General features: G+C 41.4%; 4 protein-coding genes and 1 pseudogene across 7 annotated transcripts in view; all 5 read left to right on the top strand.

Moving 5' to 3' along the window:
• Positions 1-1,507, top strand: part of MTMR4 (myotubularin related protein 4) — a 26,698-nt gene extending 25,191 nt beyond the window's left edge. For both annotated transcript variants that reach the window (XM_021674686.2, XM_021674685.2), the window contains one exon: positions 1-1,507. This exon is cut by the window's left edge and continues 764 nt beyond it. The gene's annotated coding sequence lies outside the window, so the exon portion shown is untranslated.
• Positions 1,508-2,758: 1,251 nt separating this feature from the next.
• On the top strand, positions 2,759-63,619 carry HSF5 (heat shock transcription factor 5). Its single transcript, XM_012445399.3, has 6 exons — positions 2,759-3,383; positions 11,489-11,860; positions 25,348-25,445; positions 29,237-29,755; positions 32,289-32,466; positions 63,549-63,619. The coding sequence occupies exons 1-6, from the start codon at positions 2,759-2,761 to the stop codon at positions 63,617-63,619; spliced, it is 1,863 nt and encodes a 620-aa protein (XP_012300822.3).
• Positions 14,578-15,477, top strand: LOC105712515 (protein SET-like; annotated as a pseudogene).
• Positions 63,620-71,762: 8,143 nt separating the features above from the next.
• Positions 71,763-136,081, top strand: RNF43 (ring finger protein 43). Of its 3 annotated transcripts, none has more exons than XM_012445472.3 (10): positions 71,765-72,363; positions 73,603-74,036; positions 117,555-117,677; positions 125,826-125,900; positions 126,020-126,151; positions 126,785-126,889; positions 128,268-128,429; positions 128,962-129,064; positions 129,718-131,073; positions 133,540-136,081. In XM_012445472.3, exons 2-10 carry the CDS (start codon positions 73,785-73,787, stop codon positions 133,581-133,583), a joined length of 2,352 nt encoding a protein of 783 aa, XP_012300895.2. In that variant the 5' UTR covers positions 71,765-72,363; positions 73,603-73,784; the 3' UTR covers positions 133,584-136,081. The 3 variants fall into 3 exon arrangements, with proteins under 3 accessions (XP_064234467.1, XP_012300895.2, XP_012300894.2); XM_012445471.3 differs by having other exon boundaries at positions 73,400-74,036; XM_064378397.1 differs by lacking the exon at positions 73,603-74,036 and having other exon boundaries at positions 71,763-72,363.
• A 276-nt stretch (positions 136,082-136,357) lies between these two features.
• SUPT4H1 (SPT4 homolog, DSIF elongation factor subunit) lies at positions 136,358-143,272 on the top strand. Its single transcript, XM_012445473.3, has 5 exons — positions 136,358-136,519; positions 137,058-137,164; positions 141,603-141,658; positions 141,948-142,001; positions 142,866-143,272. The coding sequence occupies exons 1-5, from the start codon at positions 136,451-136,453 to the stop codon at positions 142,931-142,933; spliced, it is 354 nt and encodes a 117-aa protein (XP_012300896.1). The 5' UTR covers positions 136,358-136,450; the 3' UTR covers positions 142,934-143,272.
• Positions 143,273-144,179: the final 907 nt, after the last annotated feature.

Genomic DNA, 144,179 nt, shown 5'->3' with positions numbered 1-144,179 from the left:
TTTTCAGTTGGCTCATCAGCCAGCATCGGTAAATATTCAGTTTAGGGGGACAGTTTTAGGGAGCGAGACATTTTTGGGAGCAGAGGAAAACTGCTGATGTTCGGTCCTGGCAAACATTGAGTTATTTTGAGCTATGAAGGCAGTCGTCTCTGTTACACAGTGGCAGCTCTTGCATTATGCACTGTGAAGAATGAGAAGGGAAAAGCAAAAATTATCCTTGTGAAATATCTGTTGACTGTTCCCTACCCTTTGCACCTGACTTTTCCTAGTTGTCCTGGTGCTAACACAGGAGCTACACCTTGATCCTCTCCTGGCATGAAAATAAAGGTTTTTGTTGTTGTTCCATTGCCCACTCCCTGATGTTGTCTTTCCCTTGGCTGCTGCCTCCTCTGGGTCACACTGCTTCTTATCCTGAACACTTGACACCTCAAGGGTAGAATTTAGCATTTGGTTTTTACCTCCTAGCATATGCTGTTTGGTATGTGAGGGTTTCAGTACAAATGCTGCTGTCTATTAATGTGCACTTAACAATGGAACCCAAACAGAAGAGAATAAAGCCTTGATACCAAAATTGGGAGAGAACGTGTCCATTTGGACCAAACGTTGTTGGTTTTTAAAAAATTTTATTTCGTTTTTTTCATCTTAATATGTACCAGTGGCACTTAACCAAAAGATACAGTGATATAGCCATGTATTGTGGGCGGGACAGATACAGTCTCCTTGGCCTATAATGAAACCACTAGGACTTTATACATTTTCCTTAATTTGTTGACATATAAATGGTAAATTACATTTAGGCTTATCCTGTTTTGAAATGATGATAGTCATCTTTCTCACTGCTACTTTCATGTTGCTTTCTAGAAAACAGCATTTCATTCCAAAATAACTAGGATCTGCATTTAGAACAAGAATCATTATTTGTCCTGACCTTTTCAGTCCTACAGAGAAGCATCTGTGGTTCTTTTGTACTTGCCATAGATGTAACCTAAAAAGTTTTGGGGTATTTAGGTCAGCCTAGTGGAACTTTTTTTTTTCATTTAAATGGAGCTGTATAATGGAGATTTTGTGTCTGCAAAATTCCTGAGATCATTGAAAAAGTAACAAGCTATTCCTTGTTTCTGATACATAAAATTATTTTAAGCATTTTCTTAGTCATTAAGACTTACTGCCAGTTGTGAGTGGCTTTTTAATTAACCTGACTTTCATTGCACTTCACTCTGCTTGTTTTCAAGGGGAGTAAGATTGGTAACATTTGGGGAGACTATATCTGTCTACTTAGTGTGGCTGTTTTGAGGGACTGTCTCATCAGTGAACAAACTGCATGGCCTTGGAGAGACTCTGGGCTCTTGGCTCAGATGTGTTCATCAAATACTCCTTTCAGAGCTGTTGTGGGTGTAAGTGATATGATGTGGCCAAAAATCCAAACCGTGCAGTTGCGTTGTGACAAACATGCAATGTGCTGTAAAAATTCAATACAGTTTAAATAAAATCTCTATATTAGTGCTGCTTTGTTGAGTCTTTTTATTTCCATTTCTAAGAAAACTTAATTTTCACTCTTTGACCATGAGAAGAGTAGAACATTGTACCCCTTTCTACCAGCAATTTCCTATTTATTTATTTAGAGATGGAGTCTCACTCTGTCACCCAGTCTGGAGTGCAGTGGTGCGATCTCGGCTCGCTGCAGCCTCTGCCTTCTGGATTTAAGCGGTTCTCCTGCCTCAGCCTCCTGAGTAGCTGGGACTACAGGTGCGCTACCACACTGGCTAATTTTTGTATTTTTAGTAGAGATGGGGGTTCACCATACTGGTCTGGCTAGTCTCGAACTCTTGGGCTCAAGCAATCCACCCAGCTTAGCCTCCCCAAGTGTTTGGATTATAGGCAGGAGCCACTGCGCCCAGCCAATTTCCATTTTCAAATGAACCTCTATTTTTTAATCAGCACAGCTCTGGTTATATTCTTATTTATTGATTGGCTAGGAATCGATTCTTATGGATACCGTAGAATTCTATCCCATCTTTATTTCTCTTTAATGTCTAAAATGCCACCAGCTGGTTGAGCAGGCACACAATAGTACTTAGATTCTCGTGATTCCCTCCTCCCAGGCACCTCAGTTCTCATCTAACCTTGAGTAAATTGTCTCGAGCAAAATGCTGACCTAAGAGAGTATATCGTAAAAGATACAAGATGCTACTATCTAACAGGTGAATTCGTTTACTCAAGATACATATACTTCCAGCAGCACCATTTTTGTTTGGAGAGATGAGCAGTTCTACGGTTTACTACAGGCCAGGCCCTTTGGTCCCCAGAATGACCGACTCTGCTGCCCAACGCACACTTTCTCTGCATTCCAAGTCCCCCGCTCGCTGACCGGGTGGAAAAACACACCTCTTGGTATTCCACGGTGGATAACTGGGCTTCTGTCTTCGCAGGACTTAGAACGCCCCGGCGGGCAGCCTTCCCGGCGTGAAGTCGGGAACGCCTAGCGCAAGATGCTCCTGCCCGGGTGCCGCAGGCTTCTGGCGGGCCAGGCCGGGGCGCGCGGCCGCCGAGGGGGAGGTGACCGCGCTGCGCGGCGGGAACTCGAGGCCCCATTGGCCGCGCTGGGAGGCGCCGCGGGGCCTCGTGCGCCAACCGTCCCGGGTTCGCGGCGGCCGGGCGCCGGCAGGAGCGGACAGGGCGAGGCGAAGGCCCGGGGGGGAATCGAGAACGGGGTGGGAGAGCTAGGCTCGGGGGGGCGAGGCCCGGGCCCGGCGGGGCGATGGAGGAGGCGCTGCTCTCCACCCCCATCAACCCCAACAACTTCCCCGCCAAGCTGTGGCGTCTGGTGAACAGCCCGCACTACCGCTCCATCCGCTGGGACGGCCGCGGCGAGGGGCTGCTCATCGACCAGCCGCTCTTCGAGGCCGAGCTGCTCAGCCCGCCCGGGCCGGGGGGCGGCGGCGAGGCCGCGGGGGCCGGGGCCGAGCCCGAGCTCTTCAAAACCACCAACTTCACCAGCTTCATCCGCCAGCTCAACCTCTACGGCTTCCGCAAGGTGGTGCTGAGCGGGCAGGGTGCGGCAGGGCCGGCGCCGGGGGGCGGCGGGCCGGCGGGGGACGGGCCCCTCCACCACTTCCACAGCCCGCACTTCCGCCGCGACCAGCCGCAGCTGCTCGTGCACCTCAAGCGCCTGACCAGCGCCAACAAGGCCAAGCTGGCGGCCGGCCTGGAGGTGCCCTGCCGCCGGCCCAACCGCTTCCAGCGGCTGCTCATCACCTCGGCCTCTGCCTCCGCCACCTCGGCCTCTGCCTCCGCCGCCTCGGCCGCCGCCTCGGCCGCCGCTCCGACCCCGCTGCAGCACCAGGAGCCGCCGCCACCCGCGGGGTCCCGGCCCGAGCCGCACGGTGAGTCCGGGCAGCCTGCGCCCTCGCCTACGGCGGGCACATGGGCGGCGGGGAGCAACAGCCGCTTGAGGGCGCATTTTCGCACGTCTTCATCTTGGGGCGTCTGAAAGGCGCCTGGGACCCACTGTCCGCTGTGTTCCCCTGGGACTGGAGGTCCCGCCACCGCCACCGTTCTCAGCAGCACGAGCACCCGTGGCCATTGGCCCTCCCCTGGAGGGTCTGTAAGCATTCAGCCCCTTCTGAGCCCACTGGCAGCAAAAGGGACCTCCACCTTAGGCTCCCTCCTTCTACTGGTCCCTAGTTTGAACCCCAAAAGTTTGCCTGATTTTAAGCCTCCGTTTACCTTCCTGAGACGCACACTGTCCACTGTAAACATCTAGAATAAGTAATCCTTTGTTAAAACATTGGGTCTGGAAGAAACAGAAGGCGCTCCTTTGCTCCAGTGGGAAGCAGAGTGGGTTAAGGTGAGAAGGAATAAAATCAGTCAAGAGAACTTAGAACATTGCAAGAGCAACCAAGGGAAAGTTTTGGAAAAGGTGCCTGGGGTGGAAATTTGTCCTTGAAGAGGGATGCCACCTTCCACCTGTTGGCACATATAAGAAATCTTGGAAGAAGTGTTACAATAATCAGATTTAAGGTTCTGAGTAATGTGTAGAATGGTAGACATTGTTTATATACCTTAAGAGCAAAAATACAATGATACATTGTCGCTTACAAGATGTAGTTCCTATGTAGAATGAATTGGCTACACATTTCTTTTTCTTTTTGAAACGCAGTCTCGCTTTGTCATCAGGCTGGAGTGCAGTGCCGCGCCAACTTGGCTCAGTGCAACCTCCGCCTCCCGGGTTCAAGTGATTCTCCTGCCTCAGCCTCCTGAGTAGCTGGGGCTACAGACGCGCCACCACACCAGGCTAATTTTTGTATTTTTAGTAGAGATGGGGTTTCACCATGTTGGCCAGGATGGTCTCCATCTCTTGATTTCATGATTCACCTGCCTCGGCCTCTCAAAGTGCTGGGATTATAGGCGTGAGCTACTGTCCCAGCCTTACCTATTTCTTTCATTATAGTGAATTAGAGCTTGATGCTTCCTTAAAGGGGTATGACTAGACAAACATAAGGCAAAAATGGTTTTCCTTATAGCTGTCAAGTTTAAAAAAAAAGAATTTTAGAAAGCTCACATTTGTAGCCTTTGAATTTATCACTATTGGCTACAATCTTTTGGTATTGAAAAAACTTTTTGGTGTACATCTGTATGTAGTAAAAGTTCAGAAACCCTCTGATAGTGAATTATTTATTTGTTTATTTATTTATTTTGAGACGGAGTTTTGCTCTTGTTGCCCAGGCTGGAGTGCAATGGCACGATCTCAGCTCACTTCAATCTCTGCCTTCCAGGTTCAAGCAATTCTCGTGCCTCAGCCTGTTGGGTAGCTGGGATTACAGGCACATGCCACTACTCCTGGATAATTTTTCTATTTTTAGTAGAGATGAAGTTTCACCACATTGGCCTGGCTGGTCTTGAACTCCTGACCTCAGGTGATCCACCCGCCTCAGCCTCCTAAAGTGTTGGGATTCCAGGTGTGAGCCACCGCGCCCAGCCTATTTTATTTTTGAGACAAAATCTCTCACTCAAGCTGGAGTGTGATGGCATGATCTCAGCTCACTGCAACCTCTGCCTACCAGCTTCAAGCGATTCTCCTGCCTCAGCCTCTCGACTAGCTGGATTACAGCCACCTACCACCATACCTGGCTAATTTTTGTATTGTTAGTAGAGATGGAGTTTCACCATGTTGGCCAGGCTGGCTTTGAACTCCTGACCTCAGGTGATCTGCCTGCCTTGGCCTCCCAAAGTGTTGGGAATAAAGGTGTGAGCTACTGCACCTGGCCAAATTATTTTATAGACTTGTTTTTTTGTTCGTTTGTTTTGTTTTGAGATAGGTTCTCACTCTGTCTCCCAGGCTGGAGTGCAGTGGCAGGATCTTGGCGTACTGCAACCTCTGCCTCCCAGGCTCAAGGGCTCCTCCCATCTCAGCCTCTGGACTAGCTGGAGACTACAGGCACGGCTACCACACCCAGCTAATTTTTTGTATTTTTGGTGGAGACAGGGTTTCAGCCTGTTTCCCAGGCTGGTCTGGAACTCCTGGGCTCAAGCAGTCTGCCCACTTTGGCCTCTGGAAGTGCTGGGATTACAGGTGTGAGCCACCACTGTACCAGGCCTATAGGCTTGATTTTTGATGTTCTTCCCCCTCTTTCAGGAAGGCAAGGGAAGCAATATTCCATTTCTCTGTTTAAAGAGTCCATGATATGAAGCAGTATACCAAGAAACCAACAGGATATAATAAGGAGAATTCATTCTTCACCTTCAACTAGGAGAGTAATAGATACATTTTCAGCATGTTAATGTGGATTTATTATAAAGAAATCTGGGTTATTTTGGGGTTAATGGAAAAGTTTAAGTATACAAATAAAATAACACTATGTTTAACTTAACCTTCGCCCAGGGTTAGGAATGACAATAGTACCTGGCTCATTTGGAATTTAGAAGATAAGGAACTAGGTTATGTGTCCACTGTTGAGTTTAGAAGATAAGGGACTAGGTTAAAGTTCCAATAATAAGTTGAAAAAGCAGCAGTGGCATGAGAATGTGCTAGAGGAATATTAGGCCACTTTCATGTGATGGCCACTGATTTTGACAGGAAATGGTAGGGAGCAAGGCAATGGAGACAATACCATGGCATACATTTGGCAGAATCTCTAACATGGATTTTTTTTTTTCCAGGTTGCGTGTCTGGTGGGTATAAGGAGAAAAGACTAGAAAATGTGGTTTTGAGAGAGATGGGATAACCACTTCAAACAAAGAAACATACATGCATACACACATAAAAACCAACTTCTCATCTCTGATCTTTTTCCCTTACCTATCTTAAACTCAGCTGTATTTTAAGGATGGAGTCCACTTTAATTAAAGAAATTCAGGGGCTATCTGGAATCTGATTTTATTCACTTAAAATTCAGTTGGTCAGCATTTTAAAGATTACTATTTGTTGAAAAACATATGCTTTTTCAGGGTAGGTTATATGTCAGTCCATAGATAACTAGTCAAGTTAATTGCTAGTCAAGTTATTGTTTTCATGACTTTCCTGTTTGCTGTTTTTTTTTTTTTTATTTTTTACCATCCTACCTGTTGGTGTGTGCAGAAGGTATGTCAGTTGTGGACTGTCTACACCATAGGCTTGGTTCACTAGGGAACTGTGTTACTGGTTCAGGTGGAATGTAATTGGATGTAGGTTCAAGAATACTGGAACTTGAATAATTGAACAAAGTTGTTCAAGAATACACTTTGTTTTGTTCTCATTCCATGTTCTATGTCCTTGGCTCTTCTATTTATCCTCATCTAATTTTTCTTCTTAAATCTTGCCTTGGTTACATGCCTGACTACACTGCTACTGCTTAGTTTCCATGTTTTATGTGTTCTATTTCAGTGTATGGGTTGAATACTTCTCTCTCTCTCTATTCTATAATAGAATCCTCTGTTTTAGGACCTAGTTCTTTTATTTAGAGCCGCTGAACCAACTACTGTTCACCTTCCAAGAGTATACTTGGTAAGAAACGTGAGATTGCATGTTTTTCCTCTGTGCACTTTTGTTATTTTGTTTTTAGAAGCAGTTATTTTACCATGTTTGTTAAGACATTCTAAACTAAGTAACAGGTATGAGAAGCAGATAATCTGTGTTTTCCTGGGGATACCATGCTCTCAAGAGGCAAGTTTTTGGACTCTTTCCTGGGAATTCATTAGTTCAGATGCACTTCCATAAAATAAATAGAACTTTTTTGGGGGGACAGTCTCGCTCTGTCACCAGGCTGGAATGCCGTGGCGCGATCCTGGCTCACTGCAAACTCCACCTCCTGGGTTCAAGCAATTCTTCTGCCTTAGCTGACAATACAGGTGCATGCCACCACTATTTTTTTTTGGTAGAGACAGTTTCATCATGTTGGCCAGGATGATCTCGATCTCCTGACTTCGTGATCTGCCCACCTCGGCTTCCCAAAGTGCTAAGATTATAGGCGTGAGCCACTGCGCCCAGCAGAAATAGAATTTTTAAGAACACAGATTCATCCTGCCCTATATTTCCAGAATTCTGGATTCAAACTTTGCCAAATATATCTTAAAGATATTTTGAAGACATATAGGTGATGCTCTGTAATGTTGATCTGAATTAAGCCCTATGAGGTAACCCTTAACAGAAGAATAAATAAGGGCTGAACATGTCTTGGTTCTTTATTTTAAAAAAGAATGCCCTTCTAATCTTAACCATGTTCTAATTTTAGCAGCATCTAAAATAGTTAATTGGCTGTCATTCCAAGTTTATCATGATAGAAGTAGACAGATATAAAAGAATTTAAGTCAAGGTAGAGAATTCTTTTTTTTTGTTTGTTTTTTGTTTTTTGAGACGGAGTTTCGCTCTCGTTACCCAGGCTGGAGTGCAATGGCGCGATCTCGGCTCACCGCAACCTCCGCCTCCTGGGTTCAGGCAATTCTCCTGCCTCAGCCTCCTGAGTAGCTGGGATTACAGGCACGCGCCACCATGCCCAGCTAATTTTTTGTATTTTTAGTAGAGACGGGGTTTCACCGTGTTGACCAGGATGGTCTCGATCTCTTGACCTCGTGATCCACCCGCCTCGGCCTCCCAAAGTGCTGGGATTACAGGCGTGAGCCACCGCGCCCGGCCTGAGAATTCTTTAATTAGCTGCTTAAGTTATTTACAGCCTGAAAATTCACCAATAGCTTATCCCTGAGGAGGGCAGAGCTGTTGTACTCTGTAGGCAGCATGTAGTGTTGACATGTGAGCATCCCAGGAGAAATCAAGCAATGAGTAGTTTTGGACATAGAGAAACACCTCTTGTGAAGAGCAAAGAAAAAAAATGGCGGGGAGGGGGGCGGTGGTCAGTAGTGGGTTCAAAGTGTGTGTACATGTGGAATTGCTAATCAAGCAGCATAAAAACTGTTTTTTGCACTTTTCTTTTTTTTTAAAGACAGAGTCTCCCTCTGTCACCCAGGCTGGAGTGCAGTGGTGTGAACCTGGCTCACTGCAGCTTTGATTTCCGAGGATCAGTCATCCTCCCACCTCAGCTTCCTAGCTAAGGCTATTGGTACATGCCAACACACCTGGCTGATTTTTTATTTTTTGTAAATACAGGATCTTACTATTTTTTTTTCTTTTTCTTTCTTTCTTTCTTTTTTTTTTGAGATGGAGTCTTGTGTCGCCCAGACTGGCAGTAGCATAATCTTGGCTCACTATAACCTCTGCCTCCCTGGTTCAAGCTATTCTCCTTCCTCAGACTCCCAAGAAGCTGGGACTACAGGCATGCACCACCATGCCCAGCTAATTTTTGTCTTTTTGATAGAGATGGTGTTTCACCATTTGGCCAGGCTGGTCTCAAACTCCTGCCCTCAAGTGATCTGCCCTCCTTGGCCTCCCAAAATGCTGGTATTACAAGCGTCAGCTACCACACCTGGCCGGGATCTCACCATTTTGCCTATGCTGGTCTGAAATTCCAAGATGAAGGAATCCTCCCACCTTGGCCTCCCAAAGTGCTAGGATTAGAGGGATGAGGCACTGCACAGGGTCTATTTTTTGTATTTTAAAGGAATGAAGGAAAAATAGTTTTTCAGAGGTCTATCATTTGAATACATTCAATCTTCTGAAGTAGGATTTCCCCCCATTAGATAAAGCCTCTTGATTTGCAGGGTTCCAGAATTTGTGTTGTTCATATGTGTGTATTTGTTTTCTTGCGGCATTAATGCTTTATTTATTTTTAAGAGACAGGATCTCACTCTGTCACCCAGTCTAGAGTGCAGTGGCACGATCATAGCTCACTGTCACCTAGAACTCCTGGACTCAATAGTGCTTTATTCTCTCTTTTTGAGACAGGGTCTCACTATGTCATCTAGGCTGGAGTATAGTGGCTCAATCTCAACTCACTGCAACCTCTGCCTCCCAGGTTTAAGCTATTCTCCTGCCTCAGCCTCCTGAGTAGCTGGGATTACAGGCATGTACCACCATGCCCAGCTAATTTTTGTATATTTTGTAGAGATGGGGTATCACTTGTTGCTCAGGCTGCTCTTGAACTCTTGAACTCAAGTGATCTGCCCATCTCGGCATCCCAAAGTTCTGGGATTACAGGCATGAACCAACATGGGTGGCCTGCTTTATTCTTCAAAGGAAATGAAACCACAGAAATAAAATGACAGATATGTAACTTGTTGAATGGGTTTACAATTTGATTATTTGGAAAAGCAGATATTTGAGTGCCCACTTTCAACATGTAGTTTAATACTTCAGTGGTGCATAATAGGTTTTCCCTCTGTTTTACAGATTTGCTTAATAAATTGAAAGGAACTTGTGAATCAATCACATGATTTAATGCAAAATTCTCCTTAGGAATAAATTAGACTAGTTTTGTTTATGTTCAAGAATCATAATCTCTAGTCCTGCAACATTTAAATTCTCCCTTCCCTCATTACATACTCTTGCCTTTTCTCTCTCTTCCTTATCTCTACTTTTTATTCCTTTTTAACTTGCTAGTAAAGAGAAGACAAGTATCAGAATCTCTGGGCCTGAATTTGTGGATTTTTAACAAACTCTTCAGGTGATTCAGATGTAAACCAATGTTGAGAGCCACTGATATCTGGGAAGGAATACTACTAGAAAGACCCTGAAGAAAGAAAAATCACAGAAAATGATGATTTAGGGGATGAAGGAGAAAACTAAGTCAAACTTTTCAAGCCTGACTTTTCTACAAAGATTATTATTTTTAAAAATTTGAAAGGGAGGGCAAGACATGGTGGCTCATGCCTGTAATCCCAGCACTTTGGGAGGGAAAGGCAGGAGGATTGCTTGAGCCCAGGGGTTCAAGACCAGCCTGGGCAACATAAAGAGGCTCCTGCCCTACAAAAAAAAAAAAATTAGCCAGGTGTGCTGGTGCATTAAACTCCCAGCTGGGAAGTTGAGGTGAGAGGATGGCTTGAGCCCAGGAGTTTGAGGCTGCAGTGAGCCATGTTCACACCACTGCACTCCAGCCTCAAGACAAAGCAAGACTCTTTTTAAGAAAAAAAGAATAAAACATTAATACCAAAAATAAACATAACACAACACAAATTCTGGGGCCCTGGAAATCAAGTGGTCTTTATCTAATAGGGAAAAAAAATTCTACTTCAGAAGACTGAATGTATTCAAATGATAGACCTCTTAAAAATGATTTTTCCTTTTTTTTAAGTACAAAAAACAGGCCAGGTACAGTGGCTCATTTCTGTAATCCTAGCACATTGGGAGGCCGAGGCAGGAGGATTGCTTGAGCCCAGGAGTTGCAGACGAGCTTGGGAACATGGCAAGAACTTGTCTCTACAAAAAGTAAAAAAAAGTAAAAAAAAAGTAACATTGCTTGGTGGTGTGCACCTATAGTTCCAGCTACTCAGGAGGCTGAGGTGGGAGGATTGCTTGAGCCTGGAAGTTTGAGGCTAGAGCGACCTGAGATCACATCACTGCACTGCAGCCTGGGCAACAGAGTGAGACCCTGTCGGTCAGTCAACTGATGGAGCGATAGATAGATGACAGATTGCAAAGAGTGTTACTTTTTAAATATTTTGTAATTGTTATATGTTCCACACCCATTTATTTTATTTTTTGGTAGGGAGCTTAATTTTATGCCTATTATTAATGCTCCAAAATGGTTTGAAAGACTGAATGGAAAACTTTTAGGAAGTAGCTTACACGTTGGAAAAATCTGGGTCAGGCAAATAAAGCAAAAAGTAAGATGGCCAAATCGTGTATAAAAGGCTTTTAATGTTGAATATTTGATTTAATGTTAGAGTTTGGGCACTTTGTCTTTTATGACTATTACACTGAGAAAACAAAGGTTTATTTGATTCTTCTTTCAGCATTATATGTCTCATATTCTTGATTCTGAACTTGTTTTTACCAAAACTAAACTTCTGTTGTATTAAAAATGGCTGATAGGTGAAGAGTAGTACATTTTATGATCTTTGGTTTACTATGTCTGGTGGTGTAATGTAAAATTAGTAAATGTGCTCTTCCTCTTTTATGCAGGACCAGTGGCTGTAGGACAATTTCACCGGTCATTTCGGCGAGATAGTTTGTCTCCTTACTCCTACGTAACTTCATCCCACGACCACAGTACTTTTCCTATGAAAAGTTTAGATCGGACCCCAATTCCTCATAGAATATGGCAGAACTCCCTTGGAATGCACCCTGGACAAGTGGAGACATCTCCCACATTTTCAGATAAAGGGGTTCCATTTCCTGTACTCCAGAGGTTTCCAGCTGAGGTTACCTATACACTGCAGCCCAGTGCCACATCTATACATGTTCAACAAGGTCCTCAAACAACGGTCAGCTCCTCCCAAAAATATAGAAACTACACACCCTCAGCACAGTACTCGCAAGCCTACTATCCAACAGGTATGAGAAATTCTGGTTTACTACCTTCTATTTAAGGTTGTTTGTAATGCACATATATATTTTCAAATGCATTTTAATCTCTGTGTGCTTTAAAACAAACAGTAGGAATGTACCCCTAAGAAATGGCAAAGATTTCTTAGCAAGAGATATTTTTAAACAATATATAAAATTTCATTGTACTTTTAAGGGTTGTAAAAATTTTGTTGGTGTATAAAGGTGTGTATTTTTAGTGAAACTTGTATACTCAAAATGTGTCCTAGTTATTAAATTAAGACTTAGTACGCCAAAGCCAGGTGTGGTGGCCAACGCCTGTAATCCCAGCACTTCGGGAGATCGAGGTGGTGGATCACTTCAGGTCAGGATTCAAGACCAGCCTAGTCAACATGCTGAAACCCCATCCCTGCTAAAAATACAAAAATTAGCCAGGCATAGTGGTAGGTGCCTGTAATCCCAGCTACTCAGGAGGCTGAGGCAAGAGAATTGCTTGAACCTGGGAGGCAGTGGTTGCAGTAAGCTGAGATTGTGCCACTGCACTCCAGCCTGGACAACAGAGTGAGACTCTGTCTCAAAAAAACAAAACAAACAAAAAAAAACCTTAGTACCCCAGAACCTTATTTTAAGTCTATCCTTGGTGTAGTAATTTTTTTTTAAAGTTTTTGTTTAAATATGTCTTTAATTATTTAATATGGTTTAATATTATAAGTGAGATTATCTCATAATGAAATAATTTTACTATCTCAGTAATGATGTTTAATAAAAAAAAAATACTCTCTGAACATTAAATTTTTTAGTAAAAACCTGGTGAACAGTGGAATCTTCACAGTGTTATTCCCAGCCAGCTAAGAATTGGGGAGTAGCAGAGAAGGAGGAACCTGACAGTGACAACTTGGAATCAAAGGCATTGAGGACATGCTGGTAGATCCCAAACCACTAATTGGAAATGCTTATGATAACGATCATCTGTTTTGCTTTCTGGGAAAAAAAAAAGTTGTGTGTGTCTGTGTGTGTGTGTGTGTTTGAGATGGAGTTTCGCTCTTGTTGCCTAGGCTGGAGTGCAATGGCTTGATCTCAGCTCACTGCAACCTCCGCCTCCCAGGTTCAAGCAATTCTCCTGCCTCAGCCTCCTGAGTAGCTGGGATTATAGGCGCCCACCACCACATCTGGCCAATTTTTGTGTTTTTAGTAGAGATGGGGTTTCACCATGTTGGCCAGGCTTGTCTTGAGTTCCTGATCTTGGGTGATCCACCTGCCTTGGCCTCCCAAAGTGCTGGGATTAGGGGAATGAACCACTGTGCCTGGCTTGTGTGTGTGTGTGTGTTTTTTAAATAGACAACTTTTTGCAATATATTCTTCAGATTTCACACAAATGTATTTTCAATTTTGCAAAAACACCATAGCCATGGCATGTAATCTCATCATGTGGTATGCTTTTTACACAATGATGAAATGAGGCAATAGAAATAAGACAAGGGTCAAAGCTTTCAGAAAAGATCAGAGAAGAAAGGGGGCATTCCTTTGCTCTGTAAATTAATAATCTAGGAGCTTTAATTTTTTTCAATTATGTAAATCTGGAAGCAATTTCTGGAGGTCTTTCGTTAGACCATTTCTCCCAGGCAATACTAAGTGGAAAGCTAAGTTTTTTTTTTTTTTTAATTTTAAATATTAAAAAAAAAATAGAGTAGAAGAAATGTAAATTAGAAAAGGGGATGGAGTAATTTGTTGCCATTTAAAAGTTATAAATCTGGGCCAGGTGCGGTGACTCACGCCTGTAATCCCAACGCTTTGGGAGGCCGAGGCGGGCGGATCACGAGGTCAGGAGATCGAGACCAGTCTGGCCAACATAGTGAAACCCAGTCGCTACTAAAAAAAAAGCAAAAATTAGCCGAGTGTGGTCGCGTGCGCCTGCAGTCCCAGCTACTCTGAAGGCTGAGGCAGGAGAATCGCTCGAACCTGGGAGGCGAAGGTTGCAGTGAGCCGAGATCGCGCCACTGTACTCCAGCCTGGGTGACAGAGCGAGATTCTCTCAAATTGTTTTAAAAATTATAAATCTGGGCTAGTGAGGGAGCTGAGCCGCCTGCCACGCCGCCGCCGCCTCCGCCTCTGCCTCCCCTCCTTGAGCAGGAGCCGGGACCGGGGCCCTGTCCGCCGGCCCAGCGCGTACCTGGTCGTCGTCAGGTACCTGCCCGCAGCCCCAGCACGTACCTCGTCATTGTGAGATACCCGCGGGCAACCCCAACCCGTACCTCATCGTCAGGTACCTGCGGGCAGCCCCAGCCCGTACCTCATCGTCAGGTACCCGCGGGCAGCCCCAGCCCGTACCTCATCGCCAGGTACCCGCGGGCAGCCCCAGCCCGTACCTCATCGCCAGGTACCCGCGGGCAGCCCCAGCCCGTACCTCGTCATCGTGAGGTGCCTGCCCGCAGCCCCAGCACGTACCTAGTCGTCAGGTAGCTGCCCGCCCCCAGCCTGTACCTCGTCATTGTGAGGTACCCATGGGCAGCCCCAACCCATACCTCGTGATCGTGAGGTAACCGCCCGCAGCCCCAGCCCTTACCTCATCCTCCGGTACCCACAGGCGGCCGCAGCCCGCACCTCCTCGTCACGTACCCGCCCGCAGCCCCAGCTCGTACCTCCTTGTCAGGCCGGAAGGAGGCGGCCGGACCAAGGAAGCGCCCGCGCATTTGGCGGGAGAAGGAAACTGCCTTCTCTTCCCCGCCATGTCGGCGCCTGCGGCCAAAATCATTAACTCCCACCACTACAGGTCCGACGAGATCTCAGAAAAAAACAGCAAGAAACAATTGAACACATTGATGAAGTCCAAAATGAAACAGACTTAATGAACAAGCCCAGTGAGATTTTGAAAGTGGAACAGAAATATAACAAATTCTGCCAACCTTTTTTTTTCGGAAGAGGTCAGAATTGATCGCCAGAATCCCACATTTTTGGGTAACATTTGTCAACGGTCCACATGTGTCCGCACTGCTTGGGGAGGAGGACGAAGAGGCACTGCATTATTTGACCAGAGTTGAAGTGACAGAGTTTGAAGAGATTAAATCAGGTTACAGAACAGATTTTTATTTTGATGAAAATCCTTACTTTGAAAATAAAGTTCTCCCCAAAGAATTTAATCTGAATGAGAGTGGTGTTCCATCTTCAAAGTCCACTGAAATCAAATGAAAATCTGGAAAGGATTTGACGAAGCCTTCAAGTCAAACGCAGAATAAAGCCAGCAGGAAGAAGCAACTTGAGGAACCAGGGAGCTTCTTTACCTGGTTTACTGACCATTCTGATGCAGGTGCTGATGAGTTAGGAGAGGTCATCAAAGATAATGTTTGGCCAAACCCATTACAATACTACTTGGTTTCTGATATGGATGATGAAGAAGGAGAAGGAGAAGATGATGATGAAGAGGAGGAAGGATTAAAAGATACTGATGAAGAAGGGGATGAGGAGGAAGGTGAAGAAGATGATAAAGGGGAGGAAGAAGAACGGGATGAAGCAGAAGATGACTAATAGAACACTAATGGATTCCAACCTCCTTTTAAAAAAATTTTCTTTAGTCCCTGGGAGCAAGTACAGTCTTTTTTTTTTTTTTTTTTTCCTCTTATGCTCAGTCACCCTGTTCTTGAAGTCTCTTTTCTCTACACCATGGCTTATTTGGGAGGGAAATACCTTGAGCAGAATACAATGGGAAAAGAGTCTCTACCCCTTTCAGTTCAAAATTCATTTTTATCCCTTCCTGTCTGAACAAAAACTGTGTGGAATCAATACTACTGAGCCCTGTGGGGGGAAAAAAGAAAAACCTGCTCCCTTGTCTCTGCTGGAAGCTGGAAGCCCCTGTGTAGCAGTGCCCAGAATTCTAGCTTTTTTCCTCCTTTCTCTCTATATTGAACTCAGAGAGTATACCGTGTCTCTATATGTGACTATGCACAGTTAGCATTTACCAACATGTATCTGTTGACTTTCTCTTGTTAAAAAGAAGGAAACAAACTTAAAAAAATGGAATTATAGAAGGTCAGCAAAGGGCGGGTTTGAGATGTTTGGGTGGGTTAAGTGGGCACTTTGACAACATGGTTTTTCCTTTGGAATGTTTGTGATATTTGACAGACATCCTTGCAGTTTAAGATGATACTTTTTAAAATAAATTCTCTCCTAATGATAACTTGAGCCCTGCTGTTCAATGGGAGAGTCAGCAGAACCTGTAGGATCTTATTTGGAATTGACATTCTCTATTGTAATTTTTTTCCGGTTTATTTTTAAATTTTCTTTTTGTTTCACTGGAAAGGAAAGGTGATGCTCAGTTTTAAAGGTTAAAAGTAGAGAAGTTGCTTTGTTACAATAATACTAAATGTGTACACACAAATAACAAAATTATAAATCTGGTGACTGTTCTAGTTGTAACAGTGCTCACTATTTTCTAGCTCTTAATCTCCAACTGTATACTTTTATCATTGGCTCATTGTACCTAAATATAGCAGTGAAAAGGATTACTTTATTTTCCCAAAATGTTTGAGTTTAATGTATTAAAATAATCTAGATTGAGTTTTATAGATTTTCAGAGCTGTTACTCTTTTGGTGAATGGCATTGAAAAGAAAAGGAGGGAATTATATGAAGGATGATTTTGCATTTTTAATCATTTTGCCTATTAGAAATTAAAAATTTTTTTTTACCATGTTACGTAGAAAATGGTTAAGGCCTAGTTTTTTCCTCCAGATTTGCCCAGCTACTTCTTTGAAGAACCAAAATATCTGTACAATCTTTAAAAACAAGATGGCTGGGTATGGTGGCTCATACCTGTAATCCCAGCAACTTGGGAGGCTGAGGTGGAGGACTGCTTGAGCCCAGGAGTTTGAGGCTGCAGTGAGCCATGATTGTACCCCTGCATTCCAGCCTGGAAAATGTATTCCAAGTTCTAAGCAATCCTCATGGAAACTGCTGGTTCTAAATTTTATGAGAAGTACTCATATATTGTTCACTAAAAACACTACAAATGTTATAGTTAATATTCATTATAGAAATACTATTTGCTATAATTTTGGACATGTTTTAAAACTATTTTAGTTTGATGTAAATTATAAATTGGGAGTTGTCTCCAAGTGTTTAAGGTGAGAATTAGGAAGGAGGCATTGAAAAAAAGAACAAGTAAGTGCTGCTGATGTTTTTATGGTATATAGCACATAGAGAATTTTGTGTTACCTGAATTTTTGTTTTGTCTGTCTTCTTTAATAGGGATAATGGAAATGACTGCAAAGTTTCTGAGATTATGAGAATAAGAAATCTCATGATGACTTCTAGTACACAATGTAGGCAGAACTGCTTTGAACATTCTGAAGTACTTTAGAAATGAAAGGGTTTTATTGTTAAATATAAAAAACTTGCAATGGAAAAGAAAGTGCCATAAAAATACCCTACAAGTACTTAATTCCTCCAAATTATGGGTGAAGGAAATAAAAAGTAGTGAGCAATTTAATCAATATTTAGTGAGTATTTATGAAGAGTATTACAAATGACTTTACCAAAATTAAATAGAATATCATTCTCATGAAGCAGGTGGATCACTTAAGGCCAGGAGTTTCAGACCAGCCTGGCCAACATGGTGAACCCCATCTCTACTAACAATAGAAAAATTTGCTAGGTGTGGTGGTGTGCCTGTAGTCCCAGCTACTTGGGAGGCTGAAGTGGGAAGATTGCTTGAGCTCAGAAGGTTGAGGCTGCAGTAAGCTGTGATTATGCCATTGCACTCTAGCCTGGCCAACAGAGCAAGACCTTGTCTCAAATTAAAAAAAAAATTAGTTGTGTTGTAAAAATAAACTTGGATCTGGTCTTCAAATAGTATAACCAGTAAATTTTGAATTTTATAATATTTCATAAATTATTTCTCTAGTAAAGTCAAACACTGAAACTAAAAATTTGCCATCAGACTAACTCATAAAATAACTCATTGGAATCATTTTTTTTCTTTCTCAAGTTAGAACAGACTGGAGTCATTTTTTATATTTGTTGTTCTTCCCTTGAAGTGTCAGTTTTCCATTCTTATCACTTCTTCAAAGGCAAAGTGTTGTAGATCCAGCATTAGTTGACTCTTTTTATTCTTGCCTTACCTAGAATTTGATTTTTCCTCTGATGTTATATTTAGTCTACAACTATAATTTAATTTTCCTCTTTTTATGAAAAACTTCATTTTAAACCTTTTAATTTTACTTATTCTCCACTATATATTTGAACATATATTAAGAATATTCATCTTGGTTGGGTGTGGTGGCTCACGCCTGTAATCCCGGCACCTTGGGAGGCCAAGGCAGGCAGATGACAAAGTCAGGTGTTCAAGACCAGCCTGGCCAATATGTGAAACCCTATCTCTACTAAAAATACAAAAATTAGCTGGATGTGGTGGTGGTCGCCTGTAGTCCCAACTACTAGGGAGACTGAGGCAGGAGAATTGCTTGAACCTGAGGGGCAGAAGTTGCAGTGAGCCAAGATCGCGGCACTGCACTCCAGCCTGGGCGACAGAGCAATGCTCTGTCTCAAAAAAAAAAAAAAAAAAAAGAATATTCATCTATATATATAGAATCCTGTATTGAGAATTGTTTTCCTTTAATGCTGAATTGACTCAAAATCAACTTTGCCTTTTTTTCAAAGTTTTAAACTCAAGGCAGTGATTAGTAAATTGTAGCTGCCCTTCATCTCTTATTTAACACATGCTTATATAGCAATCACTATGACCAGGCGCTGTTCTGAGTACTCTTTAACTTATTCACTCATTTAATCCTCACAATACCCTTATAAAGTAGTGTAATTATCCTCATTTTATAGATGAGGAAACTGAGGCACAGCTAGGAAGTTGTGGGCTTGGAAACAAACCAAGACAATCTGACTCAAGATTCTGTTCTTTTGACTGCTGTGCTTGCTTGCCTGCCTCTCATGAAGAGGGTCTTTTGTTTTTTAGCTTTGTTTTTGTTTTGAGATAATTTTTTTCTGGTATATCTCTTCCTCAGAGTTAGTTCTTCCCAGATAGGGTGGACAATAGCAATTAGTAGGGGAATCTACCTTTGTATGCTGCTGGTGGCATTGGGACTGCTCTGGGTTACTGACTCACCCTGAGAGAGAGAGAACATACTCCAGTTGCTAGAGTGGGAGGTTCAGTCTGGGTGCTCTGTGGAATGGGGCTGCCTCTAACTAATTTCTGTATCCCCCTACACCTGCAGAGTGCTTGCTATAATGGGCCCTAAATAAATAATTTATTAAATGGAATGAACTATTTCTAGTCCCAGCTTTGCAGTTAATCATTGGATATGAACTTCAGTGGATTATATCATGTTATGTGGCCTCAATTTCCCTTTCTATAAAGTGGCCATAATAGTCTGGGTGAGGAGTTAAATGAACTAATATATGTGAATAGGCTTTGTAAAACTTAAACACTATTTACATGTAAAGGATAAAACGTTTTAAAAGCTTTTTTTTTTTCTTTTTTTTAGACAGAGTCTCGATCTGTCACCAGGCTGGAATGCAGTAGCGCCATCTCGCCTCACTGCAACCTCCACTTCCTGGGTTCAAGCAATTCTCCTGCCTCAGCCTCCCGAGTAGCTGGGACTACAGGCACACACCACCACGCCTGGCTAATTTTTGTATTTTTAGTAGAGATGGGGTTTCACCATGTTGGCCAGGATGGTCTCACTCTCTTGACCTTGTGATCAGCCCGCCTTGGCCTCCCAAAATGCTGGGATTACAGGCGTGAGCCACTGCACCTGGCCTATTTTTATTTTTATCTTTTATTTTAATTAATTAATTAATTAATTAATTAATTTATTTATTTTTGAGACGGAGTTTCGCTCTTGTTACCCAGACTGGAGTGCAATGGCGCAATCTCGGCTCACCGCAACCTCCGCCTCCTGGGTTCAGGCAATTCTCCTGCCTTAGTCTCCTGAAGAGCTGGGATTACAGGCACGCGCCACCGTGCCCAGCTAATTTTTTGTATTTGTAGTAGAAACAGGGTTTCACCATGTTGACCGGGATGGTCTCGATCTCTTGACCTCGTGATCCACCCGCCTCGGCCTCCCAATATTTTTATTATTTTTTAAGAGACAAGGTCTCGCTTTCTCACCAGACTGGAGTGCAGTGGCATGATCATAGCTCACTGCAGCCTGAACTCCTGGGCTCAAGCTATCCTCTCACTTCAGCTTCCCAAGTAGCTAGGACTGCAGGCACACACTATCACGCCCAGCTAATTAAATTTTTTTTTTTGGTAAAGTTAGGATCTTGCTTTGTTGCCCAGGCTGGTCCCAAGATCTTGGTCTCAAGTGTACCCCCTGCTTAGCCTCCTGAGTTGCTGGGATTATAGGTGTGAGCTACTGTACCTGTCCAACAGCTGTCTTTAAAATGATCCTCGAAAGCTGGGCATGATGGCTCATGCCTGTACTTCCAGCACTTTGAGAGGCCGAGGAAGGTGGATCAGTTGAGGTCAGGAGTTTGAGACCAGCCTGGCCAACATGGTGAAACCCCATCTCTACTAAAATACAAAAAAAAATTTAGCCAGGCATGGTGGCACATGCCTGTAGTCCTAGCTACTTGGGAGGCTGACACAGGAGAATCACTTGAACCCAGGAGGCTGAGGTTGCAGTGAGCTGAGATTGAGCCATTGCACTCCAGCCTGGCAAACAGATCAAGACTCTGTCTCAAAAAAATAAATAAGCCTAGGTATTAACACTTTAAAGGCTAAATGAATTTATAAGAATATATGCTTTCCCCCAAGGTACACATGATATTTTTATTTTTTATTAGAAAATATATATCTGGCCAGGAATGGTGGCTCATGCCTATAAACCCAGCACTTTCAGAGGCTGAAAAGCAAGAGGATCACTTGAAGCCAGGAGTTTGAGACCAGCCTGGGCCACAGAACAAGATCACGTCTCAAAAAAAAAAAAAAGGAAAAAGGAAAGAAAGAAAATTTAAGATTTTTCTGAATTGACCCTTGGGCAAAAAGAGTTACTGATTATTGTTTTAAAGTACATTTAAATTCTACAGGTGTGATCTTTAGGCTTCTACTCCTCCATTAATGTACATGAATATAGAATTATAAGAGCTTTTTGTGCTGTTACTCTTGTTCTCAGGCAGCCTGTATTGCTTCTCTGAAAATACTTGATTTTGTGCTTATGGAAAAGAGGCCCTTAGGACCTGGAAGTGCTCGCTCTCTCCTGCCAGAAGAAACTAAGCAAAAATACAATCATATTTACCTTTTTAAAAAATTGTGAAAAGATATACATAACATGAAACTTAATTACTTTGACTATTTTTAAATGTACTGTTTTGTGGCATTAAATACATTCACCATCATCACTGTGTATTTCCAGAACTTTTCATCTTCCTCAACCAAAACTCTGTACCCGTTAACCACTAACTCCCCATTAGAGAACACCAACCCATCCCTGAGGTGGAGAGGTTGCCCCTAGCAACCACCATTCTATTTTCTGTCTCTGAATTGAACTATTCTAAATATCTCATATAAGTGGAATAATATATTTAATATACACATTTTCCATCTTAACCATTTTTAAATATACAATTCATTGACACTACTTACATTCACAATATTGTGCAACCCTTGCCATTCTTTTCAAAACTTTTCATCACTCAAATGAAACTTGGTACCCATTAAGCAATAGTTTCCCAATGTCCCCTTTCCCCCAGCCCCTGGTCATTTCTAATTTATTTTTTGTTTATATGAATTTGACTAGTCTAGGAATCTTACATGAGGAATTGTACAATATTTGTCCTTTTGTGACTGGCTTATTTCACTTGATGACTTTTAAGATTTATCTATATTGTAGTATGTGTCAGAATTTTCTTCCTTTTAAAGGCTGGATAATATTCTATTGTATGTGTGTAACACATTTTGTTCATCTATTCATCTGTTGATGGATGCTGAGTTGCTTCCATCTTGGGGCTATTGTAAATTTTGCTACAGTGAATATGGGTGTAGAGATATCTCTTCAAATGACTGTTTTCACTTTGGGATATATACTTAAAAGACCTTTTCTTTACCTCACCATAAATGAGGAGATACTAGGTCCTAGTTGCTATAGGAATTTATCTTGAAGTTAAATATACTATTATGATGTTTTTTCTTTTGAGTATTTATATCATTGGGCATTTTCTCACTGTTGATATTATACTATTCTGGAGTAGATTCAAATTCAAAATACTTTTTTTTTTAGACAGAGTTTTTCTCTTGTTGCTCAGGCTGGAGTGCAATGGCACAATCTTGGCTCATTGCAGCCTCCGCTTCCTGAGTATCTGGGACTACAGGCACGTGCCACCATCCCCAGCTAATTTTTGTATTTTTAGTAGATATGGGGTTTCACCATGTTGGCCAGGATGGTCTCGATCTCTTGACCTCATGATCCGCCTGCCTCGGCCTCCTAAAGTGCTGAGATTACGGGCATGAGCCACTGTGACTGGCCAAAATATTTTAATTCTATATTTCAATTACTTCTATAGGATAAAGTATAAATACTTCTATAGGATAAATGTGTTTACCTCACCTACAGCTCGGGAGCAATAATTTTTAGTAACTCTGGCTTAGAATTTTTTATTATTTAGAAATTTTTTGAAAATGTCATCAACTCCTATATCTAAAATGGAATTCTTTTCATTATTTGCAGTTTTTCTTTCTACATGAAATTTAATGCCTCAACTGAACGCTCCCTTCAGGAAGACACTGAAAGTTCTTTATGCAGATGAATGTGTCTTAGGACATAGTCATAAACTAAGTTTTATAATTGTCAGTGCTTTCATAATACACAGATTTTTCATATACTAGGCATATAGTCAGATTTCTATGCCTAGGTTTTCATATTCAGTAAACTTACTAATACCTTACTTTGTTCTATGTTGTTGACTATACAAAATAGGACTGTACTGGTAAGGAAGAGCCACTGAAGAATCTTTTTGGATTATAATCTTTTCAAGTTCTCATTTTCTTCATACTTTTTACTTTCCATTTGTTACTGGATACTCTAAAGAATATTTATGTACTTTTTTGCTGTTTCCTGAGATACCAACTCAGCTATCAAGCTATCAAAAATATATTAACATAATTATCTGTTATATATTATAGTTTATTTCTCTTAGAAATTCAAAGTACATTTTTACACCTATTGAAAATATGTAACCAATGGAGTCAGAAACTTTGGAAAAATAAAGCTAACACCTTTTACTGATTTATTTGTAATGAAACATTTCTTTTTGGTACTCTGATGGAATGGACCTGCAGCTCCCAAGGCTTTTCCTGCTGCTAAGTGGCTAGATTTTCCTTAGCTGCTGTAACTCTAGGGGTAAAAGAACCCCCCCTTTTTTTTTTCAGAGTTTTGGCCAACTCTGCAGATTCTGCTTGGTGTTTATTTGGATTCAATTTATTTCCTAGGACACTTAGGTGTTCAGATACTTTGAGAAATCAAATTCAAACCCAAAACATTTAAAATATATATTTGAATAATGTTTGAAGGATCACATGTAAGAACCTATTTACCTAACCTATATTGGAAACGATAACAGCTTGAATTTTATGAGGCAGTCTTCATAATATATAGCTTTTAAAAGTCACCAAAATTGTTAAAAATTATGTCATCCAAAAAATAACCTTTATATTTACATCTGAACTATAATTTTGTCCATTATTTCAAGTTTTCTGTGTGCAAAATTTAGTGGTTAAATTGCTCATGATACAATGAGAAAATATTTTTTTCTACTATATCTTCATGAATTCTGATGTTTTAAACAATAGTCATGGAGGAATAGGGAAGCATTTCAGTTAATGTTTTTATAATCCTTAGGTCAATTTACTTTTAAAGATTAAATAATGAGATTATTAATTTTATTAGCACATTCAAAACATCAAAAATGTAGACATAAAAAGGAAGAGTTGCCACTGTATTGATAAAGACACCTTTAAGGTGTTTAAGCAAGTAGAATCCTAGTAAAATTACAAATGTTACATTTCAGGAAGAGGGAAAGCTTAGCTTACGAAATTATTGTGAGATATATATATACATACATACATACACATACACTTTTTTTTGACATAGGCTCTTACTCTGTCACCCAGGCTGGAGTGCAGTGGTACAATCACTGCTTACTGCAGCCTCTACCTCCCGGCTCAAGTGATCCTCCCACCTTAGCCTCCCGAGTAGCTGGGGCTATAGGCACGTGCCACCATGCCTGGCTGATTTTTGTATTTTTTGTAGAGATGGGGTTTCACTGTGTTGCCCAGGCTAGTCTCAAACTTCTGGGCTGAAGGGATTCACCTGTCTCAGCCTCCGAAAGTGCCAGGACTACAGGAGTGAGCCACCATGCCCGGCCATATTGTGGTATATTAAAGAGCATGTGCTTTGGAGTTTAATTACTTGCTCTGTCACTTTGAGCTTTGTGACTTTTGGTAAACTACTTAATATCATTGAGCTTTAGTTTACTTGTTTTGTAAAGGCAATATATGTAAAGCATTTACTTGTGTGCCTGGAACAGGGTAGCTGCTCAATATACATCATCCTCTGTTTAATCCACATTTGTGATATTAATAACTGATTCTCATTTATACTGGAGAGTCTGGAAAAAATGTGACTCAACCTATTATTAAGACTGCATCTGTAAGTGTAACTTTGCAAGTACCAAGAGTTCAGTCTTTTCACAGTGTCCTAACTATAAAGGGAAAGTTTTGAAAATGTGTTTCTTTAGTTAAAATAATAGGAGCTAACATTTATTGATTGCTTACTGTGAACCAGTACTCTTCTAAGTTCTTTATGGATATTAGCTCATTTATTCCTCACAACAGCCATATTTGTAGGTTCTATTATTCTGTTATTATCTCTATTTGAATAGGAATCAGAAACTGAGGCACACAGTGATTAACCATGTTCAAATTTACACTGGACTCTGAAGCCAGGCTGGTGGAGCTGGGCTCCACAGCCAGGCAGTCTGGCTCTATGATCTGCATTCCTAACCACTTGCCTAAATGATTAAAACATTTTTTGTATACATTTCTACTGGATGCATTGTTTTATGGTGGAACATTTAAAGAATAGTTTGCACTTATTTTCCTCTTTTAAAACAACCCCCCCTCCAAATAGTTGTTACTGTTGAAATTATTGAAATACTTATTTTGGAATTTCAATATATTCTACTTTCAATAAAATGAAATTAATTTTAATAAGAATATATATTTGGTCAGAAAGGTAACCAAATGCTTAGGTGCTAAAGAAATTTCTTATAATAACATACATTAGACGTGACTCTTTTAAAGACCTTTAAAATTATTTTATTAATAATTTGTTGTTTTCAGTAAATAATATCACCTAATTGGACTAAGTATTTTGTTAGATACTCAAAGGAAGTTCTTCAAATTTGGATTTCTTTCCAGGCTGAAAGAGGGGAGCTCTTTGAATGCTATAGAAAGGTATTATGGTTAATAGCTTTTCTGTGTTTGAATTTGTTCCAGCTGTGCTGCAGTGCTATTCTCCTTCTACCCACATGGATGCTCTAAGTAGTTGTGTCACTCCCACTGCCTCTTCCTATGCACACTGCAACTACTTCCAGGTAAGGTTCTTGGAACCATGGGCATATTCCGTGCTTCATGTGCAATTTTACCGACCTTGCAAAACTTCAAAGTATAATTTTATATGAATGAGTAACCAGAAGTATGCTGTGGATTAATGGGCTTTATTTTCTTCTTAAAAAAAAGAGAGAATTAATGTAAATAATACATCAGGATTCCTCTAGGCCAGCACTGTTCAATGTAGCAGCCACATGTGGCTATTTAAGCTAATTAAAATTGAATTAAATTTAAAAAATCATTCCTCAGTTATACTAACCACATTTCAGGTGCTCAGTAGTCTTATATGATTATTTAAATTAAAATTAAATAAATTTAAAAATTATTCCATACTTAAAGTAGACACATTTTGAGTGCTCAGTAGTTTTGTATGGGTTGTGGCTACTGAATTATACAGCACAGATCTAGAGCATACCCATTATTGCTGAAAGTTATTTTAAACAGTGATGTTCTAGATTTTTCCAAGGAAAAATGAATACCATATAAACACTAAACATGTATGTCACCAAATGACAGATTCTTCCAAGATGATACAGATAATTAGACCTTTTTTTGAGATGGAGTCTCGCTCTGTCGCCCTGGCTTGAGTGCAGTGGTGCCATCTTGGCTCATTGCAACCTCCGCCTCCTGGGCCCCAGTTCAAGCAATTCTCCTGCCTCAGCCTCCCGAGTAGCTGGGATTACAGGCATGTGCCACCATGCCCAGCTAATTTTTGTATTTTTAGTAGAGACGGGGTTTCACTATATTGACTAGGCTGGTATTGAACTCCTGACCTCGTGATACACCCACCTCGGCCTCTCCAAGTGCTGGAATTACAGGTGTGAGCCACCACGCCTAGCCTGGACTTTTCTTTTTTAAGGAGAAAGGAGAAAAATGCCAAAAATGAGAAATTTAAGTAGTGACCCCCTTCATCCATAGCCCATATATTGTAAACAGTTGAGTATCCCTTATTCAAAATGCTTGGGACCAGAGTGTTTCAGATTTTGGAACATCTGCAAAAGCATAATGAGATATCTTGGGGATGTGACCCGTCTAAACATAACATCTATTTATGTTTCGTATGTACCATATACACATAGTATAAAGGTAATTTCATACAATATTTTTAGTAGCTTTGTTTATGAAACAAGTTTGTGTTAAATGCTTTTGTGTTGGAATTTTCCACTTGTGGTGTCATGCCAGCACTCAAAAGTTTCACGTTTTGGAGTATTTGGGATTTTAGAGTTTTGGATTAAGGATGCTCAACTTTTACTTCAAATATCTTCTCATTATTTCTTAAGAGACACTTGCTTGGAATTAAATGTTTTATATAGCTATTTTAAGGCTACTTTTAAATTCCATGCTTTGTATTTTTATGCTATAACTGCTAAAGATTGGAATTGTGTGTTTGCCTTGGATAATCATCTAGCCAAGATAGCTTCAGTTCTTAAGAGAATATCTTACTAGTGGTGTTAGGGTACTGAAAAGAACTTTACTTTTTTTTGAGAAAATCTACATAGGAAGTCATATTATAATCAGGTTGTTGTTTGAAGAGTGTAGAATGAGATCAAGGGGACTTAGTTGGCCATTTTTCATGGCTGATATCATCAAGCATGATATCCTAGTCCATTCAAGTTCACTGGAGGGACATACCTATCCCACAATTAGATGCTCTTGTTTGTGGGTCCAGGCACTCTCTTTGCTGGATCATACTGGAGATACTATGACAATGTTTATATCTTGGTTATGTTGTGTGCTAAATAATCTAAAACATTTTTGTAAAGTCCTTTTCTTGTTACAGAGACAATGTATGGCTTTGTGCAGTGGTTCATGCCTATAATCCCGGCTCCTGGGGAGGCCATGGTGCGAGGCTTGTTTGAGGCCAGGAAATTGAGACAAGCCTGGGCAACATAGTGAGACCCTGTCCTTACCAAAAAAAAAAAAAAAAAAGGAAGGGAGGGTGGGTGGGTTAGTTGAGCATAGTGGCATGTGCACCTGTTATCCTACCTTGGGAGGCTGAGGTGGGAGGTTTGCTTGATCCTCCCACCTTGAGGAGTTTGAAGAGTTTGAGGCTATAGTGAGTTATGATTGTGCCACTGCACTCCAGCCTAGAATGAGACCCTGTCTCCAAAAAAAAAAAAAAAAAAATTTTTTTTAAATCTGCTGGGCGAGGTGGCTTACACCTATAATCCATGCACTTTGGGAGGCCGAGGCAGGTGGATCACCTGAGGTCAGGAGTTCGAGAACAGACTGGCCAACATGGTAAAACCCAGTCTCTACTAAAAATACAAAAATTAGCTGGGCATGGTGGCAGGCGCCTGTAATCCTAGCTACTCAGGAGGCTGAGGCAGGAGAATCGCTTGAACCTAAGAGGCAGAGGTTGTGGTGAGCCAAGATCATGCCATTGCACTCCAACCTGGGTGAAAAAAGTGAAACTCCGTCTCAAAAACAAAACAAAAAATTAAAAAAAAAACAGTATGTATTCATCATAGGAAAGTAGAGATAAGCATATATAAAATTTTGAAATAGAAAAATGGGAAAGTGTTTCAGATTCCATCCTGAAAATAAATGCAATTAGTTTAGTTGGACTGTAGGTTTGAGTGAGAGTGTGGTGCACAGTCACTATATTGTAATGTTTAAGAGCAAGAGCTCTTCAGTAAGGCAAACCTAGGCTTGAAACCTGGCTCTGTCAGTTATTTCATTGTGACTTTGGGTAAATTATGAAGTATCTGGGCCTCAGTTTTATCATTTAAAATTGAGATTATCACATTTCACAGGGATCTTTTGAAGGTTAGATGAAATCTATATAAAGCACTTTGCATGTGCTTGGCACATAGTAATTAACTCAATAAATGGTGCTATTAGCTATAGTCACTTAGTGTTTATGCCATTTGAATTTACATTATTTGGCATTAGTGGCCTTCTAAAAATCATTGACAATCTTTGTAGTGTGTTTAGCAATGTCAACTCACTGCATACTTTAATCATAGCTCTTCTGTATTTTATGTTTATTTTCTGATATCTATTTATAATCTGATATAATCAACAAACATTATTGAATGCCTACTCTGTGCAAAGCTCTTCATTGGGCAACATCATAACATGTTTTATTTAATCATTCTTCTGTATTTTATGTTCAAAGAGCTTTATCTCCAAACATGTATTACATGCCTACTCTCTGCAAAGCAGTATATATAAGATAATTTATCTTAAAGATTTATATCTAAAAGCAACAGCCAATTTAATCTATTGCTTTATTATTAAAAATAAATAATCCCAGGAAACAAAGGACATTTGATATTCCGTCCATTTTTCCCCATATTATTTGGAACAGAATATTAGTACCTCTCCCTGAATCTGTAGAAGGATTGGTAGACTCGTGAGCATCCTGTGTTTGAAATTTTCTTACTGCATTCCCTAAACAGTATATGATACATACAAATTATATTTTTGTCTGTCAGCCTTTGTGGAAGAATTTGGTATATAGACACTTTATCAGCACATGGGTATTTGGGTACTATAGGTTTTGATTTTGTATAGTTTAATCCTGAGAAATACTGGCCCATTGCAGTATTAAATTTAGCAGAGTGGTTGACATATAGTATATACTAAGTAAATGCTAACAATAGATTTGAAGCTACTATTTCTGAAAAGTATATTAGTGTCTAGGTTTTCTTAGTGAGCTTTAAGTTTAATCTATTTATGTTTAGCACTTATCAGCCTAAATATTGTAGCTTTTCTCCTTAATCTCATATTTGGTTTTCTATCCAAACAGTCCTATTTTTTCTTTTCCCAGAATCCTTCAATGCAATCCTCCTATCCAGTTGAATTTTTGCCTTCCAATTGGCCCTGCAGTACTACTGATGAAAATAAAAAGACAGAAGTAAACCTAGAGGCTGTCTTTCAGTTAGTAGATGAGTTGCATTCCGCCCCTAAATTGGAGATGGTAAAGGTGGAGCCTGTTGAGAATCAGTGCCCAACATCTCAATCTAACAGAGGCCAACATATTCTAGCTAATTCTAACAACAATCCATGTTCTGCAAGTCAGCCTAGCCAGCTGGAGCCACTTACTCCTGTAGGCTCAGATATTACATCTTTTGTAGTTGGAACAGAACAAGCAATTGCCTGCTCTCTACCACAGTCACCTGAGTACATCTATACCATCCACACAGCTCAGCCTGTAGAAAATAGCTCATTACAGGAATCTGCAGCCATCCAGCAAGCTCATGTCAAACTGAAGGAGCAGCTAAATCATAGTGCATCTCCATCTTCAGCAGTATTTGTGCAGGAAGGGCTACCATTCAGCACATACCAGGTAAGGGGGCAAAGAAAAAAATCCTAATAAAGCTCAAAATACCTAGTACTTCTGCTAAAGACTATTCTGCTGGAGAGTTTGTTCAGATTTTATTTGGGTTTAACAGCAGTTCATTGTGGTTTCCAGGAAGATCATGTCCCAGTGGTTCTGTACAAAAGATTCAGAAAGAAGTTACCTTAACCCTTAAGCATCCTCTCACTATATTATGTATGGTCTGAAGTCAACCTCTAAAAAGAGGCTGTCTAATCGAGCATTGTGATATAATGCTTATTGTCATGTTATAAATATCCCTTGAGTTTTTGCTTCCTATCTTAATTTGGATAGATTAGATATGTCCGGCCGATAATTCTATTACCCAGGAGGGATGGTTTATTTGACAGATATGAGGACTTTCCTAGCCATTTGTAGCACGGAAGTAAGGAGATGGATGGAGGTCTTTTCTAACTTTATGACAGCATCATTGAACTGTAACCTGTGAGCATACTGTGTTTGAATTTCCTTACTAATGTCTGCACTTCTAAAGCAGAAGGTAAAGGCTAATTCCTTTATTGCTGCTAGTTTATTACAAGAAAATGAATAAACTTTAATTCTGAATAATTAGTAATAATTCATCAAAAGTACATCCACAGAAACAGAAAGTCAAATGCTACATGTTCTCATTTTATAAGAAGCAGCTAAATAATGTGTACACACTGGACATACAGTGTGGAATAATAGACATGGAAGACACGAAAGGATTGGAGAGTTGGTGGGGAACAGGGATGAGAAATTACTTAGTGGGTACACTGTACACTATTCACTCAAAGTCCAGACTTCACCGCTGTGCACCATATCCATGTGACAAAACTGTATCTGTACCTCTTAAAATTATACCAAAAAAATTCAAATTAAAAAAAATTTTTTTTGAGATGGAGTCTCTCGCTGTCACCTAGGCTGGAGGGTAGTGGCATGGGCATGATCTCGGCTCACTGCAGCCTCCACCTCCTGGGTTCAAGGAATTCTTCTGCCTCAGCCTCCCAAGTAGCTGGGATTACAGGTGTGTGCCACCATACTCAGCTAATTTTTGTATTTTTAGTAGAGATGGGGTTTCACCATGTTGGCCAGACTGGTCTCAAATTCCTGACCTTGGGTGATCCACCCACCTCGGCCTCCCAAAGTGCTGGGATTGCAGGCGTGAGCCACTGCACCTGGCCCCATTATGTTTTAAATATATCTGTAGAACACAGAATGTGTCTTTTGTTTCTTCATAGTCACATCTGAAATATTTCAGATCTTAAAATTGCACTCGCACACAGTAACTTTTTCATTAACAAATATATCTTGAAAGCTGTGTTTTAAACTTTTAACTTCATTTCATTATATAATTTTATTTTAAAATAAATTCATAAAGAAATAGAGTATTTCAGAAGTTGGTCACCTTGAGAAAGCAGTTTACATTCCAAAGAAAATCTAGGAACGCTAAGAAAGAAACTTAGGCTAGGCACAGTGGCTTATGCCTGTTATCCTAGCACCTTTGGAAGCTGAGGAGGGAGGATTGTTTGAACCCAGGAAGTTCAGACTGGCCTGGGCAACATAGTGAGACTCTGTCCCAACAAAAAACATTAAAAAAATTAGCTTGGTATGGTGGCACACACCTGTGGTCCTAGGTACTTGGGAGGCTGAAGTGGGGGGATAGCTTGAGCCTGGGAGGTCAAGGCTGCAGTGAGCTGTGATCACACCACTACACTCCAGCCTGGGCGACAGAGTGAGACTCTGTCTCAAAGAAAGAAATTTGTATCCTATAAAGAGGGCAGATATAGATTTTATAGGGGCTAAAGCTTATACAATTTTGGGGGCCTCTTTAAGACAAAGAATACAAAATTAGTATTAATAAAGTATCCACATCCCACTAACACCATCTAACAGGATCATGCCTATGGCCATTCCAACAGGAGAGGAAGTCTGATGGAACATATGCTACAGTGAAAAAAGGTGGTTTTAACCAATCATGGTTAAACTACTTACTTTGGTCAGGTGTGGTGACTCATGTCTGTAATCCCAGTCCTTTGGGAGGCCCAGGTGGGAGGATCCCCTGAGACCAAGAGTTACCAGCCTGGGCAACATAGCAAGACCCTGTCCCTACAAAAAGCTTCTTAAAAATTAGGTAGAACCTGGAATCCTAGCTACTCAGGAGGATCACTTGAGCCCAGGAGTTGGAGGTTACAGTGAGCTATGATTATACCATTATACTTCCACCTGGACAAAAAATGTGAGACCCTGCCTTCAAACAAAAAATTTGTACTTTTGTAAGTTAAAAAAAAAATCAAGCTTCATAGTAGATATTCCTCTGATCATAAGTAAATGTTTTAGCTCCATATACTTTTTAGTAGTTTGTGTATGGAGAAAGGTACAGTGTCATTCATAAGAACAAAAAGCCTTATAAGCTTGTTTGTTGGATCATGTTCCTATAGTAGAACTCCTCTGATAAAATATCTTAACTTTTAGTAGATATTTTGAGGAAATCTCAAATAATGAGTGGATATTAATATTTTAGGTGGATGCCAATATAAAATGCCAAACCAGTCCACCTGAGAATATCTTGCCTTCAGAACAGATGGGATTCCTCATTTCAGAAATGGAGCCTGCTAGCAAGCCTAGTAAAGACACAGGTATAACCACTCCAGCCAGATACAGAGAGCATAGGAGCAACTCACAACAAGGAAAATCCCCTGGTAAGGATTACTGTGCTCTAAAATGCCAGAAGTAGAATCATACTGTAGAATTAATATATGAATGACAGTTTTTCTGGGTCTTCATTTATTATTCATAATTGTATGCCTGTCACATTGCTATTTTTACATAGCTGTGATTTTAACTCTATATTTGTTCTTAATTATCTTTGTAAAGTATTATTTTGCTAATATTGTATGTAATAATTTGGGCTTTGAAAAATATAGAACATATAAAGAATAAACAAAGGAATTTAGATTATAAATATAGAACATATTAAGTTCTATATTTGTAGAAAAATACAGAACATATTAAGAATAAACAAAGGAATTTAGAAGGCAAGGATGAAGGATGATTTAATAACTATCCTCAGATGCCAGACTTCGAAATTGTAGTTGTACTTGTTCTGTTATTAACAGATTACAGGACAAGAAGGCATGTATGTATATTGTGACAGGAGAAAATTAGATGGAAATTTAGGATGTTATCCTGAGCATATTATAAAGATACTGTAAAGTATGAACCTATATCAATGGGTTGTTTTTCTTGAGGTTTGTAAGAACCCAGAATAAGTGATTGTCTTAGGCACATATAGTTGGTTCTAAGATGACAAAAATCATATTTTTTGAAGAAAATAGTAACATCCAATAAAACATGTGTCTTACAGTATCAAAAAATCAAGTTACCAAAGTCTACAGTGAACAATTTTAATATTCTAGAATTATGTGCATGTCAGGTGCATGCAGTACAGGCAGAATGAATCAGTACAGCAATCATTTTAACCTATAATAATTTGAAAAATTATTTGAAAAATTATTTGAAAAATGTTGAGAACTTCTGTGAGAATTTTTTCCAAAAAGTAAATTAATAGTGATATGATCGTGGTGTAGCTCAGACTTATAGGATTCTTTCTGCAAAATGTCTTTTAGGCTAAAAACTATCTATCATTTATTCACTAAACTTAACTTGCATACTTTTAGTTGACTGTATTTTCCAATCCATAATTAAAGATTAAAGATTTCTCACCACTGAAGATGTTTAACACAATGGCATAAGCCTTGAAGGCAATTTAGATGAGAGAAGGGCAGGAACTAATATTTATCGTACCCATTTTTATGCCATATGACAACTTGATGGAAGTGGTATTGTCATTTTAAAGATCAGGAAATTTAGACTTAGAGTGAGTAACTTGTTCAAGGTCACATATAAATTTGTTTTCTTTTTTCATTTTTTTTTTTTTTTTTTTTAGCAGAGTCTAGCTCTATTGCCAAGGCTGGAATGCAGTGGCACAATCTTGGCTTACTGCAGCCTCCACCTCGTAGGTTACAGCGATTCTCGTGCCTCAACCTCCTGAGTAGCTAGGATTATAGGCGCATGCTACCACACCCAGCTAATTTTTGTATTTTTAGTAGAGCTGGGGTTTCACCATGTTGGCCAGGCTGGTCTCGAACTCTTGGCCTCAAGTGATCTGCCCACCTCAGCCTTCTAAAGTGCTGGGATTACAGGCATGAGCCACTGCACCTGGCCCTTTTTTTTTTTCCCCCTTTGTTTTGTTTTTGAAACAGAGTCTTGCTCTGTTGCCCAGGCTGGAGTGCAAGGGTGCGACCTCGGCTCACTGCAACCTTGGCTCACTGCAACCTCCACCTCCTCAGGTTCAAGTGATTCTCCTGCTTCAGCCTCCCTATTGGCTGGGATTACAGGCACACACCATCATGCCTGGCTAATTTTTGTATTTTTAGTAAAGACAGGGTTTCTGTCATGTTGGGCAGTCTAGTCTCAAACTCCTGACCTCAGGTGATCTGCCTGCCTCAGCTTCCCAAAGTGCTGGGATTACAGGCATGAGCCACTGTGCCCAGCTGCCTTTTAAACTTTTTTTTATAAAGACAGGGTCTCACTATGTTGCCCAGGCTGGTCTTGCACTCCTGGGCTCAAGCAGTCCTCCTGCCTTGACCTCCCAAAGTGCTGGGATTACAGGCGTGAGCCACCCTGCCTGACCAGTCACATGTAAATTAATATTGCTAATATCCTACCCTAAATTGTCTGCCTGCAGAGCACATATTCTTTCCTTTTAATTTTTTATTGTGTTGAAGAATATGTAACATAAAATTTATCATTTTACCAATTTTTATTTTTAATTTATAATTTAAATATAATTGTACGTATTTGTGAAGTACAATGTGGTTTTTTTTTTTTTTTTTTTTTTTTTTTTTTTTTTTTTTTTTTTTTTTTTGAGACAGAGTCTTACTCTGTCGCCAGGTGCCAGGCTGGAGTGCAGTGGCACAATCTCGGCTCACTGCAACCTCCGCCTCCCAGGTTCAAGCAATTCTCCTGCCTCAGCTTCCCGAGCTGGGACTACAGGCACACGCCACCATGCCCAGCTAATTTTTGTATTTTTAGTAGAGACGGGGTTTCACCATGTTGGCCAGGATGGTCTCGATCTCTTGACCTCGTGATCCGCCCACCTCGGCCTCCCAAAGTGCTGGGATTACAGGCTTGAGCCACCGCGCCCAGCCACAATGTGATGTTTTGATACATGTATACGTAGCGTAATGATCAAATTGAGATAATTACCATATCCATCACTTTAAACTTTGATCATTTCTTTGTGGTGATAACATTCTAAATTTTTTCTTCTAGCTATCTTGAAATGTATATTATTGTTATTTGCTATAATTATCCTACTACATAATAGGATACCAAAACTTATTCTTCCTATCTAACTACAACTTTTGATCAACTTCTCCCAATCCCCCCACTTTCCTACCTTCCCCAGCCTCTGATATTTACTATTCTATTCTCTTCGATGAAACTAACTTTTTTAGCTTCTATATATGAGTAAGGTCATGTAGTATTTATCTTTCTGTGCTTGGCTTATTTCACTTAACATAATGTTCCCCAGGTTTATCTGTGTTGCCAAAAATGACAAGATTTCATTCTGTTTTATGGCTGAATAGTATTCCATTGTATAGGTATGCATGTATGTGTGTGTATATATATCTCACATTTTCTTTATTCATCTGTAGATGCGTATTTAGGTTGATCCATATCTTGACTATTGTGAATAGTGCTGTGGTAAACACGGGTATGCAGATGTCTCTTCAACATACTGATTTCATTTTCTTTTGGAGATATATCTAGTAATGGGACTGCTAAATTATATAGTGGTTCTATTTTGAATTTTTTAAGGAAACTCCATACTGTTCTGTATAATGTTATACTAACTGAAACTCCTAAAAATTGTATATGAGTTCCCTTTTCTCTGCATCTTTGCCAGCATTTGTTATTTTTTATCTTTTTTTATAATAGCCATTTTAACTGAGGTGATATTCTGGTTTTGATTTGCATTTCTCTGATGATTAGTGATATTGAGCATTTTTCCATATATCTGTTGGTCATTTGTGTATCTTCTTTTGAGAAATGTCTACTCAGATCTTTTGTTGATTTTAAAAATCAGATTCTTTTTTGTTTTTTTTTATTTGTTTTCCTCCTGAGTTGCTTGAATTCCTTATGTATTCTGCATATTAATCTTTTGTCAAATGTATAGTTTGCAAATACTTTCTCTCTCTCTTTTTTTTTTTTTTTGAGACGGAGTTTTGCTCTTGTTACCCAGACTGGAGTGCAATGGTGTGATCTTGGCTCACCGCAACCTCCGCCTCCTGGATTCAGGCAATTCTCCTGCTTCAGCCTCCTGAGTAGCTGGGATTACAGGCACGCGCCACCATGCCCTGCTAATTTTTTGTATTTTTAGTAGAGACGGGGTTTCACCATGTTGACCGAGATGGTCTTGATCTCTTGACCTCTTGATCCACCCGCCTCGGCCTCCCAAAGTGCTGGGATTACAGGCGTGAGCCACTGCACCCGGCCAATACTTTCTCTCTTTATGTAGGTTGTCTCTTCATTGTATTGTGTCTTTTGTTATGCAGAAGATTTTTAGTTTGATGTAATCCCATTTGTCCATTTTTGGTTTTGTTGCCTGTGCTCTTGAGATCTTATCCAAAAAATTCCCACCCAGTCCATTTTCATGAAGTATTTCCCTTATGTTTTCTTCTAATATTTTCATAGTTTTGGATCTTACATTTAAGTCTTTAATCAATTTAGAGTTGATTTTTATATACAGTGAGAGATTGGGGTTTAGTTTTATTCTTCTGCATATGGACATCCAATTTCCCCAGCACCATTTATTGACAAGACCATCCTTTCCCCAATTTGCATACTTGGCACCTTTGTTGAAAATCAGTTGGCTATAAATCTATACATTTATTTTTGGATGCTCTATTCTGTTACACTGATTTAGATGTTTGTTTTTATGCCTGTACCATGCTGTTTTGGTTACTATAGCTTTGCAGTGTATTTTGAAATCAGGTAGTGTGATGCCTCTGGCTGTGTTCTTTTTGCTCAGGATTACTGTGGCTATCTGGGGTCTTCTGTATTTCTATATGAATTTTAAGAATTTTTTTTATTTCTGTGAAGAATGTCATTGGTATTTTGATAGGGCATGCATTAAATCTGCACATCACTTTGGGTAATATGGGCATTTTAACAATATTCTTCCAATCCATACACCTAGGATATTCTTCCGTTTATTCGTGTCTTCTTCAACATCTTTCATCAGTGTTTGTTTTTTTTTTTTTTTTTTGAGGAATCTTGCTCTGTCGCCAGGCTGGAGTACGTTGGCACGATCTCGGCTCACTGCAACTTCCGATACCCTGGTTCAAGCAATTCTTCTGCCTTAACCTCCTGAGTAGCTGGGATTATAGGCACGCACCACCACACCCAGCTGATTTTTGTATTTTTAGTAGAGACGGGGTTTCACCATGTTGGCCAGAATAGTCTTGATCTCCTGACCTCGTGACCCACCCGCCTCGGCTTCCCAAAGTGCTGGGATTACAGGTGTGAGCCACCGCACCTGGCCTCATCAAGGTTTTATAGTTTCCATTGTGGGGATAGTTCACCTCCTTGGTTAAGTTTATTTCTAATTTTTTTTTGTAGCTACTATAAATGGAATTGGTTTCTTGATTTCTTTTTCAAATAGTTCACTATTGGCATATAGAAACACTACTGATATTTGTAAGTTGATTTTGTATCCTGCAACTTTACTAAATTCATTTATTATTTCCAGTGTTTTTTTGTGGAATCTTTAGGGGTTTCTGTATGTATGATTATGCCATCCACAGCAGGGACAATTAGACTTTTTCATTTCCAATTTGGATACCATTTATTTCTTTCCCTTGACTAATTGATCTGGCTAGAACTTCCAATACTATGTTGAATAAAAGTGGTGAAAGTGGGCATTCTTGGCTTGTTCCAGATCTTAGAGGAAAAACTTTCAACTTTTTTCCATTCAGTGTGATGTTAGCTGTGGGTTTGTCATACATGGCCTTTATTGTGTTGAGTTATGTTCTTTTGACCAGTTTGTTGAGTGTTTATCATGAAGGGATGTTGAATTTTATTGAATTATTATTATTTTTGAGATGGAGTTTCGCTCTTTTGCCCAGGCTGGAGTGCAGTGGCATGATCTTGACTCACTAACCTCCACCTTCCAGTTTCAAGCGCTTCTCCTGCCTCAGCCTCCTGAGAGCCTCATGAGTAGCTGGGATTACAGGTGCTTGCCACCACACCCAGCTGATTTTTAGTAGAGATGGGGTTTCACCATGTTGGCTAGGCTGGTCCTGAACTCTGACCTCATGATCCACCTGCCTCGGTCTCCCAAAGAGCTGGGATTACAGGCATGAGCTACCACGCCTGGCCAAATTTTATTGAATGATATTTTAGCATTTGTTGAAATGATCATATGGTTTTCATCCTTGATTCTGTTAATGTAATGTATTATGTTAATGGATTTTATATGTCGAACCATCCTTGCATCCCTGGGATAAATCCCCCTTGGATCATGGTGAATGATCTTTTTAACTTCTTGTTGATTTTTTTTTTTTTTTTTTTTTTTTTTTGAGATGGAGTCTTGCTCATTCTGTCGTACAGGCTGGAGTGCAGTAGCATGATCTCAGCTCATTACAACCTCTGCCTCCCGGGTTCAAATGATCTTCCCACCTCAGCCCCATGAGTAACTGGGACTATGGGTGTGCACCATCATGCCTGGCTAATTTTTGTATTTTAAGTAGAGATGGCGTTTCACTTTGTTGGCCAGTCTGGTCTCGAACTCCTGACCTCAAGTGATCTACCTGCCTCAGCCTCCCAAAGTATTGGGATTGCAGGCATGAGCCACTGCACCCGGCCTGGTTTGCTAATATTTTGTTGAGGATTTTTGCATGTATGTTCATCAGGGATATTGACCTGTAGTTTTCTTTTTTGTTGTGTTTTCATCTGACTTTGGTATTAGGGTAATACTGGCCTTATAGAATGAGTTTAAAAATATTCCCTTCTCTTCAATTTTTTGGAATAGTTTGAGTAGAATTGGTATTAGTTCTTTAAATGTGATTCTTCCACCTCAGCCTCCTGAGTAGCTGAGACTACAGGTGCATGCCACCATGCCCAGGTAATTTTTGTATTATTTGTAGAAACAGTGTTTTGCCGTGTTGCTCAGGCAGTCTCAATCTTTTGGGCTCAAGCAATTTGCCTGCCTCAGCTTCCCAAAGTGCTGCAATTACAGGTGTGAGCTACCATGTCCAGCCTGACTATGTGTTTTCAAATAGCTTATCATTGAGCTCATTGGTTCTTTCTTCTGTTCGATCAGTTCTGCTATTCAGATCCCAAATGCATTTTTCAGTTGGTCTATTATATTTTTTAGCTCCAGGGTTTCTGTTTGATTTTTAAAAATTATTTCAATCTCTTTCTTTAACTGCTCTGAGAAATTTCTGAATTGCTTCTCTGTGTTTTCTTTAAGTTATTGAGTTTCCTCAAAACAGCTATTTTAAATTCCTGTCTGAGAGGTCATACAACTTTGTCTCTCCAGGGTTGGTCACTGGCACCTTATTTGGTTCCATTTGGTGAGGGCATAGTTCCCTGAATGTTCTTTCTTTTCTTTCTTTTTTTTTTTTTTTTGAGACAGAGTCTTACTCTGTCACCCAGGCTGGAATACAGTGGCATTATCTCAATTCACTGCAACCTCCACCTCCCAGCTTCAAGTGATTCTCATGTCTCAACCTCTCAGGTAGTTGGGATTACAGGCATGTGCCAACACGCCTGGCTAATTTTTTGTATTTTTAGTAGAGATCGGGTTTCTCCATGTTGGCCAGACTAGTCTCAAACTCCTGGAATCAAGTAGTCTCCCTGCCTCAGCCTCCCAAAGTGCTGGGATTACAGGAATGAGCCACTGCACCCAGATAAATGTTATTGATATTAGTGGACATTTGTCAATATCTGGACATTAGAGGATTAGGTATTTATTCCAGTCTATGCAGTCTGGCCTTGTTTGTACCTGTACTTCTTCAGAGGGCCTTCTAGGAATTCAAAGAGGATTGCCTGTTGAGTTCCCTAAACCTGTGGTCACTGTAGCCACTCAGCAGTAGAGGGCACCTTAAGCCCACGTACACTGCAGCTCTTGCAGACTCCTAGGTCTCCAGTCCTGATGAACTTCAGGAAGATCAGGGAGAGTTCCCTGGCTTCTCAAGTAAAGTCCTCCTGTACTCTTCCCTCTCTTTCTCCCAAGTAGAAGGAGTTCCTCTACATTCTATACTTCCTGGAGTTGGGGGAGGGGTGACATAGGTATTCCTGTGGCTGTGGCAGCCAGTGCCATGTTGGAATATACCCTAAGCCCATAGCTCACAGAGCAGCACAGTACCAGGTCTTGTTTAAGTCCCTCTGTCACTACTGTCAGACTGCCACTGATACTTTAGTCAGACAGTGTTAAAGCTGGCTGAACTTGGGTTCATCCTGCTGCGGTGGCAGATTCCTTTCTGGCCCAGGGTGGGTATAGAAGCACTGTCCAGGAGCACTAGATTGGAATCAGGGGCTGTGGTGTTCTGCCAGGTGCTGTGTTTTACTGTAGTGGGGCTGGTACTAGGTTCCTAGGCAGAATCCCCTGCACTCTTTCTTCTCTCTCTCTCTTTTTTTTTTTAGAGATGGAGTCTTGCTTTGTTGCCCAGGCTGGAGTGCTCACTGTGACCTCTGCCTCCCAGGTTCAAGCAATTCTCCTGCCTCAGCCTCCTGAGTAGCTGGGACTACAGGCGCGTGCCACCACACCTGGCTAATTTTTGTATTTTTAGTAGAGACGGGGTTTCACCGTGTTGGTAAGGCTAGTCTCAAACTTCTGACCTCCTGAACTTCCTGCTTCAGACTCTTAAAAGTGCTGAGATTACAGGCATGAGCCACTGCTCCCAGCCCTTTCTCTCTTTTACACAGGAGTTTCTTACTACACTTTGCTGCATAGAGTTGGACAGGGGTGACATGGCACTCAGATAGCTACTGCAACTGGTATTGTGTTGGGTTGTACCCCAAGCCTATGGCCTCCCAGAGCAAAACAGTGTTGGGGCTCACCCAAGAACCACTGTTGCTCTGGCTTGCCTGCCACTGAAATTTATTCAGGACCTGAGGTCACCTTAGTCAGCTGTGGTAGATTAGGCCAAGACTCAGTTTCCTCCCACTGGGGCAATGGATTATCTTCTGGCCCATGCAGATCTAAATGCCCCTTCCATGGATATCGGCATGGAATCAAGGGCCACAGGATTCTGCCTGGTGCTATATTTTGCTGTGATGGGGCCCATACTAAGTTCAAATGCAAAGTCTCCTGCATACTTCCCTTTGCTTCTCTTAAGTGTATGGATTTTCTCTCTATGCTGCATTGTGTGGGGTTGGGAGTAGGGTGTTCTAGGCAATGTGAGACTGTCCTTCCTACCCTCTTCAAGGTGTCTTTTCTCGTTATGCTAAATCCAGGCACTGGGGTCCATCACCTGATTTCTTCAGCTATTGTGAAGGTGTTTTCTTGAATGGATAGTTGTTCAATTTGATGTTCCTGTGGAGGGAGAATCACTAGAGGATTCAAAACTGCCATCTTGCTCTGCCTCTGCCCCGTTTTAACCATTTTTAAGTGTACAGTTCAGTAGTGTATTCACATTGTTTGAAACAGATCTCTAGAACATTTTTATCTTGCAAATCTGAAATGCTATATCCATTTAAACACAACTTTCCTTTTCTGCCTTCCCCTGGCCCCTAATAACCACCATTCTACTTTCTGTTTCTATGCATGTAACTATTTTAGGTACCTCATATGAGTGGAATTGTGCAGTATTTGTATTTTTGTTACTGGGTTATGTTCTCAAGATTCACTCATGTTGTAGCATGTGACAGGATCTCCTTTCTTTCTAAGGCTGAAGAATATTCCCTTGTATGTACATATGACATTTTGTTTATTCATTTCTTAATAGACATTTAGGTTGCTTCCACCCCTTGACTATTGTGAATAGTGCCGTTATGAACTTGGGGGTACAAATATCTGTTTTGTTTTTCTTTTTAAGAAGTGGGGCCTCACTATGTTGCTCAGGGTAGACTCAAACTCCTGGACTCAAATGATCTTCCTGCCTCAGCCTCCCAAGTACTGGGACTACAGGCATGTGCCACCATTCCTGGCTCCAACTCTCTCTAGTTGGAGATCTTGATTTCATTTGCATATATCCAGTAATGGATTGCTGGATCATATGGTTAATCCAACTTTTAATTTTTTGAGGAACTGCCATACTGTTTTTCATAGCTGCTATACCACTTTATAATCCCACCAACATTGCAAAAGTGTTCTAATTTCTCCATATCCTTACTGACACTTATTATTCCTGGATTTTTTAAAGGATGGCTTCTATAAGTAACCATCTCAATGAGCATGAGCTGATAAATACCTCTTTACATTTCTCTAATGTTAGTGATGTTTAGTATCATTTGTGTACTTGTTAGCCATTTGTATATCGTCTTTGGAAAAACGTATATTCAAGTCTTTTGCCCATTTTTCAATCGGTTTGATTTTTGGTGTTGTTGAGTTGTAGGAGTTTTAAAAATATATTCTGAATATTAACCCCTTAGCAGATATGATTTACAAATATTTTCTTCCATTCTGTGGGTTGCCTTTCATGCTATTTTATCCTTTGATGAGCAGACACTTTTAAGTTTGATGTAGTCCCATCTGTCTATTTTGCTGTTTTTTTCCTTGGGGTTTTGTTGTCATATTCAGGAAAGCATTGCCAAGTCCAGTGTCATGAAGTTCTCTCTCTGTGTTTTCTTTACATTTAGGTCTTTAATTCATTTTGAGTTAGTTGTTATATATGGTATAAGAGTTTAACTTCATTCTTTTGCATGTGGATGTTCAGTTTTCCTGATATAATTTGCTAATTAAAGAGATTGTCCTTTCCCCAATGAGTGGGCTTGGCACCCTTGTTGAACATCACTTAATAATATATGTGAGATTTATTCTATTGAATATTTATTGATATATTTGTCTGAATGTATCCCAGTAGCACACTGTTTTGATTACTGTAGCTTTGTAATATGTTTTGAAATCAAGAAGTGTGAGTCCCCTAACTTTGTTCTTTTTCAAAGTTGTTTTGGCTATTTGAGATCCCTTGAGAGTCCATATGAATTTTAGGATGAATTTTGCTATTTCTGCAAAAAAAATTCACTGAGATTTTGATAGGCATTGTGTTGAACTGTAGATTGCTTTGGGTAGTATAGACATCTTAACAATATTTCCAGTCCATGAACATGGGCTGTGTTCTACTTATTAGTGTCATCTTTAATTTCTTTCAGCAGTGTTTTGTAATTTTCAGTGTAAAAGTCTTTTGCCTCATTCATTAGATTTATTCCTATTTTATTCTTTGATGCTATTGTAAATGAAATCTTTACTTTTTATTTTTTATTTTTTGAGATGGAGTCTTGTACTTTTGCCTGGGCTGGAGTGCAGTGGCATGATCTGGGCTCCCTGCAACCTACACCTCCCAGGTTCAAGCAATTCTCCTGCCTCAGCCTCCCGAGTAGCTGGGACTACAGGCACCTGCCACCATGCCTGGCTAATTTTTTGTATTTTTAGTAGAAACAGGGTTTCACTATGTTGGTCAGGCTGGTCTCAAACACCTGATCTCGTGATCCACCTGCCTTGGCCTCCCAAAGTGCTGGGATTACAGGTGTGAGCCACCGTGCCCAGCCTACTTTTAATTTTTAAGCTCATAAACAGTGCACAAATACATTCTCCTTGTAAGAACTGCTAAGGCCGGAATTCCCTTTGACTACTACCTCCTCATACTGTTCCCTTTATGTCTTCCCAAGAGGTAACCCCATGCTTTTTCTACATCATCTTAGTAATGGCAGAAACTTGAATAAGCAGATAACTTTTTCAGATAATACTCTGGAGGGAAAAGTTTCTGTTATATAAATTTGGTTGTATTTGTTTAAAATTATTCTCATTACTTTATGGTTATACCTGGACATTCTAGACTATTGAACTAATATAACAAGAGAAAATAAAAGGAAATTTAAAGGATAGATAACTCTGATTATGATTTAAGTGTAGTATATTTAAGGGTACAGAGACAAGATGATTTCTTAAGTGTATGCAAAGGAAGAGATGCTTGAGATTGAGGAATGGGGTTGGCTGGTAGCAGATGGGTTGAGGCAGAGGGCTTGAGAGCTGGCAAGTTGACTAACAGGTCATATGTAGAGCAGTTAACACATCCACATATCCTTGCCTCCCTCTGAAGAGTGTTGGTAGCTAGACATTGGAGGTTTCTCCTTTTAAAAAAATTGAAAGACAGATGTGGGACTTAGAAATCTCTGTTTCAGCCGTGGGCAAGTTGGGGAAATAAGAATGAAAGGACTGGCCAGGCACAGTGGCTTAGCACTATGGGAGGCCGAGGTGGGCAGATCACGAACTCAGGAGATCAATACCATTCTGGCTAACACAGTGAAACCCCATCTCTACTAAAATACAAAAAATTAGCCGGGCGTGGTGGTGTGCGTCTGTAATCCCAGTTGCTTGGGAGGCTGAGGCAGGAGAATTGCTTGAACCTCGGAGGTGGAGGTTGCAGTGAGCCGAGATCGCACCACTGCACTCCAGCTTGGGCGACAGAGCGAGACTCCATCTCAAAATAACAATAACAACAAAACAAAAGAATGAAAGGACTAACTAAAAGTCTAGCCCATCTCTTCTACCTATGAGACAAATTCTACTTGGTTTGTCTCAGAAATGCAAAGCTTATTTTTCAAATATTAAACAGTGTTCTTCACCATATTAATAATATAAACAAGAAAAACTATGACCATTTAATAGATACAGGAAAAGCATTGGATAGAATTTTGCACTATTTTATAGTAAAAACTCTCAACAAACTAGGAATGGTAGAAAATTCCTCAAACCAATAAAAGAGTATCTATAAAGTATATACAGTAAAGATCATAATGGTGAAAAACTAAACTGTTTACCTCAGAGACTGGGAACAAGGCAAGAATGGCCACTTTCCCCATTTGTCTTCGACATTGTACTGGAGGGCCTCACCCCTGAAATAAGGTGAAAAGTTATATATATCATATATGTTTACAATCCTTTGACTTTGGTTACATAGCCACAGCCTATTAATTGTAGGGTAGTCTTAGAAAGTAAATCTTTGGCGAGGTAATCATGTACCCAGCTAAGAATTCCACCACCATGGAAGAAGAGGTAAATGACTTCTAGAGGACAACCTCTGCCAAATCCACTGCTTTGACTACCCAAGTATCAGAGCACACCCATGTTAGCATACATAGAACATGCTCACATTCTCCCCAAGTGAGATAATGCCAAAGACCCATCTAATAACGGCATCCTGCTTAAAGTGAGGATCTCTGAGTATTATGAAATTCTTTTCTGTAAGATGGCTCTTTGTCTCATAACATAAAAAAAGTTATCCATCCTCCCCCCTCACTCACACATACCCAAATAAGTGTATTAGAGTAGAATATGTAACAAGTAAAACTTCACTCAAAAAAGAGAAGAATAGGAAACATACAACAGTTGCTGTTTTTACAGCATTATCAAATCCTGCTGGACAGAAACTGCAAAGATTTTCTGCCTTGACAGTAGGATAAATTCCTTGGTTTAGCCCATCAGTGAAGCACTGCTTTTGCTTTCTGGGAGTATTTTTCTATTTGTTGTCTCCATCACCTCTGGCTTTCTGTTCCAAGAGGCCTTTTCCTGTTTTACTATCCTTCATGGCTTCGTTGGAAGTGGTCCTCAAGGAGTATGCATTTTTTTTTTGAATGATCAAATTTTTGTTGCATACTTCTTTTCAGAGCCAACTTACGCATTTGTTAATTTTTTTGGTGGTCTGTTTTCTATTTCATGGATTTCTACTCTTATCTATATTTCTTTTCTTGTATCACTTTGGGTTTACTTTCCTCTTCCTTTTCTGTTTTTTAAGGTGGAACTTCAGGTCACTGATTTTAGATCTTACTTCTTTTCTAAGATTAGCATTTAAAACTATACATTTCCCTTTAAACATCACTTTAGCTACATCCAGCAAACTTTGGTGTTGTATTTCCATTATCACTCAGTTAAAAATATTTTTGAATTTTCCTTGTGATTTTGTCTTTGATTCATGTATTTTTAGATTTATTCCCAGATATTTAAATACATTTAGATTTACTTCCAGATATTTGAGGTTTTCCTAGTTACTTTATTGTTATTGATTTCTAATTTAATTATGTTGTGGTCAGATAGTACATTTTGTATAATTTTGATCCTTTATATTTATTGAGACTTGTTTCATGCCTCAGTGTGTGGTCTATCTTGGTGAACATACCATTTGTACCTGAAAGTAACATGTATTCTGCAGTTGCTAAATGTAGTATTATATAATTGTCAATTAGATTAAGGGTTGATTATGTTGTTCACATCTTCCCTACTCCCTGAAACCCCTATGTCTTATTTTTTTTTTTTTTAAATTCTCATTATTTTTTTTACCTCCATGTTTCTTTTGAGTTATTTCTTCTACCTTCTTGTTCACTCGTTTTCTTAGACTAGGTCTAATGTGCTGTTTGACTCATCCAGTGAGTTATTGATTGTTTTTCAATTCTAGGATTTCTGCTTGTTCTTTCTTCCAGAACTTCTGGTCATATTTTTGAGTTTCTAGTTACCTGACAAAATTTTTTAAGCTTGGAATTTGCCTCTTTGAAATAGTAAGTGTGGTTGTTTTACTGCTGGATTCTGGTAATACCAGTATATAGAGTTTCCACAGGTCTCTTTCAGTTGTCTCATTTGTGTTGGTTCTCAACCATAGTGGCTACTCCCTCATGTAACCGGTTATTTTCATTGTGTGCTGGACATGGTATTTGAAAAATAGTGTTCGAAAAATTACTTATAAAAATAATTTGAAGCCTAGGATGACATTATCTTCATCAAATAAGATTCGTTTCTACCAGGCACTTGGGATCACTGGCAATTAGGGATCACCTTAACTCATTCAGAGCTTGAGATTTTTCTGACCACAAACTATGCAAGGGGTTGTTTCCCAGTGGTTCATCCTCTCCTGGGTGCTGCCTGTTGAGATCCTAGCCATAAAAGTGGGGATCTCATCAGAACTCAACCTTTGCCAAGCCTGGTCTCTGACATTTGTCCCTCTAGACCCAGAAGCAAAGCTCAGCCTCTCAGTCTCCTACAGATGGCAAATGCCACAAAGGCAAAAGTAGCCTCAAGTACCAGGCTTACCTTTCTGGATGACCACTCTCATCCAGCACTCAGTCCACTCGTTCTTTACTGTCTCATTACCTTTCGAGGCTTTTAAAGAATATTGTCTCTATAGTCTGTCCAGATTTTTTAGTTGTCTTCAGTGGGAACACTGGTCTTAATTACCAGGCCTGATGTTACGAGAAGTGGTCATGTCATTAAAAAAAAATTCTTACTTTGGCCGTGTGCTGTGGCTCACACATCTGTAATCCCAGCACTTTGGGATCCCGAGGCAGGTGGATCACCTGAGATCAGGAGTTCTAGACCAGCCCGGCTAACATAGTGAAACCCCATCTCTACTTAAAAAAAAATTAGCCAGGCATGGTGGCACGTGCCTGTAGTCCCAGCTACTCAGGAGGCTGAGGCAGGAGAATGGCTTGAACCTGGGAGGTGGAGGTTGCAGTGAGCCAAGATTGCACCACTGCACTCCAGCCTGGACAACAGAGACTGTATCTCAAAACAAAACAAAACCTCTTCTTTACCCCTTCATTTTTCCTATATTTTATTTAGTCCAGAATTAGATATGCTGAGTTCAACCTCTCTCTCAAATTTTTTATCTTTGTCTTTTTTCTATTTTGTGGAATATTCCTCAGCTGAAACTTTCAACCATTTAATTTAATTTTTAAAATTTGGCTATTAAATTTATAACTTCTAACAGCTCTTTTGTATTCTATATTCTATAATTGTTCCTTTTGTTTTTTTGAACTTTCTGTTCTTTTATATGTATATAATATCTTCTCATAGCTCTCCGAGGATACTAAATGGAAGGGATGGTTTTGAAGTTGTTTTCCCACAGCATGTGTCAGTTTCCTCTATGTTCTTTCTGTTTTTTTGTTTTTTTTTAATTTTCCCATTGGCTTTCTTCCCTATTCAAGAATAGAGCATTAAAAAGCTTATTAGAAGCTCTGTTGACAAGTCTGTCAACTGTTGGGCTTAGCTTAATGTTGATCAGTCAGCATATACCAACTACATATATATGTAATCTTTTTTTTAGTCAGGGTCTCAAAAAAAAGAGTCTCAAGACTGTTGCCCAGTCTGGCATGATCATGACTCACTGCAGCCTTGATCTCTGGGCTAAAGTGATCCTCCCACCTCAGCCAACCTACCCCCAACCCCCAAAGAAGTGGCTGGGACTACAGGTGCATGCCACCATGCCCAGCTGATTTTTCTTTTTTTTTTAACTTTTCAAAGAGATGGAGTCTCACTATGTTGCCCTGGCTAATCTCTAACTCCTGGCCTCAAGCAGTCCTCCCAACTTAGCCTCCCAAAGTGCTAGGATTACAGGCATGAGCCACCACGTCTGGCCTAAAGGCAGTTCTTAGTGCTACTTTGAGTTGGGATGTTGAAGCAGTTGGATTCATGACTCAACACATTGTGAATTTTGTCAATATTTTCTCCCCTATGATTGTATGTTCACTTGGTGCATGTGGTCTGCCTTCCAGGGTATCACAGGTAATGATTTTACCAAATGTGTTGGCATGGATAACAAAGATCACCAACATTTTAGCTTGCTGTGTCCTAACCATGTACTGCCTGACATGCCATACTGCTAAGGAGTCCATGCCTGACTGCTAAGCCAATAGCACATATAATCATGCATCCCTTAATGACAGGAATACATTCTGAGAACTGTGTCATTAGGTAATGTTATTGTTGTGTAAACATCATGGATTGTACTTACACAAACCTAGATAGTGTAGCCTACTACATACCTAGGCTGTATGGTATAGCCTATTGCTTCTAGACTACAAACCCTTACAGCATGTTACTGTATTGAATCTTGTAAGCAATTGTAATATGATGGTATTTGTGTATCTAAACATAGCTAAGCATAGAAATGGCACAGTAAAAATGCAGTACAATCTTATGGAATCATCATAGTATATGTGGTCTATCAATTTTTTTTTTTGCCAATCTTATTGGCAAAACTTTATTGATAATACCCAGCTTTGATAAAGGCATAGAGAAAAAGGAACCTTTACTACACTGTAATTGGAATGTAAATTTGTATAGCCCTATAAAGGACAATTTGGCATTATTTATAAATAACTAAAATGCTCATGGGCTTTGACCTAGGAACTACTCCTGGGAATCTCTCCTGTAGAAATGTGTATGTTCCCAAAGGTACTCAAAGTTTGTTATAATGTTATATATAATAGCAAAAATTTGGAAAAAGCATAAATGCCTAACAGTGGGGAGCTAGATACGTTATGATAAATCTGCATAATTTAAATACTGTGCAACCATTTAAGAAACTAAAGTAGCTTGATGTGTTGTGACCTGGAAAGATAGTAAGTGTTCATAATGTGTTAAGCGAATGGGTAAGTTGCAGCACAATATGTCTAACACAACCCCCTTTCTAGAAAGAAAGAAAAGAACGTGTATGTTGTAAAATTATAGAAAAAAATCTGGGAGTATATGATATAGCTGATAAATATAACACTAGTTACCTCTGAGAAGATAGAATGTGAGGGTGTAGGAGTATGTTTAAATTCTCTATTTGTGTATGTATACATAATAGGATTACGGGAAATTTTCACCATCTGTATCCCTCTGTTTTTAACATTAAAAAAAACTAAAAATACTGAAAATAGTTTAAAGTGTTCCTATAGCATGAATATAAAAGCCTTAAAATAATAGAAATGAACAATTTCAGAATTTTTTTTTTTTTTTTGAGGCAGAGTCTCACTCTGTCACCCAGGCTGGAGTGCAGTGGCACAATCTCAGCTCACTACAACCTCTGCCTCCTGGGTTCAAGAGATTCTCCTGCCTCAGCCTCCTGTGTAGCTGGGACTACAGGCACCTGCCACCACACCCAGCTAATTTTTGTATTTTTAGCAGAGACAGGGTTTCACCATGTCGTCCAGGCTGATCTCGAACTCCTGACCTTGTGATCCGCCCCCCTCGGCCTCCCAAAGTGCTGGGATTACAGGTGTGAGCCACTGAGCCTGGCCTTAGAAAGTTTTAAAAAAATATTTATATCTCAGATAGTAAACTGACTTTTGAGGTTTAGGTATGATTGACTGAAGATAAACTTCTTCTACACCAAGAACACCTTTCCAAGATTTCTGAGAATTTCTAGCGTTCACAGTAGCTTTTATTTTTTAGTTTCTGCTTAAACATAATTCCAGACTTGTCCATATCTCACCTCCGAGGTCTACTCATCTGTCTGTTCCATGCCATACCCGATGCAGAACTTGGCCCACTTTCTTTGATTCCTTCCTTCCTCCAAGTTTACACTAGGTATTTGTATGTGTAGCATACTTTTCTGAAGATTTGGGGAGATAGAAAGGGTTTACATTTAGAATACTGCAAAAATGGAATTAAAAGTCTCTCAGTCACTTTATAGCATCTTTCCTTGTCACTAGTCAATATGGTGCTCTGCCATGTTGCTTTCTTTCCTTGTACTAGCCCCTGATCTTTGTTTCTCTGGATTTTTGCTGTTATTGTTGTTGAGATTTTTTTTTTCCCTGCTCTTTCCCCAGATGGTGAATTTCTGTGTTACACTTAGACAAAGAAGGTTAGGTATCTCTTTTATTTTCTAATGTTTTTAAGGCCTCATCTTCCTCAATCAGAACAACCTATCAAGATATATTCCTCAACAAAGACAGTTACCTCCCTGAGAGGAACTCTGGTGCCTGCTGTTAAAATAATAATTTCCTCTCTTTCAATACATGTTATGGTTATAAGTGTAACTGATAAAATAATTAGCACATTAATTATCTTTATTAACTCTTCCTGTTGTTTTTTTTTTTTTTTCTAAGAAAAGCCTTATCCTTTGGTCAGTGCAGTTGATAGATGAGTCTTGATGTTGGCTTCCTGCATGAAACATAAGAGTTGTGAAATCTTGGCATCATTATGACACCTAATCACATTTTCATTTTATTAGCAACAAGAGGAAAATGACTTATGATTAAGCTGGAACCTCTCTGCTAAAAAAAAAAAAGTCAGTTTTTTAATTAATGTGTAAGCAGAAATACAATTCATGAAGTTGCAAATGATTCCTGTCTGATAGACCTTAGCCTAACAGTTGGTCTATGAAAACATGGCTATATGTAAGGTCCCATGGCATTAAGAGACCTGAACCAAAGTCAGTGTGTAAGATTAATATACCGTGTATTAGAAACAGTATAGCATAATGGATAGAAAGAAAGCTTTTGGTGTTAGAAAAACCTACATTAAAATCTGCATTCTGCTCTTGCTGTGTGACCTTGGATATGTTTACCTGACTGAGCTTTGGTTTCCTCATCTGTAAAATGAGGAATATGTATTATGATGATATAAATCATAAAACTGGCTTAGTATTATGCTGAGTTACATAGTAAGTAGTCCGTACATATTATCAATAAAATTTTAGTAATAATTACCGTTAATCTTTATAATATTTACTATTCTTATGTTTATTATTGCCACTGGTTACTTTTCAGATGGCTAGTCTCATTGATTGATTGATTGATTGAGATGGAGTCTTGCTTTGTTGCCCAGGCTGGAGTACAGTGGCATGATCTTGGCTCACTGCAACCCCCACCTCCCGGGTTGAAGTGATTCTTGTGCTTCAGCCTCCCAAGTAGCTGTAATTATCAGGCATGAGTCACCACATCCAGCTAAGTTTTGTATTTTTAGTAGAGATGGGGTCTTGCCATGTTGGCCAGGTTGGTCTTGAACTCCTGATCTCAGGTGATCCACCCACCTTGGCCTCCCAAAGTGCTGGGATTATAGTCATGAGCCACCATGCCTGGCCTTAGTCTCACTTTAAATTCACCTAGGCTGTCAGTGTTGCAGCAGTCCTATAATATTTTCTAGTCAATATATTTCCCATTCTCCTAAGCCACTCTGTTATATCCTGTCCTCTCTGCTCCAGTTTCCAATACTCCTCCTCTCTCTTCGTTCGTGACTGTGACCCTGTTTTGTATCTGATTGAGAAAACAGAAGCAGCTACAATAAAGCTTTCATATCTTCCCACCAACATATCTATCAGTCTACTTCTAGTCGTAACCCTACACTCTGCCTTTCCTCCTGTTATAATGGAAAAGGGCCAGTTTTTTCATGTGTATACAGAATCCTGTCCACTTCTGTGTACTCACAGACTTAGGACCTACTGCTATCCCCCTTACTCTTCAGTAATCACACTGTATCCCTCTGATACAAGGTCTTGCTCTGTCATCTAGGCTGGAGTATAGTGGCGTGAATACAGCTCACTGCAGCCTCGACTTCCTGGCTCAAGCAATCCTCCCACCTCAGCCTCCTGAGTAACTGGGACCACAGGCTCATGCCACCATGCCCAGCTAATTTTTAAAATTTTTATAGAGATAGGGTCTTGCCATGTTGCCTAGGCTTGTCTTGATTTCTTGGTCTCAAGTGATCCTCAGCCTCCAAAGTGCTGAGATTATAGAAGTGAGCCATGTGCTTGGCCACATTTTATCTTTTATGTTAGATAATTCCTATCAGCGTGCAAACATGTCATCATAGGTTCTATCTTTTAAAAAATCCCTTTGGGCTGGGCATGGTGGCTCATACCTGTAATCCTAGCACTTTGGAAGGCTGAGGCAGGCCGATCACCTGAGGTCGGTAGTTTGAGACCAGCCTGACCAACATGGTGAAACCCCGTCTCTACTAAAAATACAAAATTAGCCAGGTGTGATGGCACACACCTGTAGTCCCAGCGACTCTGGAGGCTGAGGCAGGAGAATCGCTTGAACCTGGAAGGCAGAAGTTGCGGTGAGCCGAGAACACGCCATTGCACTTCAACCTGGGTGACAAGAGTGAAACTTCCTCTCAAAAAAAAAAAAATCCCTTTGACCTTTCCTTCATATTTCCATGCAACTATTGCTCCAGTTTTTCTGCTTTCTTTAGAGAAAAGCTCCTTGGAAGCATATCCTTACCTCAACTACTCCAAGCAAATTTTTATTCCTTCCGCTCAACTGAAACTGCATTTGTCAAGGTTTCCAATGATTGCCACATTGCCAAATCCAGTAGTCAATTATCAGTTCCTATTTTACCTGACTTCAGCAGCATTTGAATAGATTACTTGAGCCTTCCTGAAATGCTTTCTTCTGACTTGTGGAACATCTCCCTTTCCTAGTTTTCACTGGCCAACTCTGTAGTTTCTTTTACTGAATGCTCTTCAACTTTCCTGATTTCTAAAAATTGGTGAGCCCCAGTGCCCAATTCTTTATCTCTCTCTATTCAATTCCTAGGTAATATCAACCAGTCTCATGCTTTTATTATTGTCTTTATAGTAGTGTCTCTCAAATCTGCATCTTAAATCTCAGTCTTCTCTGTACATCACACTTGTATGCTCTACTGCCTACACTACATCTTTGGATATCCAGCAGGTGTCCCAAGCTTAATATATTCTACCTTTTCCCCAATTTTACTTATTTACTTACAAATAAATAGTATTGGCCAGGCATGGTGGCTCACACCTGTAATCCTAGCACTTTAGGAGGCCAAGGCAGGCAGAAGCGAGACTAGCCTGGCCAACATAGTGAAATCCTGTCTCACTCATGGTGGCACGTGCTTGTGGTCCCACCTACTTGGAAGGCTGAGGTGGGAGGATTGCTTGAGCCTGGGAGGCAGAGGTTGCAGTGAGCTGTGATTGTGACATCATACTCCAGCCTGGGCAACAAAGCAAGACCTTGTCTCAGATGAATAAATGAATGAATAAATGGTACTTCTAGTCATCTAGTCAGCCACAACTCTTGGAGTCTCCCTTGACTCCCTTCTTTAACATGTCCAGTCCATCAGCACATCTTGTCAGTTCACTGTAGTTGCAGATCCAGAATCTGACCATTTCTCACCTCCTTTACATGCTATCACCGTAGACCAAGCTACTACCTTCTCTTGTCTAGATGACTGCAGTAGCTTCTTAACTGGTTTTTCTGCTTCCACCTTGGCCCCCACAGTCTTTTTCTGCCAGAGTCATCCTTTTAAATCAGTAATTATTTTCCCATCTAAGTTTCTTTAATAGTTTTCCATACATACATAGAAGAAAACCTGAAAATCCTTACTGTGGTCTTCAAGATGCTGAACAGTTTGGCTCCTGGCTACTGCTGACTTCATCTCCTACCACCAACCCCAGCAACTTCTTCACTATTGTTTGAGCATACCAAGAATACTCCTGCTTTTGCACTTGCTATTCTCTCTGCCCGAAATGTTTTTCACCCAGATTTTCACATAGTGTGTTCCTTCATTTCATTCAGTCCTCTGCTCAGATACCAGCTCATCATAGAAATCTTCCTGATCGTGTCATCTGAAATGGCACCCTGTTCCCGATGTCCTGCCCTCCTTCAGTCTCTTTATTCTTCTTTGTTTTTCTTCTGCAGTGCTTATTACTACTTGCTATTTTTCTGTAATTCCCACCCGACCCTTTCTAGAAGTTTAGTTCTCTGAGGGCAAGACTTTGTTTTGTTTGTCATTATATCCCCAAGACCCAGAATATTACCTGTGGCACTCGTTGTTGAATAAATAAATGAATGAGTTGCTTTTTTTCTCTATCACATATATTCTTATCTTACTAATGTACTTTTAAAAAATCTATGGAAAAACACAATCTTTTAAATTAAATTAACATTAATTAAATTAACATTAAATTAACCATCAACCATTTGAAAATGTACAATTCAGTTAATGCCAATGCTACCATCACCATCGTCTCTCTCCAGAACTCTTTTCATTTTGCAAAACTGAAACTGTGTACCCATTAAACAGTAACTCTCCATTTCTTCTGCCTCCAGACGCTGGCAGCCACCGTTCTACTTTCTGTGTCTGTGTCTATGTCTACATTTTGTCTCTATAAGCAGTCTTTTAGTTAACCACTAAGAGATAAGGTTTGAATATTTGAGAAGTCAAACCACCCTCGGGTTTCTTTTAACAAGTACTTGTTGAATACTTGCCCTGGGTTCAGCACTGTGCTGGGTACAATAGGGTTACACAAGTAGTGTCCTCTACAGTTCTCTTCTGCTGGAAACAAGAATTGTGTATGTTTTACAAAAGATACCATTCCAGGCTGGGCATGGTGGCTCACGCCTATAATCCCAGCACTTTGGGAGGCCGAGACGGGTGGATCACGAGGTCAAGAGATTGAGACCATCCTGGTCAACATGGTGAAACCCCATCTTTACTAAAAATACAGAAATTAGCTGGGCATGGTGGCGCATGCCTGTAGTCCCAGCTACTTGGGAGGCTGAGGCAGGAGAATTGCTTGAACCCAGGAGACAGAGGTTGCGGTGAACCGAGATCGCGCCATTGCACTCCAGCCTGGGTAACAAGAGCGAAACTCCGTCTCAAAAAAAAAAAAAAAAGATACCATTCCATATCTCATTACCATGCTCTGATACTGAAAACTAAGATATGTTTGAGTATGTGTATTAGTCAGGGTCTTCCAGAGAGATAGAATCAATAGGATATATAGGGTCATGCACTGCATAATGACATTTCAGTCAACGACAGAACATATGTATGGAACAATGGTCCCATAAGATTGTAACACTGTATTTTTACCATACCTTTTCTATGTTTAGATACATAAATACTTACCACTGTATTTATGCCTACAGTATTCAGTATAGTAATGTGCTGTACTGGTTTGTATCCTAAGAGCAATAGGCTATACCATATAGCCTTGGTATATGTATTAGTCTGTTTTCACACTGCTGATAAAGAACATATCCAAGACTGGGCAATTTACAAAAGAAAGAAGTTTAATGGACTTACCATTCCACATGGCCTGGAGGCCACAAAATCATTGTGGAAGGTGAAAGGCACATCTCACATGGCAGCAGACAAGAGAAGAGAGCTTGTGCAGGTAAACTCTCCCTTATAAAACTATCAGATCTCATGAGACTAATTCACTATAATGAGAACGGCATGGAAAAAACCTGTCCCCATGATTCAATTACCTCCCACCAGGTCCCTCTCACAACACATGGGAATTCAAGATGGGATTTGGGCTGGGGACACAGCCAAACCATATCAATATGTAGTAGGCTATGCCATCTAGGTTTGCATAAATATACAATATGATGTTTGTGCAATGACAAAATCACCTGATGACACATTTTTCGCAACATATCCCCATTGTTAAGTGACCCAGAAGTGAATATAGACATATGAGAGGGGATTTATTAGGGAAATTGAGGTATACTGTTATGGGGGCTGAGAAGTCCCACGCAAGCTGTCTGTAAGCTGGGGACCTTGGTAGTATAGTTCAGTCTAAGTGTAAAGGCCTCAGAACCAGGGAAGCCAATGGTGTAACTCGTAGTCCAAGATTAGAGCCTGAGAGCCCAGGGGGCTTCTGGTGTAAATCCCAGAGTACATAGGCTGGGGAGTCTAGAGTTTTGATGTGCAAGAACAGGAGAGGAAGAGTATAACCCAGCTGCAGCACACACTTGCCTTTTCTCCATTTTTGTTCTCTCTGGGCCCCTGGCTGATTGGATGGTGCCCACCGATGTTGAGAGCAGATCTTCCCCACCTAGTCCACTCAGGCTCACATGCTAATCTCCTCTAGAAACACAGAGACATACCCAAAGATAATGCTTTACCAGGTCAGGTGCAGTGACTCACGCTGGTAATCCTAGTACTCTCAGAGGCCAAGGTGGGCAGGTAATCTGAGGTCAGGAGTTTGAGACCAGACTGGTCAACATGGCAAAACCCCATCTCTATTAAAAATAAAAAAATTAGCTAGGCGTGGTGGTGTACACCTGTAATCCCAGCTACTTGGCAGGCTGAGGCAGAATTGCTTCAACCCAGGAGGCAGAGGTTGCAGTGAGCCAAAATCGCACCACTGTAGTCCAGCCTGGGTGACAGAGTGTGACTCTGTCTCAAACAAACAACACAACAGCAAAAAAACAAAGATAATGCTCTACCAGATTTATAGGTATTTCTTAATCCAATGAAGTTGACACCTAAAGTCAACCATAACTATGAATTTTGTGTTTTATAGGCATTTCCCGCTTTCGCCTTCTTTTTGTCTGGTCATTTCAAATTGACAGGAAAATATACCTTTTTTTTTTTAAAGGTAAAATTAACATAGAATTAAACATTTAATTTTTTTCCTTTTTTAGATGGGGTCTCGCTTTGTTGCCCAGGCTGGAGGGCAGTGGTGCAAGCTTGGCTCACTGCAACCTCCACCTTCTGGGCTCAAGTGATTCTCCTGACTCAACCTCCCAAGTAGCTGGGATTACAGGCACCCGCCACCACACGCGGCTAATTTTGTATTTTTAGTAGAGACAGGGTTTCACCATGTTGGCCAGGCTGGTCTCAAACTTCTGAACTCAGGTGATCCGCCCACCTCGGCCTCCCAAAGTTCTGAGTTTACAGGCATGAGCCACTGTGCCTAGCCAAACATTTAATTTTTAAAAAATTTTTATTTTTTTTAGACAGGGTCTTGCTCTGTTGCCCAGGCTGGGATACAGTGGTGTGATCTTGGCTCATTGCAACCTCTGTCTCCTAGGCTCAAGCAATCCTCCTGCTTCAGCCTCCTTAGTAGCTGGGACTACAGGCATGGCCCACCATGCCTCATTATAAATTAAACATTTTAAAGTGAACAATTAAGTGGCATATAGTGCTTTCATAATGTACAACTTCCACCTCTATTTAGTTCCAAAACATTTTCAGCACCCCAGAAGAAAACCCCATAACCATTAAACAGTTGTTCCATATTCCCACCTTTCTCTAGTCCCTGGCAACTACCATTCTGTTTTCTGTTTCTGTGGATTTACTTATTCTGAATATTTTATATAAATAATACAATATGTGTGTGACATTTGTGTCTAGCTAATTTTGCTTAGCATAAATTTTTTTAAGTTTCATCCACATGTATATCCACGTTTATCAGTACTTCATTTCTTATGGCCGAATAATGTTACATTATATCTATATACCACAATTTGCTTATCCATTTATTTACTGATGGATATTTGGTCTGTTTCTATCTTTCACCTATTGTGAATAGTGCTGCTATGAACATGCTTGTACAAGTATTTGAGTGCCTGTTCTCAGTTCTTCGGGTATATACCTAGGAGTGGAATTGTTGGGTCATATGGTAATTCTATGTTTAACTTTTTGAGGAACTGTTAAGCTATTTTCCATAATGGCTGAACTGTTTTACATTTCTACCAGCAGCGTACAAGGGTTCCAGTTTCTCTGCATCCTCGCTAACACTTGTTATTTTCCTTTTTAAAAAATTATTACTAGAGCCATCCTTGTGGTGTGAGGTGATACCTCATTGTGGTTTTGATTTGCATTTCCCTAATGATTAATCTTTTCGTGTGCTCTTTGGCCATTTTTATATCTTCTTTGGAGAAAATATACTTTTTTGAGAACATAATAACAATATTCAACTTGATGAAATATTTTTTCTTTTTTCCTTAAATTTATCTTGATTGTACCCATAGTGTGTGCTATTAGAAGAGGAGTTGGTAAACTATGTCCTGCAGATCAAATCTGGTTTGCTGACAATTTTTATATGGGCTACATGCTAGGCATGGTTTTTACATTTTTTAATTGTTGGGGGAAAAAAATCAAAAGAATATTTCATGACACATGAAAATTAAATGAAATTCAAATTTCAATGTCCATAAAGTTTTATTAGAACACACAATCATACCCATTCATTTATGTATTGTCTATGACTGCTTTCATGCTACAATGACAGAGTTGAGCAATTGCCATAGGAACCATATGGGCCATAAAGCCTAAAATATTTATTATCTGGTTCTTTGCCAACCCTGTATTAGATGTTCTTGTTCCTTGTTCTTAGCTTCTGTTATTTTTGCAGCTCTGATGATTGATGGGCAGAGAAGCCCTTAAGAGAGTAAGGAGGTACCTCTTGTAGGGAGAGCTCAAAATGGAATGGTATTCAGTTTAGTTTTCATGGATGACCAATGTTTTTTATCTTAATAGATACTAAATTCAAAAGTTAAAAGATTAATGATAGGAACAAAATATAAAATTCATAAAATATTCAAATTTCATCTGTCATTATCATTAAGAATATCTCCCATCAATAATGTTCCAACTCTCAAAATATGATGAATGTAAGGTAATTTCATGAAATCTGCCTCTAAAGACTCCTTTGGCCCCAAATTCTGAAATACTGTAATTCCAACATTAACTGTTGGAATATCGTTATGTTGCTCAATATTACATTGAACAGGGGCATCTTATATTCCAGAACTTATTAGTGCCCTTCTGTAACTAAATTTTAAAAATTTAAAAACTAAATTAAAATTTTCTTTAACCTGTGTAAGAAGGGGCATCTTCTCATACTTCAAGCTTTCTTTGACACTTTTATTTTATTTTGAGATAGTGTCTCACTCTGTTGCCTATTCTGAGTGCAGTGGTGTGATCACAGTTCACTGCACCCTTGACCTCATAGGCTCAAGCTGTCTCCCACCTCAGCCTCCTGAGTAGCTGGGACTATAGGCGCATGCCACCACACTCGGCTATGTATGTATGTATGTATGTATGTAGAGGCAGGGTTTCACCATGTTGCCCAGACTGGTCTCGAACTCCTGGATGCAAGTGATCTACCCATCTCAGCCTCCCAAAGTGCTAGAATTATAGGCATGAGCCATTGCACCTGGCCAACATTTTTTTTTTTTTAATGAGAGATTTTGAATTGATTAGGTGTCCAAATTGTAGTGATTTCAGTGATGTGTATTGTTAGGAGGAGGTTGTTAATTACAGACACTGGCATGCTTTGTGTAGGACTTTTGAGTACACGCTGACTTAAGGAAATACCTTTTAAATAAAAAATACCAAGAGATAAAGAATATTAGACTGAATCATGCTCTTCTAATTTCTATAACAATACCCTAAATAAAATGTACCCAAATATTAATTTTACTTGGAAGCTATACTCTCTTATGTTCTGATAGAATGTTTAGTTTTACAGTCAAAGAAAACTGAATGTTTAAAAGCAAAGTTCAATTCATTCCTGAAGAAAAATCTTCCCATTTTTTAGCTATTGGATTATGGATGAGATTTCATTAATGTAATAGCCCCTAAATCCTAGAGGGTGCTCTTGGTAGGAATGATAATTCCCAAACAAGTAGATGCAATGTTCTTATCTCTTAGGGCCTTTCACCTCACAAGCCACCTCAGCTACTGTGATTCCCAAATACTTATCTTCTCTGATGAGTACGTACATTTATCTTTTGAGTGAAGTTGTATAAATCTCTAGCAACACCAAGCTAGTCTATGTCTTTTTGAATTTTTATTGATTTCTGTACTCCTTAGCTCCTTGATTGGCAACTTTGTTGGAAGCTTGCTTTAATAAAATTATTATGTTTAGATGCTTGTTATTAGAAGCTATGTGCCAAACGCTATTTTAAAGCCCAGTCATTAAAATTCAGTGGATTTGCTGCTACTCTTCTTCAGTTTGCCTCCCCATTGAGATCTGTAGTTGCTTTAACAGTCTTTTCCTTTGTCCTTATCAAGAAATCCTACTCTGCTTTCAAAGTAGGGTTACAACTGGGTCTATTCATATTCCAAAATCTTATTTTAGTATTTTTCTACCACCATATGGCCTGTCCTTTATGGAGCTGGTATGTCTCTATAAGTTTAGAAAATAGTCATAATTAGGTGTTATTCTTTTTAGTCAGCCTTTAAAAATCCTGATGCCTAGGTTGCATTCCACACCAATTAAATTAAAATGTCTGAGGCGGGGGGCAGGCCCAGGCATCAGTAGTTTTTAAAGAGTCCCAGGTGATTCCAATATGCAGCAAGGTTGGAAACCATTGGCTTTACTTATTGGCCAAATGGTTTAAAGGCTCTTCCTCCTAGTTATCTACTTACTCCCCAGGATTAATTAGATGACCTTAACACAATGCATTTAGCTACTTGAAAAAGATATGTATGTAAATGTATTACTGTTATTATTATCATTATTAAACTGCAGAGAAGCCATTTTGTGGTAAAATATGCATAACATAAAAGTTACCATTTTAACCTATTTTTTTTTCTTTGAGTTAGCCTAGTCTAGAGTGCAGTGGCTATTCACAGATGCAATCATAGCACATTGCAGTCTCAAATTCCTGGGCTCAAGTAATTCTCCTGCTTCAGCCTCCCAAGTAGCTAGGACTACAGGTGTGCATCACCACACCTGGCTCATTGTAACCTTTATTTGTTTATTTATTTTGAGACGGAATTTTGCTCTTGTTGCCCAGGCTGGAGTACAATGGCATGATCTCAGCTCACTGTAACCTCTGCCTCCCAGGTTCAAGTAATTCTTCTGCCTCAGTCTCCTGAGTAGCTGGGATTACAGGCACCTGCCACTATGCCTAGCTAAGTTTTGTATTTTTAGTAGAGATGGGGTTTCACCATGTTGGCCAGGCTGGTCTCAAACTCCTGACCTTGGGTAATCTGCCTGCCTCGGCCTCCCAAAGTGCTGGGATTAACGGCCATGAGCCACTGGCCTCGTTGTAACCATTTTTAAGTATCCAGTTCAGTGGCATGAAATACATTCATATTTGTGCAACCATCACTACTATTCGTCTACAAAACTCCTTTCATCTTCCCAAGCTGAAACTCCGTACCTATTAAACAGTAGCCCCTGGCAACCACCATTCTATTTTTTGTCTTTGAATTTGACTATTCAGCTACCTCATATAAATGGAATCATACAGTATTTGCCTTTTGTCTTTTTGTGATTAATTTCTTTCATTATTTGTCCTAATACCTATCGTTGTAGCATGTGCCAGCATTTCCTCCTTTTTTTTTTTTGAGACAGGGTTTTGCTCTGTCAGTCATGCTAGAGTGCAGTGGTGCCATCGTAGCTCACTGCAGCCTCCCACTCCTGGGCTCAAGCAGTCCTCCTGCCTCAGCCTTTTAAGTAGCTGGGGCTACAGGCATGTGCTACCACTTCCAGTTTTCTTCCTTTTTAAGGCTAAATAACATTCCATTATATGTGTATACCACATTTTGTTTATCCATTCATCTGTTGATGGACACTAGGATTTCTTCTACCTTTTGTCTATTGTGAATAATACTGCTGATCATACTGCTATGATCATGGATATATGAGAAACTGATTTTAAGTGATAAACTGATAGACTCTTCTTTTGCAAAATGCTTATGTGGATAAATTATGTGTTATTTATCTCTAGGTTGTAGTTCACCAGATGAGTAAGCACCTGCCCCGGTGACTAGTCTTTTACAAAATATGGCAAAAATTAGATACTGTTCCAAATGCTTTCTAGATTTTCTAAAAAGTAGTAGTAGAATTCCATTTTATTTGAATCAGCTATCCTACTCAGGCTGTGGATCAATCCTGTAGAGGCTGTGTTTCACAAAGATAGCAACAAAAGTCTTTGTATGAGAATGAAATAAAGGGTTTGTGCTGTATACGCTAACTCACAAATTCCAAGGCAAAGTTGTAAGCTTCCAAACCAACCTAAAAATACTGTCTGGTCATGTTGCTCTAGAAATTATAAGCTCATTAGGTTGAAGCTAGAAGCCATGTTGAGATCCTATTATTGGGGCCTGTGTTCCTTTGATAGACCTTTTAGCTCTACTTCTACACATGGTCTTAGCATTTTTGTATTTTAGAACCTTGTACTTAATTTGAATTTTTACTTATTTCATTCTTAATGAACACTGTGTGAGGATATGCTTTCTTTTTTACGGACAGTTCAGCTAGGTATTTTCACAATAATTCAACTGTGTTAGTCAATAATTGGGAATTTTATAGAGGCAATCAACTTTGGAAAAACAGTGATTACTTATTTTAACATTGTTTTTTCCGAAGGTATTGCCTTTTCATGTTCCCACAACCCACCCATCTACTCTTACAGCATAAAGGAAATGAATTTTTATTTGTATGTGTATATTCTGTTTGATCTCTTTGACACTTTTCCTGACGTCTTCACTTATAATAAAAGGCAATTGAAGGCTGGGGGTAGTGGCTCATGCCTGTAATCCTAGCACTTTGGGAGGCCAAGGCAGGCAGATCACATGAGGTCAGGAGTTCAAGACCAGCCTGGCCAACATGGTGAAACCCCTTATCCACTAAAAATATAAAAATTAGCCATGTGTGGTTGTGCATGCCTGTAATCCTAGCTACTTAGGAGACTAAGGCAGGAGAATCACTTGAACCCAGGAGGCAGAGATTGCAGTGAGCCAAGATTGCACCACTGTACTCCAGCCTGGGCAACAAGAGCAGAACTCTGTGTCAAAAAAAAGGCGGGGGCAATCGAGATGAAAAGAGGCTTGGCCATACTACTAAAAGGAGAGATACTAAAGTTTGTTGGTCTCTTTGGGTTAACAACTGGGCTGCATCAGTGTGCTTTAGAGTCATAGGAATACCCCAAAATTGAGAATCTGATGGGACTATATAATTTTAGAGCCAATTCTACAGGTGAGACATAGACAACTTGTTCTGCTTGTCTGAAAACTTGTTTATAAGTCTACAGAGAGGCTAAGAGGGAGTAAACAATCCTTTCTTTCTAGATCTTCATCTGCTGGTGGACGTGGCCTGCAAGCAGGAGCACTTTCCAAAGGAGGAAGAATTAAAAGAGTGAGGAATGGATGACAAATGTGACATTGTGCACTAGCTGTAGCTGGAGGCAAACTAGCCTTGCACATGACAGACTGTTGGGATTTTTTCAGTTCTGTTAAGAAAAAAAATTATTTTTTTGTTTTGTTGATTGAGAATTTTGTTAATTAAGAATTTGCTATATACTACAGCAGTTCAGTTCAGATTATTTGCCTTGACAAACTACCAAACATCTAGCAGCCATGTTTTTTTGCTGCCCATATCCCTTTTAAACAAAAAGTTCTGGCCTTCTGTTATAATCAAGGAACATCTCAAAACTGCTCCATCTATGGTACTGGAGAATAATCTGTGTGTGTGCTGATTTGTCATCTTGCCACTCAAACTGTAGTCAGTACAACTTTAGTGGGGAATTCAGTCTCTCTGATTCAAGTCACAGTGTGATCCTTTTAGAGGCGATTGTGTGAGAAACAAAGGCATGTGAGGTCACCAAGATCACAGGTCTAAATGGGTCAGGAATTCCAGGGAAGAAACTCTGGAGAAGAGCTAATTTTCTAAGTGATTAACCAGGAAATTCTCTTACTTCCTAACTCAGCATTCTGTTTTAAGAGCAAGGCATCTGGACTTGGACCATCCATCACACTTAACAGCCCCTGATTCTTTTATATTAATGGAAGCATTCTTCTATTTTCATATCTTTCTTTCATTTTAATGGTACATTATCATAAATGGTAAAAAGAGTTTATTAATATATCACTCATTTAAATGGATTTAAAGAAAGTATTTAACTTGTTTAATATAATTGTATTTATAAATGCTGATAGATTTAAAGGTTTTAAAGTTTTATATTTTTATTGCAGGATAGGATAAAGGATGCATGTGTAGTATTTTTATTTTGAAGGGGAAATGTACAATGTGTGAACAAAAACATTAAGAGACTTAATATACTATTTTCTTATTTTAGATTTCTGCATTCAATAAGTATAAATACTTGTCTGTATAAGGTACTGTGTGCAAATTTGGGAAAAAACTGATTAGTAGTCATTTAGCAGAAGCTATGTCTCTGGTTTTTAAAAAATGGTTTATATCTGGTTTAAGCTTCTGAGAGAACTTTGGATAATGGGATAGACTGTAAATTTTTTTCTTATCCTTGTTATAGGATTCTAGATTTGCACAGTAGGATTGTGGGACTGTTTTAGGAGAGGATAACTTGGATGTCTAGTTTCTGTGGTTGATCCCTTACTTGTTTATCCAGTGACAGCAAGAAACTTTCTGATTTAAAGTCTTTCAGTTGACTAGAACTTTCTTGTTGGATTCTGCTTCATTTCTCCTATTAAGCACTGCAGAAACAAAAGGAAAGCCTAGGAATATGAAACTAATTAAAAGGGCACTTGGTGATATGACATAGTACTATGCTAGCCATTGTGGATGGAACAATTCATTTCTTATACTGCATTGTGTCTTCCCAAAGATGTCAAATCCTAGAAGCATTACATAGATCTACTTTTCTGGAAAAGGGTGAGCTCTGTATTGATCTGCAGTAGCTCTGTTTACATATTAAAGTAGGTTCTGAAAAGTGACCTGCGTGGTCCATCTGTTTAGATTAGTTAATGTCTATGTGATGGGCATTTATTTATCTCTATTAGCAAGGTTTAAAAGAGCAAATTATCAAGACACTTACATCTTTTGGTCAGACTATACAGTATTTTGTCAGAGTATGTGAAGAGGAGACCCAATTTCCAAATGAAGGAACTTTGCTTTTTCTCTGTCATGTTGAAGAGCTAATATACTGTGTAGATGATATTTTCCCCTAAATATGGCTTTCTTAGCTTTTTATATGTTGAGGTAATATCTTTTGAGAAACACATGTCAAGCAGGAACCTTGGCATAGATTTGGTTTCAGTTGTTTTAAGGCTTAATTAATGAAATACCTTAATCAGCTTTCCAAACTTTTTTATTTATGAATATAGCAGACCAAGGAGCTGGATCTCCTGCTAGCCTTACACACCTTGTATCTATCGACTAAAGCTGTCATTAATGACTTAGGCAAAATGGCAAAAGGTATAATAAAATCTTCCTGTGAATTATCCAGTAGGGTCTGATGCAACTAGTCAACTAACAGGGTTCCTGACTAGTACCTCAGTATTTCAGTACCTTAAGCACTGATAAATTTCCATCAGTCAACAATAAAGTGAGTGTTCCAACTAGACTTGTTGTCTTGCTTGTTTTTACTGTTTGGTGATTAATAGAAAACTCAATCATTACGACTGTTAATAATTTGTATTCAAATGAGATTGTACTTTGTTTTTCAAATAATCTGAATTTTAAAAGTTTTTTTTTCATTTGTACTTGAATAGTAATTGAATTTTTTAAATGCCACTAAGGATAAGGGCAATTCTTGGACACGTTTTACAGAAACCTGCTTTTTTGGAAAAAGATGAATGATCTTTAATAAATTTAATCCATCTGGAGGTGAAAGCAGATCCTAAAGGATAATCTATCTCATTTATAAGATTAGCTAGTAGAGGCCGGGCACAGTGGCTCATGCCTGTAATCCCAGCACTTTGGGAAGCTGAGGCAGGCAGATCATGAGGCCAAGAGATCGAGACCATCCTGGCCAAGATGGTGAAACCCTGTCTTAACTAAAAATACAAAAAAAATTAGCTGGACGTGGTAGCCTGTGCCTGTAGTCCCAGCTACTTGGAGGCTGAGGCAAGAGAATTGTTTGAACCCGGGAGGTGGAGGTTGCAGTGGGCCAAGATTGTGCCACTGCACTCCAACCTGGCACCTGGCAATAGAGCAAGACTCTATCTCAAAAATAAATAATGACAATAAAGATTAGCTAGTAGATGTTGTTGAGACAGGGATTTCATTACAATAGTGATGGCATCTTTATGACATCTCTAGGAAAATGTTGTAGTATATCAACCCTAGAGGGTAACTCCAGAACTTTGAAGCTGGAGAATAATTGCTCTTCTAATTCTGGTGACCTAAAACAGTAAACTAAACTACATAGAGCTGTCTGGTTTGATTCTGCATTTCTCCACATCTTCAGGTTCATGATGTATGTCATCATCATTTCCATATCTCAGAGTTTCCTCAAGAAAGGGCAACCACATTTGTAACTTTCTTCTTTCTGTCAACTAAGTGTGTGTATTCATTACTAGGGTTGGGTCTCTTCATTCCTTTTCACATTTTAAGCAGGAATAGATGAGGCCAAGCCCATTTGCAGGTTATTTTTTTGTTTAGTTTAACTTTAAAGGTATCTTTGCATATATATAACTGTGTGTATGTTGCATTATTTATACTATATGATTACATGGCATACATAGAATAAAAACATAAGCCATAACAGATTTCAAAAAATTATCTCTAGCAGAATTAGAACCCTCTTCCTATCTTTTAGGAAAGGAACTGCAAAGAGTCTATACAGTTGGCCTTCCATATCAGTGGGTTCCACATCCATGGATTCAGATAACTTCAGACTGAAAAAATTTGAAAAAAAAAATTCCAAAAAGCAAAACTTGAATATGCCACAGGCCATACGCTTTAAATCCATGAGAATTAAGGGATGTATAGGCATTTTTTTAGGTATTACGGTAATCTAGAGATGATTTAAAGTATACAGGAGGATGTGCATAGGTAATATGCAAATACTAAGCCATTTTAATAAAGGCTGTGAGCATCCTTGGATTTTGATATTCTCAGGGTTTACTGGAACCAGTGTCCCTTGGATACCAAGGGATTACTGTACCCGCATTCTATTCCTTTTTTTTTTTTTTTTGAGATGGAGTCTTGCTCTGTCACCCAGACTGGAGTGCAGTGGCACCATCTTAGCTCATTGCAACCTCCACCTCCCAGGTTCAAGAGAGTTTCCTGCCTCAGCCTCTTAAGTAGTTGGGATTACAGGTGCATGCCATCAATGCCTGGCTAATTTTTTGTAGTTTTAGTAGGGACAGGGTTTCATCATGTTGGCCAGGCTGGTCTGGAACTCCTGACTTCAGGTGATTCACCTGCCTCAGCATCCCAAAGCACTGGGATTATAGGCCTGAGCCACCATGCCTGGCCAACTGTACCTGCATTATATTCTTAAAGTCCAAACAAGACAGAAAAAGTGCTAAATTAATAATTTATTTTAGGCTTGGCACAGTGGGTCATGCCTATAATCCCAGCACTTTACAAGGCCAAGATTAGAGGATTGCTAGGGCCCAGGAGTTCAAGTTGAGCCTGGGCAACATAGGGAGAACCCATACCTACAAAAAAAATTTTTTTAATTTGCGGGGTGTGGTGGCATACACCTGTAGTCCCAGCTACTCCAGAGGCTGAGGCGGAAGGATCACTTGAGCTATGAAGGTCAAGGCTGCAGTGAGCCATGATGGCACAACTGTGCTCCAGTGTGGGCAAAAGATCATTACCTGTCTCAACAAAAACAAAAAGAAATTATTTATTTATCTATTTATTTATTTAATTGTACTTTAGGTTCTGGGGTACATGTGCAAATCATGCAGGATTGTTGCATAGGTACATACATGGCAAGGTGGTTTGCTGCCTTCATTCCCTCCATCACCTATATCTGGTATTTCTCCCTTCGTTATCCCTCCCCACCCTCCCCACCCCCCACTGTCCCTCCCCAGCCCCCTACAACTGACTGCAGTATGTGATGCTCCCCTCCCTGTGTCCACGTGTTCTAATTGTTCGGCACCCGCCTATGAGTGATAACATGCAGTGTTTGGTTTTCTGTTCTTGTGTGAGTTTGCCTAGAATGGTGGTTTCCAGATTCATCCATGTCCCATTCTAACTGGCACGAGGTGGTATCTCAATGTGGTTTTGATTTGCATTTCTCTAATGACCAGTGATGATGAGTATTTTTTCTTATGTTTCTTGGCCTCATATATGTCTTCTTTTGAAAAGTGTCTGTTCATACCCTTTGCCCACTTTTGAAAGGGTTTGTTTTTTTCTTGTAAATCTGTTTTAGTTCCTTGTAGATTCTGGATATTAGCCCTTTGTCAGATGGGTAGATTGCAAAAATTTTTTCCCATTCTTTTGGTTGCTGGTTCACTCTAATGATTTGTTTCTTTTGCTGTGCAGAAGCTCTGGAGTTTAATTAGATCCCATTTTTCTATTTTGGCTTTTGTTGCCATTGCTTTTGGTGTTTTAGCCATGAAGTCCTCGTCTATGTCTATGTCCTGAATGGTTTTGCCTAGGTTTTCTTTTAGGGTTTTTATGGTGTTAGGTCTTATGTTTAGATCCTTAATCCATCTGGAGTTAATTTTAGTATAAGGTGTCAGGAAGGGGTCCAGTTTCTGTTTTCTACACATGGCTAGCCAGTTTTCCCAACACCATTTATTAAACAGGGAATCCTTTCCCCATTGCTTGTTTTTCTCAGGTTTGTCAAAGATCAGATGATTTTAGATTTGTGATATTGCTTCTGAGGCCTCTATTCTGTTCCATTTTTCTATATCTCTGTTTTGGTACCAGTACCATGCTGTTTTGATTACTGTGGCCTTGTAGTATAGTTTGAAGTCAGGCAGCATGATCCCTCCAGCTTTGTTCTTTTTGCTTAGGATTGTTTTGGCTATGCAAGCTCTCTTTTGGTTCCATATGAAGTTTGAAGTGGTTTTTTCCAATTCTGAGAAGAAGGTCATTGGTAGCTTGATGGGGACAGCATTGAATCTATAAATTACTTTGGGCAGTATGGCCATTTTCATGATGTTGATTCTTTCCAACCATGACCATGGAATGTTTTTCCATCTGTTTGTGTCTTCTCTTATTTCATTGAGTAGTGGTTTGTAGTTCTCCTTGAAGAGGTCCTTTACATCCTTTGTTAGTTGTATTCCTAGGTATTTTATTCTCTTTGTAGCAATTGTGAATGGGAGTTCACTTTTGATTTGGCTCTCTGTTTGTCTGTTATTGGTGCATAGAAATGCTTGTGATTTCTGCACATTGATTTTGTATCCTGAGACTTTGCTGAAGTTGCTTAGCAGTTTCAGGAGATATTGGGCTGAGATGATGGGATCTTCTAAATATACAATCATGTTGTCTGCAAATAGAGACAATGTGGCTTCCTCTTTTCCTAATTGAATACCCTTTATTTCTTTTTCTTGCCTGATTGCTCTGGCTAGAACTTCCAATACTATATTTAATAGGAATGGTGAGAGAGGGCGTCTTTGTCTTGTGCCAGATTTCAAAGGGAATGCTTCCAGTTTTTGCCCGTTCAGTACGATATTGACTGTGGGTTTGTCATAAATAGCTTTTAATATTTTGTGATATGTTCCATCAATACCTAGTTTATTGAGGGTTTTTAGCATAAAGGACTGTTGAATTTTGTCGAAGGCCTTCTCTGCATCTATTGACATAATCATGTGGTTTTTGTCTTTGGTTCTGTTTATGTGATGGATTACGTTGATAGACTTGCATATGTTGAACCAGCCTTGCATCCCTGGGATGAAGCCTGCTTGATAATGATGAATAAGCTTTTTGATTTGCTGTTGCATTATGTTTGCCAGTATTTTATTGAAGATTTTTGCGTCGATGTTCATCATGGATATTGGCCTGAAGTTGTCTTTTTTTGTTGCATCTCTGCCCAGTTTTGGTATTAGGATGATGTTGGTCTCATAAAATGAGTTGGGGAGGATTCCCTCTTTTTGTATTTATTTATTTTTGAGAAGGACTCTTGCTCTGTCTCTAGGCTGGAGTGCAGTGGTGTGATCTCAGCTCACTGCAACCTCTGACTCCCTGGTTCAAGTGATTCTCCTACCTTAGCCTCTTAAGTAGCTGGAATTACAGGCATGCAACATGACACCCAGCTAATTTTTGTATCTTTGGTAGAGATGGGGTTTCACTATATTGGCCAGGATGGTCTCGATCTCCTGATGTTGTGATCCACCTGTCTCAGCCTCCCGAAGTGCTGGGATTACAGGCGTGAGCCACCGTGCCTGGCCAAAATTTATTTTAGAATTTGTCCTTGACCTGGGTTAGTTATTAGATCTGAAATTCCGAAACTACTCTCATAAACTTTATCTACATGGGAAACAATGTTAAAGGTCAATAGGCTACTCATCCTTTTTGCTTTCAGAGGCGTTATGTCATTTAACCTTTGCAACAGACCTACTATGTAATTATTATCATCAGCATTTTACAGATGATCAGAGATTCATTTGTACCTGAGGTAAGAAACACATAAAATCTACCATCATAACCATTTTTAAGTGTGCAGTTCACTAGATTTGCCTGTATCTACATTGTTGTTCATTTGTATAATTTTGAAAGTTTATGGCAGCAGTTCAAAAATAAAATGTCTCACCACAGTCAAAGATAATCTGGTAATTCGAAACCTCAAATATTATAAATACATTAGAAACATTTGTATTGTTCCTAATGGCAAAGTAGTAATAAGGATTATAGTTCATGAATGTGGTAATTTTCCAGAAATTTATTTTCTTTTGCCTACACTCTTCTCATTAATTGTATTTTACCCTTTTGCTTGTATTTATGACATGGACTTACTTGGAGTCTTACATTGGAGGCATAGGTCTGATTCGTAGTATAATTTCACCTCCCAAAGATTGAAAAGAAAATAACAGTTTGATTCCATACCTCTGACATCAACCTGATTTGAAAGTTCCATGCAGGCCCAGTTTAGACAGAGCTACTGAATTTAAATTAGTAAGAGTTGAAGAAAAGCTAAGCATAAAATGGACAGAGCCCTTCTCAGCATAGCAGACATAAGCAGCAATAAGCCAGTAAGTACTAAAGCACAGGATTACTTTATTCTGGCTTTGTGCCATTTATAGACACTCAAACTTAAAATGAGCAGAAATCCTTTTGAACTTATATTTGCAAAACCTTGTGTCCATTCTTTTATGTTCTGGATTACCTTTATTTTTTTCTGTTTATTTCCTCATACGATCATCTATGCTCTGTTGGGTGCAGAGTCTGCTTAGATATGTTTGAGTGGCCCTGATTTACATGTGGTAGCTTGCTTACCCAGAGAAAGGTATTGGGGATTGAATTGGATGCAGTTTAGCTGTGGCTCAATAGAGGGAGTAGAGGAGCTGAGGGAGGAGAGAGAGTGAAAGAACGTGTCTGGTTAAGTAAGTGTTGTGTGTGCCCACCAGGAGGAGGGGGGTGGGGTGGGGGGTGGTTGCCTCTAGCAGCTCCACCCTCACTTTGTCAGCAGGTAGAGAGCGTGATTGCAGTCCCAGGGGAGGGAGTCAGAGCTAGAACACCAATTACAAACCGCAGGCTTCCTGCTCTAGGGAGTTGATCCAGAATTGTCTTTCTGAAAGGAAGCACTCGAATCCTTCTGAACTTTCCAAGTCCATCCATGATTCAGAAATACTGCCTTCTCTCTCTGGGATTTTCTATGTTTCTGAATGTGAATTGTCGTTGATGTATTTGCTACTTTGCTTCTTTTCTCTTTCAAGACTTGATCATTTTATATGCTGTTTGGAGAAAAAGAACTTTTATTAGAAAGGAGTTGTCAGAAATGATTTTGAATTTTCTATAAGTGTTTAATCTAGTTATTGGGACAGCAGCTCTCATCCTGGAGTAAATTTCTGCCTTTGACCTGCATGGATTATTTTTTCAGGCTGCGGAATTTCTCGGCACCTACCTGTAGTATGGGGCACTTGGTTTGGTTGCAGAGTAAGAAGGTGGAAGAATGAGCTGCACTTGGTTAAGCAGTTGAAACCTTTTTTGAGCAGGATCTGTAAAAGCATAATTGAATTTGTTTCACCCCCGTGGATTCCAGTGGGCCCGACAGCACAACAGGTTTGCAGATTTCTTTTGAAATTCTTTTTTCCCCCCTCCCTCTGCCTCAGCAAAAGAAAAGAATCTATATAACAGGTTCATGCTCAATTGCTTGGCTTTTCAGCACTTATTCTGAAGACTTTATAAGATTTTAAAACTTGACCTTGGAACACAGAGGGCTTTGTGGATGAAATGTATTTATATTTAAGGGGGCACATTTAAAAAATCTTATTCCGTTTGTACAAAGACCCAAATTTTCAGAGTGACTAGAAATAGCACAGATCTACTCTACTCAAGCTTATTTGTATTTTTTTCAGGGTATTCTACTTAGAGGCTGTGGTTAATCACCTCACTGCTCCCCCTACCTTTTATTCCCCACCCCCTCAAGGAATTTGAAAACATGTTAGGAATAGTGCTTTGTTTTCTCATGAACCTAGAAAATTTCAGGTTATAAAATCTGGATATTAGTTTCCAAAAGCATCTCACGGGAAATCAAAGTGCTTGGCATTTCGGAGCTAGAGAATAAAATCTAGAATCCTTAAGAGATAAAGGAAAATGGAGACATAAATATGAATTTTAACTGGGAAAAATAATTGGAAAGCTAACCTTTTCAAATACTCTATGAAAGTTGGAAAAGGTTGTTACGGTCAGGATTATCCTGTAATGTGTGAAGATACATAAATTAGCACCTAATTTATAGGCAAATTTTGGTAAAACACAAAAAATTATAGTATGTCTAAGTCCATGAAAAGTGTGTAAACGCAGTGAGCCTAGAATCCTAGCCATACTGAAATACAGTTTAATGTGGAAACTTTTCTAAATACATGTTGTAGCATCTTTGGACATCAACGTGTGGCCTGAAATTTTTATTATTTCCTCTTCTCCTCCATTAAAAAAGAAGTCTCCTTGTGGTATTGAGTCATTTTCCATTGACACATATTATGGCTTAAAAAGGGCCATCTCTTCCTTTTCTGAGCTGGTGTTCTTCACTCTCACCTTTGATGCATGGCCTTGGCTATTTACTTTGCCTTGTTTTGTTGATGAACATTGGGTTTAGTGCCTGGCAACTTGATGCATATGGAAGAGCAATGCCAAGTGATCTGACATAATATAAATTCAGGATGTGACATTCAATCACAAGCAAAGTTGGAAATTCCAAAGAGAAGTAGTGAGACCTTTACTAGTCACAGTGAAGATGGGAGAAAATGACATACCTGCAGCAGATGTGGGCTGAAAATATCCTCTTCTCTGCCCAATCAGGAATGCCACCTGTTCTTGGGAATAAACTTTAGAGAAAGGAAGGGCCAAAACTACGACTTGGCTTTCTGAAACTGAAGCATAAATGTTCTTTTCCTCCATTTGTCTGGATCTGAGAACCTGCATTTGGTATTAGCTAGTGGAAGCAGTATGTATGGTTGAAGTGCATTGCTGCAGCTGGTAGCATGAGTGGTGGCCACCAGCTGCAGCTGGCTGCCCTCTGGCCCTGGCTGCTGATGGCTACCCTGCAGGCAGGCTTTGGACGCACCGGACTGGTACTGGCAGCAGCGGTGGAGTCTGAAAGATCAGCAGAACAGAAAGCTATTATCAGAGTGATCCCCTTGAAAATGGACCCCACAGGAAAACTGAATCTCACTTTGGAAGGTGTGTTTGCTGGTGTTGCTGAAATAACTCCAGCAGAAGGAAAATTAATGCAGGCAAGTATAACTTTATTATATTTCACTTTCCATCTGTTTGAAATATGCCTTTCTTCTTTTGTCTCCCAAATGAAATACCATACGCAGGCTTCTACTGCTTAGTTTTCTATTCCATAGAAAGAGTAGATAGTGCCTTCTTAATTCTAAAGCAAATTCTTATGCTCCGGAAGAAATATATAAATCCTATATTTTAGAAGATTATCACTTATTTTAAACTGGTATTGCATAACTACTTAGATACATATAATAAAACCTTTTTTTCAAGTGATATATTTTGGGCACTAATTTTTGATAGATGAAATGTATGAGCTTATATTTAATCGACATGAGGATTGTACTTTACATCCTGTTGAAATTGAAGTAAGCACTAAGAAGTTTGATTTTAGTGGTCCATAGCACCCGAAATTCTGGAATGCCCTTGGAGCATATTTGATTACTCTGTCACTTTTGAAATTCAGTCAAGCTTGAATGCTACGGCTGGCCTTACACCACGTGTGGCAGCCTATTGCTAAGCCCAAAATGGAGAGGACTGGATTACAAAATGGACACAAGGTGTAAACCTGCCTCCTGATCACTTTGGCCTCGTCCACACATAATTTTATCATTTTCAAGAATTTAAATTTAATATGTTTTTTATTGATCTGCTAAGTTTTTCAGACACAGTTTCTTAGGCTTTTCGGCTGTGAATTTTGCCTGTAACTCATTCATACATGGCCTATTATTTATGTGTTGAATTTATGAACTGACTGGGACCATAGCATTTCATAGACCAATTGCTCATTCCCCATAGTAAAGACAGAGCCTAGAGGGCTGTACCTTTTTAATGGGCATTCCACTGTCTTACTTCATAAAATGATGTTGCTTATTCATTGAAATTTATTATATAAAAGAATGCTTCTTGCTGTAGCTACTGAACACAGGTTAAAATATTCTTAAATATGATCTATCTTAGCATCCAAACTCAAATTTTTATTTTGTTATATGAACAGACTATGAACAGAACCAATTTATTGTATGAATTTTAATTTTTGTCTACTTAGAGAAAGAAGATACGAACATTTAACAAATTATATAATTTATTTTCAAACGTATTCTTTAATATATGGTTTAGTGGTTATTCATGGTCACTTCTTAGGCAATATTTTGAAGCTTGGATAAATGAAGTGGAAGGAGAATTAGGTGAAAATGGAAGGCTTTGTTATTTAGAAAAATAGGAAAGAAGAGTATATCTGGAAAAATGGCATAAGACTTTTTTGAATAATAATTTGGACTCTAAATTGGAATTAGGAATACTTAAAAGCTGGAATCATAAATCATCTTGAATACTACGGCAATTGGAAAGAAAACTTTCTTCCTGACCTTGCCTAGTTAATACCCTGAAGCACGAATTGTGTGCTCCATTTTAGTTTTGACCGTAAGAAATTTTACTAGTCATGTTTTGAAATCACTGAAGTTTTTGAGAGCCATACTAAGCTTTTTGCCTTATTGATATCCTGTGATAGCATGGTCAGTGGGCTAATTATGTGGTATATAAAATAATTTATTCTTTTCATTTTTTATCTTATTATTGTAAAGCTCGACATAAAGTTTGTGTTTTCGTAAAGGAAAAAGTAAACAAATGGCACCAGTTGGCATTCTCTTTGCCATTCATTATTTTATCAATCTTTATCATATCTTCTCTTAGTCTATCTTTTTTCTCGCTCTGGCAAATCTTACCAATCTTGGGTTTTTTTAATTATTATTATTTTTTAAACTAGTAACTTTGATCCTATCATTATATGTTTAGTATTGTTTCTTTACTTTTTGAAGAGGGAATTTCATTGTATCTTAGCAAAGACTTTCAGGCTTTACAGTGGATAGTTTTATGTCATTGGCAATTTTTTGTCTTCTCCTTTCTGTCCACATATGCTTCTTTTAAGTCTTTAAAATAAGTTTTTTTACTAGCTTAGTATTAATCTCTGGATACTTTCCATATTGGTCTTGATTTATTGTCTGTTAATTTTTAATCTACAACAGTTATTAAAGTTTCTCAATAGCCTCTTAGGAGAAACTGTATTTTTTTTAAAAAAAAACCTTCTGAATTATATATATGGTTTTCTTTATCCACTCTTTAATTAATTCTTTCAGAGAACTCTAATGTGTTAGGGACACATGGTTTAGTCTTCTGGAATCCATGCTGTTTGTTCCTTATCAGATTACACTGCAACTCAGGTTTACTCAACTGTGGTTAGCCAAGCCTTCCATTTAACTGAAGATCTGTTTATATCTTCTAGAGATGTGCTTTGCTGCACTTTAGCTTTCTCAGTGGAGAGCTAGCTGTATCCTGGTGTCACAAATCTAAAAGCAGTCTTCTCTTTGGTTTTGAGGAATTCTGGATAATTCTGTATATCCTTCTACCTATGAATTATTCTAGTTGCCTGTTAAGATTAGTTGTCTCCAAAGGTTGCAGTCAAATCTTTGTAAGCTTGAGGATACTAGGTACCAAAAAATGTACAGTTGTGAGAACAGTGATTTAAAAACATGTTGTTATTTCTGGAATTCTCAGATAATTTCTGAAAATCAGACTTTTTTTACATTTTTCTCAATTAATTCAGTGTATAGACAATCTCATAAGGACCAAATGAACTGGTTTTTCATTTGTATTATGATTTTAATTTTTCTTAAACAAAAGGAGACCTCCCTTGACAATGTGCCCCCAATTTGTTGAATAGTAAAATAGACCATAGAATTTCCTCTAAAAGAATTTTGTCTCAACTTCATCTGGTGGCTGTATATACAAGGTCATTGAAAGCTAAGCTTTGATGATTTTTGTCCTGATTTTTATCCCTCACTCTTTGTGCTTAGGTTTCTCCTTGCCAGTAGTAATGATCCATTTTACAAGGTATGTTCAAAGTTATAAATTGTAATATTCTTCTAAAAGCGCTAGAAGAAAGTAAAAATAGAAGAGGAAATGTTGCTGCCTTTGCCCTTCTACTTCTCAAGTCCTCTCTTTTCCATTTCAGACCATCTCATCTTAGTTCTGTCCAAATTTTATTATTTTTCCTTTCTATTTTGCCCAAGAGTTGCTTCTTTACATTACTGTATCATTCCAAATCTTTTTGCAGGTTTGTCATTGTCATTAAAGTGTCTAATTCTTAGGTTTCCCCTACATTTGCCGAAATGTTTGTCTCTTCCTCTTCTCTGATTTCCTTCTACCCTTTTATTTTTATTTTGCTTTCCACTGAATTTGTATATTTAGGATTACTTTCCACTGCTATTCTGAATAGGTATTTTACTAGCCATCAAAAAATCTAGGTCAAGGAAACTTTTCAGACCTCCTAATTACCTGGCGGTGACTGATAAAAAGGACTAAATGATAGTGATTACTTCTTACGGTTTCTATTCACACTGGAATATAGTCTTTCTGTCTTGGTTTATGGCATTGTAGAAGGAAAAGTGTTGGAGCTGATTCATTGTCTAATTTCCAGTTTTCTGGTTTGGTTACCTCTTATCAATGTTTGTTTCTATTATTTCAAGCAATATTATTTCCACCACTTCTAAGAATGATTACAGTCATATTTTATTTCTCAATCCTGTTTATTATTTATAAATATTATTTCAAGGGACAACTCAAAATTAATCTTTCTTCTCAGAGCAAAAGAGTAAGAGGATCTTAGTGTAGCACAAGAGAGGTCACCAGTTCTCTGACTACCACACTCTTCCTGCTCGGCTGGTTGTCCTGGATTTTCTTAGACTACAGGATAAAGTTATGATCAAGATTAAAATGTATTCCCCTGAGGCGTCAGACCTACAATGGGAGCAGCGGTTATTTAGCATTTGGCCAGTAGCAGTGAGCACCTTCTGGAGAAATTTCCCTTTGCACAATGTTGTCTCTGCTTGCCTCTTAATTTTACCTGTTAGTCAACACATAGTTATTCTATCTTTGCATTTTTACATTATTGTAGGCAGGGCCTGAAACTTAAGTTGTTGGCCAAAGCTAGAGAGACAATCCTATATTGCAAACTATAGCTGATAAAGTGTCTAAACTGTGACTCGGGGGACTTGACTTTTAGTTTTACCACACACAGAGGAATACGCTGCCACTAAATATTAATAGTTGTGTGATTTAGGACAAAATAGTTTTTACCTTTCTAGGCTTTATATTTCCAGTCTGTGAAATTGAGGAATTGAAATATAATATTGCCAAACTTGTAGTATGTGCTTTACATGTATTATCTCATTAATTCTTATAATAACTGTATGATAGAAGAAATTCAGTACTTTTATTTTTTACATTTTACAGATAAGGAAACTGAGGATTAAAATGTTAATATCTGTCAAAATATTAACTATTATTATCTAGTAAGTGGTGTTGCTGGAACTTGAACTGCAGAACCCATGCTTTTCCAGCTCTAAAGTTCTGTATATGTAAGAATGCCACAGATGAAGAGAACATCAGTATAGGCTTTATATAAAAAATTTATTTCCAGAGTAGAAAGGAATGAAAGTGATGAGTACCATTCTCTGAGACTGATCCAGAATGTATAATATCCTGCTACCTTCTAATAATATCTATATTTCTCTCATTTTGTGTTTTATTTGCAAAGACATTAGTAAATCACAAGGTTTATTTACTCAGTATCTCCCTTATAATATAACATATTTCATCACCTTTCTCTTTATTATAAAAGTCTAGGTTAAGTTATCTAATATAGAAAACTGCACGGTGGCGCGTGCCTGTAATCCCAGCTACTCAGGAGGCTGAGGCAGGAGAATTGCCTGAACCCAGGAGGCGGAGGTTGCGGTGAGCCGAGATCGCGCCATTGCACTCCAGCCTGGGTAACAAGAGCGAGACTCCGTCTCAAAAAAAAAAAAAAAAAAATTTATATAGAAAACTGAAATGATAAACATTGAAATAGCATGCATTTAACTGACATTGCTCAAGTTAGAGTTCCTTGGATGCCGAGATTTTAAAACAGAAATTTTGTGATTTTGTTTTGATGCCAGCCTTTAAAAGAAGTACAGAGTAGGTATTCAAAGTATGGTCAACTCTGTTATTTATGTTAATGAAGGTGCAGAAAATCCAATTAATTAATAATTGACTTTGGAATGTGGTCAGAAGTACATCATCAGACACACGTCCTCTGTGTGCACAAACATTCTTAGGTGCTTGCCTCCTGTGATCTCAGCTCAGGGCCTTCCTGACATGGCTCTTAGAGTCTTCTAGACTTTGCCTTGTTGTTAGAAGCTTGGCACACAGAGGAGAGAAAGAGGCTGCAGAATATTTTTAATGATAATTTTTCAACTTAAGAAGCTATCTCTTTTATAAGTTCTCAACAAACTGATTTATATATGTAACAGTTCTGTACTTCAACAAAAATTTGTAAGTTTAGCTTCATATACATCTGGTTAATAGGAGGTAATGAATGAGGTATGCCCCTGGCTGTTGCTCCCATCAGGCTATTTAGTGTTCATCTGGCAGACTCTCAGGGAGTAGGTACTTCCTTGCATTTTATATTGTAGTCAAGTGTGTATGTATATATATGTGTGTAGCAATTATCCCAAAACTAGCCATAATTTACTTTGCTTTTTTTGTTTCTTTGTTTTCTCAGATAGGGTCTCGTTCTGTCACCCAGGCTGGAGTGCAGTGGCACAGACACAGCCCACTGCAGCCTTGACCTCATGGGGGTCAAGTGATCTGCCCACCTCAGTCCTCCCAAGTATCTGGGACCACAAGCACAGGGCACCATGCCAAGCTAATGTTTAAATTTTTTTGTAGAGACAGGGTCTTGCCATGTTGCCTACAGTATTAAAGGTATTCCTGGGCCAGGTGTGGTGGCTCACACCTGTAATCCCAGCACCATGGGAGGCTAAGGTGGAAGGATCACTTGAGCCCAGGAGTTTGAGACCAGCCTGGGCAACATAGTGAGACCCTAAGAAAAAAAGGTATTCCTGGAGTTCATGGTTTTGCTTGTTTGTTTTTGTTTTATTAAAAAGCTTTTACATTTTGTTCATTGGAAGGAGTCTATTGGACTTTTAAATGTTTTTTCCCCTTTTATTCCTTTCATATTACTAATTACAGTAGATAAAAAAATGTTATAAATGAGTAATATCCTGTTAGGAACCACAATTGGCAGCAGGGTATTGTTAGAGAAGAGTGTGAGAATGATGTTCCATTAAATTTATGTAGAAATTTTCTTCCAAGAAACTTAAAATGATTCACGATTCCTGGAGCCAGGTAAGAACAGGTGATATTAACTCTATTTTACAGAAAAGGAAATATACTGGGAAAGAGAAAGAAAGGAAATCATCTAAGAACAAAGTTGCCTAGAGATTGAACCAGTCTGGTTTGCAGGAGATAGGAAAGTAATCAATTTTTAAGGAATCTGAAGATGTGGATTTCTCAAAGGTCAATTCTACTGAATGGAAATCCTAAAGGCCTTTTCCTATTTCCCTGAGGACTCATATTCTCCTTTCCTGCTTTATTTTTCTTTACAAAATTATTGACGTGACATACTATAATGTGTTAGTTTTGTAGTTGTCCATCTCCCCTCTGTAGAATATGAGTTCTGTGAAAGCAGGGATTTTTGTCTCCTTTGTTTAAAGTTGTATCCCTGAGAATGGTGCCTAAGTATACTTAGTGCCTGGACATGGTGGGTACTCAGTAAATATTTATTAATGAATATAAGGAATATTATGGTACTCAGTAACTCTGATGGCTAGGAGATCACTCTAGAATAAAACATGCTTATCACATTTTTAAAGTATGTTGTAAGGTGGATTATTTTGAGTATGTGTGGCTTGATATAGCAGGCTATGTTCCTTTATTCTTCTGACTTACCAACAGCCTAGTGTCTTCTTGTTATTTCAAAATCATAAATATGACTATAATCAGTATGTTTAAGGTGTTCCTTTACACAGGATTTTAAATTTTTTTCTTTAGTTTGATAGCTTAACCCTTGCTGTTGAGGATATTTTGGTTTTCCAAGAAAGATTTATTCAGGTCCTGATTTTAAACCTTTGATTTTAAGATATTAGTGTGCATCCAAAGGACCTTATCTTCTTAGTACTTAAATTTGTGATTATCAGTTCTGGTTTGTAGATATCCTAGAGTACGGTTTTTAATCTTGTTTGTGTGTGACACAGCCCCTTTGAGAATGTGATCATCGTCATAGACCATAGGCACAAAATACACACAAATGCTTTACATAAACAAGTTTGCATAAAATCTCAGTGAGTTGAGAGAGTCTCTGAGACACATCTAGAGATCTAAGGACTCCAGATGAAGAGCAACTATCCTAACATAATCCCAATTATTTAGAGAAATTAAACCAAATTCTCAAAACTAATTTACCTTCAGTTTACTTAATTTGAAAAGTACTTATATATATTACTTGAATTTAGACAGACAACAATATTATGATGTAGTTATAAGAAAGTGGCCTGATTTTAGATGAAGGAATGCCAGCAGTAAAAACTGATGTCTGACAAAGATCTTCTTAGTGTAGTAAAGGAATTCTGCTCTCCAAATATGAAGTAAAACTGTATCCATTCAAGAAATGCTTACAACCCCTTCAGCATGGTGGTTTCATTGAAAGGGGCTTAAGAATAAAGGATATTTTACTTACATGTTTTGATATTAGTAGAATCATTGTGGCTTTACGTGTCTGTTTAGTTACTACATTCAGAGAACTGAGGGTATGAAACTTCAACTTTGTTTTCTCCTTATGGCTTTAGTTCCCATTATTTAAGCTCCATTGCTTTCCCTAGGGCAGGGTTCTTTAGGCCCTTAAATTTCTATTTGCTCTAATGGAAAACTATATATTTTTTAAAGCCAAGATTTGTTGTTGCTTGCTTGTTTTTGAATAATAGATAAGCTACTTTACATATTCATACTTTTTAGCTGGTTTCTAAACTTTACAGTTCATGGATAAATTTTATTTTGTTCTATACTTTTTAATATATTGGAGTCTATGTTAATTTACAAATTTGAAAACACCAAAGCAACAAAAATGATTTAAAAATGAAGGTTTTTAAAAAATTGTAAAGACAAAGGCCTGGCACATTATTCCTCAAGATAGGAAGTTAGACTACAGTATTTCGAAATTCTCTCACTGCACCTAGGCCAGGTGCAGTGGCTCACGCCTGTAATCCTAGCACTTTGGGAGAATGAGGCAGGCAGATCATTTGAGGTCAGGAGTTTGAGACCAGCCTGGCCAATGTGTGACAGGTGAAACCCTGTCTCTACCCCAAAATTAGAAAAGTAGCTGGGTATGGTAGCACACGCCTGTAGTCCTAGCTACTTGGGAGGCTGAGGCACGAGAATGACTTGAATCTAGGAGGCAGAGGTTACAATGAGCCAAGATTGTGCCACTGCACTCCTGCCTGGGTGACAGAATAAGACCCTGTCTTAAAAAAAAAAAAAAAAAAAAAAGAAAGAAATTCCAATCTCTGAATCTAAAGCAGAGGTAGTTATTTGAGATGGCAGCATAATCTTCAAGACCCCTGTTTGTTGTTGTTGCTTTAAATCTAGAATACTGGGTCATGATTGAAATTGACTATAATACAACTGTAATTTTAAATAGCACATTAAATTATTATGTACCTTTCACTTTTGTGCATGCTAGTATATTGTTGTACATATATAAATATATGACAGTTGAGAAACACCGTTGGTATTTTACTTCTGTAGAATAATTTAGATAAGACTAAAGGCCTTATGTTTTAAGTCTCTAATTTTGCTATTTCCTAAAAAAAAAAAAAAAAAAGCAATTATAGACTTTTCTCCTGAACCATTTTCTACAGTCTTATGTATTATCTACTCTAAAACAACAAAAAACATCTTTTAAATGACCTAGGCTTTGTGTTCTTTCATTTTAATATCATTTAATTAGAATGATATTGATGATCTGGCTTTACAATTCTTGTAGTCAAATTTCTTTAACTTTTGAAGGACTATATTGGCCTTATATTGGAATCAAGTCCTATTTAGTTTTCCATTTCTAGAATAAAATACAGTTTTGATGAAGGGGAGGGAAGAGTGGCAGGATATTCCATTTGTGAAATATAATCATCAAATTTCAAGCTAGAAAAAACCAGTCCAGTCTTCTCATTTTATATATGAAGAAATGAACTCAGATTAGTGCTTATCAAAGAATTCCAATCTGCTGCTATATCTTACTGGCCAATATTTTTAGCTTAGTTTATTTATTTATTATAAACCTTTTGGGGTCACTGCAAGGAAATTAAAAAGCAGGTATCAGCAGAGATTTCCCCCTGAACATTCCATGAAGAAGATATAGACTGCCACAGGGTCTCTTTCCTCTTTGATCCCAGTCAGCTACATGGCATACTTTAAAACAAGTGAACAAACAGAAAATACCTCACTGCAGTTTAGCAATACTTTATGCACTGTGTGTGTCATTTATTCTGCCACAGAATCACTGCACATCAGGTGGTCTGTAGTCCTGGATCTTCTCAGAGCAATATCTCCTCTTTATAACGTCTAGGCTGAGAATCTTACCAAGACTGGAAGGTGCACTGGATTCCCTAGATGCCTTATACTGTGTTTTTTCTATTTGTACCAAATTCTGTGACAGATACTATAGTAATTCAAAGAACAACACCTTAGCCTAGTCCAACTAAGGAGAATCAACTTAGACAGTAGGAGGCAATATGTGTTGAATACCACATGAGAGGTATAGGCATAAATACATCAGAGTGCTGATTTCCTTCCTTCCCTCCCTCCCTTCCTCCCTCCCTCCTTCCTTCCTTCCTTCCTTTCTTCCTTCCTTCCTTCCTTTCTGCAGTGGGAGGTGGTCATTAGAGACAGGGTCTGTCTCTGTCACCCAGGCTGGAGTTCAGTGGCACTATCAGAGCTTACTATAACCTTGAACACCTGGGCTCAAGCCATCTTCCCACTTCTGCCTCCCAAACTCTGGGATCATAGGCATGAGCTACTGTTCCTGGCCTAGAGTGCTGATTTTCATTTTTTCAGGAGTCATTCAAATGACTGTGGTAATTCTGTCTCAGATTCCCTATGATTAAAGAAAAAACAAATGAAAAAATATTAAATTTTAACCCAGGCAACTTCAGTTATCTTAAAGCTAGAGAACTACTATAACCCAGTTATACCTTCTAACTTTTTACTATTGTCAGTTAATTATAGGTTGTTATATTCCTGTATGTGTAATACTCATTTTTAGCATTTTCTTTAGATGTCTAGAATGACTAGACACCATGGCTTTCTTTTCAGATTGCAAACTGACTTTCTAAAATGTGTCAATCAGTCCCTGTTAAATTATAGTTAAAACAGTAAATTTAGCTTTAAACAGAATTCAACACATTGGAAGTTTTGTTTGAATTTATCTCAACTAGCTTGATTTTAATTCTTCACAAACTACATTCCATAAGGGTAGAAATCAATACTAAAACCCTTTATGTAGAAGGTGAATATTTGAATATCATCTCTATTTAACAAAATTTGTTTCTAGTATCTTTTTTTATTATTGACTGCAGTCATAAATGTGTGTTATTCCTGTTCCCTAAAATGTGTTGATTTTAGTATAATATGAGGCATATGGAGAACCATTTAAGAAGAATGTACCCATCCACTATGACATTAGGTTATTTTCTACTCTAAAGTTAGTAAACTCTATGGCATACATCAAACATTTAAAAATTATTGTTAGTGAGTATTTGGGATTATTGAGTTGCCCCCTTGGGGTATATGAAAAGTCCATAGGCAACTTATGATCATTTTAAGTAAAAGCAAGTCACTTAATCTTTTAGGGAGAACCAAATAATCTTTAAGATCCTTTCCAGCTCTAAACTTGTAGAGTTTATGCTTATTCTAGAAATAGATTTCATATGTTAAAGAGACTTGCATCTTGCCTATTTAGTTCTTTTTCTTTGTCCTTAGTTGTTGGACATCAAAGGTAAAATTTGGTAGGTGATAGAAAAAAAAAATCTGACTAAATTAAAGTCTCACAATAAATTGGTAGCAGAACTAAGCATGAGAATCAGTTGTACTCCCAGTCTTCTGGTCCTGTACTGTCTTTATATTCCACTTAACACACACACAAAGGAGCCCTTCTCTGGAGCTCCGTATTTTAAAATATCTATAGTGGATTGAGGACCCTGATTGTAAGTCCTTCATCAAGCCTGTCCCAATGATCAGGGCACACTGACTTCAATCACTAACCTGCACCTAAGTTGAGTCTAACCTTTGGAAAAACCTGAAGGAGCCAGAGACAACCTAGAACCAGTCTGGGCCATGAAAGTGAAAGTAGTAGTATGCTTCTGATCCTAAGTACTCTGTGAAGTGAATTATTAGAGGTCAGTTGAATAATTGTACTAAAAATAAGATTTTGGAGCAGCTGGTGGGTGTTCACCCATGGGGTGAGGAGGATAGAGCTCTAGTATGTAAGCATCTGGAGGCATCTGGGAGGAGTGGAAATGGGGCCATCTGATTAGTAACTATGCCTTGTTATTAAACCGTGACTTTCTGCATTGTGTATTCCCAGAGTTGGAAAACTTCCGCTGGCAAAAAAAAAAAAGGGCTGCCGTGCTGTTGCTGAGGGCCATACAGTAGACACAAAAGCGCCTTCTTAGAGGCCTTCAGCAGAGGCAGCTTGTACAGGCAGGCCTGTTCCTCTCAAAGACTGGGAATCAGATTCTTACCCCAGGGGGTTTCCAACTAGTTTGCACTTCAGAAAAACCTTTTCTTTCTCCTGCTGTTCACGCCCTGCAAAGAATTTTCTTCCAACCAAAGAAATTGTTTTATAATCAGAGATCCTTGTCCTTAGTTGTTGGACATCAAAGAAAGTTTGGGGAGACTGGAGGATTATATGAGTGCCTAGAATTTATTTTGAATGCAAACTTGCAACATTAGCAAGTCCCCCAAAGAATATACTCATCTCAGAGCTGGGTGAGAGCCTAATATAACTAAGTCTTTATTCTTCCTCGGTTGGATGTGCCCCAGTAAGATACAAATGAGTTGAATTGCCTTATCTGGACTTAATTCATGTATGTTTGGTTCTTGAGGTACACACCTACTGGAAGAGGTCCCCCTAACCTATCTTCCCTTTTAAAAACTGATATTTGGAAACACCAAACACTATTAATACACTTGAAACAACAACCAAAAAAAGAACAAACCCTTTTTAAACTAATGTTTGACTCTTGGGAGTTTGGGGTTTCTCCCAGGACAGTTGATGATATCCCCAAATGTTGGGAGCCACATTCCCTGCATTCCCTACTGTCACTGAGGTGTTGATGATGTCATTTTTTCCCACAAAGGAAAACCTCAGCACCCTGAGGGCCTGAACTCAGGTCTTGGCAGGTAAATCAAGGAAGAACTTATTTTTGGATTTCAACTGATTGAGTCAGGCATAAGAGACACAACCACCACGTTAAGTATTGGCATCACAGCCTCATCTCTAGGGCCTGAATAGACAATTTATTATTTGAAGAAAATTAAGACTATAACTTTAAGAAATTATCTTCTGGGTAAAAACAATGATTCATGTAATATTTTGGTTCTTACACTTTGGGACATTTATAGGGCATTGTTCTCAGAGATTTTGGCTCCCTCTTAAACATCCTTCTCTGAATCCACAAATTTTCCAAACCTTTCTGGAACCTGTTTGTAGATTATCTAGCTTTCCTTCCTCAAGCAGGTTAACAACAGCATAAATAAGAATTAGGGGGGAAAATGATGGATAGGGCAGATTTAGGCAGAATTATGCCTTGGGCAAAGTACATTCTTGTTATTTTATCTTGGTTCTGTGGTTATGAACTAAAGAGAGCATTTGCTCTAGAAGATTTCCAGTCTCTTCCCATCCCTTCATCACAGCCAGAGTAGTGGTTGGAAATAGATTCCAGGAACACCAAAAATGCTCAGTATTTTCAATGGTGTCAGCTAACAGTGTCCCAACACGGATTCTTTAAGCACTCTTCCTCTGAGCCTTCTTGTGGTGTCCTTGTGGTCAGGAGACATATCATCAATCACAAAGACAAACCTGGTGAAAAATATCAGTTGTCTGTCTTCGCCACTAGAAAAAATCCTTTTGTTTTCACTGGTTCTGAATAAACATGCTATAGTTTTTTAGAGAAAGATCGTCTCTTTCATGGAATCATCAACTGACCACTCTCAAAATTTGAGATGCACTAGTTTGTACTAGGAAGGTAAGGTAGGATCTGTGAGGTAAGTAGGATTTGCCAAAGGTTTTTATTCTACTCAGCATTGCTAACTTACCTGTGTTACTCCTATACAGGTATTACATTATAGGTTTTTTTGTTTTTGTTTTACAGTAGGAATATTTGGATAAAATTCACTGAAATGAGTGTCCCTTTAGCTTATATAGGGAAATAGGGAATTAAATTTGTAAGGAAAGAGCCCAGACTGTAACTGACCTTTCATTTTCATAGTCTTATTTCTCCTGAGTTGATGTAGGCTTAAAACAAATGAATGTATTATATAAAATGCCCTAGTTTTTCAAGCAGTGTCAATCTTCAGAGTATGGAATAGGATTTGGCATTTTGTTTCAATTTTTATTGTTTTGTTTTCTAAAGGGAGGTTTGAGTTAGAGCCTGTCTGGCAAGATTCCATACTGCTACCATACCACCTGTCCTGGCAGAGACAATGGAATCAAAAGTCAAGTTCTTTATGACTGCACCTGCCTTGTAAGTGCTGCCAGAATATCTGATTTTCTCTTGTAGCTAAACTCTATGCAGAAACTAGTGCGTGGCACACAAACAGTGGGTGCATACCCAAACACTTATATATCCCAACATCAAGAGGACTAGTACCACTAGTTCTCCAGTTGACTTATAAAGTAGTGTTTGGCATAATATTCAATGATTATTTATCAAATGGAGGAGAAGTAACTTTCTGGTTTACCTAGTTTTCAAGACTTCTGTGAGGATCTATTAATAAGCATGAATCATTTGGTAATTATTATTTGAAAATTGCCTGTGCAGTTCTGCATCTAGAGAGCATGAAAGAGTATATTCTCCCCCAAATAGATCAGGCACATATCTCTGAAGTCAGACCACCATGCAAAGTTCGTAAGGTGGGAAGCTACTGTTTCTCCTGTTGCTTTTCTGTTTTTCCAGAAATGTAGGTTACCCTACAGTCACCAGTTGAATGCTGTGATTAGGCAGTTGTTTTGTAGGCAATTGTCAGATTGCCTACAAAACAACTACCTAATCACAGAGCATTGCCTTGATGAGAACTTTTTCCTTTTGAATTATCAGAGTGTTTCTTGGTTCCCTCAGGGCAGAGTTGCTTCATTATCTTCTAACTTATGTATAACTGGACATTTTCTGGCCTAAGAACATAATTTCTATCACCAATCAAATAATTAAGATAATATCCCCACCAAATGGTGCTCTTTGCACAGAATTCTTTTATAATGATATAATATGATAGTAAGGTATAAAAGGTATTGTAAAATGAGGAACAGCATCCTACAGTGAAAAGTGCTCTCAGTAGACTTGTATTTTAATCTCAGCACGGATCCCTCTTAGCATTATGACCTAAAGGAAAATTGCCTAACCTCTTTGAGCTTGTGGCTCCCTGAGTAAAACGGGGATAATAGTAATAAATGGCCTGACTACTTGAAATGAAATAATATATGAGTGTTGTCTTTGAAAATAGCAAATTAAGGTATTACTACTAATAGTAATTAAACTTGAGCTATTCCTTATTCACCTAATTACTATCAGAAATATTACTAAGTGTGAAGGTTATTAATTTAGGCTCAGTTAACCTATTTGCATTCAATTTGGCATCAGCCTAACATAACTAAGCAAGACTGTTTGTATTTTTAGTGTAGCTAAAAGGACAAGGCTTTAGCTTTAAAATTTTGCGGGTCAAGGGTGCTGATTAAATACTACCACAATGTAGTACAGGTAGCCTTAGTGGTTTAGAGAATGACTAATAGTGTATGAGTTCTGGGGTGGGAACTTAAGACCTGTTACTGCCTTGCTTGTGGTACGGTGAATCACTTCTCTGCCCTGGACCTTTGTACATGTGCCTGTTCAATATTGGTAACCCCATTAGATTCCTTCCATGATCAATGAGGTGATCACTGACACAAAACAGCTGCTTTCTAAGTTTTTACTTATCAGAATCTGAGGGATCCTAGAACCACATTATATATCCCTATTATATCTTCCCTTTCAGAAATTTTAGAGTATTTTTTAAAACTGCTGCTACTGGCTGGGCACGGTGGCTCACACCTGTAATCCTAGCACTTTGGGAGGCTGAGGTGGGCAGATCATCTGAGGTCAAGAGTTAGAGACCAGGAGTTAGAGACCAGGCTGACCAATGTGGTGAAACCCCATCTCTACTAAAAATACAAAAATTAGCCCGGCGTGGTGGCGCATGCCTGTAATCCTGGCTACTCAGGAGGCTGAGGCAGGAGAATCGCTTGAACCCAGGAGGCAGAGGTTGCAGTGAGCCAAGATCACACCATTGCACTCCAGCCTGGGCGACAGAGCGAGATTTTGTCTCAAAAGAAAAAAAAAGAAAAAGAAAAAAAATTGCTGCTACGCTGGGATGGTTGCTCAGGATGCAGCTTCTGGTGTATAGCTTGCAGTCATGTTTCTAAGGACCAGAAGGGAAGGAGTTGAAGGTGGGGGACTAATTTACCCAGTTCATTATACTCTGCTGGTCCCAACATGTTTTTTGAAACTCAGCAGATACGATTCTATAGCCAGCTTGGAAATTATCCCACAAGTCTCTGAGACTCTCAGTTCCCTATCTGAGAAGAATTGGATCAAAGTAAGAATAAGCAGAGTTTTCATCATAGCATCTATCAAATATTTGTGTCCCTAAAAAAATTTTCAGGTAAAGACCATCCTTTGAGCCTTCTCAGAGACTACTAGTCTGCAGTATGAAAAAATCTGTATTCAGTGTTTTGTAACTTTGCCAATTTGAAGTCTCTTCCCAAAATAAGTAAATAATGGGATAAAGGTAATTATGGGTTTCCTCCTCTTTTCTACTTACCTGTTCCCTGTTATGATTAAACACACACAGCTTATAACTCTTTTGGAAACAAACTGAATTACCATTATTATCCTTTCAACACTTGCATGGTATAATTCATTTCAATCACCAGTACAACACAGTGTTAGTTAGGAGACCAGTGGGGTGGGGGAGGGGGAGGACCTGCAGAGGAGCAGACATTTTCCTTTTTATTGGCTTTGGGAAGCCTCCTTCCTCTCCCAAAGCACTTCTTGGGGAAAACTGTTTTCTTCCCAAAGCCTAATAAAGATTAGTAAGAGATGTCTGCAAAGAATTAGAAGCTCTTTAAAATAAAGGCACGGATAAACATTCGATATCACTGTTACTATCATTAAAAAGGAAAGCCCAGCATGTGATGTTTTGGGTCACTTCCAGCGGCCTTGTTTGATGTTCACGGTTCCTTTTTTGACCTTTACCTCTTGATATCTTTATAAATTTATTGAGGCTATTGGACAAAGTCTTGAGATACTAAGCAATACAGTGCTAAGAATGAATGATTGCTAGACTCCATTTCTATGGGTGGAATTTGTGAAAATGTGTTTTTGTCTTTAGATACCTCGTTGTTCCAGTTTGGCAATATCGGTGGCAAGGTTAATTTAATACCTGGTCACTTTTTAGTTTTTATTTCCTATTCTGTACCTTACCCCAGAACTAAAGTTCTATAGGATACTTTTCATTAAATAAATCATAAATTAACTGGAATTTTTTCTGTACTATACTTATTAACCAGAGATACATCAAAAAAGAAGCAGATCCAATTGACCTAAAAAATAAATAAGAACTTCCCAGGGACGTTGTAAGTTTATCCCAGTCTCTTATACTTTAGTATGTAAATTATTTCATGCCAAAAATGACCATAATGATGTCCTCGTAGTGTTATAAGACATGAAGTAAAAGCTTACTTTTGTTCAACATGATGTATTTAGGCAGAAGAGGGCACCAATACATTTAAGACAGGATTTCAACAGTGCAGATTGAATTTATAAGGACTTCCTTGTCTTCAGAAAGGTAAATAAATCACTGTCAACCTAAAAGGAAGAAGCTGAGGCAAAATTAATATAAGTAGAGAGTTTATTTGAACCAGGTTGAAGAATTGCAACCCAGGAGCCTAGATTCAAGTTGCCCTGAATATACACTCTGATTGGCGGCAGTTACAAGTAGATTTTGAAAGGCAAAAAAGAGGGATAGGGAGTGGGCTGATACAAAGTTGTTTGTCAGAAATTCTCATTGGTTTACAGAAATAACATTGATTAGTAATTGGCTATTCATTGTTAAGCTATAGGGTATGGGTTATAGTGTCTGGCGTGGCATTATTAGATTAATTTATAGCTACTTGTGGCAATAGCAAGCAGTTTCAAGAGATGTATAACATAGCCCAAAGCAGGGAGGAGGACTTGATTTCGGTCTCATTTTAATGTCTCTCTGGGCCTGATAATTAAAAGGAATTGCATTTCTCACATAAAAGCTATTTTCTTTTCTCATCACAAACTTTTCTTTTCTTTTCTTTTCTTTTTTTTTTGAGATGGAGTTTCACCCTTGTCACCCAGGCTGGAATGCAGTGGCACGATCTTGGCTCACTGCAACCTCCCAGGTTCAAGTGATTCTCCTGCCTCAGCCTCCTGAGTAGCTGGGATTACAGGCACCCACCACCATGCCCAGCTTATTTTGGTATTTTTTGGTAGAGACAGGGTTTCACCATGTTGGCCTGGCTGGTCTCAAACTCCTGACCTCAGGCGATCCTCCCGCCTTGGCTTCCCAAAGTTCTGAGATTACAGGTGTGAGCCACCATGCTCAGCCACAAACTTTTATTATTATTTAATGACCTGTATTAATCATAATATCCTATTCCATAATTGGCAATTTTATTTGAGAATTAGATAGAATTATCTCTCTTCTTTTAATGTTTCTGGTCTTTTGAATGTGTGGGGTTGCTGTGTTTCATAAAAAAGGGCACAATTTCATAATCCTAGTTGATGAATTGTTTCACATTTTAAATGGTTATCCTATAATAAAGTTTGCTTGTACATACACACTTATTTTTCTCCCTCTAGGTTTTCAGTGTTTTTTTTTTTCCAATTTCTACCCTGATTTCTGCATTCCTACACACACAGATTTTTTTTTTAATTTCTGAGCTTAGCTCTCATCAAATAAAGGTAAGCTAGAAAATCAAAACCCTGAATCTTTTCATCAGAACCGAAGGAACTCAGCAAGTTCTGAAGGAGATTGAAGTTGAAGATTGTGTATGTCATACTAACCACTGATAGAGAATTATTTGAAATTAACATTATATTTGATTTTATACAAAAGCAACTACCATGAAACTACTATGGTTTTGTGTGTGTGTGTGTGTGTGTGTGTGTGTGTGTGTGTATTATAAAGGATAAAAAATGTTTGGGTTAGAATGAATATATCTATTGTATAGAAGATATATATTCCATATTGTATATATTCTCTAGAGAGAATATTCCAAATGCTCATTTTCAACCCTTTAGGGGAAGCTATTAACTCTAAACAAACCTCAGACCAGTCTCTAAAAATAGCTCCCTTTGGAGACCCTGAAGCCAAATTAAATATCTGGCCTTTGAAATTTTACCTGTTGAGAGCATGGCCACATGTAAAATGGATAACCTTAGGACAGTACCCACTCTGTTTCTTTCTCCCTCAAGTCCCCTCTTCCACTCATAATTTCAGTTAATTGTACTTAGTAGTAAACAGTTAAGTCTAACCTCCTCACAGACTGACTTCTTTCCCTCTGTTTTAGCCTTGTCTAAATTCAGCATGTGGGATCTGAGTTGTTTTCTTTTTCCTGTTAAGTGGTTGCATGTTCATCTCTCCTCAGTTGTGTTGACTACCTTGACCCTTAAGAATTTTAATCTACATGATGGTCCTTCTGTTTTTTGTCTCTCATTTTCATTTTTGGGTTATTTAAAAATCCATGCCCACTGTCAAGTCAAATGTTTCTTCTATCAACAGTTGTTATCTCTGTATCCTCCATATTATGTTGGTCTTTTTTAGGTTGGGATTTTGATGACCAGGCCTGTTCCCTCCTATGTCATATGCTACACCAGATTCACTGTCTACATTTCAATAAATGTTATAAAATAACCAACATTTTCTTGAATAATTTGGTGTATCGCTGCTTGTTCCTCTGAAGACAGTTTTCTGCAGGCTACATTAACAAGCAATAGAAATGCACGCCAGGCTACATGCATTTCTTGTTTTTTTGTTTTTGTTGTGTCTTTCCATCAGAAAAAGATCCTCTTTTCCCCTCCCTGTCAAATAAAGGCTTAGATGTTAGAGACAATTACAAAATACAGAAAATGAACAAGAAGAACTGAAATCACAGCATCTGTGGTTTTCTCTGTCCTTAATAGTGAGGCAGCTTCTTAGAGGATTTGATTGTAATATATTGATAAAATGTTTATAGTCATCCCTTTGCAGTTTGTTTTGAAAGTAGTTTCTGAGCAGCAGTTCCTGCATCATCTAGAAAACTTTTAGCTAGAGAAACCACATTTCTTTTTCTCAAGCTGCAAAACCAGTTTACTCTTTTTTTGAGTTTAACACTTGATCTTAATGGTGAGGGACTAAGTTATATGGTCTTTCTTCCAAAAGAATATTTCTCAGATTTTTGTGTTCTATAGCTTTCTGATTAAATTGCCGTAATAATAGAATTATTTATTACTCACAGGGAATTCAGTCACAGGGAACTGTGACTATTTCTAGGACTTCAAGTGTACATAATAATATACTATTCCTCATAAAGGGGTTAGGGGTAACTTCATAGCCATTGCTATGGTAGTAGATTTGGATGCATCTGACTATGGAACCAGATCCCTGATCAGAAATAGTTGAGTTGTGTATACATTTAAAGCTAGGAAACTTAACATCACATAATATTGCCTTGTATTGACAATCATCCTTCCATTATCTTTGGGTAAGTAAGGCATGCTATGACAGACCATTTGGCTGTCTCAAAGCCATCGCCTTCTATTTTTTTCCCAAAGGAAATTCAGATCCTGTTTAATATTTGCTAGTTTTGCTAGGTACTGAAGGCAGAAAGAGGTTGTAGTGGTATCTTGTGAGGAAGGAAATCAGTGTTTCTTTTTCTTTTTTTTTCCCCAACATACTATACATGTTTAATGCCATGGAAATCAGTGTTTCTTATCCATTTTCCATATACTGTCAATCTGTCCAAGCAGACTTATTATATGGCAAACTGATAAGGAACTTTGTTTTCCTCTTGATATACTTGTCTGCACAGCACCATGTGCCACTTTGGAGAGCTCTGTGGTGGAGTTTCAACTCTCTAGATAAGATGGAATAGCTGAACCATTGTGCCTCCATAGCTTTTCACAGCCCTGAAAGTAACAAGAGTTTGGGAGGATGAAAGAGGGCTATTGCCCACCCACCCTGAGAGTCCTAAAGTTCAAAGCCACAGCTGGTGTTTCAGTGGAGCCAAGGCATCTGGAGCAGCCCAGTTACTGGAGAGGTAACTACTGCAGGTACCCTTCCTCTTGCTATACTCTAAAGTATTCATCTAGGTGGCCCTTGCCCTTCCCTGTGAATCTTCTCCTCAAGTCCCTCTACCCTTTTGTTGGCCTGCTTTGAACTTCTTGTGTGTTAATCTCTTTTACAAAGTAAGATGTCTAAGCATAGGATAGGAAGTGCTCCAGGTGTACTCTCACCCACACTGTGTAAGGATTGTTGAACTATCTGGTTTCTGCATATTTCAGAACTTCAGTGATAGCTAAGTTCTTACTTTACTTGATTTCTTCTGTTTCTCTAATAACTTTCTAAATTGTTTCTCTTCATTTACATAATATCTATGCTTTACTTTTCTTCATTATTCTATTTGATATCAAGTCATAGATACACCAAAGACGTGTTGTCTTCTTTCCTAAGGCTATCTTCTAGAAGAGCATGTGGCCAGATTCTAAGAGATTCTCTGGAATTTCTTCTAAAATTCACCATCTACTGATAGGGTTTCCTTTTCTAGTTTTACCTCTCAAGCTTAGCACTGACTTACATTCTTTCTTTCATTTCATTGCAGCCAAGATTTCTAATTGTGTTCTAAAAATCAAACTGAACTCTTGTCTTTCCTCAGAAGAGAAGGGTATCCCCCAGTAGACAGGAGTCTAGGGGATGTTGGGAGCACTTCTCTGAAGCAACCCAACCACATGCAATTGTGTTTCTCTTCAGGGCATTGCCCAAGTAAAATGTACATGGGTTATGATCTGTTGTAGAAATCAATTACAATGAATCTCAGATATCAAATTAGTCAGTTCCTTAACCTACACTGTAGTCAAAATAGTACAGTTGACTCTTGAACAACATGGGAATTGGGGCACTGACTTTCTGCACAGTCAGAAATCTGCATATAACATGACACCCCTAAACCTAATTGTTAATAGCCTAATGCTGACTAGAATACTTACTGATAACATAACAGACTAACATATTTCAGATGTTATGTGTATTGTATACTGTGTTACAATAATGTAAGTTAAAAAAAGAAAATGTTACTAAGAAAATTGTAAGGAAGAGAATTTTTTTTTTTTTAAGACAGAGTTTTGCTCTAGTTGCCCGGGCTCAAGCGATTCTCCTGCCTCAGCCTCCCAGGTAGCTGGGACTACAGGCATCTGCCACCATGCCCAGCTAATTTTTGTATTTTTAGTAGAGATGGAGTTTCACCATGTTGGTCAGCTGATCTTGAACTCCTGACCTCAGGTGATCCACCTGCCTCGGCCTCCCAAAGTGCTGGGATTATAGGCATGAGCCACCACACTCAGCCCGAGAAAATGTATTTACTATTCATTAAGTGAAAATGGATCATCATAAAGGTCTTCATCCTCCTTGTCTTCACCTTACTAGGTTAAGGAGGAAGACAAGGGGTTTTCTTGCTCTTTCAGGGGTGGCAGAGGCAGAAGACAATCTGTGCAGTTCAAACTCGTGTTGTTCAAGGGTCAACTGTAATGTCAAGTGTACCTCCTCCTCAAACTAGATAACCCAAAGAAGAGTCTTTTAACATGAGAGCTTATCCCTCCACTACACAGGGTGGGTCACCAGCTGCTCCATAATAGCAACATTAACCAGCAAGTTAGGACAAGAGAATAAAACCACCATATCCAATTGAAGCTTCAAGGAAACGCAAGGTAATGATGATTATATTCACATGTGGATAAAAAAGCATGAATTACATCCATTGTCTCCAGAGTTTTTTGTGAGAGCATTTTGTGCTAAATTATATGTTGTTTCTACATTAGGCCATGTATGGAGATAAAAAAGCCATATAACCCCCACCCCCCAGGTTTCGAGGACAGGTATTCCCCTTTGAGAGAGTTGTTGTAGTGACAATAGTTTTGGAATGAGTGTGTAACTGTCTTACATATTGACTTTAGATTTATATGTCTTAGTTGTAAGGACTGCTATTTATTTCCCTTCCATATGTAGTCAGAGGTCAATAGGCACTTAATAAATAAGAAGTAAAAATTACTATCTTCCTAAGCTTTTCCAACATTATTTGATAAGTTCATTTTTTGGTCATAAACTAGCTGGCTTCCCATTATATCTCATGATTAATACTAAGTATGTATTTGTGTGAAAAACATTTTGATAGTTCTTAAACAGATGCCATTTAGTCTCTTGGGATTCACCCCGATAAAGAGGTATTTTCTTAGCTCTCCCTACTTTATTCACTATTATTTTTGAAGTTTCCTGCTCTGTCCTATCCTTAAGGTGATATTCTTTTACAATTTGTGCATATCCCTTGGGGGAAAAATATACTTTCCTCCCTCCTCTGATCACTGCCCCATAATAATTAGTCCATTCTTCCAGATCCTCTGTCTTATGGGCTGCTTGCTCTATTATATGGTGTAGATTTCTGTTTCATCTTGGGGGTCATTTCTCTAACCCGATCCTTTAGCTATTAGCCACAAAGACTCTTGCATATACCTCCTAAACTGCTTCGAAAGGAGTCTGGTTCTGCTGGCCCCGGTACTGACCTTGACCCTCTCCCCAGTCCTGAATAGTCCTGGAAACTCAGTGTCCTCAGCACCTAATTCATGCTGATCCTCTGACTTTCTTGCTTGGCCTCTGGAGAGAGAGAGCACATTCTGAACACTCCTCCTTTTGTGTCGGCATCTCTGTGAGGTGCTTTGGAAGGACTCCAGCCAGGCATGGAAGGGCTCTTTGATAATATCTGACGGGTGGGTAAGAATTTCAGGCACCTGGCCAAGATACACATTGCCTGTAATCGTTAACTCAGCCTGTAAACAGTTCAAACGGCACTGAGAGGCCGTCAGTTATTACATTAGAAGAAGTCTTTCATCTCTCTTGCTCAGAAGCCAGGACGTCCAGCATTGGCCCCCACTGTAGTGATTGGAGCCACAGTACTCTCTGCACAGCCACCAAAGCCCAAGACATGCAGGGACACACAATGGAACCTGCTCCGAATGACTGACTTTCAAACTTTTGGCATTAGAGCAATAACTAAATCATTAATTTTCTTTTGTTCTGCACCTGGCTGATGCTGGAAGGAAAGAATTGTATTGGGTGGTGGGGAATGGGGGTGGCAGTGGAGAGGTGGGATCCCTGACCAGGAATAAATAGTAGCAAAGGAATTATCTTCTGGAATTGGAAATTTTTTTCAGCTCAATTTTCCAGCACACACTCGTGTCTGAAACCTCACGCCTCACCCTTTTTATTTGTCCCTCTGCTTCACATTGATCTTTCTAAGTTTGGTCCTCAGTGTACTCCATATCTCCAGCTGGCTTCACAATTACTCAATATTACTAAACCCTCATGCAAGGCACAATGCTGGACCCTGGAGAGGGCCTAAAGGAGCATAAGATAACAAACATTCCTACCCTCAAGGTGCTTACTAATGGAGCCCTTCAGATACTCTAGATGAATACTAGAGAACTCTACCTTGAGAGTTTATAATACATGCTAAATAAGGTATGCAGTGAGTTTCTACAGGAGTTTACACTGAGAACAGCAGTGTGGACAGCAGTGATCAGAGAAACTCCATTCCATGAAAAACAAAAAGTTTCAGTCCTTTGTTTAAAATTTGCTTCTTTTCTTTTATGTTTCTCACCCATTTTCTTTTGCCTTTTTCATTAAGTTGCTACTTTGGCTATACAATATTGAGTATTCTAGGCACTTAGTAAATGGGATCATTAAACCTTTTTTAGAATTAGCTGAGGAGCTAGAATTTGAGTATTCTGGTATCAAAGGATGGTGCAGGAAAACCAAGTGCAACTTATTGTAAGCATTTTAATTTCAGAAGACCCTTTCCTGTTTACTATTTCTAAAGATGTTTGGATTGTTTTAAGGCCACTGTTGCTGAAACAGTTTAGATTAGGCCACAGGTTTTAAATTGCAGGTAAAATAAAATCCTACACTCACCAGTGTTCAAGGTGAGCATCAAAGTTCCAGGTTTTACCCTTTATACCAGAATCCCAAGTGTAAAGCAGCCAGACTCTTTTCCTCTACAAAGCAATATTTGAACATTTGCCTCAGTTTCTTCAACTAAAGAAAAATGATAGGGCCATGAGACATTCTTCTAGAAATTTTTTTTTTTAAAAAAGATCTGCCTTATATAACTTGACTGGGGCCCGTGTAACTTATTACTTAGAAAGCTCTGATCTCATGCCTTCTGTTTTCTTTGTTTTGTATTCCATTTTGCTCAGCTTTTGGGGCACCCTTTCATTCCCTTTACATATTTTGGATTTGGGGTTTGTCTCATTCCCAACATCCATGTTTTCTTTGCTGATTCTGAATGTAGCTTTGGAGGAGCATGGATAAAATAAGAGTGCAGAGCTTGAGGACATGCCACCCTGCAGCCCATGATGTGTTCTGCTTCTGATTTACCAACTGCAGAGATAAGCAGTGTGTCCTTTCTTTCATCTAAGATGAGTAATACTTTCTTCCATGGAAAAAGCGGTAGTTTAATCTTAAAAAGAAATTAGGTCCTTTAGAAGAATTGAAGCACTAAAGCAAACTAAATTAAGTTTCGTTACCATTGTGCCCAGCATTGTTATTTGTTCATGGTAAATAGGAGGGTAGTTATTTGAAAGCATGTGTTAGGTCATATTTATGTAGTAGAATTGCAGAAATACCGAATTTATAAGATAAAAGAAAGCTTTGAGGCTTCTGCAGATGTTTCCGATCCACTCAATTCAATGTCCTGGTTAATACTGAAATTATGCAAATTTAATACGATGGGGAAATAATGGAGGAAGCTTCCCCTGTTCTTCTACCTGAATGTAGAGTCTACCTTTTGGGAAATGACCAGTTTTGATATTGGCCTCCCACTCTGGTGGTTTTCAGTCTACAGGTAGATAGTAAGGAAACTACCTAGAATTGTTTTTGTCCCTCTTGATCCATGGTTAGCAAATTTTGGCTTATATCAGAGTCAGTTTTAGAAAGCTTGTCACTCAAACTCCAATTCCTATTTCAAACTGCCTTTTAAGATTTAAATGTTCATCTCTTATTCAGTATATCGAGACTGACTTAAATTTTCCCTACTCAAAACTAACTGCTTTTTCCAATTTCCCCATTTTGTTAATGCAACATCTTTTTTCCCAATTCTCCAGGTTTAGGATTTTAACTCCTCCATTTCCTTCATCCTTGTACTACAATCTGTCAAGTACTTTCAACACTTCCTTCATAATTTCTATGATTCATTCCTTCTCCTTTTAACTATTACTCCCAGAGTTCAAGTTCTCATCATGCCAGTACTAGATTACTGGAACACTTCTCTAATTGATTTTCCTACCACTAGTTTTCTCTTCATGGCACTATTTTACTCTGCTACTAAATTGTTCTGCTTACAGTATTGTTTTGATCATGAGATCCCCTTAAGAACTTAGGAGGATTCCTTTTTTGCGTATGAGAGCAAGTGCTGACTCTCATCTTGGCATGCAGTAGCCTTTGTAATTTGATCCTACCTCAGCTATCCAAACTATCTTTGCAGATCTATTTTTTTCAGTCAGACAAGTCTTCCTGTACCTTGAAGACTTGAGAGAAACTGCCCAAGAACCTTACCTTTTCTCTCACCTGGCTCCTGGTTTCTTCTCAAGTAAGCTCATTTCAAAAAATCCATTTGACAGATTCCAATGGACTAGATCCTGTGGTTATTTTTCTCCTATGCAAATTCTGTCCTCTTTAAGGGAGAGCTTAAGATCCATCTCCTTGACAAATCCTGTAGGACTTATTTGGCTGTACCACACAGTGTGGTCCTTGATATGACATCATTTTGTACCACCATTTACTTTGTGTATATGTTATCTCCCTAGTAAGACTGTACCTCCTGGGTTGGACCTAACAGTTTTGGGAAGAAGATAGGTGCTCATCAAATACTTGCCAAGTAAGAGGCCATATTTCAGATCCATTCTGATGTACGTATGAGGGAAATCTCTGTGCATCCCCATCCAGCACTGTACTCAGTGATCACAAGAAGTGAGTCTTTGTTTCTTGACAATGATCACTTGGGAGCCATTGATCTGCCCTGCCACAGAGGGTTTGGGAGAAACTGTAGTGGCTGTCATTTTAGTGAGAAAGATGGCTTCAGAAACAGGTCTGATAATACCCAGACAAGGAATCAACTTAGTGACAGACAGCAACTCTAGTAGTTAGGTATTTATTTGGCTAGGAAAGGGGCTTAGCCTCTGAAGTATTTCAGATAGGTGTTGGCTTAGCAATTATATATGCTGCTACTTTCTGAGTTAAGCCTGCCTGAAAACAAAAGTATGGCCTGATGACTGGGTGGTTACTCCTGTACCCTAAGAACTCATTTATAGGCATCTGCACAGAGGTACCCACCCGAACAAACATTAAGAAGAAGCAAAGGAAAGTGCCTGAAGCATAGTCACTGTGTCAACAGAAATATCAGATAAGGTGGTTTTTATGGAGGGGGTGTGTGTGGTGGGGGGGGGGAAGAGTTGATGCACCTGTGGCTGGTGATTAAGAAACTTGGTGCCACATTATATGGCACTATGAAGCCACCTTATGTCCCAGCCACCCCATGGTGGCTGATGTCATATAATTACCCATTTGCTAACGGGGCCAAGAGGAAATGTATTAGATGAAAGCCAGAGTAAGATAGTTATATCTTAGCTGAGCCGTTCAGAACTATTCAGAACTTTTTGGATCTCCTTTTGTTTCCGGTGAGGCCATTGTAATTGTTAATCTAATAGTAGTTGATTTTTATAGGTGTCTCACACTTTTTTGTTTGTTTGTTTTGTTTTGTTTATTTGTTTTTTGGAGACAGAGTCTTGCTCTGTCACCCAGGCTGGAGTGCAGTGGTGCGTGATCTTGGCTCACTGCAACCTCCACCTCCCAGGTTCAAGAGATTCTCCTGATCTCCTGCCTCAGCCTCCCGAGTACCTGGGATTACAGGCGCCCTCCATCATGCCCGGCTAATTTTTGTATTTTTAGTAGAGATGGGGTTTCACCGTGTTGGCCAGGCTGGTCTGGAACTCCAGACCTCAAGTGATCTGCCTGCCTTGGCCTCCCAAAATGCTGGGATTATAGGCGTGAGCCACCACGCCCAGCCAGGTGTCATGCACTTTGAGGTACCCATTCCTAAGACAACTGTGTTCTCATGTAAATGTATTCAGATGAGTTCCCATGGCTCACACAAGCTGCCAAATTATGGTATCTCCTCAAGCAGGAACAGGGTACAGACAATTCCTTTTGGCTGAACTAGGACTGGACTTAACCCCAGACTGACTCAGCTTCTCTGTTAACATTGTTTGAAATTCTGATATCCCTCCAGAGGTTGTTTCTAAAGAGTGCTTAGTGTGAAGTAAGAACCACAAAGAAATGGAGCAAAATGGACCTGAGAGACCAAAAACTCTCATTTTCAATATTAATTTAGCACACATTTATTGATTGCCTTTTATGTTAGAGCATTGTGCTATGTGGGATTATAAAGAACCCTCTGCCCTCAATTTAGTAAGTAAGAGTATAGGCCAAGCATAGTGGCTCACACTGTAATCTCAGCACTTTGGGAGGGCAAGGCAGGAAGATCACTTGAGGCCAGAAGTTTGAGACCAGTCTGGTCAACATAACAAGACTCCACCTCTATTTATTAAAAAAAGAAAAAAAGAAAATATGAAGCAGAGGGTGAAAATTACCATACATGGATACAAACAAGATGTTTGGGACATTTCAGATGAAGAGGAAGAGATTGTTCGTGGAAGAGGTAAGCATATGAACTTGCCCTTGAAGGACATATAGGATTTTAATAAGCCACAGAACAGGAATAATAGGCATTCCAAAAGAATGTGAGAGAATAGTGAGAAATTCAGTTTGATTTCACTAGCAGTATGGTGCATTGAGGAGAGGGGTGGGGATGAAACTGAAAAGGTAGAGGAGAAGGGAAGGAGCACATACTTTTGATTGATTACTATGTGCAGGAAGTCCTGGCACTTTAAATATGTTACTTCATTTTATCTCTACAATGATCTTCTTGGATGGTGTTTTTTGTTGTTGTTGTTGTGTGTTTTTTTTTTGTTTTTTTTTTTTTTTTTTTAGAGACAGGGTCTTGCACAGGCTGGAGTGCAGTGGCACAGTCATAGCTCGCTGCAGCCTTGACCTCCTAGGCTCAAGCAGTCCTGCAGCCTCAACCTCCTGAGTAGCTGGGACTACAGGCATGTGCCAGCATGCCCAGCTAACATTTTTAAAAATTTGTTGTAGAGATGGGGTCTTGCTATGTTTCCCAGGTTAGTCTTGAACTTCTGGCCTCAAGCAATTCACCCATTTTGGCCTCCCAAAGTTCTGGGATTACAAGCATGAACCACCATGCCCAGCCTCCATTTTTAAAAGGAGACTTAGAGAGGTTAGGTTACCCACAGCTTGGAAGTGATAGAGTTGAAAGGTAAAACCGACTTGAAATTTAATACCAAGTTGTCTGATTCCAGAGTCAGTACAGAGCACTGAAGCCTTGATTTCATAGGCTATGGAGTTTGAATTTAATTCAGAAGACAGTGGACAGCCATTGATAGTGTTTGAACAGGGCAATGATAGGATCAGTGCTGTGTTTAGGAAGATTGTTGTTGAAATGATAGAGAGCTTTAGAATGGTGAGTGACTAAAGACTAGTTAGAAGTCTGTTGTAATGGTTCCGACTCCAGAGACATAGCAAAGGTAGGTCTCCAAAGACTAGTGATGGCTTAGTCTTTGCAATTACTAGGAGGAGGAATCATAATGACTATGAGGTGCTTAGCCCAAGTCTCTAGGAAAATGATGGTGTCGCTAACTGATATAGGTAAGTTAAGACAGGTTATTGGCTTAGAGCAGAGTGCAGGGAGAATGTGATATTTAGGTTTGGTATATTTAAGTTTGAGGTATCAGTATGACTACAGAGAAATAATGTCTAACAAGCATTTTGAAGTACAGAAGATTTGACTTCAGAAACCAATTTGGGAATCACGATTAAAGATACTGGAGTGAATAAAAACCTCAGAAGAGAGATAATAGAGATCAGAGAATACATCTTTAGGAAACATACATAAATGAGAGGGAGAAGAAAAGAGGAAGAGGCAACAATTGAGGACAATCAGAGAAGTGGAAGAACTAGAACAGTATTATGTCATGAGCAACACGTGAAGAGTCAAGAAACTCGTAGTCATTGGGTCAGAAGTAATTTAGGGCTATTTGTCTTGCTGTAGCCTCAATCCCTTTCTTAGGAAACAACTGACACCATTACATTCAAACACATTCATTTTTCTATTTCAACTCTGTTAGGGAGGAAATTCAGCAATCAGGAAAACTGTTTTCCTGTTAAAGATGTGTTTGGTGGTCACATTTTTCACTTAAGCTAGTGAGAGCAGTCAGTTTTACTGCCAGCAAAATAAAGTGCCATTTTGAAGTATTTCACTGTCATTGGAGGTTTAGTTCCCAAGAAAGCTCTTGTAGTGTCCATGCTTCTGCTCTTTTGCTCCGTGATTTGTCAAGTCTCCCTTCATTAGATTTAGAACCTGCAGTTGATGCCCAGAACTCAGGTCCCAAGCCCAATATGCATTGCATTGTCTCTTCAAGACTTAGTTACCTAATTTGTAAAATGGGTGGTACTAATAAAGGGAGAATAAAATAGCTAATGAAGGATTATAAAGCACTTTGCTAATATAAAATGCAATATCAAAGCTGAATAATAATCTTAATTTAGGGTGAAGGGTTCCATTAGCAGAGCAAAAATAAAAAGGACAAAGGGTAGTGTTGCTTTGTACCTTGATAACAGTGTATAAATCAAAAGTGCTGCTATTGATCTTCATTGCCCTGTGAACTCTCAACCCAGGAATTTGGCTCCCCTCCCTAACTGTCTAAGTAATTCCCTGGCCCACTCAGTCTGTTGATGGCACCTCCCTGAATCTCCTGACAAATACAAACAGGAAATTCTCTTCAGCAGAGCCAGCTTGCTAACTGTGAAGATTCCTCTTCCATTTATCAGCACTCTGATTATCTTTTTGTGTCTCTTATTATTTGTGCATAGCAAGAAAAAGAGGTTTGAACAATTAAGAAGTAATAAAGAGCTCGTAGTTCACAAAGAACAAGTCAAGGGATGTCTGGAATATTTGAACATATAACTGCCTTTAGCATGAGGTGGCCTACATACATTCTCAGGGTCAGAGTAGGCTGGAGAGCTGATCAAGCTGCCAGGAAGCTGAAGCAAAGGCAGGGTGGTGGGATCAAATGTTTCTTCAACTGAAGTCTTTAAAACTTGGGCTTCAGCCAGGCACAGTAGCTCACACCTCAAATCCCAGCACTTTGGGAGGCTGAGGCGGGTGAATCACTTGAGGTCAGGAGTTCAAGACCAGCCTGACCAACATGGTGAAACCCCATCTCTACTAAAAATACAAAAATTAGCTGGGCATGGTGGTGCATGCCTGTATACCCATCTCCCAGCTACTAAGGAGGCTGAGGTAGGAGAATCGCTTGAATGTGGGAGGCGGAGGTTGCAGTGAGCTGAGATCATGCCATTGCACTCCAGCCTGGGCAACAAAAACTCCGTCTCAAAATAAAAAAACAAAAAAACTTGGGCTTCAACCGGGTGCAGTGGCTCATGCCTGTAGTCCCAGCCCTTTGGGAAGCTGAGGCAGGAGGATCGCTTGAGGCCAGAATTTCGAGACCAGCTTGAGCAAGATAGGGAGACCCTGTCTCTACCAAAAACAGAAATCTAAAAAATTAGCCAGGATTGGTGGTGTGCTCCTGTAGTCTCAGCCACTCGTGGGGCTGAGATGTGATCCTCCTGGGTTTGGGGCTGAGAGGTCAAGGCTGCAGTGAGCCATGATTACACCACCACACTCCAGCATGGGTGACAGAGTGAGATCTTGTCTCAAAAACAAAGAAAAACAAACAAAAAACTTAGGCTTCAGATACATCTGCTTTTCAAGGAATAAAGGATGGAGAAAAAAATGTAATTCGTCTCTCATCCCACCAAAGGTAAGAAAAATCCACTCAGAAAAAATATGGAATATTATTGGGAATGAACTGACTCTAAGTTTACCCAGATCTTTTCTGAGCAGATCTCTGGGCCGAGTCCTCATAAAATTTTGGTAGGGACTGAAGTTCACTGCAGACAACTGACACTATGGCCTGAAGCCAGTGCGGAACAAGAGTTTCTTTCTGTCAATACTGCAGGGATTTTTTAAAGAAGTGTTTGTAATAGTCTCTAAATGGCTTCGCTCAAAAAATAGCTTCTCAGTAAATCTGGGAGAGAGACTGAAGGGCCCAAAATGACAAGAGAGTACTTACAAAGCAATACAGCAAGAGCAAAGTCGCCCACCCATTCATTCCACATTCCCCCAGTCTTTATGTGCTGTGCTCTGTGTATTCCCATGGCCTGTATGTTGTCTGACGAATGGCATTAAGACCCTGTGCATTGAGCATGTGTATACACTGCTGTAGCCTACAGTCAGGTGTTACTCGGCTGAGAACAGGACTCATTCCTTTGGGGTGGGAGGCTTTTGCTTTCATCCCCATTCAGGGTTATGCATAACTCAGCAGCACGTTGATACTGAGAGGAGACGATAAAAGAGTAACAGGCTGCGTTATTCAACAGGAAGATTCTCTGAAAAGAAGTGAGTTTTTTCCAGGGTTGTGGAGGAGATCTGGGCATGATAGTGAAAAGGCAAAAAGAGAACTCTGCCTTGTGATGAGGTCAAGATACGCTAAAGCTGACTTTGAAACTGAAACTTACAGGGAGTATACAGAAAGTTTCTAAAGAGAAAGCAGAACTCTGAAAATAATCATATCCTGATAAAATGACAAGGCAACCACCAGATGTATTTTACCTCACATCTGTTTATTAAAACAGATGATTCAACATGCATTTTTCTTAGCATCTACTGTGTGCATGGCATTATGTAAGTGATGAATAAGACCTAGTCCCTGACCTCAAGGAGCTCAGATTCTACTTTGCAGGGAGGAGGAAAGAACTAATATTTTATTGAACTAAGAACCAGGCATTCTGTTGGAGGAAACAGGTAAGAGGGTGGGTCACAACAGAGCACTGACCCACAGTAAGAGGTAAGTGTCATTTAAGAATTTTGAATAGATGGCTTTAGGGGAACATATGAGGGAAAATGTTTAATATTGGGGACTGAGGGCTGGTCAAAGGATTAGAGAAGGGCCCAATTTGGACTGGGATGGGGAGTCAAGGGTAAAAAGAAGTGGAGAGCTATAGGTTTGGAGTTCTCAAGAGTCTTTGGCTCACAGGGAATAGAAGAGGTACCATTTTTTTTTCTCTGTAGAACCAAGAAAATAGGGAAATGTCCATGGGAAGAGAAAAAATAAAGAATTTGGCAGAGAACCAAACTATCTTCCCATTATACATTTTCTGTAAAAGACTTCTTAGGAGCTAAGACAATGTTTTTTTGCTTTCATTCTCTTTAATGCCTAGAATTCTGCCATAAAAGGCTATTTATATATCTTACTTTTTAGTTCCTAGGAGTGCAAGAGATGCTACTATTAGGAATTTCTAAAATATTCAGAGGGTGGAAATACCAGCTAGCACCAATGCCAAGATATCCAGGCACCATCCATAGCGACCCAGTGAAATGCTGAGCTCCAAATGGCAATCCCTCCCAGGCTCTCCCAGAGCCATCTCACTTTTTCTTTTATCCCCTGCCTGGAAGGCTATGCTTTGGGTGGGAATAAAAATCCACTCTCCTGTTGCATCTAGGCAGCTGCCAGCTGTCTGTTTGCCTTGTTCTTTGCTGGCAAATCATTAAATAGTCCCCCCAAAGCAGGCCTCTTCCCTAGGGTCACCCCATGGACAGAGATTCAGAGCTGTGGTCAAAGGGCTGTCAGCAATCAGGCTGGCGCCCTTGGGCTATCTCCAACACAAGCCCTTCCTGGCTGCTGCCTCTTCTGAACAGAAGCCTCCTTGGCCTAATGTCAACCCTCCAATGGCTTCTGAGGAGAGACTCTGGGCATCTGAGTTGGCTGGCGGTTTGAATAATTTTATCCTTTTCCTCCTGAAGTAATTTCTCAGTGCAACTACCCCTATGATGTCTTTATTGTTTCTTTATTGAAGCCCAGACCCATCCTCCACATTTTTTCCACTTTGCAATATAAATACAATATTGTGTGTTACTGCCCAGGAGCTGGGGACTGGGACCAGCCGAGCAAACTTCATAGTTTCATCCCATCCCCACTTACATTGTGCCAATGCAAATCTGAGTGTAGAAGATTTCATTGAGCCAGTCCACTTGGAGATAGTATCTGCCCTCAAAGGGCTTATAAGCTCCAGGGCTTGCCAGTTGTGGAAGACAGTAGTATGGAGCAAAGTTTGCAGGACACCTTAAAATCCCTACAGCCTCTGAGCAGGAGACTAAACCTGAAAGATCTGGAATACTTGTGAAGTAACCATGTTAATGAAGCTATTTCCCACTCTTGCATTGAAATCACCAAACTTAGCAATGCTCAGGTAGCTCTTCTGGTAGTCCAGATGGGCCTCTGGCATATTTAAACAAATGATCTGGTTTCCTTAAGTTTCATTTCTTTGGTGTTTTTCACAGGGACGGTCTGGCTTTAGTCTTTGGCGTTTTGAGCATTGAAATCTTAACCTAAATACTAAAAAATAAACACTATCTGCTTCTAGCAGGTTTTCAGATTCCTACCATCTCTGGCATGAGTTTGGCTGGAACAGGAACAGCAAAATCGTAAAGCAGACTGTGTCAAGGCTGTTTGCAAGTAGCACATTGGGTTAGGTGTGAGAGTTCAGTTAACTACTTTGTTGTGGCAAGAGTAAAGGCCATCTGTCAGAAGCACACTAGACAAAGCCTCGACAGACCCTTCTCCTGAACATATGGGAATTAGGTATTACCCCTAGCAATCAAGACCTTGGCCTTTCTGCAGAGAGGACCTCTTTAAATAAGACCTAGCTAAACAAGGGGCCTCAGTGGTACTCCCTATAAGATGGAGGTCAGTAAGAGTGGCAAGATCTTTCCTGGGACAGTGGTCAGAACTCAGCTGACTTTCCAGGACTAATTAGTATGATTTTTGAATGGTTGAGCCCTGAGTTCCTTACCTAGTGGAGAAAAGGAGTCCAGAACACATGACTGGGTTATCTTTTGAGATCTTGATCTTCATAGGCCTCAGAACTTGGTCTTCTATTTCATGGCCTTGCTTCTAAAGATCCCTGATGTAGCTAAAATGATATTTGATGGGCTCCCTCTTCTTTGCTCCTAACTTCATGAGTAGCTTCCTAGTGCCTTTGTAGCTGGAGGTCATTCTGACTGAGTCAGGACAAACCCTGTTTTTGTGTGAGAATATAATGGTATAAAAACTCTACTTCTTGGGTGGCTGGGACTTTTTTGCCTTCTCTCTGTCTGATTACTGCCCAAAAAGCTTTTTTCTCACCTGGGTGCAGTGGCTCATGCCTGTAATCCCAGCACTTTGGGAGGCTGAGGTGGGCGGATCATGAGGTCAGAAGTTTGAGACCAGCTTGGCCAACATGGTGAAACCTTGTCTCTACTAAAAATACAAAAATTAGCCGGGCATGGTGGCAGGTGCCTGTAATTCTAGCTACTTGGGAGGCTGAGGCAGAAGAATCGCTTGAACCCGGAAGGCAGAGGTTGCAGTGAGCTGAGATCATGCCATTGCACTCTAGCCTGGATGACAGAGTGAAACTCTGTCTCAAAAAAAAAAAAAAACCAAACAAACAAAAACAACTTTCTTCTCTGATATCACTTTATTTCAAAAGCAGCTCAGATAATTACCTCTTTCTTCTACGTCTTCCACTTGCTTACGAGTGCACTTATGACCTGTGAATCGCCATACAAAGATGGCAGGCAGAGTGTGGGGTCAGGAAAATGGGTGCCATTTTCATGTAAAGAAGTCCAGTGGCATCATGGAGCACCAGCACAGTCTGAGATGAGGACAGGTGGATTTAGAAATTGAAGAATGGCATCTGTAACACGGGGTGAGGGAGTGAGGAAAATGGCCATCTGGCTGAATGACCATTATCTGGGTCTGAGCTTCTCTGACCTCTAATTTCAGGACACACCTTTTTCATCCTAAAGCAACAGGGACTTTTCACTGGGAAAGCGTCTCTGAGCAGCGTCTGGGTCTGGCTGCCTTTGTTGTGTCTAGAAGAGGAGATGAGATAAACCTGGAGGAGAGGAAGGAAGCTGAGGCTGGTAGGCAGAGCACGCAGAGCAGACAGATCCTGCTTCTGTCTTGTTAAGAATGATTCAAGTTTGAAAATTCTATAAATGGGAACTCTGAAGCTTTCCACCATGATCCCAGGCATTTATTACAGTACTCACCTAATGTTTGTCATGCACAGAACACCATCCCAGGGTGCATACCTGGAGGCATTGTGACCGAGTAGACGGGGGACTGGGGGCCTCAACCTCCTTTAACTAGGTGTTAACTAGCTTAACTAACTTTAACTAGGTGGGCAATCTGTAACTTGAGTCTTGCTTTCTTCATCTGTAAAAGGCAAATTTTGAAAATCCATTATGGGTGTGAACCAGGCTCAACTGTTAGCAATTCACATCTCTTTTATAAACTACATGGCAACTGGATTCAAATCAAATTTTATTCTTTCTTTCACCAAACACTAAGGGGCCTGTGATATGCAGAGCCCCAAACTGGAGTTTCAGTGAGCTCAGTTTTTCCCTCAGATTTTGCCGCCCTGCTTCCTATTAGATTCTGGAACATCATTTCAGTTCTATCTTGTCAGATTTCTTGCTTACCAGCACCCCTGTACCCCAAGGGAGGTTTCCTGAATCAAATGAGAAATCATGGAGGCCTCTTCATCCATCCCCTGCTAGTGTCCACTCCCATCAGATGGCCCAAGGTTATGCTTCTCTCTCCCCACCAACATTATTTTATTTTGTAGCTTAAAAAATTATTTTTTTTTAAAGCAGGATGAAGCAGGAATGCACCTTGCTGGTAAAATAGTTTTTAAAAGGTAGACAGCACAACTGTAATCCCAGTACTTTGGGAGACTGAGGGGGCGGATCGCTTGAGCCCAGGAGTTCAAGGCCATGGGCAATATGGTGAAACCTTGTCTCTTAGCCAGGCTGGTGAGGCACGCCTGTAGTCCCAGCACTTTGGGAGGCTGAGGCAGGAGGATTGCTTGAGCACAGGAGGTTGAGGCTGCAGTGAACTGAGACTGTGCCACCACACTCCAGCTTGGGTGACAGAGCAAGACCGTGTCTCCAAAATAAATAGATAAACTCCTCTTGACAATTCCTCAGCCTCCTAACTTGATTAATGGAAACTCAGTTATCCCAAAGAGATAGTGACAATTTTATGTAAGGTTTCAAAAGAGGTCTTGAGATTCCCAAATCAGCCTGAACGATCGCCATTAGGATCTAACCTGTAGATGTGAGCTTCACTCACGTTGGCAAGGTGACCAAGCTGGGCCTCAGTGGCAGGGCTGTTCTGGTCCCAGGATCCGGAAGCATCAACTTCAGGCCAATCTGTTTTTTTTTTCCCACCCCCCTATCTGCAGGAGCTTTACTTTATGATGCCGGTGTGTCCTCCTACCTGAGATAAAAGTTCAGGTAATGGAGGTTGCGCAGGAAAGGGTGATTGTAAAATCTGAAAAGAGGAAATGGGGAGAAGGATGCCTTTGATGCCTGGCCAATGTTCCTGTTTACAAAGGCAAAATTGTAGCAAGCAGTAAAGTTACCTGTCCAAGGCCTGGGTGAAGGTCTGTACATGGAATCAGAGAACTAAGAGATGATTGCAGCAGAGGTGGGGGAAGGAGAGTGCCTGGGAAACAGGAGACAGTGAAGAATTGCTTGCAGAAGGACACACCCGAAGAGGAGGAAATGCCATGGATAAGGGAAGACCAGCATTAAGTTCCAGGCTCAGTTGAGCCCTGGAATGCCCTTTGTAAGGAGGTAATAAGATCACATGGCTTCCTTCATGAGAAGGAGGCAGACAGAACTGGAAGAGCTTGTTCAGTGGGGTTTGGAGTGCTAAGAACAGAAAGGAAGTGACTGTGGATAATGAGCTGCCCCAGACTGTACCTTGCAGAATGCTAGCATTTAGAGGCACTGTTGATTCCCAAAGGAGGAGGGGGTTGGAAAGGGCATTATTTCTTCCAGGAATAAGAAGGGACTTTATTATTACAGATGCAGTAATAAAAACAGCTGCCATTAAGTGAGCACTTACTAAGTGTCAGGCTCTGTACTAGGCACTTATAACCATTATCTCCAGTCTTCACGGAAGCATTTTTGTTTCCATTCCAAAGATGAGCAATATAAGGCTCAGAAAGGTTAAGTAACATGCCCAAGGTCACACAGGTAAATGATGGGGTCAGAATTTGAACCCTAGGTCTGTCTTGGGAGGGAGAGGGGAAATCAGAACAAATAAGGACAGAGGGAGAATAGACTCAGGAACATGAAATACAACACACACCACTAAAGGACAGACAGTTCTCATGTCTTTACACAGGGGTATAAAATATATATGCAAAGCTGAGTTCTGAGTCACAATTACCTGACTTGTGCTTGAAAGCAAGTGCCTCATAATTTGCCCCTCATGGTAGCCTATGGGACAGGGGCATTCTAACTCCTGGCCTTTGAGAAAGTCAGACTACCAATCCTCAACCTCACCAGTTTCTATGAGCCCTCCACAACCACACCCTTCTCAAATCAGGCAAGCTCATTTCTCCTGATCCTCCCTTGGTGTCATTGAGGGGACAGGTGGCCTAGTATAGAAATCATGTTTACATCTTCATGATTAGGAGACCTTGGATTCCAAGGAGACAGATGTATTTGCATCTGTTTTCTCAAGAGCCCTCCTCCTGGCTGAAAATTCACTGGAGCTTCCCGTGTTATATCCAAGGAATGCTGATGCTGTCTCGCTAGGTACTGAACTGAGTTCTAGTTCAAAAGGCAATTTTTTGTTTTCAATTTGAAAATACTTGAAAAGCTCTCATTGTAAAAGAGTCAAACCATACAAAAGTATATTGAGTGTGGTTGTCATGCCACAGATATGATTGTACTAGAAAGATCATGTTACTTTATTTTTTTATCAAATCTAACACCAAGGTCCTGTCCCATTAGGTGCGTAGATATTTGTTTTCAAGGGCACTTCTCCTCACAGAGTAGCACAAAAGTCCCAGGGTTTTATGAAAACTAAGATATCTAAGGGACCCCTCTGACATGTGTCCATGCTGACCACCACTGATTCGTTCCTTGTCCAAGCACAGGCATTCCCTTGAAATCCACTCAGGCACATCATCTCTCCAAGGGGCCAGCCTCCTGGGTCTAGTGCTCTTGTCCTTCAGGGACCCACCCCTTCTGGGGCACAGGCTGCAGCTTCCCACTACTCAGCACGGCTCCACACCCCTCACACTGGCCCCAGAACCCTCCTTCTTGCCCTCCCGGTTATGAGACTTTGACTCCTCCCCTCACCCCATGCCCTTCTGGCTTCGGGACACTCACACTTCCACAGTGAGTTCAGTTTTTCTGCAAAAGCCAGGAAGGGAGGTCTTTAAACAACATTTGCTTTTGGCAAATGCCCCTGAAGCAAGGAAATAGAAGATGAAGCCATCTTCTTGGAAGGGAAGGAGGGAAAAGACACAAAACAAAATATAAATAGCTGTCATTCTTTTTTATTCTTCTACAACAGCAAAAAAACAACAAACAAACAAAACCGTCAAATCTCATGTGTTGTCCTGTGATGGAAGTATTCAAAGCAAAACACCAAAGTGCCTCTTTACTACCCCTCTCTAATTCCTCTCCCAGAGCAATCATTATCAGGATTTTGGTGTGTTCTGTCTTGTCTTCATAGTTAACTATCATCAATTATCTGGTTGTACACTTCCAATATTTAATCAACAAATACTGATTGAGGGCCCACAAAGTAACAGGCATTGAGGCTAGACTCAGTCATCATCTGGGGAAGAGACGGAAGTAAGCGGACAATTACAATACAGTGGGGTAAGTGTATGATTAGGGAAATGTAGACAGAGCAGCAAGTGCCAAAGGTGTTTAGGGAAATGAAGCAAGCTATTATTTCTGGAGCATAGGTCGCAAGGCAGGACGAGATATGGGAAGGGAATGTTAAGCCATGAGGCAGGGCCCAGATCAGGCAGAGCCTTTTAAGCTGTGTTGAAGAGTACAGACTTTGTTTCAGGAGCTATGAGGAGCCTTGTTTTAAGTAGAAGAGTAACATGCTCAAGTTAGCATTTTAGACCACTTTGGCTGCAATATAGAGAACTGAATGGAATGAAGTAAGCCTGGGTAGTAGGTTATGTAGGTGGTCTGTATTAGAATAGCGATAGTGAGAATAGAAGAAAGAATAAAATACGATGAATATTTAGGAGGTAAAATTGTTAGAATTTGGTGATTGGATATTAGTGGTTGGAGTGGGGGTGAAGGAGATGGAGGCTAGGAGGACAGCATCTGGCTTGGGTAATAGATGGATGGTGGTTCCAATCCCTGAGACAGCAAACACTGGAGGAGCAGTTTGGGGATAGAATGATTTCAGTCTTGGACATGCCAAGTTTGAGGTGTTCCATTTAAGACGATTAAGGTAGAAACTTCCAGGGGGCTGTTAGACATAAGGGTCTGGAGCTCAAAAGAAGACTAAACTGAATATATGTAATCACTGACCTCTATGTGGACACCATGGCCATGGGATTGGCTGCGGTCACTCAGAGAAGGCATCAAGAGTGAAAAGAGAAGGCCTAAGACAGAATCCCGGGGATTACCACCAACATTTTAGGGGCTTGTATTTGGGCCCTTATGCTTTAGTAAGATACATTTTCTTAGTAATGAGTTGAGGGAAGGTCCTATGTTTTCAAAATAAAATGTAAATTGTTCTTAATTTTTTTAAACCTTATCCTATTACTACTTTCCATTTTTTCCCTAATCTCTGCCACTTACTAGCTGTGTAATCTTGGGCATGTTATTTAACCTTTTAGTGGCTCAGTTTCCTCATCTTTAAAATGGGGACAATAACAATTTCTACCTGATAGTGTTGTTAGGAGGATGAAAAGAGTTAATGTGCAAAAGTGCATAGAACCATCACTGGCCCACAGTATTTACCCAATAAATATAAACTGTGCCATCCTCATCCTATCATTAGCATGGAGATGGAGGGTTAATGCTGTGTTCATTTGAAGCTCCATGGCTCCGATAATGGAGTCAGACAGAGTTGAGTTCAAATCTTGTGTGACCTTGATTTCTCTCAGCCTCAAGCTTCTCTTCTTTAAGTGGCTATCATAGGGGTAGTGGGGAGATGGAGATGGTTAATGGGAAAAAAAAAAAAAGTTACAATGAATGAAAAAGACCTAGTATTTGATAGTACAACAGGGAGACTATAGTTAGCAATAATTTTATTTTAAGTTTAAAAATAACTAAAAGAGTATAATTGAGTTCTTTGTAATACAAAGGATTAATGCTTGAGGGGATGGATACTCCATTCTCCATGCTGTGATTATTATGCATTGCATGCCTGTTTCAAAACATCTCATGTATCCCATAAATATATACACCTACTATGTGCTCATAAAAATATATAATTATTTTTTAAAATGGCTATGATAACACCTACCTTATAGTGAAATAATGTCTAAAAGCCCTGTCACACAGGAGGCCTTTCCTGTTGGTTAATTTCCTTCCATTCCTTCTTCACAGTTGTTAATTCAGAACCAGGCAAGTTTGGTAACTGACACCAGGTCTTTTTTTTCCCTTTCCACCTTGTCAGAGGTGTCCTACAATGCAGCACTGTGCTGTAGTTGCTGGTTCTCTGTTAAAACCTGGGGAAGAGCACTGGTTAAATATCTGCAGACACTCTGTAGGAACTTCTCCATAATGACTTTCCCCTCTCCCAGGTGACCCTCTGGTCAGTGAGCAGCATCTCAGAGTCATCAGGAGAAGGCTGGACCCTGTGGGGAGGGTGGAGAAGCAAGCAGAGCAGAGCCTTCTGTGGCTGCGATTTGTCCTTCCTCAGGCAAGGCCTCCATCTTCTGCTCTGGTGGAGCAGCTGCCTTTGGACACCCCACCACACCAGACTCTCCTCCACAGTCTTCAGAGAAATTGGTCTCCAGTGCAAATCTGTGGTCCCTGCTCTGTGGTCCGACTCTTGCAGATCCTTCCAGCCTCCCTTCCATGCCAGCCTCCCTTTCGTGCCAGACCTCACCACCCACAGTCTTCCTCAGTCTTGTGCCGGGCCTTTGTTCCTTGGCACAGTGACTTCCTCTGCCAGGAATGTGCCTCCTCAACCCTGCTCCCTTTTGTTGGTCCCTGGGGTGAACACATACCTAGTTAGCCTACAAGGAAGCTCTCCAGTCACCTCTTGTGAAAACTGCTCTGCTTCCCATACGTATTGTCAGCCACCCCTCTTTTTGCCTTCCCATAGGCGCTTGCATCGTAACATCACACTACAATGTATTTGCATGCTTGTCGTTTGAGCTACCTTAAGGCAAGGAGACTCTCTTACTCATCATTAACTCCTCACTGCATTGGACAGAGCCTGACAGCAAGGGGGCCTTCCATGTTGGCAGAACATAGAAATGAATGGATGCATGGACAGACGGAGACACTAATGGAGCTTGTTGAGACAGGGGCTATAGCTGCACTGACGTGAGAACAACTTCATCCTCATGGCCCAGCCTTTTTCTGGGGGCAGGGGCACATAATAAACTTTCTCCCACACTGAACCTTGCTCACTACCAGACTAGTAGGCCTTAAACTCTGGGAGCAAGAATGGAACTCCCTCCTATCTCAGCACCCTCTACCCAGAGATTTTGATTCAAGGCAAGGGACTGCATATTTATTGAGAACCTACTATGTTCAAGGCACCGCAGTGATACAGTGATAGGAAATAGCCTGAAAGTGCTTCCAGAAACTGTGCTTTTAAATCCATCATTGACATTATCTTCACAAACATCTTTATAAATTCAAGATTCTCTCTGGATCCTCTGATGGTTCTTTCTGAAAGTCCTTCAGACTTCAACAGTAGTAGAGGGGGAAGTGTGGGCACCTCTCCAATAAGACATCTCTTCCTTGCCAGGATACATGGAGTTTCTACTACATAGGAGTCCCTGGCCCATAGGATTATTCAGGGCCAAATAAATCATACTTTGTTCTCATCACACTCTGACATTTTATTTAAGGAAAGTTAGATTCAAATGGGTGTACAAATCGCCATGAATGAGAAGAGAGTTAGGGTAAGGTGGTCTCATCCCTTTGATGAGGAGACCCTCAGATTTCTGTCGGCACATTCCCCTTTATTCATTGTTCAGCACCAGCTGGGCTCAGAAGCACAAGGTCTTGGACAGGACCTGCCATATCCTCAGAGCAGATGGGCTGAGCTGGCTCCACCTCCACGGTGTCATCTCTGGGACCAGGGTGAGCTGTCAAGTCTTATGTTTTAGCCAAGCCTCATTGCAAGATAGTCTCACCTGGCACCATACTTGATCCCAGGATGGGCACAGGGCAGAAGCAAAAAAGGGGCTAGTGAGAAGCAAGGCAGCACTGAGTGAGAAGACCCAGCCTCCTGAGAAATGGGAATCTACAAGGCAACAGCTGCCCGGGGGCATCCCGAGGAGGCAGGAGGTACCAGCAGCACCCAGCACTGCCCATGGGGATTCTAAAAGCACTGATATGGGCACACATGGATATTCTCTTAGCCTGGGTCTTGGGAAACAGGTAGGAGGATCAGGAGGTAGAAAGGCTGGGGCCAGAAGAGGAGCCCTCTGCATCTGGCCAGTTTAGGTAAGTAGGATTGTTGGAGTTGAAGGTTGTTGGAGTTGCTTTGCAGCAAGCTCTTCATTTAGGCCCCCTCTAGGACACCCTGTCCTTCCCATCTGCCTCCACTACCTGTGTCCTTGGCCCCAGCATCACTGAAATGACAAACAGTAGTCACTAGCTTACTATGAGGCAATCCAATCATAAGGCCTACTCTTTTGTGGCACTGAGAGACCTGCCTGGTACCTCTCTAGAACAACATAGAGGTGCTTGGTTCTCACAGCTCACTCCTGCTGCCTAAAGCCTCCCTAACCCAAGTCTGTCTCTTCTGCAGTCCCACCCCCTGTACCTGTGCAATGCCAGTGATGACGACAATCTGGAGCCTGGATTCATCAGCATCGTCAAGCTGGAGAGTCCTCGACGGGCCCCCCGCCCCTGCCTGTCACTGGCCAGCAAGGTAGACTCACACTTCACCCTACACACACCTGGAACTTCACCCAGCTCTGGGCTGTGAGAAGACCCTGTGCTCTCTTGTCCCCACGTTTCCTAAGAGTGATGTACCTGATTCCCTCAAGTTTCCCTAACCCATGACTGGTCTGAGAGAAGTGTAAATTCACACCTCTGTTCTTTCTCTTCCAACTAGCACTAGCAGGACTTTTTGACCTTCATCCTGGCATGTTTCCCATCCCATCTCCTTACCATCACTTGGGAGTTCCTGAGTCCCTTCTCCTGCTCAGCACCAGAGCAAAGAAGGGGTCAATTGAAGGGATTTTTCCATCTTTTAGAAATATACACTGGGCCAGGCACGGTGGCTCACGCCTGTAATCCCAGCATTTTGGGAGGCCGAGGTGGGTGTATCACAAGGTCAAGAGATCGAGACCATCCTGGCCAACATGGTGAAACCCCGTCTCTACTAAAAATACAAAAATTAGCTGGGTGTGGTGGTGCATGCCTGTAGTCCCAGCTGTTCAGGAGGCTGAGGCAGAAGAATCGCTTGAACCCAGGAGGCGGAGGTTGCAGTGAGCCAAGATTCCACCACTGCACTCCAGCCTGGTGAAAGAGTGAGACTCCATCTCAAAAAAAGAGAAAAAGAAAAAGAAAAGAAACATACACTGAGCACTATGGAAGAACAGCAGAAATAGAAACCATTGCCCCACCCTTAGAAAGTTCACACTTTTCCCTTGAGGTTGCAAGCTAGTGGCCTACAAGCTGGGTTTGGCTTGCAGACATGTTGTATTTAACTCTCACAATGACTTTTCAATGTGTAAATTAATTGCCACATTTAAAAATGAAAAATGTTTATATAAAAACTCAGATTTTCAGCTTCTCTAGAAGAAAGCTGAAAAGCACATGGCTATAGGCCATGGTTGGTGGGAGCTGGGCTGGGGCTGCCCGCTTTCCACAGCTGCGGGCCTCTTTTTCACTTTGCTCCACCCTGGCCTGCTACCTCACAGGGCCTCTAGACCTTTGCCTGTGACTCCTGCTTTAACTAACAATAGCAGTTACTGTTTTCTATGTGCTTACAATGTGCCACGTGGACATGAGACAGATTCTTTGTATGTATTATTCACTTTTCAAGACAATTAGGAAAAGTAGGCATTATTATTCTCCATTTGACGTATGAGACAAGTGAAGATCAGAAAAAATAACTTGCTGGATGACACAAATAGGAAGGGGCGGAGCTGCGCTTTGAATCCAATACTTTCTGTTTCTTAAAACTAGGCTTAATCTATCTGTGGCCTCCCTGCTAGCTGGAAAACTGAATGTATATGTGGAGTGTAGTTAGATTGTTTGTGGCACACATGGGTATGCTCCCAAGGGTGGTAAGAGAGAAGAGTGACACTCCCAGCCTTTGTGCTAGCTTGCTGTTTCAGGGCCAGATACCTTGTGGATCTCCTGGTCCTCTGGTCCTCCTGGCACAAGGGAACAGCCTGGGTTCTTTTTTTGGAGACAGAGTCTGGCTCTGTTGCCCAGGCTGGAGTGCAGTGACGTGATTTTGGCTTACTGCAACCTTCGCCTCCTGGGTTCAAGCAATTATCCTGCCTCAGCCACCCAAGTAGCTGCGACTACAGGCACACGCTGCCACACCCAGCTAATTTTTTGTATTTTAGTAGAGATAGGGTTTCACCATGTTGCCCAGGCTGGTATGGAACTCCTGAGCTCAGGCAATCCAACTGCCTTGGCCTCCCAAAGTGCTAGGATTATAGGCGTGAACCACTGTGCCTGGCCCAGCCTGAGTTCTTACCTCATCCTATGGCAGGCAGGGATGTGGGAAGGATTCCGAATGTGGGTGAAGATATTCACCTGGCCTGGCCATGCTGATGAGGAAGGGGACTCCAGAGGCGGTGGGAAGCAGGGGATCAGGACACACTTGGAGGAGCTGGGGAGTGTGGCATCTCTGCAAGGCTGCGAGCCTTCGTGGCAGCAGAGTTGTTAGGCTGCAGCTGCCTGCCCTACTTCTGGGTGTTTCATTTCCCTTACTTTATAAAATATGGGCAAATGTCATCCATTTATTCATTTGGTAAACAAGTTCCCAGTGCCTATACTGCATTAGATAGCGAGTGTGTGTGAGTGTGCGCGTGCACACGCATGTGAGAGAGAGAGAGATGGGGAAGAAGGGTTCAGAGAAGCTTTGCTGTTATTTTTTCCTCCTCCTCCTTCTTCTTCTCCTTCTCTTTACCTATTATAAAAGGAATTTATGTTTATCCTAGATACTTTATAGAAAAGTGTAAGCTCATAGAAACATCTAGAATTCTGCCATACAGAGTTTCTGCTCTTGTTTTGTTTGTTAATTTATTTATCTTTAGAGATGAAGTCTCGCTCTGTCACCTAGGCTGGAGTGCAGTGGCATGATCCTGGCTCACTGCAGCCTTGAACTCCTGGGCTCAAGTGATCCTCCCGCCCCAGCCTCCTGGGACTAGAGGTACCCAGTTAATTTTTTTTTTCATATTTATTTTTTAGAGATGGAGTCTTGCTTTGTTGCCCAGGCTAGTCTTGACCTCCTGGGCTCAAGCGATCCTCTTGCCTCAGCCTCCCAATGTACTGAGATTATAGGCATGAACCACTATTCCCAGCCAGATGTTCTTTTAAAACAATATGATTTCACAGATCTGTGAACACTTGGCAAAATGTAAGGATGCTTCCACGTAGTAGGTTTTCTTCCTGCCTTCTGGAGGCCCATATTCCTGTAGGAGAGATGAAACATGTACACAGACACTGTGAAGTAAGGAACATATATATGGTCAGGGCCCTTTGAGGTACTTAACTTTGTTGGGCCTTTGTTTCCATCAGCATAACATAGGACTTTTTTTCTCTACCCCCATGATTATCATGAGGATGAAAATAATGTATGTTAAGCGATTCTCCTGCCTCAGCCTCCTGAGTAGCTGGACTACAGGCGCATGCCACCACGCCCAGCTAATTTTTGTATTTTTAGTAGAGATGGGGTTTAACCATGTTGGCCAGGATGGTCTCAATCTCCTGACCTTGTGATCCACCTGCCTTGGCCTCCCAATGTGCTGGGATTACATGCGTGAGCCACTGTACTCGGCCAGTAATATGAGTCTTTGAACTACTTCCAGTATTACAGAAGTTCCACAGCCTTACCTCAAGTACTTGGTTTTGTTTTGGTTGGAATTATATTAGTTGAACTGAATGTGTTAATACAAGTTATAGGAAAATGAATTGTAAGTAATAAATTTAGTTAGTTTGGTAGAACATCTTTTTTCTTTTTTTTTTTTTGAGACAGAGTCTCGCTCTGTCCCCCAGGCTGTAGTGCAGTGGCTTGATCGCGGCTCCTTGCAATCTCTACCTCCCAGGTTCAAGCGATTCTCCTGCCTCAGCCTCCAGAGTAGCTGGGATTACCGTCGTGCGCCACCACGCCCAGCTAATTTTTGTATTTTTAGTAGAGACAGTGTTTCACCATGTTGGCCAGGCTGGTCTCAATCTCCTGACCTCAAGTGATCTGCCTGCCTCAGCAGAGCTGCAGGGGATCAGTGGTTTCCTCCCAAAGTGCTGGGATTGGATTACAGGCATGAGCCGCTGCACCTAGCTGAACATCTGTTTTTCTTAAAATGTGACTCATGAGAAGTATAAGGGAAAGATGGGGTCTTAGGGGAGGAAAAGTTTGGAAACCACTGATCCCCTGCAGCTCTGCTTTGGCTTTTCCTGCTGGTGTCAATGGTGTTGTCACCAGTGACAGAGCTGGGGCTTTCAAGCCAGATAGCCCTGACCTTGGAGCCTGGCTCCTCCACTGCCCCTCAGTGTGACCTGGACATTTTAGCTCACCTCTCTAAGCCTCTATTTCCTCATAGGGGAATAATGGACTTATATGTAGTTATGAGGATTTAATGAGACAGTACAGATGGAAGCTTTTAGCCCCATGCCGAGTACGTGGTAACCACTCAATAAATGATTGTAGTTATCATTACGGTCATCATCATGGGCATCATCATTCCATGCTTTTGTAGCTAACAAGGTTGGGTTTTTTTTCCTTCCATTTGTTATCTCTCTTATTCTTTTCTAAAACCTTCACCATAATTCTTCTGGACGCTTCCATTCTTGTCACCACCCCACTTCCCTCTCCACCCTCCATCCAGTTGCCCAGATTGGTTTCTGTTTCTTTATTAGCAGCTCCACAGCCATCCTGGTGATAAGCCTTATCACCTCATGCCTGAACTAGTACAGTGGCTTTTGCCTGCTAGAAGGAGCTAGATCTGGAGAAAAGCAGATGGGTGCAAGCCCTGCCTCTCTTACCATGGTGGCCACTACCTGGTAGTAAAGAACAGGCAGTCTGAAGGCTGAGGTCATGGGTGGAAATTCTGCCTCTACTGCTTCTCAGTTGGTGACCCTGGGCAAATTGTTCAGGCGCTCTGAGCCTCAGTTTCTCCACTCATTGGGGCTGATGACTGTCATATAGAGTTGTGAGGAGTAAATGAAATCACATGTGGAAAACACGTAGTATTAATGATAGTTGATATAAGGGCTGGGTGCCGTGGCTCATGCCTGTAATCCCAACACTTTGGGAGGCCGAGGCAGGCGGATCTTGAAGTCAGGAGTTTGAGACCAGCCTGGCCAACATGGTGAAACCGTGTCTCTACTAAAAATAAAAAAACTAGCTGGGTGTGGTGGTGTGCACCTGTAGTCCTAGCTACTCTCAAGGCTGAGGCAGGAGAATCGCTGGAATGCGAGAGGCGGAGGTTGTAGTGAGCTGAGATCATGCCACTGCACTCCAGCCTGGTGATAGAGCTTAGCCGGGCCTGGTAGCATACACCTGTAATCCCAGCTGCTTGGGAGGCTGAGGCAGGAGAATCTTTTGAACCTGAGAGGCGGAGATTGCCATCAGTCCAGATTGCGCCACCATACTCCAGCCTGGGCAACAGAGTGAGACTCTGTCTCAAAAAAAATTAATTAATTTAAAAAATTAATAAAAATAATAATAGTTGATATAATAATAGCTAACACTGAAGCAACACCATGTGCCAGGCACTGTTGTAAATGCTTTGTGTGGATTCGTTTATGTAGTCCTCATAACAACCCTATGGATTAGGTACTGTTATTATCCCAGTTTACAGAAAAAGAAAACAGACATAGAGTAGTGAAGTGACTTGCCCAAAGTCTCACAGCTAATTGTATCAGAGCCAGGATTCAACTCTAGGCAGTCTGGGCCCTGGATCTCAATAAAGATTTATATTCCTTCTCTGTCCTTTCACCCTTAACTTTCAAGCCCAGAGGAATCCCACCTTTGCTACTGAATCTTTCCTTACCTGCCCAGCCAGCCCAGTAGGAGCAGAAATCCCTCCCTGGGGGCATGGCTTCAGCAGGTAGGGTGTCTGTGCATGCTTTCAACATCATCTTCTGCTAAGTCCAGGTTTCAGGGAGGTGCCTGGTGGGTGGAGGGGAGAGGCCAAGGGTCCTTCCTGCCCCACCCCTACCTCAAAGTAAGCAGCCTCACTTTTATCTGCTTTATATATTGAAGATTTGTGCCAGATTTTGTGTGTGTGTGTTGGTGGAGGGGATGGTGGAGGGGAGAGCCTTCTGGAGTGAAAAAGGTTTGGAAACTTCTGTTTCTATTCCTTTGTGCTCTAGAATATTATTATCAGCATTATAGTTTTATGTATGTGCCTTGTCTCCACTACTATATTATGAACTGTTTTGGAGGGCCTGGCCTTCCCTGGCTTGGTGCTCTGGGAAAAGTTAGGGCTTCATTTTTGATGAGTGGAAGATACACAGGGACTCTTGTCTAGAGAGGAAAATCTAAGACCCAGAGAAATGCAGCAGCTGACGGTGAGTCCGGCAAGTAAGAGGCAGCATTGCAACTCACTCTCATGGCTCTCTCTGTCATGGTTCCTGTTGCTAGAGGCTGTGGCAGCCTTGCCTGCTGTCCCTAGGGCTGGCCAACTCTGAAGCTTCCAAAGAGCGCTCTGGGTTCTCTCTAAAACCGCCTTCCTGTCGCGAGGGCCTGCCCATCCTCTCTCTGCTTTCCAGATTCCACTCCCCAAAAAAGCACTTTTTCCCTTTTTGCCTCCCACTGACTTCCTTGGGGTCAGGTGGACAGGAGGCATAGATAGCCCTAGATTGGGCTGCTATATGTCTCCAGATCTTGCTTTTTATTCCTAGAATTCTGGACAGAGGGACCCACTGCCTGCTGTTTGTTTTCCCCTGTTGGCCAATGCTCTAGGCTCTTTGATCACTTTACAACTTTGTAATTATGGGCTGTAATGGGCTGGAGTGTTTGAATGTCACAGTAATTGCCTTCCACTGTTCCTACCCCAATTCTTCAAAGAGAGAGGGGTGGGGAAGTAACAAAATCTCCAAAGAAGAAAGTCTTTGCCCTTCCTCATGCTCTTCCAGGCCAGGGTGGGTCCAAGGTCTTGCTCTAGGGATGTGAAAACTAAGGCCTGGGAATCTCAATTCTGTGACTACTGGGGTGACCTCTCCTGTCCCTTGGCCAAATCCTGGAATAGGAGATCGCCAGTAGGGTTCCCCTACCAGGGATTCCGTTTCCCCTGGTACTTCTCCCGTACCCTGGCTAGGAGGGTTCTGAAGATTGGAAAGTCTCTACCTGCCTGGAGAAGCTTAGATGGGGTGGACTTCTTGGGAAGAAGTGAGTAGGGAAGATGGAAGCCATGAACCTCTCAACTTCTTCAGCAATTCCATTCTGGAATTGACTGATCCTGTGAATTTCCAGTCAATTAGCTTGGTAAGCCTGGGCCCTAGGAAAGTTACCTTCCTGATCAAAATAAGTCCCCACCTGAGTGTTTCCTCTGCCGCTGTCTGGGGAGTGGAGAGCAGGGAGCTGGAGAAAGGAGCTGCTCCCAGCCTGCCTGGCAGGAGACCTGCCCTGACAGGCTCTCCCTGGGAAGACAGGCAGAGATCAAAGTGCTGAGCCTGTGAGTAAGTCCCAGCTGGCTCTTGTTGCTGCCACCACTACTTGCAGGAGGGTTAACTCCTTCACTGCCTGTGGGAAGACCCCAGAGACTTGGGGTGGGGTGGGGGTACCCAGGGATGTGGAATCACAGCCTGATGCCATTAGAAGATGAACCTTTGCCCTAGGGAAGAAGGCTGAGAGGTGGCTGTGCTGGGCCAGGAGGCCCCAGGCCAAGGCCAGGAGCAGCTCCTCACTGTGCCTGTTAGTTGTTTGCCTTTGTGCCTCCCCCTCCCCCGACCTTTAGCTCTTATCTCCCTTTCCTTACTCCCCTCCCCCCACCAGCCACCCTGGATTCCTGCTTTTTGTTCTTCTCAGGCTGCTATCCGTTTTGCCTGGTTGGCTAGATTCTGCTTTCTCAAGCTACTCTTGGAGCCCTTGGTGAACAGGCACGTGTGCACATTCACCATGTGGGACTAGAGTCCCTCCCCACTTTTGTCTTTAATGCCACCGTAAGAGAGAGGACGAAAGGATAAAGCACTGGACAGGGACTCCTCTAAGTCCTTGAACTGGAGCCAGAGAAAGACTTGGCAAAGTAGAGTGTGGCAGGGAGAGGGAGCCCATGAGATGGGCTGAGACTGAGGCTTTGTGATGGTGGCCTTGGGTGAGAGCGCTGTCCCAGGCTCTTACACCTTTGCCTGAGCTGGGGAGATGCCCTGCAGGCAGGGCTGGGTCCTGAAAAGCCTAGCTCCCTCCGAAGGAGAGCTCTGCTTCCCCAAAACCCAACTCTGTCTGAAGGAGAATTCTGCTTCTCTGCTTTCCCCTTCTTCCTCTTTTCTCCTCCTAAGGGGTGCATGTCACTCCTGCTCTTTGTGCTCACACCTCTCAGTGAAGGCAGGCTGATTGTACCCTAAGGGCAAGGGCTGTGTCTTACTTGTCTTTAGCCCTAGAGCCAGGTCCACCACCTGGTGCCCAGTAAACCCTCCTTAAGGGTTTGTTCCATTACAAAAGGAAATGCTAGATATTATCCTCTGAAGGCAGTGGGGGCCTGAGTGAGCTCAGGAAGAAGAATAGGAGATCCTAGACCCACTGACCCCCTGCATACGTAGATGTGAGCGTGCAGAGGTGCAGTGTGGGCAAAATCCTAGGAAGGGACAGATGTGTGAGGGTGAGGCTAGCCTGTGGGTGGGCTCTGTCCTTCCCCGAGCCTAGCCCAACCTCTGCTGTGTGCCTCTGCAGGCCCGGATGGCAGGTGAGCGAGGGGCCAGTGCTGTCCTCTTTGACATCACTGAGGATCGAGCTGCTGCTGAGCAGGTACCAAGGGACATTTGCATGTTCAAGGAGGGGGCTGGCTGGAGGAAGATAAAGCCCTCAGAGGGGAGGGAAGGGCAGGGAGAAGTCACAGCAGCCCTGTGGGCACCTTCCCCCTGTAGCTGCAGCAGCCGCTGGGGCTGGCCTGGCCAGTTGTGTTGATCTGGGGTAATGATGCTGAGAAGCTGATGGAGTTTGTGTACAAGAACCGAAAGGCCCATGTGAGGATCGAGCTGAAGGAGCCCCCGGCCTGGGTAAGCACACAAGACCTCCAGACCTTGCCCTCCACTCACACCCACTTTGTCCTGTGGCAACTCCCACCAAAAGCCCTTAGACTCCTGGAGCTGAGAGAGATCCTAGAAACCCTCTAGTTCAACTTCATCCATCAACTGTGTGCCACTGGGCAAGTTTCTCCCCATCTTTGGGCCTTACCTGCAGAATGAACAGATCAGGACAGATGAGTTCTAAAGTTCTTTACAGCTCTGTGGCTTCATGGCATGGAATAGCAGAGACAGAATGAAACCCTGGTCCCCTGATCCCTAACGCATGATCCCTGGTTGGGGCTTCTCTACTGGCCAAGAACCTCACCCAGCTGCTCACTGGCAAGAAACTCCCACCTTGCGGAGGGGTCCCTTTCTCTTTTTTCCCCAAGCACATGGGTTTGAGATAGTACTTTTCCCAGCTGGCATCTGGACGACCCTCTCTGAGTGCCCTTGAGCAGGGAAGGCCCACCTAATCCCACTTGCAGGTTCCTCCCCATCCCCTCAGATGGAGGACTTGAGGTAACCTCCAGTTAGCCATGTGCCTCCCGAACCTCCTGTGTGTCCTCTCGAATTGACCCAGCTCCTCCCTGAAGTATGACCTTTCCCTCTCTGCTCACTCCCCAGCCAGACTATGATGTGTGGATCCTTCTGACAGTGGTGGGCACCATCTTTGTGGTCATCCTGGCTTCGGTGCTGCGCATCCGGTGTCGCCCCCGCCACAGCAGGCCGGTGAGCAGTGTGGGCTCTTTGCGGCGGTGAATGTGTGCACGTGTGTGGGTGGGTGGGGAGCAGGAGGGAGAATGTGAGGAAGGAAGGCACCTTTATACCCATGGAACTGTTTACCTCAAAATACCCCAGCATCTGTCTTTGTTGATTTCCAGCAGCCTCTCCTCATATTATTCATTCAACAAATACACCAAGTTCTATTACATGTCGGGCACTGTTCCAGATGCTGAGGGTAGTACAGTGAACAAAATGACAAACAACCTCTACCCTCAAAGAGCTTTCATCCTAGAGGGAGAAAACAGACAATAAACAAACTAACTAAATAAAATCTATAATGTTGTAGATGGTGGTGTGTACTATGGAGAAAAAATAATAATGCTGATAGCAAAGTGGGGAGGGAATACAAGGGAACAGGGTTAATTTTTAAAAGCAAGTCCAAGGAAGGCCACATTGAGAAGATGGCATTGCAGCAAAGACCCTAAATGGGTGAGGGAGTGATGTGTGCAGGTGTCTGAGGCAAAAGGGATCCAGGCGGAAAGAACAGTGAGTGCAAAGGCTTTAAGGCAGTGTCTGAGGAACAGCATGAAGGCCGTGGCTGGAATAGAGTGAGTGAGATGGCAGAGTAGCCAGTGGGGGCCCAGTTACGGGTCATTTGTTTTTTCCCGTGGGTCAAACAGGAGCCATTGGAGTGTCGTGAGAGAAGGGGCATCACAATCTGACTTATGTTTTAACATGATTCTTGCTTTTGCAATGAGAATAGACTACAAGGAGGCAAGGCTGGAAACAGAGAAGCCAGCTAAAAGGCTATTGCAGGAATCCAGGTGACAGTAATGGTAGCTTGGATTAGGAAGGTGGCAGTTAAAATGGTGAGGAATAGTTAGGTTCTGGGTATATTTTGAAGACAAAGCCAACAGATTTAGTAATGGATTGTTTGTGGGGTGTGAGAGAGAGGACTCAAGGATGGCACCAAGATTTTTGGCCTGAGCAATTAAGAGAACGGAGTTGCCATTTGCTGTAACGGGGAAGACTTGGGGAAGCCAGGCATGTGGTTAGAGATTAGCCCATGGTTAATAGGATGGGGCATATAAGTTTGAAATGCCTATTAGACATCCAAGTTGAAATGTCAAGCAGCAGTGGGATAAAAGGTTTCTCTCACGGGTCATCCAAGGAAGAAAAGCTAATGGTATAAGCAAGTGGGTGGACTGGGAGGGCTTGGCGTGCTTGGCAGAGCCACATATGAGCTCCAAGGAGATGAACTCCTGAGGATGTTCAGTTGGCCATGTGATCTACCTGAGTGACTGCTAACTGAGTCCAAGCTGGGGTCCAGAGAGGAAGGGAAGGGGAGCCCATGCCCCACTCTGAGCCCCATTCCTCTTCCCAGGATCCACTTCAGCAGAGAACAGCCTGGGCCATCAGCCAGCTGGCCACCAGGAGGTACAAGGCCAGCTGTAGGCGGGTTCGAGGTAAGAGGCCAGACTCGGGGAGCAGCTGCAGCTCAGCCCCCGTGTGTGCCATCTGCCTGGAGGAGTTCTCTGAGGGGGAGGTAAGGCAGGTCTTATGGTTTACTTCCATGACCAGATTGGGGAGATTGAAGCTGGGGCAGGGGTGGACAGGCTTAGGGCTGGGATAGGTACCCTGGCTACATCTGTTTCCCATGTATCCTGCATGAGGCAGAGATCAGGGACCAGCCTGAGGTTTGGTCACTTTTCTGGCCTTCCAGTGAAAGAGCACTATCGTTTGTTGAGAGTGTACCACGTGCCAGGCTGCAGTGGTGCTTTGGATGCATTATCTCATTTTAGACCCATGGCAGTGAAGGGTGGGGTTAGATTCATTTTTTATCTTCATTTTACAGCAGAAAACTGTCTGTTAAGAAACTTTCCCAAAGTCATGCAACTAAATGCAAAATCCAGGTCTAGGTGATACAAAAGCTCATACTGTTCCTATTCTACTATGAGGTCTTTTGCAAGGAGATAATAGCAAGAAGGAGAGGCCTAAGGGAGTTGGGGGATATCCTGATTCCTGGCAATTCCTATAGCTCCAGAAACCTTTGGTTTGGACTCCCTCTTTCTCTCCAGGAACTACGGGTCATTTCCTGCCTCCATGAGTTCCATCGTAACTGCGTGGACCCCTGGTTACATCAGCATCGGACTTGCCCCCTCTGCATGTTCAACATCATAGGTAGGAGGTGGGCCGAGGACTCCCCTGTGTGCAGGTGGGTGGGTCTAGAATGTGACTCCCTTTGGGAAAGGGTTGAGCCTTGAAGCCGGAGAGAAAGCAGAACTGCCACCATAGTTGTATATGCTGTGCACTGTGCCAGAGTGCCTCACTTGAGGGGAAGGGTCATTCACAATGTAGATATTTTTATTATTGTAAAAATTATTTGTAGTTCATGACAAGTTTGTTGATTCTGAATCTGGGTGATCTGTATGTTTATTATTCCAATTTTCTGGCAATAAAGTATCCTATTCTAACAAAATCAGTATGTTAAGATAGGATGAAAGTGAAATGAGTATCTTGAGGAAAGAGAACCTTTTTCTAAGGTACCCACAGGTGCCCTATGGGCTAGCAGTGGTCCTGGGTGAAAGAGCTCCAAATGGCTGATGGGAGAAGCATGGATTGACATGCATAGCGGGCTTCCCAGGGCAGACAGCCTGACTGGAGGGAATGAGAAAGTCCCAGAGCACAGTCAGGTTAGGGATATCCTTGGTCCCCCAAACTCTGAGCTCACAGGCTACACAGGGTCAAATAGATTAGCTACAGCCATATCTTTCTGAATGCATTCTCTATAGGTTTGTAGAGTTAAACATCTGTGCTCTTGGTTCTTTTTTCAGAGGGAGATTCATTTTCCCAGTCCCTAGGACCCTCTCGATCTTACCAAGAACCAGGTCGAAGACTGCACCTCATTCGTCAGCATCCTGGCCATGCCCACTACCACTTCCCTGCTGCCTACCTGTTGGGCCCTTCCCGGAGTGCAGTGGCTCGGCCCCCACGACCTGGTCCCTTCCTGCCATCCCAGGAGCCGGGCATGGGCCCTCGGCATCACCGCCTCCCCAGAGCTGCACATCCCTGGGCTCCAGGAGAGCAGCAGCACCTGGCAGGGGCCCCGCACCCCTATGCACAGGGCTGGGGACTGAACCACCTCCAATGCACCTCACAGCACCCTGCTGCTTGCCCAGTGCCCCTGCGCCGGGCCAGACCCCCAGACAGCAGTGGATCTGGAGAAAGCTATTGCACAGAACGCAGTGGGTACCTGGCAGATGGGCCAGCCAGTGACTCCAGCTCAGGGCCCTGTCATGGCTCTTCCAGTGACTCTGTGGTCAACTGCACGGACATCAGCCTACAGGGCATCCATGGCAGCAGCTCTACTTTCTGCAGCTCCCTGAGCAGTGACTTTGACCCCTTGGTATACTGCAGCCCTGAAGGGGATCCCCAGCAGGTGGACATGCAGCCCAGCGTGACCTCTCGGCCTCGTTCCTTAGATTCAGTGGTGCCCACAGGGAAAACCCAGGTTTCCAGCCATGTCCACTACCACCGCCACCGGCACCACCACTACAAAAAGCGGTTCCAGTGGCATGGCAGGAAGCCTGGCCCAGAAACCGGGGTCCCCCAGTGCAGGCTTCCTATTCCTCGGACACAGCCCCAGCCAGAGCCACCTTCTCCTGATCAGCAAGTCACCAGATCCAACTCAGCAGCCCCTTCGGGGCAGCTCTCTAACCCACAGAGGCCCAGGGCCCTCCCTGAGCCAGCCCCTGGCCCAGGTGAAGCCTCCAGCATCTGCCCCAGTACCAGCAGTCTTTTCAACTTGCAAAAATCCAGCCTCTCTGCCCGACACCCACAGAGGAAACGGCGGGGGGGTCCCTCTGAGCCCACCCCTGCTTCTCGGCCCCAGGATGCAACTGTGCACCCAGCTTGCCAGATTTTTCCCCATAACAGCCCCAACCAGGCATATCCTTGGTCCCCAGAGGCACACCCCTTGATCTTTGGACCTTCAGAACTGGACAGGAGGCTGCTACCAGAAACCCCAGGCCCCTGTTACTCAAATTCACAGCCAGTGTGGTTGTGTCTGGCTCCTCGCCGGCCCCTGGAACCACATCCACCTGGGGAGGGGCCTTCTGAATGGAGTTCTGACACTGCAGAGGGCAGGCCATGCCCTTATCCACACTGCCAGGTGCTGCCGGCCCAGTCTGGTGAGTTTTCAGGGGGAAGTGGGTGTGGTAGGGAGAAGAGACTAGAGCTGAGTATTTCAGGACAGGTGAAGTCAGCCAGCAAAGGGTTGATGGAAGCTGAGAAGGATACAGCAGAAGTGATTTGAAAGTACTTAACCATTGGGACAGCATAGCATGCTGGCTAGAGTGCTGGAACATCCCAGCTCTAAAAGGTGCTACCCCTTTAGTTGGCAGATCACAGGGAGGTCCTAGGGAGGTGCCGGTGTGGCTGAGGCATCAGAAAGGCACTTGGAAGGCCGGGTGCAGTGGCTCATGCCTGTAATCCTAGCACTGTGGGAGGCCGAGATGGGTGGATCCCTTGAGGCCGGGAGTTCAAGACCAGCCTGGCCAACATGATGAAACCCTGTCTCTACTAAAAATACAAACATTAGCCAGGCGTGGCGGCATGTGCCTGTAATCCCAGCTACTTGGGAGGCTGAGGCAGGAGAATCACGTGAACCTGGGTGGCGGAGGTTGCAGTGAGCCAAGGTGGCACCACTGCATTCCAGCCTGGGCAACAAAGCGAGACTCTGTCTCAAAAAAATAAAAAAAAGGTACTTGGAGTGGTCTGGGGCAGCAGCTCAAACTTAAATGTTTCTATATTTTAATAACTGGTTTAGTTCTACCAATGTTCACAGCTCAGTATTAGTTCTAAATACAAAGAAGGCCAAGAAGTGTTCCTTGGGGAGAACATGATCTTATCATAGAAATAATTACAGATAACCATAATTCTAGACTATACAAGAAGAGATATGTGAGTAACGAGAAAACAAGAGAGCAAGAGAGAGAAACCACAAATGGTTCCCACAGCCCTGTGGGGCCTTAGGTTTTCTCTCTCCCTTTGTGGTAAAAGAACAAAGAGGACTCCCCTTCCATACACCATTATTGATAAGACCAACCTCAATTTCTTGGGGATTCAGTGCATCCCTATATTATAATCATGTAAGTGGTGATCATGTAAGTTCTCAACTTTAACATGGTATTTACTTGCCCACATACCCCTCTTCCCCATCCAGGACCTTCCACCTTCCACTCTTTCCCATCTTCCCCCATTGTATGGATGACACAGCTCTTTGTCTACAGCCATCACTAGGAGAACCCTTCTACCCTAGGAGGTGACCCAAAGGTCCTGAAATATTTCTCAGCGTAGGAATTCTTCATGTAGGGCCTGGAGCTGCTTTCATCCATTCATTCATTTATTCATTAATTTCCTCTCTCCTTCCCTCCTTTTTTTCCTTCTGACTATATGCCTGCTTTGTGCTAGGTTCCAGGCTAGGCTCTGAGGACATGGAACTTGCCATCCAGGAAATCCTGGTCCATGGGGAGAGAGCCACGTGCTACAAGCTTTGGCTATGTGTTTGTGATTCCATTCCAGCCCTATTGTGTGTACTCTCAGTGCTGCCAGTGCCAGACCACTACCTCCCTTTTCTTTCAAACTCAGAACTAGTTTCAGTGCCTCTCTTTTCCTTGCCTCTCACATCTAATCAGTGCCAGGTTCTGTTAACTGTATCTTGGCTAGCTTTATCATGTTTTCCTCAAGTCGGATACTGGCCCTGCCAGTGTCTTCGGTATAGCCTAAAGATCAATGCAGGAGCCTCCTAGCTCTTCCCTTCCCTCTTACAGGGCCTTGAAGGCTGAGTGTTGCTCATCCAGTATGTCCCATAGAGCTGTGTGCCACAGCTCTCCTGCTCACCTACCCTCCCTATTGCTGCCAGCATCATCTGCATTACAATAAGCTGTCCGGAAATCTTCAGATGTTCTGTTTTGTCCACAGAGAGGAAAAATCCAGTCTGCTTTGGCCTCCAAGGTTCCCACATCAGCCAGCCCCCATCTTCCTTCTCAACCTTATTTTCTACTCTCTTCTATCCCTTCCCCAGGCAATGCTTTAGCCAAACTGGGTAAACACTTCTGTAGCCCAGAATATTCTCCTACCTTCCCTATTCCCATAAATCTAATTTGTACCTATTTCTACAGAATCAGCTCATTTATCCCCACTTCCAGGAAGCCTTTCCTGATTGCTGCACTTGGACCTGGTCTCTCTCCTTCCTTAATGGATCTCTCATGACTCCTGTCCTGTCTCACTAGCGTAATGGCCATTTGCTTTCATACTTTCTCTCCAAAAACGTTACCAGTTCCCTACTTATTCTTTTTTGGTCTTCTATTTGGCATATGGTAGCAGAGTAAATTCACAACAAATACTTAATATTTATTGGGTGAATAAGTTAATAGTAAGTATTAGTAACACATTGGTTGCTATATATATTTCCTTAGATTTGTTTTTCTCTCCCCTATGTTCCCTTAGCTTTCAATCTAACCACGCTTTCCAGACATAGTCTCTGCTCCTGCCTCTCTGTGGTCCCCTCCCAGCCACACTCTCCTGCAGGTGAGAGAAGCAGAAGCCTGGCCTGACCCTCAGTGACCTCCTTCCTCTCCTCTCTCTAAATACAGGCTCAGAGGAGGAACTCGAGGAGCTGTGTGAACAGGCTGTGTGAGATGTTCAGGCCTAGCTCCAACTAAGAGTGTGCTCCAGATGAGTCTGGGCCCTGCCGGGCACAGAGTCCTGCTCCGGGGAGAAGAAAGGACCATAGCAAACACCAGTCTTTTTGCCATACTTCCTAGAAGCACTGGAAGAGGATTGGTGATGGTGGAGGGCAGGAGGGTGCTGTTTCCTGCTCTAGCTCCAGACCTTGTCTGCAGAACACACCTGCAGTGCAGCAAGTCCGTGTACAGCCAGGCAACCAGCTCCTGCCTGTGGCGTGTGTGGGCTGGATCCCTTGAAGGCTGAGTTTTTTGAGGGCAGAAAGCTAGCTATGGGTAGCCAGGTGTTACAAAGGTGCTGCTCCTTCCCCAATCCCTACTAGATCTCCCTCACCCCAGGCCTCATGTACATACCAGCCAGTGGGTTCAGCAGAACACATGATGCCTTATCACCTCCCTCCTCAGGTGAGCTCTGCACACCAGCTTTGGCCCCTCCACAGTAAGGCTGCTATGTCAGGGGCAACCCAGGCTCTATCATTCCTTTTTTGCCAAAAGGACCAGGAGCACAGGTAAGCCCTGAGCACTAAAAGGAGGGGTCCCTGAAGCTTTCCCATTCTAGTGTGTAGTTCTGTCCCTGAGGGGGCTACTGCAGAAGAACCCTTCTTGCTTCAGCAGCCTTAGCTCCTCTGGGGGTTTAGAGTAAGAATATTGGAGAGGGAAAAACTCCTCTTTGAAGATTTCCTTTCTCAGAGTCCCAGAGCAGGTGGAAAGGAGAGAATTTCTGCTGGACTTCATCTGGGCAGAGGGAGGAAGGATGGAATGAAGGTAGAAAAGGCAGAATTACAGCTGAGCAGGGACAACAAAGAGTTCTCTGGGAGAAGTTTTGTCTCAGAGCAGGGATGGAGAATGGGGGAGAACAAAGGAAAAGCAAAGTGTGACCCTTAGGTTTGGAGGGCCCAGAAGCCCAGCTCCCCAGTATAAGCCATGCAGGCCAGGGACCCACAGGAGAGTGGATTAGAGCACAAGTCTGGCCTAGGCCACACACACAGAGTGGACAAGGGCTGAGGGGCCTCCGCAGGGTGACATTCACCCCAGGGCAGCCTGACCACTGTTGGCCCCTCAGGCATTATCCCATTTGGAATGTGAATGTGGGGACAAAGTGGGCACAGGACCCCACCTGGGAACCTTCTTCCCTGTTAGTGGGGAGACTAGCACCTAAGCACCCACATGGGTATTTATATCTGAACCAGACAGAAAGACGCTTGAATCAGGCACTACGTTGAGAAATGTATTTATTTGCTAATATATTTATCCACAAATGTGGTCTGGTCTTGTGGTTTTGTTCTGTCACGACTGTCACTCAGGGTAACAACTTCATCTCTTTCTACATTAAGAGAAATAAATTATTTCTGTTATCAGAGGCTAGGCTCCGATTTATCAAAGGATAGGGTAGAGTAGAGGGCTTGGCAATAAGAAATGGTTTGTAAGCCCCTAAAAGTGTGGCTTAGTGAGATTAGGGAAAGAGAAAGTGTGACTGGATTCCCACTGTGATTCAGTCATGTTATTATACTGTTCACTTCACACATTATGATGCTTCGGTGACTTGACTTTGTGACCTTGGGCAAATACTCTGTGCCTCGCTTTTTCAGTCCATAAAATGGGCCTACTTCATAGTTGCTGCAGGACTTAGGTGAGATAGCAGAGAGTAGAAAACATGTTCCAAAGTGGAAAGTTTTATTCAGTGATAGAAAACATCCAAACTTGTCACAGAGCCCATCTGAACACAGCATGGGACCGGCAACAAGAAGCAAGCCTAGCTGGAAACAGCTCAGTTACATTCAGGAGGCTGGCCTGGAAGGACAGAGCAGCAGGGCCTGAAACTATTTATATCCCAAAGCTCCTTTCAGATAAATACAAATGACTCTGTTTTGCCTGCACTCGGGCTATTGCGAGGACGAAGAGAGCTGGTGCTTCGTTGGCCTGAAGTCTCCAGGGGCAGGAGGGGCCTCTGTCGCTTCCTCACACGGCACAAGTGCCCCTTCTGCTTCCCCGAGAAAGGTTTGGTAGGGGTGGTGGTGGTTTGGTGCCCAGAGAACAAGGCATTTTGCTTCCTATATGTGAAATGAAAGGGGAAAAAAGGACACTAATCTACAAATATTCTTTAGTAAAGGAACCGTTGTCGAAGTACTAAGAACTGCACAAACTATAAATTATCAGCCGGAACGAGCAAACAGACATACAGTTTTAAAAGATAAATACGCATTTTTTTTCGCCGTAGCTACCCAGCCAGCATTCCTGCGGGAGGCAAGTGGAAACCCTACAGCGCTCTCGCAGTTAGGAAGGAGGGGTGGGGCTGTCCCCGGATTTGTCCTGGGTCTCTGCAGAGATAATCCAGAGGGAGACACTGGATTCACTGCCCCAGTGCTTCTAAAACGGGAAGACCAAAAAAAAAAAAAAAAAAACCACTTCGGGCTACCCTCGGGGAACGGGACGGGAGCCCCATGCCAGCAGCACAGATCAAACGGCCCGCGTCGCGGCGCTGCGGCTCAGGCCGACTCACTCCCGCGCAGGCACAGCCGCCCGCCCCGCCCCCCGGGGACCCGCCGACTACCCTACACCGCCTCCGCCTCACCCTCCGCAGGCCCAGGTGGCGAGGACGCGCCCCGGCCCAGGTGGCAGCCGGCCGCCCCGCCTCCTCGCTTGCCGATGGGAGAAACCATCTTATCTGGCAGGGGTAGGGGCGGAGCCGGCGCCCGCCCACACCGGAAGAGGAAGTCTAAGCACCAGAAGTGGCGGGCATTCTGGGTAACGAGCTGTTTACTTCCTGCGGGTGTGTAGGCTGTGGCAGTCTTCATCACTGTTGCTCTTTCCATCGGAGAAGATGTCCCTGGAGACCGTGCCGAAGGACCTGCGGCATCTGCGGGCCTGTTTGCTGTGTTCACTGGTCAAGGTGTCAGTCGGGGACCTGGTTGTAGGGTCCATGGGGGACCAAGATGGGGAAATGAGGGCGGAACGGGGCTGTGGGACAGTAAAGAGAAAAGTAAGGTCCAGGACTCAGAGGTGGCAGCAGGAGGAGAAGCCGAAGGAGGCCATTGTTTAACTCGTAGGGTCGCGGGCAGGTCTTGCAGCTGAGGCTGCTTTGAATCCTCAGCTCTTAGACGTTCGGTGGACTTACGTTGGAGCCGAAAGACACTGGGAGTCAGAGGCTAGTGGGGATCCGCAGCTGAATGAGTAGTTGGAAAGGGTGCCTGACTCTGAGGAGACTAGAGAAAGGAATAGATAAAACGGAATTGGGAACAAGGGAGGAAGGAGTGGGAGGGTGGGACTTAGGAATGGAACTTCGAGAGTAGTAGGTGGGGAACCTGAGGAGACATAGTCAACATAGGGAAACAAGAAATTGAGTAGGTTGAAGTATTGAGAAAGCTACTTTTTCTTTTGGTCTTGTTTATGCTTATCTCTTCTTTTCCTTTATTTTTCTTCACTCCCAGACTATAGACCAGTTTGAATATGATGGTTGTGACAACTGTGATGCATATCTACAAATGAAGGGTAACCGGGAGATGGTATACGACTGCACCAGCTCTTCCTTTGATGGGTAAGCCGCTTCAGATTCCATCATTTCTTCGGCATTACCCCACCATACCCAGAGAAGTAAATGCTGGGCAAGTATTAATCCTAGTTGGTCCCAACTGTTCGTTTTTTGTTTGTTTTGGAGGGTTATTTTGTGGGTTTCTTTTTTTTTTTTTTTGAGACAGGGTTTCGCTCTGTGGGTCAGGCTGGAGTGAAGTGGCATGATCATAGCTTACCGCAGCCTTGAGCGATCCTCCTACTTCAACCTCCCAAAGTGCTGGGATTGTAGGTGTAAGCCACTGCGTCCAGCCTCAACAGTTATTTTGAGATACACTAGTGCTATGCATCTAATACAGTAACCACTAGCCACATGTAGCTACTGAGCACTTGAAGTGTGTCTAGTCCAAATTAGGACATGCTTTTAAGTATAAAATGTACCCCAGATTTCAAAGACTTAACATGAGAAGAAAGAATGTAATCTTACTGTTTGTTGAATGCATGAAAAATTTTTTTTGAAAATGAAGGGAAGCGGGGAGGTACAATAATGGTAGATCATTGCCCAAAAGCTGTTGCCTTTTTTTTTCTTTTCTTGTGACAGAGTTTCACTATTGTTGCTCAGGCTGGAGGGCAATGGCGCGATCTTGGCTCACTGCAACCTCCACCTCCCAGGTTCAAGCAATTCTCCTACCTCAGGCTCCCGAGTAGCTGGGATTACAGGCGCTTGCCACCATGCCCAGCTAATTTTTGTATTTTTTTAGTAGAGACTGGGTTTCACCATGTTGGCCATCTGGTCTTGAACTCCTGATCTCAGGTGATCCAGTCACCTTGGCCTCCCAAAGTGCTGGGATTACAGGCATGAGCCACCATGCCCAGCCAAAAGCTGTTGCTTTTTAGATATCCCTAAGAGGCCCTATAGGAATAGTTTACCTTGGCAAGATTGTACAGTGGGGAGAAGAAGAAAGGAGAGAAACTTAAGTAGTCAGGTCTCACTTCTTCCCTAACGTTGGAGCCAGAAGACAGTAGTCTTTAGGGGTTAAGGAGGTAATATTAAACTTCTTTTGGCCTCTAGACCAATTAAGGGTTTTACACAAACTGGGCTCAAACCCAGTACTTGATAAAGTTCTTTCAAGATGGGCCAACACCATTCCTTCTTTGATTTCCTTAAGGGAGGAATAAAAGACTGGGCAAAAGAGATGTTGGCTTGGAGCCTTTACTTCCTACACATGCATATGCATACTCAGATACTTAGGTCCCTTTCTTCATTTGTTAGCACAGTACCAATCAGTGCTAACAATTGGATGAAGGGATTCTGATCTATGAGTAAAGTAGTTGCTATGAGAGATGTCAAGAGTTACACAATGAGATAATTACTAGTAAGAGAGACACTGAAGTTTTGCATATTGAGGTTGGTTTTTTTTATTGTGCTAAGATAAACATAAAAAGTTTACCATTTTAGCCATTTTATTTTATTTATTTATTTTTATTATTATTATTTTTTTGAGATGGAGTCTCACTCTATTGCCCAGGCCGGAGTGCAGTGGCACAATCTCCGCTCATTGCAACCTCCGCCTCCCAGATTCAAGCAATTCTTTTCCTCAGCCTCGTGAGTAGCTGCGATTACAGGTGCCTGCCACCACGTCTGGCTAATTTTTTAATTTTTAATAGAGATGGAGTTTCACCATCTTGGCCAGGCTGGTCTTGAACTCCTGACCTTATGATCCACCTGCCTTAGCCTCCCAAAGTGCTGGGATTACCGGCATGAGCAACCGTGCTTGGCCTTTTTTTTTTTTTTTTTTGAGACAGAGTCTCACTCTTGTTGCCCAGGCTGGAGTGCAGTGGCACAATCTCAGCTCACTGCAACCTCCGCCCCCCGGGTTCAAGCAATTCTCTGCCTCAGCCTCCTGAGTACCTGGGATTACAGGTGCCTGCCCCCACGCTGAGCTAATTTTTGTACTTTCTAGTAGATATGGGTTTTCACCATGTTGGCCAGGCTGGTCTCGGACTCCTGACCTCAGGTGATCTGCCCGCCTCAGCCTCCCAAAGTGCTGGGATTACAGGTCTGAGCCTCCACACCCGGCACCATTTTAAAATATACAATTCAGTGGCATTAGTGCATACCCATTGTTGTGCAGCCATCACCACTGTCCATCTCCAGAACTTTTTTCATCTGTCCCCATTAAACACTAGCTCCTCATTCTTTCCTCCCTCCTGTTCCTACAACCACCATGCTTTGTCTCTATGAATTTGACCACCTTAGATACCTTTTCCTTAGGTGCCTGTGGGTTCGTTTAGTAGCATTTTATAGCTGTTTTCACTTTGCATAATGTCTTCAAGGTTCATTCATATTGTAGCATGCAACATAATTTCCCTCCTTTTTGAGCTGAATAATATTCCTTTGTATGTGTATATACCATGTTCTGTTGCCCATTCATCCATCATTGATATCTTGGGTTGCTTCTCCCTTTTGGCTATTTGTGAATAATACTGCTGTGAACATTGGTATACAAGTATGTGTTCAAGTTCCTGCTTTTCATTATTTTCAGTACAGATGCTCCTCAACTTAGGGTGAGTTACAACCTAATAAGTCCATCATAAGTTGAAAATATAAGCCAGAAGTGCATTTACCACACCGAACCTACTGAACATAGCTTAGCCTACTTCAGATGTGTACAGAACACTTATGTTACTGTGGTTGACCTGAAGCTGTGGCTCACTGCTGCTGTGCAGCATCATGACGGAGTATTGTACTGAATTGCTAGCCTGGAAAAGAACAAAATTTAAAATTTGAAAATGATTTCTACTGAATGCATGTCACTTTTGCACCATCATAAATTTGAAAAATCTTCAGTTGAATTATGATAAGTCAGAGATCATATGTATATCCAGAAGTGAAATTGCTAGATCATATGATAATTCAGTGTTTTGCTTTTTGAGGAACTGTCTTACCGTTTAGCAACTGCACCATTTTTTTTCCCACCGACAGTGTCCAAAGGTTCTAATTTCTCCCCATCCTCACCAGCACTTGTTATTTATTAGTAATAGCTATCCTAATGGGTGTGACTCTGGTGTCCCATTTCACCAGTGAATGGTGATGTTGAGCCTCTTCTCATGTGGTTATAGCCATTTGTATAGCTTTGGAGAAATGCATATTCACAGCCTTTGCTCATTTTTGACTTCATTTTTTTTGTTGTTGTTGTTGAGTTGTAGGAATTATTTGTATATTCTAGAGCATACTAGGTCTTAAAGAGTGGGCAAATTAAAGATCAGAGGAGGGCTATTTGACCTCAGCCAAAATTGGAGGAGGTAGTACTTTCCTCTTAAGGAAAGAAGTTTGGGATTCTTTAGGAAGTTGAGGTGAGAGCGAGAACTTTCCAAATAAAGGGAGTGACTAGAGCAAAGGCATAGGATGGGGAACACCAGGATATGTTTGGAGAACAGTGGGAATTCTGTTTAGGTTAAATCATAAGGTTGGGCTATAGGGACCCTAAGGCTAAAAAGATAGATTGTGAAGGACAGAGAAGAATATACTTGTGGTCAGGAGGATGGCCTGCATACATGCCTATCTCAGATCAGTCTGCAGGGGGTAGGGGCTAGTGTTCTGCTTGTCACCTCTGGAGATAGGGTCCCTTCCATTTACAGTGCATGCCTGAGAATGTAGGATTTGGATGGGAAGGGAATCTTCTCAAATAAGAATCCGAGATTGTTACTGAGAGAAGAGGGTGGGCATACTGAGGAGGCAGTCATCAAATGTCAGTGCTTAGACGCAACACAATAGGCAGTCAGTAATCATTTGATTGAATGCATTGAATGACAAAAATGCTTATCCGTCTTGCTCAATCAGCATCTTCTAGCCCTTGAAGAGCCTTACCATTCCTTTGGAATCAGAGCTACCAGGGAAGGACTATTAGGATAATGAGAGCTAATGCTTATTTAGCACCTACTCTGTGCTTGTCTTTGTGCTAGGTGTTTTTCATGTATTATCTCAACCTTTGATTCTTAGCTTACTGATGAGGTTCTGAGAAAGGTCCCCATTTGTATAGGTCATTAGAGGAAGAGCTTGGCCAAGTTGAATTCATTTCTGGTAGGAGGATCCACTGTTTCTCAGCCTTCTCTTTGCACTAGGCCCTAGACCCCTTGTAGTTGGGTAGTTGTAACCAGTAGTATTAGCCCTCTAGTCCTAAAACTGTCTCATTTCCTAGGGAATCTGTAGGCTAATCGTGAGCCGAGTGAGATACTCTTTTGGGGATGGAAACGGACCAGTGACTGGCAGGCCAAGGACATGAGAACGAAGAACTTTTGTCAGTCCTAGCTTTGAGTCAGCCTCATCCCAGCATCAGAAAGCAGTTTTCCCTGCTTTCCAGTGGAGACTCAATACTTGGCTTTTTTCCTGGATTCCTCTCCCAGAACTGAGCTGAGGCTCAGGGGAGGCTCAGGCTGACTCTCCCTTTCTTTTCCCGCCCTAGAATCATTGCGATGATGAGTCCAGAGGACAGCTGGGTCTCCAAGTGGCAGCGAGTCAGTAAGTGTTGCCATTTCCTTTTGGCTTAGTTGTAGTGTTGTTACTGTTCCTCAGGTCCGTTAGGGAGTCTGAAATCAGCGCTGGTGAGCGGCCTCAGGGTGGGGAAGATCAGGTTGTAGGAAAGACAAGGAAGCAGTGTCCTGTGCCTTGTCACTTCACACTTGTAGCCAAAAGAAGGGAGAGCGCCTCTCTTGGAGTTGCATCACGTCTTTAATGTTTAGCTTAAGCTTCCATTTGGTCTTCATTTAACTCACTTCCCTGTAATCTCTTATCTTTTCTTCTCTCTCAGGTAACTTTAAGCCAGGTGTATATGCAGTGTCAGTCACTGGTCGCCTGCCGCAAGGTAATAATAATAACAGCCTATGTTCCTTTAAAGATCTGCGGAAGTTTTTTATCTGAATGAATGCCAATTCTTACAACTCTGTGAGGCTCAGCATTTTGCACATGGGGGAACCAGGCACAGAGAGGTTAAATCACTTCCCGGAGGTCACCCAGTTGGTAAATGAGGAGGCAGGATTGGAATCCAGGCATTGTGCCTCCAGAATTTTTGCTGTTTCAGGTTTTAATTTTTTTAGAGACAGGGTTTCACTGTGTTGCCCAGGCCGGACTCTTAACTCCTGGGCTCATGCGCTCTTCCCTCCTCCACCTCCTGAGTAGCTGGGACTACAGGTCCCTGGCCTTTGCTTTTGATGACTACATGTATCCCTCTTTTTCTTCTCATTCTTACCAAGCACTTGCCCAGGTCTTCACTGGTAACAAGCCAACTAAGCAGGACTTTTATTTTTTTTTTTTTTGAGACAGGGTCTCACTCTGTCACCCAGGCTGAAGTATAGTGGCGTGATCGTAGCTCACTGCAGCCTTGAACTCATGGACTCAAGGGATCCTTCCGCCTTAGCCTCCCAAATAGCTGGGACTACAGGTGCCAGCCACTATGCCTGGCTAATTTTTAAAAAATTTTTGTAGAGATGGTGCCTTGCTCTGCAGCCCAGGCTGGTCTTGAACTCCTGGCCTCAAGTGATCCTCCCACCTTGACTTCCCAGAGTGCTGAGATTACAGGTATGAGCCATCATGCCTGGCCAAGCAGGACTATTGATAAGTAGTCTAGGAACTTCAGTTTGCTTATAGTACCCCCTCAGGGTGGCAGCTAAGTGGCCTATCTTATCCTTCTGAATCTTCCCTCACAGAGCTGTTTATTTTCCTGCCGCAGGAATCGTGCGGGAGCTGAAAAGTCGAGGAGTGGCCTACAAATCCAGAGACACAGCTATAAAGACCTAGCAAGATGCAGGGCTGCCAGCGTCTTCGCTCTCCACCTCCTGCCTCTGCTTATTTTTTGTTCTGGAACTAAATGGGCAGAACTTCAAATACTTCCTACCTTCCAGTTCAGACTCAGCCGACTGTTGAGAAAGCAGCACATCATTTTATCATTTTTTCTTCCTTGGACTACAGGTGGGGGTGGGAGGGATTTGGGTTGGTGGATTAACAGATGGAATTGAGGAGAGAGTAGGATGCTGATTTTCCTACCCATGGCCCAGGGCTGCGCCTTGCCCATGCTGAGGACTGTAGGTTAAATATCAATAAATATAAACCTCTAGAAAGTTCTTAAGGACACGACAACTGCCTTGCCTCCCTCTTCTGTTCTATTAGGCACAGTAAGAGCTTATTTGCCCTGTAAGAACCTTCCCAGAGCAGCAGAGGCCCTTCTGCTCCCACTTGGCTGTCTCAGCCTCCAGGATTGCAGCCTTTCTAGTGTGCTTCCTTGCTTCCTATCAGAAGGTGCTGTCCAGAGGCTCAGTAACCCCATCAGCTTGGTGGCCCTGGTGTCTCATGCCTGTATCCTCCTGCCCTTGAGACCTGGCACAGCAGTATTCCTTGAAGAAATCCTGAGGCTTCATGTTTAATAATTCTTTTCCCCCACTGCTCATCTGTTTTCTTCTCTTTACTGCTCTTCCTATACCTTAAGCCAGTCTCATGTACTCACATTTTACATTTTCCTGACTGGAGGCCCTTGGGCCTTGGGTGACTGCTGGGTCCTAGTCTGCCTTGTGTGTGGCCCTCTAGGAAGTAGGCCTTTTCTCCTCCAGCCAAGTGAGGGACCTTGGGTAATACCCCATTTTTTGGGCCAAGATGAGTTAAAAAAACTTACCACAAATTCTCATTTACTTAAATTTCCACAGAAATCCTGTTAGTGTCCCTATTTTTATTTCCCTGAGTTCCTTGTTCTCCCTCTGTAAAAAGACAATGATTACACCCTGCCTGTTTACCTCAGGACTGTTGTGATTGTAGAAACAAAGCTATGTGAAAATTATGTAAGTATTAGAAAGGTGAAATCCTTTTGTTCTCCTTTTTGGGCCATTTTTCAATACATAGAATATGTGCACGATCTGCCAAAACAGCAGGGGAAATGCCGAGAACCACAACTGCAGGGTGAGCCGTGAGTGAGCAGAGCTGCCTGTGCTAGGGCTTTGTGTCTCAGCCACCTGGTGTTGCTCTTGAGTTGATTTTGCTTGTTACCTGTGGCCTG

This window comes from Aotus nancymaae, unplaced genomic scaffold (genome assembly GCF_030222135.1).
Source record: "Aotus nancymaae isolate 86718 unplaced genomic scaffold, 86718_ANA_hifiasm-v0.15.2.pri h1tg000018l, whole genome shotgun sequence".
Classification (NCBI taxonomy): domain Eukaryota; kingdom Metazoa; phylum Chordata; class Mammalia; order Primates; family Aotidae; genus Aotus; species Aotus nancymaae.
This window is presented reverse-complemented; position numbering and strand designations above follow the sequence as displayed.

Excerpts from the sequence above, each read along its gene's own strand:
- HSF5 (XM_012445399.3), top strand. The coding sequence starts at position 2,759 with ATGGAGGAGGCGCTGCTCTCCACCCCCATCAACCCCAACAACTTCCCC. Across the intron at positions 29,756-32,288 it reads TACCATTCAGCACATACCAG|GTGGATGCCAATATAAAATG; the intron begins GTAAGGGGGCAA and ends TTAATATTTTAG. Across the intron at positions 32,467-63,548 it reads ACAACAAGGAAAATCCCCTG|ATCTTCATCTGCTGGTGGAC; the intron begins GTAAGGATTACT and ends CTTTCTTTCTAG.
- RNF43 (XM_012445472.3), top strand. The coding sequence starts at position 73,785 with ATGAGTGGTGGCCACCAGCTGCAGCTGGCTGCCCTCTGGCCCTGGCTG. Across the intron at positions 125,901-126,019 it reads ATCGAGCTGCTGCTGAGCAG|CTGCAGCAGCCGCTGGGGCT; the intron begins GTACCAAGGGAC and ends TTCCCCCTGTAG. Across the intron at positions 129,065-129,717 it reads CTGCATGTTCAACATCATAG|AGGGAGATTCATTTTCCCAG; the intron begins GTAGGAGGTGGG and ends TTCTTTTTTCAG.
- SUPT4H1 (XM_012445473.3), top strand. The coding sequence starts at position 136,451 with ATGTCCCTGGAGACCGTGCCGAAGGACCTGCGGCATCTGCGGGCCTGT. Across the intron at positions 141,659-141,947 it reads CTCCAAGTGGCAGCGAGTCA|GTAACTTTAAGCCAGGTGTA; the intron begins GTAAGTGTTGCC and ends CTTCTCTCTCAG. Across the intron at positions 142,002-142,865 it reads CACTGGTCGCCTGCCGCAAG|GAATCGTGCGGGAGCTGAAA; the intron begins GTAATAATAATA and ends TTCCTGCCGCAG.